The following is a 144,179-nucleotide window of genomic DNA, read 5'->3' on the forward strand; positions in this document are numbered from 1 at the left end:
CTTTGAAGTGGCCAGTTTTGAGAACTTCGATTTGGAACAACCCTTCAATATGGCGGCCATGATTATTTTCACTCCGAAGTGCCCTTCGGAGGGCGATATATCCCGTTTGGAACGCACTGTAAGTGTGCCATTTGGGACAGGGCCATTATAGTTCCTCATTCAATCCCATAATGCATCGCAATAACAAGTGCACAACTGATGTACACTCGTAATCGGCTAGAGAATAATACCCATAATGCACTGTGATGGTCTCACCAGAAGATGGCGCCTGCAGCTGATTATCCATCCATCCATTTTCCAAATTGCTGGTCTAATGTGGGTACAGTGTAATATATGCAGTAAAAAAAAATAATTTTAATTTATTATTAAATTGTTTAATTAAGGGTATACATACTATCGTTTTTATGGCAAAGTTCAAGATAAATGTTTTCATTACTACTGCAAGTTTGCTAAGTTTCAAATCTTAAAGGTGCTAAAGAGGATGTTTTGTTTTATACATTTTTGCAATATTACTTGAAACTGTCTTTACTAACTGATAAAAGACTATTTATTAGGTGCACTGAAAGTAATAATATTAATATACATCATCTGTGCACGAGGTAGGGCCTTAAAAACATCAGCCAATCGCGTAAACGATTTGCCCTCTGACTTGTCAATTACTGCCGTGACGTTCCTTGTGAGAGAGGTGCGCGGATTGGCCCTCTGGCTTGTCAATCATTGCCATGACGTTCCTTGTGAGAGACGAGCGCAGCTGCGCTCTCCAGTAACTTTCCACACTCCACAGGCGCTGCATGCAATGTTTTTGTCAGGAGACAGGAATAACAACTGCAAATTATGAGTTACCTGCGGTGAGTACGACATAATGAATCCAAAAACCACAGCGAATGCCGGTGGTAAACACTCGTGTTCCAATACTCGTGCACGGGTTTTGGGAGGCGTTCCTTTGCAATGAGCTGTGAAGGAGGGGGGCTGTTCTTACGCATGCGCTCATTTAAAAAACTCAGTAACAGTCTTTGGATTCTCAGTCGACGAAAAAATCCTCTCTATCACCTTTAAGCACAAACTAGGCAAAAGCGGCAGCCCTTCCTGCACATTGCTCACTCATTTTCATTCACTCATTTTAGGGGACTATATTAGTGGACTGATATAGGGAATAGTGAATATAGCGATTTCGAACACAGCTAGGGACACTGAACCAATCTATGAACAAATCTTTTAAGTGAAAAGTTTCAAAAGATTCAAGTCTCTTAGATTAATCAAAATCACCACCAACAATATGCCGAGAAATTAAGCACTGATTTGCATAACGCTGTATTAAAAGTAAAATATATATATAGACTTTAATGTACATTTTGCAGACAGGATAAATCCTGCAGTCAGTCTCGCGCAGTGAGTTATGACGAGTCTCGCGACAGTTCCACGCTATTCATCAACTTCAATCCTGTTTTTTGGAGCGTCCCGAGAGTCTATCGAGATGGAGATGAAAAACAGGGGTGTTTTGAAAAACACTAAATTCAGAACTTCATGACAGTCGCCTCAGAAAGCATGGACGGAGTACCTTGTGCCGAAAATTAGGTATAAATTTGTTTGTATATTACCATTCTGTAGAACTGAATACTGTTTTATTCATTAAATAATTCAGACTGCTGTTATATTCCCCCGTCCCGCGAGTGGTACGGTCCGCGGGGTGGCGGAAGTCTCGCTCTGCCATGTTGAGCGCTTTGTTTCTGTGAGTGAGACGCGATGATGGAGCAGAGCTGGAGCTCTTTCTTATTCCAGGTGAGAAACTCTCTCTCTTAAGCACACACGCACATTCACACTCACACGCAGTCCGCGCGCCGCTCACTCGTGCTGCCGGCCTGCCTGCTTCAGTCTGCTTTATGAACAGAGATATTTGAAACAGAGCACTTGGAGCAAAACAATAGTAGACGAGTCCCGGGCGCCCAGCTGCGCTCCCTCTAGATGTAGTAGTAGCACTCAATCTTCTGTGTTTACTCTGTATCTCTGCAGATCTAACACCATATCCCTGTTTACTCCTCTTATCTGTATAGATGTAGCCTTCTATCAATCAGTTTTGTTACTCCATCTCTTTCTTTCTGTAGATCTTTCCTTCACTCCATCTGTCTTTAGTGCATCTATCCCGCTATATTTCTGTTATTCTGTGTCTGTCTCCATCTATCTTTTCCTCTGTCTCTCTATCTGTCCATCCATCTCTCTGTTCATTCCTTTATAGATCTTTCACTCTGTTTGTTCCTATATCTGTCACTCTCTCTGTTCGTTCCTCTGTCTCTACCTCCATCCATCTCTTCATTAACTCTCCCTCTCTATCAGTCCAGCATCTCTCATTATCAATTCCTCTATCATTTTCTGAAAAAGTTACAGAAATTAATATCTGAAAAAATTATGGAAATGTATGGAATTTATTTTTACATTTTAAATGCATATTTAAAATATTTAATTTTTTTGTGAGTGCTATTCTGATATTGTGAGTCTATATAATCAGACACAGTATGAGCTGCTGCGGTGACTCAGATGCTGAGAACTAGTTCACATGTAAACTCACTTTATGAGGTGTTCAGTCATTGCTTTCTTAGTCACTTGTATCCTCCAGGCTTTAGTTTAACTTTCTGCTTTTCATTATACCTTTTACAATGTGCATTGTCTGGTATTGCATCTGGTTCCTCTGTGTGATGCTGTTGAAAATCATATTTATCATGAGTCAGTGAGATCTCTCACTGTATGTTCTACAACTATAAATTACTGTGGGGCAACATGTCAGTGAAGAAGTTGTGTGTTTGATTACATGCTTTGTGTTCAGCACATGTTCAGCCATATGTGGGCTGCCTGGTGGATGAGTTTAGTTTTGCAGGTCTTCTTTATAATTCTTTATTGCCTATGTAAGTGTGAAACATGCTTCAATATATGACTCTTCTGAAAAGATCTTGCTATATAATAACATAACATTTGCTCTAATAAACCTGATATTGATTTAAAATATCATATTTCCATAAGCAATGGATGTTTGGTGTCCTGTTTTGCCCTTGAAGTGCTGCACGACTGAGTCATTTCACAGTTAGTACTTGGAAAGTGAGGTTAGACAAGTTCGATCCTTCTAATGTGACACATGCCGCCACACAGTTTTGCAAAACCTGTTTCTTTCTGTAATGTCCATTTCTCTCCTTGTTGAAAAGAGGTTTTGATTAATATAAATCAGGCTGAAACCTGTAGCAACTTTTTCTCTTTGGTTGGTTGGACGACTTGTGTGTTTGCATCATAGTGAATGTGGTGACTTCAGGTTTTAGTCATGAACTTGTTGAGATTGCAGAAGCTGTTCTGATAGTAAGCTTGAGTTTGAGGGTGAATCACTTCAGTGGGTGTTTAATGAGAGAGCAAATCATTCCCGTGTCTCAAGATTAGAAGTAGACCTGTTTTTAAAAGCACAATATTTAACTTTTCACCACCAGAGGTCGCTTATTCAAAATGATGATTAGCGCGTAAATCATGGGCGTTGCCATCTTCAACTCCACAAGAAAGGAATCTGACGGACTCGGGCAGAAATCATGTTCATGGATGAGCTAATGTATTAAAGTTTTACTAACATTACGGTGGTATGAAGCAGGACGGGTCGAGAGCTGTGGGAGCAGAATGAGGCCGCTGGAGTGAATGCTAATGGTAGACACCTGCGATACACACTGATCTTGAGTTCGTCGGAGGCAGTCGGCCGCTTCCGCTCTTTTCATTGCGTATGTTGGGTAACTCAATGCTTTTTTACATGTTTAAAACAATCATTCTAAATACATTTGAGTGTTGAAATTTATGTTAGAGCGTTACTCTGTGCGTTCGCTTGGTGGCTGTTATGAGAGACTTGTTGCACTTTGCAGTAATCTAGCTCGATATTAGTAAAACTTGAAATCGAAGGTAACACGCATTTGACGTCATTGACAGGAGACGCAATGACTCTGCCCATGTCCTGGTTAAAATTGCTGATTTCTCTGGGTTTAAACATTGTTGAAAATGTTTGGGATAATGAAAGTACACAAGTCAACAAAATGTATAACATTGTTCTAGTGCCTTTAACATGACTCTTGATAAACTAGTTCACCTCACTAATCGGTTGTTGGACAGCTAGTCTGTTGTTGTGACCCTAATAACTTGGTGTAGCCTAGAGAAAGTAGAATTCCTGTAATCCATTTATCACCGAGCTGATGTAGGTTTGTGACTCATGAGTGACTGACTCATAAAAGATCCTTCATTTGTTGATCAGACACACAGCACAGACGAGGCCTTGGCTCCGGGGCACATCAACACCTTGCCTTCAGTGTTCAGAATAGCTTTAGACTTTCATTCTTACTTCTAAGGAACATTAACTTTTCATGATGAATGAATGTGCTGACGTCCAACCGTCTGGGATGTGAGCATTGCTCATCTAAGAATGTTTTTGGAGTCAGTGCCTCAGTCGACTCACCAGAGTGGAAATGTTTGCTGGGACACACTCAAATAGCAGGATGCAGCGTCACAGTTGAGGCTTAAGCCCTGGGTATACTTAGTTTTTTTTACATGTACAGTCGAAAGTACAGCCTTGCAAAGTATACTTCACATTCGACGAATGCGCATTTTTGAGCAATCTCTCGCCACGGGTTACAACCCATGTAAACATATTTGTATTCTTTCATGCTAGAGTTGTCCAAATGAGAATACTTTCTAACCTCTTTGCAAAATATGTCGTCTATGTAGGCCTCCAATGTCGCTGTAGCTTGCATGCGTTCAGGTCTGTTCTGTTTATGCAGGTTTTCTTCGACTACCTTGAATCAGTTTGTCACCTTGTGGATAAACTAATTACTGCAAAAAAATTTAAATGCACATGTGCAACCTGCGTGTACAAAGTACAAAAATCCGGCGGTGCGCGTACAGTATGCGCATACTCTTCTGATGATGAAATTTGCATCATACGCACTGTACGTGTACCCTTGCGTATGTGTAAAAAGTGAAGTATACTTTGAGCTTTATTTATACTTCTGAGTTGGACCCAGCCTCTACGGCGTAGGCTACACCCCGGTTTTCATTTATACTTTTGTGTCGTTGCATCGACGTGCGTTTACTCTTGCAGACCACTAGTAGGCAGTGTCCACGGGCATGTTGATGGTGTAACCCACAGTATCAAGGCAAAAGCCGAAGTAGAAGCAGCTTGTGTACGTTGTCGGAGAAGCAGCAGCAGTAGTGATGGCAGTAAATAGACAGCGACTTTTGTTTCAGCTTATTGTTAAATATCGAAGTGTAATTATGTCGCGAGTGGAAATGCGTATGAGGAAATCTGGTGCTATTGCAGATTTTATTTATTTTTTATTTTTTTGGACCTGAGAGAGGGGTTCTAGCAGACCAATCACAGCGCTTGCGGTCCGTGTAGGATTGATGCTTTGTTAAATTTTTGGAGAGGTGCACATCAGGCTATGCCGTAGGCTACGCATGCTACACACAGCCTACGGCGTAGGTTCGACGCATAAGTATAAAAGAGCGTTTTGGGCTATAGTATGATGTTATATATCGTCAAATGTTTTAAATGTCAACACTCCAATCTGTCATATTGTTTATACGGCAATTTATCCGAAGGCGTGGTCTTAAAATCTATTCCAACATCATATATTGTGGCTCATATTTACAGTGTATTACAGTCTTCTGTTTTTAATGGTAAAACATGATGTGGAACTGCTTTTGCACTGATGCCAAATTTATCATTCATTGATTGTGAAGTATATTGGAGGGAGGGAAAAAAAAAAAAAAAAAAAAAAAATATATATATATATATATATATATATATATATATATATATATATATATATATATATATATATATATATATATATATATATATATATATATATATATATATATATATATATATATATATATCTTCTGAATTTTATGAAATATAAAAATAAGTATAATTATTTTCAATGTATTGATGTAAACACTTGTTTATTTAAAGTAAGTCTAGATTATTGAAAAAGTAAAAATTATATTATTTGTATACATTTATTTCCTTTTCAATAAAATTTCACTTTATAGACTTTATAGATATATATATATATATATAAGACAAAACAGCAATATGATATATATAAGACAAAACAGCAATATGTTATGTTTTAGTGTATACAGTTAGTGTGCTATACAATTACTCATAGCATGATGTAAGATTGTGGTCATACCACCCATCCCTAGTCCCAGAAAAACGCAACCTTCATGTGTCTGTGAAAATGTGTGAACTGCAGGGAGATTATGCATTGGGATTTGTCCTTTAGGGTCTAATAGTTGTAAACAGCTGGGTTGTGTGGTGTTATGAGCTGTTTGCCTTCCCACAAGCACCCTGTTCCTTTTGTACTGTTTTTTTTGCCCGTTTAATCACCCTTTCTTCTTTGCTGTTTCTTTTCAAATTCAAATTTAAGAAAGCTTTACTCGAAAATGAATTACCATGTGTTTCAGCATCCAGCCCTGGCCCGTTGCGGATCTCCATTGTGCGGCCGCTGGCTTTTCAAAACTCCTTATTCTCTCGCTGAACTCGTTTTCTCTGTTATTTACGTTACACTGACCTCAGCCTTCAGAGCCGATTTGTATCAAAATTGTCAGAGTGGCGTGAAGACGCAGCAGGGCTACAGTCATTCTGCGTCACATGCTCGTGAAGTTCACACACACACACACACACGCAGCGGCCTAGTCTAGACTCGCATCCCCAGACGTACCCAGTAAAATGATGACTGGGATGGTATAGGAAGTGAGTGAGCAGGTGTGTGTCTGTCTGTGTGTGTGTGTCTGTCTGTGTGTGTGTGTCTGTGTGTGTGTGTGTGTGTGTGTGTGTGTGTGTTTGTGTGTGTGTGGAGATATGCAGTTCTCCTCATGAATAGAGGAACCAAATCGGAGAAGACTCCCGCACAAAGACCCCCTGCGGATTCGTGAGGGCATCCCCGCTCCGATTTGTGTCCATCACAATAGAGCAGATGAAATAAGGAGCAGAAAGAAGCGTTCATTTTTCTTGTCCTGCGTCTGCCTGCGTCGCGGTCAGCCCTGCGAGATGGATGGATGACGCTGAATGCGAGAGGTCAGGTATTTAACCCTGCCCTCTTCGTGATTGCAGGAAAGCGCGCATCTTAATTGTGGTGTCCTCTTTTCGGTGTGTCTGCAGAGACCAACAGCATCTCTTGCTCCTGATTAAGCATGTGCAAAATGAAATATTTTTAAAACTGACTAATGGAGGCTTTGATAGACTGCATTTCCACAGTTTTAACATCATAAATCTAGCTTTTTTATGTTATGTACATTTTATAACATTATACTTTGTATTATTTTACCTTAAATTACAAAAAAATTAACTGCTGTGCGAGTATTTCTAACACAACAGCTGAGGGAGTTATGGCAATTTTGACATCTTTCTCTCCTTTGACAAATGCAATCAATATCTCTGCCTGATATTGAAGAAAAAATGTGATGACTCCTTAATGCGGTATTCGATATGCGATCAGATAATACTTTAAGTGTGTAAAATAAATTTAAATTAGATTTAAATATATTTAAACATGTTTCACATTCTTTTTGTGAGAAGAAAACATCCCTACAACTTCTGAAAGTGAACAGCAGTGTTTTACTGTAGCATTACTTAACAAGTGTCATTTTAACATCATTGTAAAGCAGAGGGTTTAGGATTTCAGGTAGGCCTACATTAAGTTTATTTAACAACAGAAATGGAATAATCAAATGTAAAAAAACAAAAAACACTTACTCTTCTCTGTATGAATTAAATGTATACTGATTCTTATTAAAGCTACAAAAGTTATTCAGTCAAGAGCAGTGAGTGATTTTCTTCTGTTGTTTGATTAACATAAACCTCCTTCCATCTGTGAGCTTAATTAGGCTGCTGTCAGTTTAAGAGCTGCACGGATCCAATATATTGCACGCACGCTTTCGTTCTCAACTGTTTAGATCACTTAAGACGTAATTGTCTGTGTTTACGTGAATACTCTTCAAGACAGGCATTTTGACATAATTTTGTGTATATTTGGCCATATAAGCTACGGAAGAAAACTGAATTTGTGATCCTGCGCTGTCCGAGAGGCAACTTTCTGTGCGCGTGAGTACTTAATTTATTGCTAGGGATGTAACGATACGTTCATGTCATGATTCGATACATATCACAATACTGAACTCACGATACAATGTTATTGTGATACTTCAAGACATATGGTAAATGCTTAACAAAAATTAACTGTTGATTAAAATGCTAAATTTGGTATTACTTTGGGGCTGGAAATGAATAGGCTTGGACTTGGTGCTGGTAACCCAATGCACAGGACAATGTTGATACCAGAATAAAAATATTCATGATTCTGAAAATATGGATATGCTTGCACTCTGGATATATTTACAATAATGTAGGCCACTTTTTACTGGTAACATAAGACATTTGGCATTATCAGGACCCATAAATATTCCTCCATTGCATTATTAAACATTATATTCAACATTATATATAGTAGTTCAATGTAGTACTGACACTAAAACTCTGTAAACTTATTTTTTCTCACACAGTAATTTTCATTTTGGGTGAACTATACACAATACATATTGTCACTATCCATGATACATATTGTTGCATTTTTGTATTGCGATATATTGTGACACAATATATTGTTACGCCCCTTCTTATTGGATTTAATAACATTAAGCTTGTCACACATGTTACAGTCATGTGTCCAGTCTACTCCCTGCTGTCTGCCTCGACCTAAAACTTGGACTTTTTATAATCTTTTAGAGTATTAAAATAATGCCGTTATCGCAAAGTCATAACGCTAATGTGCATTTATCATCTTTTGCTTTTGGAGCAAAAGGTGAAAGCAAAAATTATTTTTTGTAGTTTCCGTTCACCACAATAGAAGTTTATGACTATGATGACTTCCACTTCTGGTAACCTCGGAAATGTGAAAAGGGTCCATAAGGGCAGGTCAGGAATCCCTATTAAATTTGTTTCTTAGGGGTATTCATACAGAATGGCTATAGAATGACATTTTTCAAATTTTTTTTACTTGACAAACACCTTTCTGCACGCGCACATTTAAAAAATAATCATGGTCTGAATTAGGGCTGTCAAACGATTAATCGCGATTAATCGCATACAAAATAAAAGTTTGAATTTGCCTAATATATGTGAGTGTACTGTGTGTAATTTATTATGAATATATAAATACAAACACATTCATGTATATATTTGAGAAATATTTACAAGTATATGTATTTATTTATATTTTTATATAATTTATATTATATAGAAATATATTTTGTACATAAATAACATTTCTCTTAAATATATACATTAATTTTTGTGTATTTATATATACATAATAATTACACACAGTACACCCACATATATTATGCAAACTCAAACTTTTATTTTGTATACGATTAATCACGATTAATCGTTTGACAGCCCTAGACTGAATGCAAAAACACGCAATACTCTGCAAGAGATGTTTGACAAATAAACATGCTAGATATCAAAATATCTTTTTTTGCACAAAACTGTTATAGAGATTTTAAAATTTGAGAACTTCTCTGCGAAGATTTTAGCATTTGGGCAGTTACGCACACTGTCAGCATGTTGAAACTCTCTTTATGATGTTAAAAATATTTTTTATAAATTAACAAGTCTGCCTCACTAATCAATTAGCTTGTAGGACAATTAATCAACCCATTCTCATTACTGATGCCCTCAGGCTATATGTGTGTTTCCTTGGCCTCTGAGAATTGACAGGCCTTGTTGTTTTATCAAGGAACGGGTTGACGTGCCCTCAGGGGCCGAGCCCTAATAATGCCACCTTTGACCTTTCGTTGACTTTGTTCTCGTTTAAAATCTACGTACGATTTTTGCTCATTAGTTGTGTGTGGTGAGTGAAGGTTTTTTCAGCAGAGCTGGTTTGGGGCTGTTTCTCAGTTCTTGGGGGCTGTGCCTGTTTTAGATGCTCCATTGAACATCAATAGTGGGTGAACAGGGCGTTTGCCGCACTTTATTGGGTCTTTTAAGGGCCTCAGGCAGTGGTAGCGTTGAAGTCTGATTCATTTTAGCGAATCAGTTCGTTAGGATTGTTCATAGATTCAAAATCCCAGCATGGCAATTTATGTGTTTGTGACTGCTGTATTTTATTTTCCCTCTTGTCTGTCCTGACGCTTTGGCTCAGAGATCAGTGTTGTCTGGGGCAGGTGGTTGTGATGTAGGTTAGCACTGAGTGTCTGTAAGCTTTTGCCCCTGGCCATGTAAACAAATGCCTCATGCTGCTGTATGTGTGTAAGGGAGAACTGAAGGAGTGTGTCCAGCCTCCCAGAAGCCTCAGTAAACAAACAAAAAAACATCCACCTCTGTTTCTAGGCCTGTGAGGTGAGTTTCCCTGTTTGGTGTTCATGTTGGTTGCATCCCAATTCACATACTTCTACTCTGTGAAAGTAAATAATTTGCTCATAATGGGAAAGTATGCACTTTCTGAGTATGTAGTACGTCAGTATTGCATGTCATAAAATTGCATCATATGTTTATAAACTACTCTGGATTGCATTCCTTGTTGTTTTTATACATCTGAAAGGGTTAGTTCACCCAAAAATTAAAATTACTCTATGATTTACTCACTCTCAAGCCATCCTATGTGTATATGACTATTTTCTTTCAGATGAATACAGTTGGAGTTATATTAAATAATGTTCTGGCTCTTCCAAGCTTTATAATGGCAGTGAATAGAGGATGAGGTTTTGAAGGCCAAAAAAGTGCATCCATCCATCATAAAAGATATCTAGACAGCTCCGGGGTGTTAATAAAGACCTCCTGAAGCGAAGCTATGCATTTGTGTAGGAAAAATATCCATATTTAAAACTAAAATAAATAACTAGCTTCCTACAGATGGCCGTACGCATCGCTTTACGGCAAAAGAGTGAACTCTGATCCGACGCATAACGTGGAAGCAAAGCGGATAGAGCAAAACAAAACACCGGTCACGAATTAGAAGTCTAAAACGAGTATTTTTAAAGAGAAATGTTGGAGGATTTCGATATAAGAGAAAAGGAGCTTGAGTTTGTTGCCCAGCCCTATTTGTTTGAACAGCGAGAGGCGTCAAAGCTCACGATACTCCTACATCACGTCAGGGGATAGTCTTTTGGCGTAAGTCGACATGCATATGGCCGTCTGCCGGAAGCTAGTTATTTTAAAGGACTTTTTTCTTACACAAACACATCAATTTGTTTCAGAAGGCCTTTAAATACCCCATAGATTTATTATTAAATTTTTTAACAGCCTATTTTGGGGCATAATTAGAAATGCGCCGATTCTGTGCGTGTCCCCTTTAAATGCTCGCGCTCCCCGCCTCCAAGCTCGCAACTCTATAATACGTTGCATAAACAAAGTTCACACAGCTAATATAACCCTCAAAATGGATCTTTACAAAGTGTTTGTCATACAGCATATCAGATCATGTAAGTATAGTATTTTTGGATTTTTACATTTGATTCTGAACGAGTTTGATAGTGCTACGTGGCTAACAGGGCTAAAGCTAACATTACACACTGTTGGAGAGATTTATAAAGAATGAAGTTGTGTTTATGCATTATACAGACTGCAAGTGTTTAATAATGAAAATAACGACATGGTTTTGGTCTCTGTGAATACAGTAAGAAACGATGGTAACTTTAACCACATTTAACAGTACATTAGCAACATGTTAACGAAACATTTAGAAAGACAATTTACAAATATCACTAAAAATATCATGTTATCATGGATCATGTCAGTTATTATTGCTCCATCTGCCATTTTTCGCTGTTGTCCTTGCTTGTTTACCAAGTCTGATGATTCAGCTGTGCACAGATCCAGACGTTAATACTGGCTTGTCTAATGTCTTGAACATGGGCTGGCATATGCAAAAGTTTGGGGTGTACATATTAATGATCCCGACTGTTGCGTCACAGTCGGTGTTATGTTGAGATTCGCCTGTTCTTCAGAGGTCTTTTGCAAAAATCAAATTTACATAAGAAGGAGGAAACAATGGTGTTTGAGACTCACTGTATGTCATTTCCATGTACAGAACTCTAATTATTTAACTATGCCGAGGTAAATTAAATTTTCAATTCTAGGGCACCTTTAAAATGTAATTTATTCATGTGATGGCAAAGTTGAATTTGCATTAGCCATTACTCCAGTCTTTAGTGTCACATGATCCTTCAGAAATCATTCTAATATACTGATTTGGTGCGGAGGTTCATAAGAACTGCATTTATTTGAAATAGAAATCCTTTGTAACATTTATTTTTTATAATTTATTTATTTCTGAAAGTATTGAAGAAAAAATCTTACTGACCCCAAACTTTTGAACAATAACGTTTGCATAATTTCCTTATTACAGTGCTGCAGTAGTAGAAGTGTTTTTTAAATTTAAAAAGCATAAAAGCAGTTTTCCACTGTACATGAAGCTTGGTGTCATTTGAAATACATAGAGATCTGGACTTTTATTCACACAAAATGAGTTTGACATCTAATATCAGCCAGTATGTTACTTTATACATTTCTAAATATAAATGTTTCATATTCCTGTCCATCAATCAGAGCTTTCTAAGTGCTGTATCTCTCGTTTTCTCTGTGAAGTCCTTGTCATCTAATTCACAGGCTTAGTTAGTTTGTTTGTTCCTGACCCGCTGAATCATCTCTCTTGCGTTACGGTTAATTTTGCAGTCACATGAAGAACCGGGAGCATCTTGGCAGATCGGTTTACACCGGACAGATTTAGATTCCTCAGCGGCCCGGCGTTGTTTTTGAGTTCAGTTAATCAGAGCGCACAGGCTCTGTCCTGTACCCTGCGTTCATGCCAGCATGTGCTCTATCACGACTGCAGCGTAATCTGTGTCATTAGTTTGGGGCCCAGATGACACTTTTGATAACACTGTGAATCATTCTGAATCAGGAATTCTGAATCCAGTCATTAGCCCAGCATGAATTTCTGTTTGAAGAGGGGAAACTTGACTCATTTGATTTAATGAGATGTTTCTCAATGGAGCGCCTCTTCCTCCTGCCAGCTGTCGTGTCCAGTGTGTGTTTGTATGTATGTAAAGTGAGCGTGTGTGTTCATTCCTGAACTTCTGCTCATCGTTAGTCACCCCACAGGCTGCCGGAAGTGCTGATGGAAACACAGAACACACACACACGCAGCAACTCTGTGCAGGATGGACTCAGGCTGTATCATCTGTATCCGTGAGATCAGAGTTTTTCATCTCTGTTCAAACGTACTGGAGGCCCACAGTTAAATTCTCCAGAGAATTGCCACCTTTTTTCTTATCTGTGAAAAAATAAAAGTGAAGACCGGTGTGTGAGACTGAGCTCTCTATGCTCTGTGCACCAGACTACAGTTTTTTTTATTAATTTTTTTTGGGTCGGCACACATGAAAGTTGTGATTGATTTATTATTTAATTATTCTGATTTTATTATTATTATTATTATTATTATTTTATCTCATTATTGTATTACATTTTATTATAATTTTATTATTTTTTTAATTTATTTTATCTCATTTTTATTTTATTTAATATGTTATACTATCATTTTTATTTATTTTAATTAAGTGCAGAACACATTTCTTTATATTTATAATGTCATCTTAAAGGATTAGTCCACTTTTAAATACACTTTTCCTGATAAATTCACTCACCCCCATGTCATCCAACATGTTCATGTCTTTCTCTCTTCAGTCGAAAAGAAATGAAGGTTTTTGAGGAAAACATTCCAGGATTATTCTCCTTACAGTGGATTTCAATGGCTACCAACAGATTGAAGGTCAAAATTACAGTTTCAGTGCAGCTTCTAGGGCTTTAAACGATACCAAATGAGTAATAAGGGTCTTATCTAGCGAATCGATTGGTCATTTTTGAAAAAAATACAACCGTTTATGCTTTATAAACAAAATATCGCCTTGAACGTACTTTCCGCTTCCGCATTCTTCATAACGCTTACGCTGAATGTATTTGTATATAGTGCTGTATTTTCTTTGAAAATGACCGATCGATTCGCTAGATAAGACCCTTATTACTCATCTGGTATCGTTTAAAGCCCTTGAAGCTGCACTGAAACTGTAATTTTGACCTTCAATCTGTTGGTAGCCATTGAAATCCACTGTAAGGAGAAAAATCCTGGAATGTTTTCCTCAAAAACCTTCATTTCTTTTCGACTGACGAAAGAAAGACATGAACATCTTGGATGACATGGGGGTGAATAAATTTATCAGGAAAAGTGTATTTAAAAGTGGACTAATCCTTTAATGGTTATCACTATTAGTGTTGTCAAAAGTACTGACTTTGATACCAAGTCGATACTGAAATTTAAAAAATGTGATACTTTGAGTGCTGTTGAGTGGATTCGTAAACACCTCTGATTGGCCATTGTGTTCACGCACTCAACAGATATGTCTGTGATTGGCTACAATGATCAACGCTTCAAAAACATGTTGTAAATAGTCATCTAGAGTTGTCAAAAGTATCGACTTCGGTACCTATTGGTACTGAAATTTTAAAAATGTGATGCTTTGAGTGCTGTTGAGTGGATTCGTAAACACCTCTGATTGGCCATTGTGTTGACGCACTCATCGGATATGCCTGTGATTGGCTACAATGATCAACGCATGGGAGCATTTGAAAGCACACGGAAGTGTTTGAATTTGAAAGCGTTTTGAAAGTGGGAGTGCGAGCGATTTGAAAGCAGGTGTCTAACAGTGGACCGATCTGCGATAGACGCCTGCTTTCAAACGCTCCTGTGTGTATCTGCGTAAGCGCTTAGTGAAGAGATTTATTGATGACTATTTACAATGTTTTTACAGCGTTGATCATTGAAGCCAATCACAGACATATCCGATGAGCCGTGAAAACAACGGCCAATCAGAGATGTTTACGAATCCACTCAACAGCGCTCACAGCGTCACATTTTTAAAATTTCAGTACCGACGTTAGGGCTGGACGATTAATCGAAAAGTAATCGAAACCGAAATTCAGAACCTCTAACCGACGTAATTTTCCCATGTCGGTTATTTCGGTTTTTTAATCCTGTTAATACTTCCCCCTTAAAAACATAACTGCGTGTGTAGCCACGTGACTCCGCCCAGTCCAGTCAGTGGCATAAAAGCAAAACACGGAGGTGAACGCCGGTTCAACACATAGTGATGGCGCGCGAGCGGTGAGCCTTCCGTCTTGACTAAACTTTGTCAGTTGTATTTGTTTTATGGTTTGGACATTCAAGCGATTAGACGATCGGATGTGTATTATTATATCGAGCTACCGCGCTCGCATAGATATATACATATATCTATGCCGCGCTCGCGCAGCTGCATGTGGCACGAACACTCATACAAACAGCTGCGCAAAACGTGAAGATCGCGCGCACACAGAGTAACGCAGAAACTTGTTGTCAGCGCTGTCCTGTGATTTATCACTAAAATAGCTTAGAAACTCAAAAGTTATAGCATCTATTTTTTTTCTACTTTTGAAGGAACTATTTACAACCCACAGCTTCACAATTAATAGAGAGACGGTATGACTAATTCTAATTCTTCACTACTGGTACTGTGCTAATTTATCTTTATCTGATTTACAACGAGCAGAAACCTGTAAGAAATGTTACAAACCATAAATGAAATATCTGCTGATAGTGAGCTATGATGTCAGATCACTCTTTCAACAGGAAAAAAAAATATCCCACCTTAATAGTCAATCATAGGCTATTTACAGTACAAACCTTGTCAGTGAACTATGAGGGCAAAAAAAAAAAATAAAATAAATCAGAAATAAAATAATCGTTCATTAATCGTAATCGAGGTAAAATGTTCAATTAATCGAGGTTTTGATTTTAGGCCATAATCGTCCAGCCCTAACCGACGTCGGTACTTTTGACAACTCTATAGTCATCAATGACGCTCTTCATCGAGCGCTTACACAGATACACATGGGAGCTTTTAAAAGCAGGTGTCTATCAGCGGACCTGCTTTCAAACGCTCCCGCTTTTAAATGAAAACACTTCTGTGTGGTTTCCAACGCTCCCGTGTGTTGATCATTGTAGCCAATCACAGACATATATGTTGAGCGCGTGAACACAGTGGCCAATCAGAGGTGTTTACGAATCCACTCAACAGCACTCAAAGCATCACATTTTAAAAATTTCAGTATTGACTTTGGTAGCGATAACAGCCATATCAGCCATAATTTTGGCCAATACTGTAATTAATTTTTTTTTTTTTTTTTTGTTAGTACATCACAGTCTTTAACCTTCCTGCCCCGGTTCTGTCTTCTCTTTCCAGCAGGCTAATGAAGCCCTTCACCACCAGCACCAGGTGGCCCCGAACAGCCTGCTGCCACTGCTGAACGCTGAGCCACAGGACCAGAAGCCTGTGATGCCCATTCCGCTGGACCACAAGCCCCCTGTAAGCGCAGCCGAGCTCCTAAAGGACAATGTAGCCAGCGGGACGGGGGGAGGAGGGGGTGGGAACGCTGGAGGGGGCGGTCCGATGCCCGTGGTCAAGAAAGAGCACAAGAGCAAGACGCCATTCATCTGCGGCTACTGCAACAAGGCCTTCCGTGACAGCTACCACCTTCGCCGCCATGAGTCTTGCCACACTGGCATCAAAATGGTGTCCAGACCCAAGAAGACCGCGCAGGCGGCACCCACCATGGTCCCGCTCATCTCCACCATGCCCCGCGAGACCACGGGTGACCCTGCCTACATCTCAACCGTCGCTGGCATCTTCTCCACGGCTACCACTTCCACGTCCTCTGCTTCCACTGTCATGTCCCCGACGTCCATGTCCAACGTGACCCAGCACAGTGCTCCCAAAAAGCCACCCAAGCCTGTAAAAAAGAACCACGGCTGTGAAATGTGCGGGAAAGCCTTCCGGGACGTTTACCATCTGAACCGTCACAAGCTGTCACACTCGGACGAAAAGCCGTTCGAGTGTCCTATATGCCAGCAGCGCTTTAAGAGGAAAGATCGCATGACGTACCATGTGCGCTCGCATGATGGAGGTGTCCACAAACCCTACGTCTGTTCTGTGTGCGGAAAGGGCTTTTCGAGGTATGTGGGGCTTTTGCATTTCTTTTTAAATTTGCTTCGATTTAATAAGTGCGTTTGATTTTGAAGTTAGGGAATTTACAGAATTATAAGGAATTTAATGATTCTGGTTCAGATTCCAATGAACAATTCTGGTTCTTTAATGATTCTTTTGAGGAAGCTCCTCCCTTTTTTGATAATCAAATGTTTATGGTCTGTAAGATTTTTATTTTTTTTTTAATGTAAATTAATACTTTTATTCAGCAAGGATGCATTAAAGGGGACCTATAATGCCCTTATTACAAGATGTAATATAAGGGTGTACTCACACTAGGCGCTGTGAACCGTGCCCAAGCGCGTTTGACCCTCAAAGCCCGGTTCGTTTGACAAGTGTGAGTGCTCCGTTCCATGCCCTGGCGCGGTTCGTTTAGCCGGCCCTGGCCTGCTTGGAAGAGGTGGGCCAGAGCGTGGTTCGGTTGGGCTCGAGCGCGGTTCGCATGCAGTGTGAGCGCAAAGCGTGCTTGAGCACGGAACAGCTACTATTTTTGTGCGCGCTACTGTCATCATTATGATGGCAAACATCTTTATTACTACTCTGATAGTACACTTATCAATTCATGTAATTAATTTGAGTGTATTTGGGTTTATAACGGGTCTGATTCTCACCTTATTGATGAAGAGGAATTGTAGTTTGTGAGTAAAGCTGCAAATTCCTCCATTAACATCAGCTGCTGTAAAAATCCTCTGATACGTGCAAGTGAAAATCGCAGCGTGGCAAAAATATATTTATTAGGCAGTATCTGTGCATTTCTTACTGTTTTCTTCCATTCAAAAAGTTGCATCGTATATGATGTAAGCATTCTCCGGCTGGGAAGGTTAAGTGCAGTGTGAGTGCAGGCCAGCGGGGAGTGGGGAGGGGGGACAATCGTGATCGGGCTCAGTTCAAGGCAACCGTGCCTAGTGTGAGTACACCCTAAGTCTCTGGTGTCCCCAGAATGCGTCTGTGAAGTTTGAGCTCAAAATACCCCCCAGATCATTTATTATAGCATTTCAAATATGCCCCTTTTGGGTGTGAGCAAAAACACGCCGTTTGTGTGTGTCCCTTTAAATCCAAATGAACTGCTGTTACCAGTCCCCTTTCCAAAAGAGGGCGGAGCTTTAATAGCTCGCGCTTCGGTTGCTCAACAACAACCAAGCTGGAGAATCTCACGCAGCCAAAATCACGATTTTCAGTTACGGTGTTCAGCCTTACATTGTTCAAACCAGAGTCGACACTGATGAAGAGACTTAGGAAGAAGTTACTTTTAGAGTGGATACATTAATGTAGTTGATGTGGAGTTGATTCAACTCATCGACTAGCATGTGCCGTCATGTTAATCTTTTGTGCAAATCCAGTGTTGAATCGACCCTCGTTTGTGAAGCGGCGTAAAATGACGGCATGGCAACAACACTCTACTACAACAACTCTTCCTCTTCTCTAAAGCAGCCCGACATGTCCTCACCCCCTTTGTCGTGTGTTCTCAGAGGTGGGGTTTTCGATGTCACCAACCCGGGTAGAAGCTCACTGTAGTGCCTACCAGCCATTTGTTGTATTCCTTAAAAAGCGATTTCTGTAAAAGAAAACATCTCCCTTTGCATTGAACTTTGAGTGCTGTAACTTTGCAGATGTTGTTTATGCTCAAACAGCAGCATTACACACTAACTAAAGTTTAAAAAAGTGACATCATAATCAAGGACCCCTTTAACATTTTGCACGTCTCAAATTCACGTTCGACTTCTGAGAGAGGCAGCTTTCTGTGCGCACAATTTGGCAGCGTGCCAGTCAGCACGAGCACCGCACAGAGTTCCTTTTCAGGATATATTGCGCTTATAACTCTTTTTAACATCAAGCACATCCCACTCGTTATATTCTCATTCATGCATTTAATTTCATCACTCTGAAGTGTCAATAGTGCTTCTATATATTTACACACTCTGACTAGCAAAATCTCTAACGATAGACATTTTATACCGTGGTAACCATATATAGCGTCTTACTGCCCAGTCCTATTTTGAGTGGTAGATTTAGTAGTTTGGTATAATCTATAATGAAACCGAACATCATGAAAATGATTTTTTTTTAAATGATTTAAGGTTGATTCTGAATAAGAACCATTCCTTGATTCAAATCTCTACAAATAACACTAATATTTTCACTTTCAACAATGCGTAAATGTATACATTAATAGCAAATGTAACTAATTTCCATCCTGCATAAAATGAGGCTGTTTGTGGATTCTGATGATGTCAGTGCATTTAATACTGTCTGTTGAAATATGTGTTCAAAGCTCGAGCTGAATCCACCATCTGCTGTTCTGATGATGTTAATTTCGTCTCGTTCCTATTGGCTGCCGCTGGCTGATTTATAGTTGTTGTGAATGGATCTGACTGGCTGCCTTTGTAGGGCCCAGCATGCCGAGGGTCTGCGTGAACAGGAGGAGGAGGGGGTGCTCTTATTCCTCTGTTATTCCCTCCTGTTTGTTCTGTCTTAGAGGATCAGCGCTGGGGTTTCCTTTGAGTCACTCAGGGGCCGCAGACACACGGCTGCTTTAAGAGTCTCGTCTATACCTCGCCTATAATGTCTGAATATCCAGGAAAGATTCAGAGAGGCCTTGCTATCCCTGAAATTAATCCTCGGATTATTAATCACGCACTGACACAAGTCAAAGCACAGAGATGAAAAGAGCTGTTTTTAGATCTCTGGCTGTTCCTGAGAACACCACCTGAAAACAAAATGTCCCAGTCTCCTCTGGCAGGTTGTGTCACATTCATATTTAGTGTGCTTTTTAAACCTGAATTGAATTGTTCTCCTCCACACTTCGCTGTTATTTTGTTCCAAAAGTTCGATTGCAAAAAATACCTTCGTCTAAAGAAATGTTTCCTTGGCATCCTGTATAGAATCCAGCAGAACTTGTTTCTGTGAGCCTCAATTTTGGAAGATGCTTTCATATACTAATCAATAAACCAAATATTATAGGCCAGGGGAGTCAAATCCTGCTCCTGGAGGGCCACTGTCCTGCAGAGTTCAGCTCCAACCCCAATTAAACACACCTGAACCAGCTAATGTTCTTACTAGACATGGTGGATGTGATTTCATCAAATACAGCATGTTCCTGGATCAACATATTTGGCTACATCTACATTAATCCGGAGACATTTGAAAACAGTTTTCATTTAAAAACACTCCTCATCCACACTAGAAGGGCTGGAACAATACATCGATTCACGATACAAAGAATCTCGAATCGATTCTGATCTTAGTTTTTAACAGCAGATGGCACTATGTGCTGTAGAAACAGCCGTAATCTGCTTGCTTCCAGTTCCTTTACACACACCACTTAAACCTAAAATAATCATTCGTAACGTTCGAAAAGGTTGAAGCGAATTACAAGGGTGCTCACAGTGGGCTGTTTACATTAATGAGGCTGTGACTGCTGAACTCTCAACCCTGAGACACAATTACCATTTCACATTGTATTTTAGTAGCACTTACATTCTGCTTTTAGCATCAGTTGAACACCTTCCAGTGTTCATATAACTTATTTATATAGTGCATTCATCTAACTGTACTCTGTACTTTACTGTACTTTTTTTTTTTTTGCACTACGTGGAACAATTGCTATTTTATTCTGCATCCTTTCTGGATATTAACTGTATTTCATTGGCTTCGTCTTCGGACTTTGGCTCAATGACAATAAATTGAATTGAATTGAATCTCGCGTCATAAAAGCATTCTGAGCCGAGGTGCAAGTATATTTAGCCACTTACATGACTCAGCCGAACGCACGAGCGATGTCTAGCACTCTTCGTCGTGAGCATTTGAGTGTGCGGTTAAAAACTAGCCTAGAGCGGCATCTGCTGTTAAAAGTTCAGAATCAATTGGAGAGAGAAAATATCAGGATCGATCCAGATTCATTTTATCAAGAATTGAGAATCGATGTATTGTCCCAACTCTACACACTAGCATTTTCCAAAAGTTGCTCATCCATACTGAAATGTCTGAAAATGCTTAACCTTTACTACTCATGTGTAAAACGTAATAAAAGCTCATAAGTTGATGCAGAGAGAGCAGATATAATAATGCACGCTATTCTTCTGGCCCGATCATTTTATTAACTTAATATCACCATCACTCACTTTTGCGCCCAGGTGAAAACTGGGTTTAAAACGTAACTCATATTTTGCCATGCATGACAGCAAATGTGCATAAATTCAATACTGTTAATGTAAATAGCAGGCACAACAATGTGGGTACTATACATATCGATGGGTACTATATGTGACACATGACTAAACATGCATCATCGTTTTCAAATACCTCAGTTTTCACCATCCACGCGAAAAGGGCGTTTGCAAATTTATCCAGCGTTTTCAAAAAGCTGCTTTGAAAACGGCCATTAGCGTGGACAAGGCCTTTGTTGATCTTGGAACAACATTCCAATCAACCAATTAGATTGTCAAGTTTAGGCTTATAACCAGGGTTAGGTGCTTCTACTGATTTTAGGGATAAGTTATGGGTAGGGATAGGATTAGGACAAAATTTTTGGACAGGAATTTCGTTCCAGGATCAACAAAATAATTTGACCCAGGAACAACGTATCTTACTTGACAAAATCACGGTGATCAGGCAATCAAACTTGAATCCAAACCAAAACCTCTAGTGTGAACCTCAGTTTGTGTTCTATTAGCTGTGATCAGTGAGTAGCGCTGGTGTTTACTGTAAGCCACATCTGCTATTAGGTTTTCTAGCTCACGGCACCTGATGAATCTGCAACTTAGAGATAGACCTGTCAAAATTGTCTTTCAGAGGCAAAGTACAGCACCTGGAGGCAAAAAGCTGTTTTTCCTTAAGTTCACACAGACACAGCTGGTACCAAAAATCAAGAGGCTTTGTTACAGAGGCACTATGCTGTTTTCTTCCTTGCCGTGTATTTAATTTTTCCCTCTCCTTTCAGGCCTGACCATCTCAGCTGCCACGTAAAGCATGTTCATTCCTCAGAGAGACCTTTCAAATGCCAAGTAACGGTAAGAACCAGAACCCATTCATCCCATTTATGCAGCTGAGCCTCGTGACAGTGAACCTCTAGTTGCAAAAATTGTAGGTAAACTCCATAAAGTGTTAATAATGAGGACTTCCTGAAGTAGTGTATGACAATTTAAATAATTCAAGTAATTCAAGGAAAACTGATTCAAATTTTGGCTGTAAATGATGTAAATGTATGTTTTATGTTCATAATAGGCCTGTACATCAGCCTTTGCCACCAAAGACAGACTTCGGTCGCATATGATTCGGCACGAGGGGAAAGTCACGTGCAACGTGTGCGGAAAGATGCTGAGCGCCGCCTACATCACCAGCCACTTAAAAACACATGGCCAGAGCAACTTTAACAACGCCTGTAACAAAGGTAAGTGCAACATGATTTGCTGCCCCAACAGCCAATCAGCCTGTAGTCTGTACGACAACTCTCCCAGCTTCTCTGGGTGACTCATGTAGCTCTAGCACCAACATCCTTCTACTAATACTCTGTTCCATCCTTTCTTCTCGTCTCCAAGATCTTTGCTGTCCCTTCAGCTCCCAAACTCTCTTCCACATACTCAAGTGCACTAGTTTATGAGAGCTGACTTTGTCCTGATCAGTTGGGAGATTTCTCTCTGAGAACTGGCCAGAATGACAATGAAACTGAGTGTTACAATAGTGCCTACAACAAATTATACCACATTGTGGTTTTTTTTTTGAGTCCTACATTTTTTTTTTTTTTTTTTTTTTCCTCAGAACATATTTTAATATCCAAAGTATTCAGTAATTCAGTGTTTTCATGATATGATAAGTTATTCTGAAAACATTTTTTAGTTGGTCCCATCCCTGGGCTTTGACTTTACTGGTTCCTGGTTTGAGAGCCACATGTTTAATGGGCTTGAGCAGTCAATTTTTAAAGGGATAGTTCATCCAAAAAGGAAATTTCTGTCATTAATTACTCACCCTCATGTCGTTCCAAGCCCGTAAGACCTTCGTTCATCTTCGGAACACAGAATAGGATATATTTGATGAAATCTGAGGGTTTCTGAACCACACACTATACCTTTTGAGGACCAGAAAGGTAGTAGAAACTTCTTTAAAATAGTTGTAGGAGACTGACAGGGAAGAGAAGAAATTGTTGAACAAAGTCGTTATTTTTGTTTTGTTTTTACACACAAAAAGTATTCTCGTCGCTTCATAACATTAAGGTTGAACCACTGCAGTCACATGGACTATTTTAACAATGACTTCACTACCTTTCTGGACCTCAAAAGGTGCAATGATGTTGCTGCCTATGTGTGTGATTTCATCAAAAATATCTTAATTTGTGTTCTGAAGATGAACAAAGTTCTTATGGGTTTGGGACAACATGAGGGTGAGTAATTAATGACAGAAATTTCATTTTTGGGTGAACTAACCCTTTAAGCCAAGAGCTCTTTCTGTGATGGAGGAATGGTACAGGTTGTTGGAAAATGTTATAAAGCACAAAGAGTCTTGTGAGTGAATTCTCTGTAAAGTGGGCATTAGGGCCTTTTAAAGCAATTATTTTTGAGCATTTTTGTTTGGAATGATATTTGAACATGGCTGCTGTGATTCTTGGGCCAGAAACCCTTTCCCAGTAATGTTGTGTAATATTGCATTTATTTTTGTGAATATTTTTTTTTTTACTTTGGCTGCGCATTCCATCATATTTCATTGGTCATGGCATTTGATTTGTATGTTCAGAGATTAAATTAGTCAAGCATATCAGTGGAGGAGGCCAATGCTTTGCTTTAGGCTGAAACTGCTCTGACTGAACCGGATCCTTTCTGAGGACGACAGGGTCAGGAAAGGGTCAAAGGTTAGACCTAATGAAATGATGAAAAGCGGTCAGCAGTACTCTGGAAATTTGTAGTGTCATTTACTTTAATTAGTATTTAATGAGTGGAGTTCCCTCAAATTCGTACTCGTGGTCTCAGTTTGTCTCAGAGCTGTTGGGATATTTAGTGATAGGTGCCATTATGTGTTTGTTTGTATATTTTTCATGAATTAACCCGCTGATCCCCATTTCATAATCTATGTCTGTCATGTAGTTTAGTTTTTTTAAACATTTCTGTCTGCTTTGAAAGTGATTTAGCTAATTTTTTTTTATATTTTTTTTATTGTTGACACTGATTTTGTTTTTCTTTTTTGGTAGAATGTTTATTGTATATTTTAGTAGCCAAAACCTCTGAATGTTCAGGTTTCAAAACAAAAATTAACAAACTTTATTGACAGCATCTGTGACCATGCTGTTGATTACCGCAGAATATTATTTTGTATCTTTGTTATATTAAAAAGTATATTTTATTATTTCAATAATTTTGTCTCTCACCTAAAATTGTTTGCATATATTTTTTTAAACATTTCTGTCTGCTTTATATATATATATATATATATATATATATATATATATATATATATATATATATATATATATATATATATATATATATATATATATATATATTGCAAACAATAATTATATAATTACATTAATTTTTATTTGATTATTATATTACATTAATACTTTTGTCTTTTGCCTCAATTAAAAAATGTATTAATTTACAAATTATAATATAATATATTATTACACCTCCATTTAAAATGGCAAATAATCGTTTGTAATTCCCTCACAATGGACATATGTGGAGCAATTTTGGACATTTTCTATGAAGAATTTTTTTGCCATACATGCTGTCGATAGTTTAGTTTAACCTGTTTTGAACCTGCAACATTCACATTAAAATCTGTTTCTGTTGAATTATATATAAAAAAGGCTTGAATCTGTTTATGATAATGAACAAAAATCTCAGATTATTAAACGGTATTCATGTCTGAATTCACACTGAGCATAAATGCTGCAGCCCTGCATTGCAAAAAGTCCCATAATGCATCACTGCAGGCAGCTGCCTGCCCATCATAACCCTCTGTCTGTTTCTAAATAGGAGACTGGCAGTGGAACCACTCAGGGCTCCGAAAAGGTAAAAATGAAAGGAAACAAAAAAGACGGAAAAGCAGATACACACACTCAGTAACAGTTTGCTCTCTTCTGTCTTCGCCAAATGATAACAGGAATTTCAATCACATATGTCTACAGGTTCATTTAGGTCATTTGACATACCAGTCTAGACACCCAGAGAGTTTGGGAGCAGAATACACACAAACCCTCAACACGCACGTTAACGCTTCTCCTGTCTCTTTCTCCTGCTCTACAGACAACACTGAAGTCTGCAACTCTTCCTCCACCACGCCGGTCTCGGCCGCAGCACCCATCACCTCTGCAATGAACCGTGGCAACACCAGCAACCCCGTTACTATAGCAGCCCAGATGAACATCTCCACCAACACGGTCAATATCACATCTCCCGTCAGCCTGCAGCACCCGGTTACCATCACCGGCCCTGTGAACATCGCCTCCGTCAACATCCCAGCCACAGCGCCCATGAACATCGCCCACCCAGTGGCCATCACAACCCCCATGCCCATGAACATCGGTGGCCCGCTCAACATCGCCATGAGACCAATGGACAGCATGTCCTTCCTGTCCCAAGTTTTGCCGTCTTCTCCCTGGTAGAACCGGCCCCTGACCAGCCTTTTTGCCCTGACCTCTGTGCGACTGACACCTGTGTGGCGTGAACAAACCCATCCTGTGGCTAGGTGGCAACTCTGGTGAAAGATTTGCACTGGTTGATTCAACTCTCTCTGGCCTTTGAATACGTTTGCATTTTGCGTGCAAGGTGAGCAGCTCGGTAGCGGGGCATTTCGCAAGCTCCTCTGAGCACTTCAAATCCCGACAGACGTTTTTAAGGACAAATGCAATAATTGATGTGCATTTCGAACACTTTTTTTTAATTTTTTTTTTTAAATAAGCAGAGTGCCGATGGGTTCTTCAATGATGTTGAGGTGAAACCTGCTAATCAGTATTTAAGAAAATTCATTTGAAAGTGACTGTTGCTTCCATTGGGAGGGAGGATTTTTAAAATATTTTTTTGTATTATTTTGATTTTGCGCAGGGGTGTGAGTGAGTGCGTACGTACGTGTAGCAACTTTTGAAGAGGTACAATTTTTTTCTTTATTAATAGTGTTCGGCAGGACACTGTTTACGACTTTTTAGTTTCTCTGAGGGGAGGGCAGCTTCCTTTTCTTATTGTTTACGTCGCCATTGTTAGCTTTTGCATACAAAAGAAAATGTTTGGAGGAAGGAAAGAGAGTCTTGCACTGAAAGCATATCCCTAGTCTAAAAAGTCAGTATTATCTAAATAGAAATATCATGATAGTATGGCCCTGTCCAAAATTGCGCATTTGATGTGGTCTTGTTTGTGCGTATCCATAAATTTCATGAAGACTGTAGGGTGTCCCCTTTGTCATTTTATGGTTGAGAAAGGTGCTCAAAAGCGCCCTCTTTGCACACTGGTGTGGACTTCCAAGCATACTACTACTAAAAAGTCTGTGGAGCATTACTTCACCAAAGTGTGGATTCGGAGGAGGACCATAAGGGCCAAGTGCGCCATTTGGGACAGGGTTTATGAGCTGTAGATAACCAGCTCATTCAAAACAGGGCCATCTAGAGGCTGGAGTCCCGCATTGACGCCCTTTAATTTGGACTTTTGTTGCCTGAGTTTGTCTTTAAAAGTATTTTATAACCTCGTTTTTAGTATTTTTATAAGATTTTTGCAAGATCCCTGTTCTTAAAAATGTTCTGCAAAAGAAATAGGCTGAGAATAGGAAATGAACATGAATAATTCCAGGAAATTATTCTTGTTTATTTATAGGTATAGTTCATTTTGATTTGATTTATTTTGTTTTTTACTTTATTTTAGGTTTTATTTTTTTGTTGTTTTTAGATTTTCTCGTTTTTTGTTTTAGTTTTTGTTTTGCTTTTTGTTTATTTTTAGATTCTTTTGTTTGATCTTTTTGTTTATTTTTTTGTATGTTTTAGGTTTTATTTTGTTTTAGTTTTTTTTTTTAATTGTTTTGCTTTGTTTTGTATATTTTAGGTTTGTTTTTGTTTTGTGGTTATTTTACCTGTTATTTCTACAGCGGCACCATCCTGCTCATTTTATTTGCTTCCAGTGATTAATATTAAATCTTCTCCATTGGTTTGGACTTTTGTAGGTTGGTAGTATTTTGCTATAGCGCCATTTAGCATAAAAGCACGTCTTCGGTCTGAAATAATGAAGAAAGTTTACAGACTGCTTCTGGAAATTTCTGCACTGTGGTGGGTGGTTACATGCCCATTTATTCGGACTAAAGAGTTTAATCATTTTGTGTTATTGAGGACACAATTAACAGTATAAGTAGGAAGAGTGAGCTGCCACTCACTACATGGATCTGCTGCCAATGTGATGGAAATTTAGGTACATTATGACAGCCACTTCCTCTATATGCTTCCTGTGGATGGAGCAGATGCCAGAGAGAAGAGATTGCTGTAGTGAAAACACTAATTATTTGACTATAATTTAATTATATTGCAATTTTTTTTGTGGGTAGTTTTCCCGCCACAGCCTGTGATGTGATGATCTGGAGTGTCTGAATGGATGCCGTCCACCCCAGCACTGAGTCTCAGGAAGGGGATGCTTTATCTTGATCAGACACAATGAATCCCTGATCCGTGTGTGTGTTTGTGTGCGTGTGTGAGCCGTATGATTCTCCCGTCACACTAGAACAAACAAAAGCATGTTTCCATAGTTTAGTTTGTGGGAGAGTCAGAATGAGCGTTTATGCATTTCTTTAGCAGATGCATCATAATTGCCTCTTTTATTTGCCAAATTCAAACCAATTATGAAATCCAATGAAGTGAAGATTTTTGAATTGAGTCTAATGTTGTTTTGATTTTGATTTGATTTTTGGAGCCCCTGTGAAAGCGGTTGAATGTATATGTTTGTACAGAAGTGTTTAGCTCGGAGGATCTTAGAGTACAGATAGACATGTGAGCGAAGAAAAGCAAAATAACCTTTTATAAAACTTTTGTATTAGTACATTAACAATGGTAATTTTTGTATATATGAAGACTAGGCTTTCTGAGTAGCAGAAAGAAAAACATTCCTACATTTTTTTTTTAAATGTAAGTTTGTCAGAAATAATTATGTAAACATGCGCAATGTTTTATGTGCCTTTTATTTGGGTTGTCTAAATAAAAAAACTGTAAAACATGATTGCTGTATGTGCGTTTAAGATCTACCAGCATTTATTGTCAATAACTCTGAATTTTATTATGTAAAATTTTCCAATAAAGGAAAAAAGGGAAAAGGGGAGCAAGCAACAGACAAACCATCAACAGTTCAACAAAAGAAAAGAAAACACATGTCCCTTGTTTTACAGGGTTCATGCAGTCATGGAAAACCAAGAGGTAGCATTGAGTTTGAGATTTTTTTTTTAGCCATGGAAATTTCTAAATATAATGGAATTTATTTTTTCTAGTTCTGCATAGATATTTACTAATATCATATATATTCATTTTATTTATTTTGACCGTATATATAGGATTACATAAGATCAGGATTACATGAGTAAGATATTTTGCTGGAAATCTGTCTGTAAAGTTACACAAGGAATTCTGAGTTTAGCCAATGGGAATGTAGACGACCAGCAGCGGTCACTCTCTACTCAGCCAATGGGCCAGATATTTTGGCTCAACACTTGATAATGTGTCAATTCTGCATCAGACATTGTACATCACACAGAGGAAAGAGTTTTCTCAATCCATGATCTTCACCAAAAAAAAAAAATCCTCTTTCATCTCTAATTCATGGCTCTCCATCTGGCCTTGTTCAAATGTTACCCTCCCCCCACACTAGTTCCTTAATCTTACATGCTGCCTTTTTTTCTTCGCGGAATCTCATATTGGTCGTTAGGACTAATTTCCATGTGCATTGGCTCTATTGGTGCGCGTTCACGGCCTCACGCTTGCCGCATCATTTGATCAGGCGTGACGCGCCCCTGGGATCCCAATACAATCAGCCCTGGGTTTAATCTCGTGTCCATGAGCAGGTGCTTCGGGTTCAAGGTCTTTTGTTTCACCCCTCACTGTCGCCTCACAACGGGGATAAAAGACAATGAGACCCATTGAAAGAACAATTGTGCTTTTTTCAGGGCGCCGCTGTTCACCATCTGCCCGTGTCTGTAAGTACAGGCAGCTGTATTAGTATTTGAGAAGCATTTCTCTTCATTCATTCATATTCATGAAAACATCTCATTTGGATGTTTCAGCAACATCCAGCACCTATATAACTCAATAAGACCGTGGGCCCTCTTTAGGAATGGAGCCAAAATATTTATTAAAAATAAATAAATAAAATACCACTCTAAAACCTGATTGGATAAGCCGCGTTTGAAACCGTCATAAAATAAATGCTCAGCTACATTGCTTGGTAACTAAGGGTTATGCTAACGCCCTATTACTTGGGTCATCAAAAATACAGTTAAACCTTAAAAATGTGAAATTATTACAATTTAAAATAACTTTTTTTCTATTTTAATTGAAATGTAATTTATTCATGTGATGACAGATTTTAACCAGCTGTTACTCCAGTCTTGAGTGTCACATGATCCTTCAGAAATCATTCTAATGTGTTGATTTGGTGCTCAGGAATCATTTCTTATTATTATCAATGTTGAAAACAGTTGTGCTGTTTAATATTTTTGTGAAAACCTTGATACCTTTTTTTAGGATTCTTTGATGAATAGAAGGTTCATAAAATGGCATTTATTTGAAATGTCATTTATTCTTGCTGAATAAAAAATATTAATGGGTTAGTTCACCCAGAAATAAAATTTCTGTCATCACCCTCATGTTGTTCCACACCTGTGGGACCTTCGTTCATCTTCGGAACACAAATTAAGATATTTTTGATGAAATCCGAAGTTTTTATCACCCACAGAAAGCAATGTAATTATTCAAGGTCCAGAAAAGTAGTAAAAACATTGTTAAAATAGTCAAGTCAGACTCAGACAGGGGAGAAAAGATATTGTTAAATAAAGTCATTATTTTTGTTTTGTTTTTGTGCACAAAAAGTATTCTTGTCACTTCTTAACATTAAGGTTGAACCACTGTAGTCACGTTGACTATTTTAATGTCTTTACTACTTTTCTGGACCTTGAATGACGGTAATTACGTTGCTTTCTATGGGAGATTTAAAAAAAAACCCTACAAAAATATCTTAATATGTGTTCCGATGATGAACAAAGGTCGTTTGGAACGACATGAGGGTGAGTAATTTAAGGGTTAGTTCACCCAAAAATTTAAATTCTGTCATTTATTACTTACCCTCATGCCGTTCCACACCCGTAAGACCTTCATTAATCTTCGGAACACAAATTAAGATATTTTAGTTGAAATCCGATAGCTCCGTGAGGCCTGCATAGGGAGCAATGGACACGTCCTCTCTCAAGATCCATAAAGGTACTAAAAACATATTTAAATCGGTTCATGTGAGTACAGTGGTTCAATATTAATATTATAAAGCGACGAGAATATTTTTGGAGCGAGAAAAAAACAAACAAAATAACGACTTATTTAGTGATGGCCGATTTCAAAACACTGCTTCATGAAGCATCGGAGCATAAATAAATCAGTCTATCGAATCATGATTCGGATCGCGTGTCAAACTGCCAACGGCTGAAATCACGTGACTTTGGCGCTCCGAACAGCAGATTCGACACACTGATTCATCTGTGCTCCGATGGTTCCTGAAGCAGTGTTTTGAAATCGGCCATCACTAAATAAGTCGTTATTTAGTTTTTTTTGGCGCTCCAAAAATATTCTCGTCACTTTATAATATTAATATTGAACCACTGTACTCACATGAACCGATTTAAATATGTTTTAGTACCTTTATGGATCTTGAGAGAGGAAGTGTCCACTGCTCCCTATGGAGGCCTCACGGAGCTATCGGATTTCAACTAAAATATTTTAATTTGTGTTCTGAAGATTAACAAAGGTCTTACGGGAGTGGAACGGTATGAGGGTAAGTAATAAATGACAGAATTTGGGTGAACTAACCCTTTAATGACAGAAATTTCATTTTTTTTTTGATGAACTAAGCCTTTTTAAAAAATCTATAGATTTTTAGATATTTTTAGTATTAAAATAGTATTAAATTAACTTAATATTTAATTAATTGAAGATAACCGAAGTATGAATATAATATTTTATTACAAACTCAGGAGTTGATTACATCTTTTGTAATAAATGCTGAGATGCTTTACTCACCTGTATCCACTAGGATGCTCTTGAGCGCGGTGAGAGGAGGATAATCTGCCCACAGCTCAAGCGCTCAAGAGCCGATAAAGACCCACCATCTGACGCGCTGTGAACGCCACAGTCTGCTGTTATCAGTGTTTATACACAACATGGATGAATGATGCAGCATCGAGTAATGTGATCAGAGCAGATCGCTTCAGCAGGTAAGATCGTCATTCTGTACAGCTCGTGTCTCTGCCGGATGATTTGAGGATGCGTTTATTTAGATAAATTTACTACTAAAGCACTGTTCAGTTACAATTCTAGTCAGGCAGGCCTCAAGAATGAATCTGTCCTGCGGTTATGCTCTAATAATAACGCCATATATAGTACAGGTCTCTTAAACCACGCAGGGTGCTGTTATGTTAATTCAGTTGGTATGACGTGATGGAGTTTGTTAAAACTCACCTGTGTTCACTTATGTCTGAAATCATACATCCAAAAATAATTATGATTATATAACTGTCCAACATTTTGCATTTTTGTTTTCTGAAGTTTATGCATCCTAAAAAAATCTTACGTTCTTTAAGTGAAAAAAAAATTTACATTACTTTTTCCTTACCCATAATCCTAACCCTACCCATAATTTATCCCTAAAATCAGAGGAAAATAATAGGTGAATAAGAAGCCTCTAACCCTTGTTGTAAACCTAAACTTCACATCAACTAAAAAACTATTCCTCAGATCTGATTGGTTGATTGAAATGTTGTTCCAGGATCAACAAGTGTGTTAATCCAGGAACATGTTCTACTTGGTGAAATCACGTTAACCCATTAGGTCAGGATATAATAATGAACAGTGGTTCTTCTGTGTGATATGTTGACATTTTCCACAGTACTACTATTGCTTATGGTGCCATATTAGCTGATAGCAGACTGATGTTTGACCTCCCAAAGGATTCTGGGATGGGATCTATTTACTTCCAAATGTCTGACCATATGCCTCTAATATCTGACATTAGTCTCATTATATTAGAGCTTAGTTTAACAGCTTGGCTGAGATCAGGGATCCTATTAAAGGGGACCTAATATGCAAAATTCACTTTTATAAGGTGTTTGAACACAGATGTGTGTCCGCAGTGTGTAAACAACCAGACTATAATGGTAAAAATCCACCCACTCCTTTTTAATAATCCCCATAAATCATAAACAGTCTCTTCAAACAAGAGATTCCAGATTTAAGAAGGAAAGAAATTTATTCTTATTAAAGCTACTAAAGTTATTTAATCAAGAGCAGTGAGTGATTTTCTGCTTTTCTTTTGTTGTTTGGTTCATATTAACAGCATATATAGCAGTAGGTTCTGTATATTACGCTTCTGTCACTTTAATACACAGATCTAATATACACATGTGATTTCTTTCCCTGCTGTTTACGTTCACAGACATAACCGACTGTTTTTGACATAACCTTGTGTGTATTTTACAGTTTAAGTGCAATAAAACATATAAGAGAAATCATTTTAATACTCACAGGATGCGTCAGTATCCTGTGAGTATCCACAGTATCCGAGGCGCGTTGTACCGGCTCTGCCCTCTTCTTTTAATTTGCATTTAAAGATACATGCACGAAAACGGCATGTTTTTCCTTCCGCTCAAAAATGGGCTTTTACAACATGGTATAATAAATGATCTGTGGGTTATTTTGAGCTCAAACTTCATATACACATTCTGGGGACACCAGAAACTTGTATTACATCTTGTAAAAAGGGGCATAATAGAAGTCTCTGTTGTTCTGGTATTTATTTGAGGTGATGTGCAATTTGATTGCTTCAGTGTTAGTTAAAATGACATTTTTAAAATAGTGGACTTTCACCTCCCCTTGTCTGTACTGTTCCTTCCTGTCCTCTCTTCTTCTCTTTTCTCCTTCTATCTCAGCAGAACCAGGTCAGAAACAAGGACAGTGTCGAAGCCCCGCTCGTGCTTTTGGTTCAGTGCACACTATGCAACTGTTCCCCTTTTCTTTGGGCTAAACTTTACAAAAGCCCTCTTCTATTAATATTTGGAGAAAATGCATGCGTCTTTGCAATAAAATCTGCAATAGATTAAATTTGCATTCTGTTCTAATAAAATGAATTTAAACTAAATATTAAAAATATACTAGAATTTGTTATCCTCGTGGGTTTGGGCCCATTAGTGGTAATGATAGCACAGTGTAGAGAGGTGCCAGTGAACATGCTGCTACTTTTATACATAGACAGCAGGCGTGTGTTCTGACATAAGCACTAACCCACAGACGACTCCTGTGGTGATAACAGCTCTCGTTGTCAGACACCACAATCTGTCCGTTTGGATTACACTCTCCTCTTGGACGCTGAATCAGCCAGAAAAGCATCAGAATTTGGCGTAGTAATACAGAAAGGGAGATTGGGATCATTTTGGCAGGGAGAACTTTCTAAATTTCATTTAAAAAAAACTATGTTTATAGCTGGTAATTAATGACAGGGCCGTTGTATCTGTGCCAGATTCACACTTGCATCCTGTGCCAAATGGAGTCAAGAATGATTCCTCCATCCTTTAAAGGAGTAGTTCATCCAAAAATGAAAAATCTAAAATTATTTTTTCACCCTTATGTCAAACTGAACATGTGTGATTGATTTTCTTTCATAAACACAATATGGGAAATGTTGAAGAATTAAAAGCTTTTTCCCATGCAGCAACAATGAATGGAAACTGAATCTTTCAAGCTTCCAAAGCACCATAAAAGTAGTCAAGTCTCCCTTAGTCATATGAAAAATTCTTTTGAGTCAAATTGGTTGATCCTATTCAATTGATTCTCAGTGTATTGATTTGATTCCTGAATTCAACTCAGTTGCTGCGTGCCAATTCACCTACTTATACTATGCCCTAAAATATACTGTTTTTGTGAAGAAAAAGTACATACTTGCAAGTGTGTAGCAGAAAAGTAGGCAAGCTCTGGGACATACTACTTCATCAAAATTGTATCTTTAACTGACCACTCTGTCGCTTAGTTATGTGCATTCTGTCACTGTTTAAATTGCCCTGTCACACACAATTTAATTGAATTTCCTACCATTTCGCAGAGAAAGTAGCATGTTGATCTAAAAGTTCACAATGTTGTTGCTAGGGATGCAAAGGGGTGGTAAATTTCCTGAAAGTTTCCAAAAATCCTGGAAATTTTCCAGAAATTTACCGTAAATTTTCCGCCCCTTTGCATCCGCAGTTGTTGCAGATAAAATATAATGTGGATAACTATGAATAAATGTATTTTCGTCAGGTTAGATTATTGATTGATTTGAATGGATTATTATGCTGCCTTCACGTGCTATCGAAAATGTATCACTTCTAAAGTCATGATTACGAGCTTGACGCATTCAAGTACTTTGTTGTTAGAAAGAACAAGAATCACGGAGGACACCAGATTTATTCTTGCCTATTTACTGGGAAAATCTTATTTAAGCCAAAGTGATATTTAGCGTCCCATTCATTGACAACCATAAACATTCACCGCGATATCTAGATCAACAGTTTCCTGACGATTCTGGAATTTCTGTCAAATACAGGCTATTTTTACAGTGTATAAAACATACAATACGTTTCAAATTATTATTCGTACATGTACATACATTAATGCCAAGACAAGGCGATTTAGCTGTAGAAACAAAGCGCAAATACAACTTGAGAGGGCGTTCATGTCCAATTTATTTCTGAAAATTCTGATAGGCAGCATTAATCACAAGTCAAACCCCTCTCTACTTAACCGTTGGGCTCGCTTATCCACCATGTTTGTAGTTTTTTAACACTTTTTAATTATTTTTGTAGTTTTAATCGAATCCTCGTCCAATGCTCAATGGGTTGTGGGCAAGTGCACTTCGAATTCTAACCGGAAACAGAAGACAATCCGGGTACCTTTGGAATACTCTTTTCAACATAGGGGAGAGCGGGGTAAGTTGTCACACTTTTCACACTGTCTAACATATACTGAGCACCATACATCACAATGGTATAAATGTCATACCAAATGAAAGAAGGAAGTCTTGGGCACATATGTTGTATTCATTACATTTTCATATCTTATCTCATTACGGAGTTGTAGACTGTTGTATAGAGAATGTGCACTTGTGACAGTTTGCCCCATCGGCAAGTTGTCACACTAGATTATCTAAAAATAAGAACACAACTACTTAATTGTTATTATTGATTTTAATTTTTAAATTCAAACCAGAACTGGAAATATAAACAATCATGCCTAGAGAATTTGGAAAAACAATTATCCAAATATAATCCAATTATCCAACAATTATCCAAAAATAATCCAAACAATACACATTTCAATCAAAACACATTAAGTGGCAAGACCACTTTACTTTGAACTTTAAACTCAAACTTTCTCTGGCTTGCACATAGATCCATGATAACTGAATGGAATACTGCAGATAACTCGCTTAACTTAACATGTTAAATCTCTGAACATAACTGACTTAACATGTTGAACCTCTTTTTTGAGCATGTTCTATGTGTTTATTTGTACTGGGGCAAGTTGTCACATGTGACGACTTGCCCCAAAGTCATTAGTTGCGTCCCAAATGACGCACTTTACACTATGAACTTATACACTATGTACTTGTGCACTATGCACTCATCCATGTAGTGCGTGAATTGTATAAGGTTATTTTGTAATTTAACATCGGAGTTTGATACCCCCTCCCCCTCCACTACGTAATTAAAGCTGCGACTGTTGAGTGCATGAAATGTCCAAAATTCCACACTTCATTTTTCTGTTAATTTAGTGTATCATCCGGGTATTTAAAGTGCACTTTTTCTTTTTGGAATTTTCTGTGTAAACGCACTACTCGCACTATTTATACTTAAAAACGTCATAGAATAGTGCACAAGTATGCGAATTGGGACGCACCTATTGAGACAACTTGCCCCAAACTGACGTGTGCTAATGTTGGCTAAATCTCAAGGTTAGCTCAACATAGCACGTCAGCTAAAGTATCAAAAGACAAGTCATTGTCTCCTCTATGTTGTGCAAAATAATCATTTTTAACATTCATATCTAACAAAGAATGTTTAAAGTGCAAATTTTTTACTTTTTAAGCCAAAAAATAAGAAAATTGTGCTAACCTCAGATTAGAGCGATCTTGACCACATGTGAACAGAAAGTTGACTATAGAAGGAGTCACACAAAGTGGCTATTTGATTTTTGATATAGAGCCTCTAGTTTTGGAGTTATGAGGAGTGTGACAACTTACCCCACTCTCCCCTACTACAATATGGGATTTTGGGGTGTACTTGAATAGGTTTTCATTCTTGAATATTCAAAAAAACACATTATTTTTCACATACTGTATATTGTTGCAGCACTTCTCACTTCCCAGTCTGCCAGTAACGCTCTGTTAAGTACCTATCTCTATGATAGGAAAAGCACAATGTGCTCTGATTGGTCGGCTGGAGCAGTGTGTTGTGATTGGTCAACCACTTACAGCGTGTTTCAAAAATGTCACGCCCCTTACCATAACCACGAATTTCAACACACTACTAACGCAACTCAACCAGGCCCGCCCCTTTTTTTAAAAGTATGACTTTTATTTAAATGAGGAATATTGTGACGTGGTCTTTCCCGGAAGAAAACTTAAGACTACAATCGAGGCGTTTCAGGGAGTCCGGAAACAGTGCTTATTGATGTAGAGAATAGCCTTTGAAGTGTACTTTGCAACTTTGCAGACCTTTTTCATGCTCAAACAGCAACATTAAGCACTAAAGAAAGTTGAGAATGTAAAAAAAGCCTCTTTAAATGACCTGTAGTGCGAATGACTTATTGAGGGGCCGGCCGTTTTGACATAACACCACTGCCGTTGTTTACTCTGTGCTTCTTTAACAAATCACTTACTCCGAGGGTCCAACGACAGCGGGATTGATAGTCGTGAGGGTTGCCATGGAGACAAGACCAGCAGACTCTGATCACGTTGACTGTTGATGATGGCCGTAATTTGAAATAACGAGCGTTCCTGTGTTGCTCTAGAAGGATGATTGCCCCCATTATGATGACACCTCTGCCGTGCTGAGATCTCTTTCACAATTATCAATCAGATCCGGCACTGTGTGGCATTCCTCCGGCTCTAATCCATCTCAGTGGGTCACACAGACCCCTGCTTAACCGATATCAGCTCAGCGGGCGTATTAACTATGGATGACGTCAGCCCTCTGCTGTATGTTATTCACAAGGGCACAGCCTCCCTTCTTCAGAGACACATCACTAAGCTGCTACTGTTCCTGCGCTCGCTGGCAAACTGTGCCAGAGTCTGTAGCTATATTTAGCACTGCCTGTTTGGTTTTAGGTGCAGATTAATGTGGAGAGATGGAAATGGGAGCGAGGGATATCCGAACCTCTCCGATGATGGATTTTATGGAGGAGCCCGCAGCCTGTGATGGGAGCTAAAGGTTTATCTTGCTGGCTGTAGTCGCTTCCTGGTGGATCTTTTGGTGTGAGCCTGCGTCTCCTCTGCAGACAGACAGCAGGTAGGAAATAGATACATATTTGGCATGTGAGGCACACTGCACATGGATGATGATGATGTGCGTCTGGCCATTTGTTGAGTGAGGGCAAAATGTGCCCTTTAAAGAGTTTTAAACCTATCCTGTCTTTTTTTAGAAGCCTTGTTTGTTAATGACCCTGATCCATTTAATGTCCAATGGGGGCCGTCCACTGTATGACTCATGCTGCTCATGTGTGTGTGTCTATGCTTTATGATCTAAAGTAATACATTTTCTTAACATTAATTAAAATGTTTCAGAATTAATTCATATTACCCTGAAATAATTCGAGGATAGTATGAATAGACAATATTTCATGTGTTGAATGTATTATTTGTTTATCCTTAATGTGAATTATTTAAAAAAAAAAAATTATATTTAAATATCAAAGACGGTTGTCAATAATTCTTGCACTAATGTGATGTTAAAACCAATGAATACTGTAGAATCTATCAAAACATAAGAAATATATGTACATTTATTAAATTCAATGTTGTTATTGTTGACTAAAACTATTAAACAATGTGTTAAATTGAAATAAAGCTGAAATAAAATGGAAAACCTAAAGAATGAAAATTAGAAATGTTGTCTTGGCAATTTACTGAAATAAGTTTAAGCTGAAGTACTAAAATTAATTATATAGAAATATTTTAAAAATTAATAAAACCAAAAGCACATACCAAATGACTAAACTTAAACTAAAAACTAAAAAATATAAAAATAAAAGTAATATATTACTTTTTATAATAAAATTATTTTACTAATTATAGTAATTATATTACTAATTGTAATAAAAAAAATTCAAATATTAATAATTACTATAATAGTCTATAAATACTTCTAAAATAAAGCTGCTTATATTAAATGAGTGGAATAATATTATAATAATAATGGAATAATATTATATTAAAAATAATTTTTCACACTGCTGTACCATTTATAATAAATTAATGAAGTCAAAAAGGTGATTAAAAATGGTGAAAATGTTGATAAAATTATTACAGTTTACAGGATATACACTTTTCCTTATGCATACATATATATAAATCTTAATGTAACTTTATATCCATTTTTTTCAACTACCCTTTTATTGAATGCCATATCATTGGTTAACATTTTGCTGTTTTGATGTAGGTCTTCAGGAGTGGGCTGCTGTTCGTCCTTTGACTTGAGGGGGACTGTGAGAGTGAGAGCAAGGCATTCTGAGAAGCCCAGCCAGTCCTGGATGTGGTTGAGTCCCAGCTATCAGCAGCAGAAGAAAAGTTTATCCAATGCTGCCCCTCTATATACTGAAGCTCACCTCAAGGGGCATCATGAGTGGATAACGGGCGTGGCTGGAGGCGGTGCATAGGTCAGGGGGTGGGGCAACTGCAGTGGATGGGCAGCTTTGAGTGGAAGGGAGGTTCTGTAAATGATGACCAGCCTTTTCCGCCGGAGTAACGCGAACAGTAACCATGGCAGCAGTACTCGAGGGGGCGACGCTGCCTCAGGGGAGCTCAATAACAGGAGGCCTCCACGTCAGGTCCGGCATTTGGAGTTTAGCCAGGCAATGGATGACTTTAAGACGATGTTTCCCAGCATGGAGCATGAGGTTATCGAGTGTGTCTTGAGGGCTAACCACGGTGCTGTCGACTCCACCATTGACCAGCTTCTGCAGATGAGCTTGGATAGCCAAGCCACAGATGACAGTTCGGATTCTGAGGACAGCATTCCTCCAGAGGTTAGTCTAGAAACTTTTATTTAGATCTGTCGAGACTAAAAGTTTGGCATGTTTAGATCTCGATGCACAAAAGAATCTTTCCATCTAACCTCCGTTGCAGATCCTGGAGAGAACGCTGGAGCCGGACAGCTCAGATGAGGAACCTCCACCCGTCTACGCTCCGCCCTCCTATGACATGCACATCTATGACAGAAAACATCCCGCAGATGTTCCATCCACACCACCACCCAGGCAAGAAGAACATCTAACCGAGTTTTCTGTTGGAAGAAATTACTATTAATAATAATAGACTTTAATCTGTGAGAGACGTTGTGTTTGCGTTCACTTTGCTGAAATGCTTGTTATGTTGGTTTGGCTACTATTTAAGCTTTTTCTTCTTCTGAGACCAAATTTCAAAAGTTAATTTTCAAGCTATGTGACCACCAATCTTGGCACAGACCTTCAGGCTGTTCTGACTCAGTGTGCTATATATTTTCTAACTGATCCGATTTATGGAATTCCCGTATCGGACTTTCAGACAGGCCCAAATTCCCATAGACTTCCTCCATTCAATATAGAGTATTTAACCCTCTGAGTCAACATTTTATTTTTACTATGAGTAGTGTTGTCACGGTACCAAAATTCCAGTAGTCGGTACCAATACCATGAAAATTTTACGGTTCTCGGTACCAATTTCCTTACCACAGCAAAATCTTTTGGTGCTATTTTACTATTTTATATAGCCTATTTTAAAACCATTAAATATAATTTGGAGCGTGTGCGTATGTTTGTGTGTGTAGGCCTATATATAGGCTACCTCAATGAAATACATTTTGAAATATATAAATAAATAAATAAATAAATAAATGCTCAAACATCCATTTTGTACTGTTGAAAAAACAGCTTATGCTGTTAAGGTAGGTTTTGAAGCTGGTATGCTGGTTTGAGCTGGTCCATGCTGATCAAGTGCTGGTCCATGCTGGTCCTAAAATGGTCCTGGACCAGCATAAACCAGCTCAAACCAGCATACCAGCTTCAAAACCTACCTTTCCAGCATAAGCTGTTTTTTTTCAACAGGGGTAACAGACGTGCGTGTTCATTTTAGCTATTCCGTCAGTGAAAAAACACACTACAGCCTGTAAAACTATGAAATAAATAACGGTAAATAATGGTAACCTAAATAATAAGAAAGTTAAATATTATTTAAAAAAACATTCGTTTTTTATTTCAACACAAATATGCGTCATATAGCTAAAGTCCCGTTATTCTAGTCTTTGATAAGCGCTTTGAGAGGGATGCGGGACACGAGCAGGAAAGAGACCATTTCTCTTTAATAATACCTTCATGTTTTCTCCTGATGTTACAAGCAACTGACACTTGTTGTAAAAGGTCTGAAGAGCCAGTTTTATCCTCCGCAGGGGAAAGACATTCAGGCTATGTTTGATTTAGCGCTGCCAGAGAAAACGAAAGTAAAAATCTCCAGCGTGTGTGAAACACGCTATACAAATAAACTTGACGCGCCTTATAAAGTCTAATAACGAGCACAAACTGTGTTAAACTGAAATTGACGTGCAAGCAAAAAGGTTTCTGTCCTACGGTGTTTTTTCTACTTTACCACAGTAAAGAATGCGAATAGCCTAATAGGCCTAAATACGAATGAAAGAAACGTTTATAATCCCCTGCGTGAGTGAAGATTTGGGAAAAGAAACAGAGATTCCATGTGGAATAACTAATGGGATATTGTTAAATTCTCTGATAATCAGGTGACCAGATCGCGATTCGCAGAACAGAATACAAAGTTTAATTTATGGACTCTCGTACCTCTCATTCGGCATGAACCAAAATGTTTCCATGGCTGCGATGTCACATTTAATTGCTAACCTATTATTTCTTTTGTAAACAAAGCTTTGTGCTTCACTCGTGTCATATTCACGTAAATACTGCCACAGCCCTATCAGTGGGTACCGAATATACCCGGGGTCTCGGTACTACCGGTACTACTGAAATGCGGGTATCGTCACATTTTCAAAATTTCAGTACCGACTTGGTACCGAAGTACCGGTACTTTTGACAACACTAACTATGAGTGTACACAAATAAAAGAAGACATTTCACAGTTTTGAATGATGTATAACTCTTATCTGTATGTCCAAAATCGACAGAGTATTTTGAGTCTCTTTCGCACCGGTAAGAAAAAAACAGAGGTAGTATCGCCGGCGCGATCGCCGACCCCAAGGAGTTATTAAGCTGTCATATCACTAGCAAAGCCTAACCACTAGCCTATGGCAATGTGCTAAAATATTTAATCTAAAGTTTAATTCCCTAGACTGCCTAACAAAATGTTAAAATTTGCTAGCAACATGCTAAAGTACGCTAGCCAAATGCTAAAACATTCTATCAATGTGTTAAGACGTGTTAACCATAACTAGTAACATGACGTCAATACATGCTAGCAACTTGCTAATTTATGTTAGCAACATGCTATCAATGCCTAGCTAGCTAGCTGGCTGTTTTTCTTACTGTATTTATATAACCATCAAACTTTAAAAATTATTTGAAACTTTCAGACAAGGATTTGTCAATCCAACATCAAAGTTTGTCTTGACAAACTTTACTTCTATAGTTTAGTCTGCTGCCCGGTTTAGTTGTGAAAACAGTTTAAATTTACACTGTTTTTATGTTCGCTGTTATTTTAATGTTATTACATCAAAGCATCAAAGTGGTATTTACAATAACTACGCTTGTAATCCAAACTGACATCACTAGCTATGTTTTCATCCAAAGTTGCTACTTGAATCTATGTGGAAAATTGGAATATCACATAAAACATCCATGTCATGTCTTCAAGAGAACAAAATCATCACTTTCTGGGAAACTGGCACAAAGTATCAGTAATAAAATTGAAAGTTGCTGCAACAGTCGCTCTTTATTTTCCACATAAGAAATTCCTCATAGTTCACAGACAAAATGCAAGAAATGCTGTCATGTTATCTTGCGTTCAGAGGCAAATGCGGTTAGTATTGGATGTTTCGGGAACATAATAGTGTGAGACAGGTTTGTGAGGTATTTATACTAAATCATTTTGATGACAGACTTTGGCTCAGTCATTTCATATAACATAATGTCTAAAACAACATGGTGTGCAATGCGATTGGTCCAACTGTTAGTTCAGTTAACCAATCACATCTATTTTGTATTGCACATTGAGGGATTTATTTGGTAAACGTGTTACCAGTTGTAATTTTTGCATGCCGTCTTATTGCATAAACATGTATCCCCATCAATTAGGCGCACAAGTTTTTATGCTCATCTTGGCATTTCCATGCAGCGTTTTTTTTTGTGTGTGCAATATCCCAAAATTCAGATAAAATGCTTGGATGGAAACATAGCTATTAGTGTGTGAACTCAAACAATAGTGTCTTATAAATGATTTAAATCACAAGATGAGGATCCCATCGGGCCTTTCTAATTTCAGGTGTGTGTTTCAGAAGAAGAATGAGTATTTTTATTTTATACTCATCATTTTGCCAGGTTCGATGATTATCCCCCTCCTGGGCATCAGCAGGTCGGCAGATACAGGAACTGGAATCCACCGTTACTAGGCAACCTCCCCGATGACTTCCTGCGGATCCTGCCTCAGCAGTCAGAGAGTCTTCAGGTGGATTTATTAATTACTATCATGCAGTCTGTATTAAAGTATTATACTAAATATCATGTTTTCAAGCATTTTGATCCAGATTCAAAGATATGAATTTAGAAATTCAACCCCCCACCCTCCCCCCTTGTGTTCAGATTTACCAGATACAGTGACAATATTATATACATATAATCCTTTGGTAGCATTTTAACATGTTTTTAGGCACAATTTCATTTGAAAATACACACAAATATCATGAGTTTACAAAAACAAGCATTACATGGTGATTCAAAGACCTCCGTTGAAGTCTAAATTCACTAGCTTTAAGGCCAGACAAAGCAAATCAATTGTCTCATGGTTGATTTTTTTTGTCATTTCGGTAAAAATGTCCTTGGTGATTTTTGTCCCCCCACAGCGTTCTCAGAGCAGCTTGTCTCAGCCTTCCTCCTCCTCCTCTTCCTCCCTGTCATCCCTGACGCAGCTCTCATCCAGCAGTGGTGCCCTGTCAGGTAGCGTTTGGTCATCCGAACAGGACAGGAAGTTGAAACAGTACTTGGAGGATGAGAGAATCGCCCTTTTCCTACAGAATCAGGAGTTCATGAAAGAGCTACAGCGTAACAGAGACTTCCTCATAGCTCTGGAAATAGGTACTCATATACACACACACACACATATATATATATATATATATATATATATATATGATATGATATGATATGATATGATATGATATGATATGATATGATATGATATGATAGAGGACCACAATGTGAATTTCATTTTGCCTTCTATTGTTCTTAAAGTCACAATATAACGGAAGTGGCAACTGATTTTTTCTGTATTGTGACATAACATCCAAGTGAAGCAGATTATTGAAAAGGAAAAAATGAAGGGCTGGGACTTCACCGGTTCATCGGTTCTCAATTCATCGGTTGTTAACTGGATAGAGGCAGATCTGATGCTGAGCTTCTTGATTGTAAGAAAGGGCCAGCTTAAACAGACTAAATGATTGGAGAACCCTGGCTTGGCAGATTGGGATATGACATTTTGATAAAAAAAAATTAAATTATTAAACATGGATGAATAGCTCACGTTAAGATCATTAACATGCATTTACAAAATTCATGTAGACTATAAATTACAATTAAATGAAAAGTATACTTTTACTTTTTTATATTTAATAAAATGCTATTTAAATGTTATACTTAGACTAATTCTAAATGTTTAGTAATTTTTTAATAAGTAAATGTGGATTGCCACTGGATGGATTTTTTTTTTTTTTTTTTAATTTTTTTAAATTTTATTTTATTTTATTTCATTTTATTTTATTTTATCCAGTTGCTACTGGGCCATTTTTCAGATATTTTCCCCCCAGAAGCAGCAGTGTAACTAGGTCAGAAACACACAAGAACAAATACACTTTCACACAAATGCTCATTTTTCAAACATACTTCACTTAGGATGAAATGTTTGAATTTCTCCATGTGAGAAAAACCTCTCATTCATAGTAAAGAATTCATAAACCAATTAACATTGCTGTCAAGCATCTTTTTTGCAGTCTTTACCATTATTTGGGACCCCTCAAAGTCTTGGTTCCTCCCAAGATGTCTTTCCTCATCTTACCTGTTTTTTGGAATGATTTACAATATGAAAAGCACCATACAAATAAATGTAAAATAAATGTAATCGAGTTCTACATTTTTAATTTTATTCCCCTTTCTATTTGCAAAAAGATTGGCAATGTTTTTCATTCTCATATTTGTAAACCATCACTCCTGTCATTCTGCTAAAATGCATTTGAAATTGACCCCAGTGGTGTGTGTGTGTGAACAGCTTTCATTCCTAACACACTGTGTGCAGTGTTGTGTTGTTCAGTCCACTGTCTCCACTCACTCTGGAGCGGCTGATCTTCACCTGCCCTCAGTGAACCTGTTGCCTGCTGTGTTTTAGATCGTCAGAGGTGCGAGAAAACACAGTGTGGTCATTCATCCGCTTGCACGGAGAACTCCACCGAAGGTAGATTCCCTTCATCTTCATCCATCAGCCACACAGCACGAGCTGCTTTGCCACACAAACACTGACAGGAAGCTTCGTCTGAACCTGTTTGTGTCGCCACATAAAGCATAACACTCAGATAATGGTCTACGTGTTGTAGCATTTTATTTTTTATCATGAAGTTAAGTTAAAGAGGACCTATTATGCTTTTTTTACATTTACAACTTTTTTTTTTTTAGTGTTTAATGTTGCTATTTGAGCTTGAAAAAGGTCTTCAAAGTTACAAAGCACAAAGGTAGTTATTCTCTATATCAGTAAGCACTGTTTCTGAACCTCCTGAAATGCCTCCATTGTAGTATTGAGTTTTCTTCCAGGAACGTACACATCACAGTATTCCTCATTTAACTCTTTCCCAGCCATTGACAGAATTTTCTGTAATTTTCTGAGACAACGCTTTCCCGCCATTGATGGAATTTTCCAGCTTTCTTTGTTTTCACTGTTATACGGTAGGGGGCACTATTATGCAACTTCTGAAAGAGTACTGAATCTCTGGATCAAAACACATGCAAAAAAGGAGCAGAAACAAGCGATAAAACCATTGCTTGTGCACGTTGTAGTCTTTGAAAACAAATATGCATTCTTCTCAGCTTTTTTTTTCAAAATGTTGCTTTTTTTATGAAACCTAGCCATATTCAAGTGTTGATAAAAAAGAACTTTGTTTGTTTAAAAGCAGAGGCTTTGTTCTTTCTTTTAATATATATCATGTTCAGATATTCATATAACAAAATATTCTTGGGGCCATGAAATTTTGTGAAAATTAAAAAAAAAAAAAAAATGCTGGCAGTGACTGGCAACTTTATAAAAAAAAAAAAAAAAGCTGGTAATTCCTGCACAAGGCATACGCAAAAAAAGGGGCGAGGCCTGGCTGAGTTGCATTAGTAGTGTGTTGAAACCATAGGCCGTGACGTCACCCGTGGGTTTCTGAAGAGCATTTTTGAAGCCCACTGCGTGTCACTCCCAGATAACCGAAAATGGGCAAAGAGGCGGGGCGTGGGTGGAGCTAAGGTGATGTGACGGGTAACAGACAGCAGACAAACAGCTAGTAGTGACAGCAGCTGCAATCCACCTGTCACTCAAGTGGCCACGCCCTTAATTATGCATAACTTTTAAGGCTTAATATAATTTAAACGGATGAGTTATAAAAAAATTCACCCCCCTCACAGTTGTCATGTAGGGTAAAATTAGCTATATAGACCAAAACCACTTTTTGTACCAGGCTGTAAACATTTTTTTCTGCTGTAAATTTGGGCATTTTAACATGGGGGGTCTATGTGATTGACTCCCTTTTGAAGCCTCGTGGCCAATTGATGAATTGCATTTTAAGTCACTTCCATGTTTGATTCAAGAGAGAGACCGGAAGGTTGCTGCTTGGTTGAAACTCGTGGTTATGGTAAGGGGCGTGACATTTCCAAAACACGCCCGAAGCAGCTGACCAATCAGAGCACATGGTGCTTTTTGGAAGGAGTGGCTTCAAAGAGACAGGAACTAAACAGAGCGTTACTGACAGACTGGGAAAAGAGGTGCCGCAACAATGTATGTAAAAAATAATGTTTTTTAACATTAAAACCTATTCTAGTAGATCCCAAAAACAAAATCAAGACTCTAAAAGGTCATAATATGTCCTCTTTAAAATTGGTTGTTTGGTTGTTTTTGCTAGTGTACATTAAAAGAAATAATTCACCTCAAAATTCTGTCATTATTTACTTTTTTATGGACATATGTTGACATGCTCATGTCTATCTCTTGGTGTAGGTGATAATTGTGGCTCGGGGTCTGAGGAGGCCTGTTCATCTGTCTCTGATGATGCCTTATTCATGGAGAAACTCAAGCACATGGGCAAATGTAAGAGAGCGCAAACCAAAAGCTTAAAACTTAACCGTAAACGTATCAGCTCTCACCCCATTCTGACCACTGTATTGTTACCTACAGCTACAAGGAAGAAGCTTTTTGAAATTGCTAGGTCATTCTCGGAGAAGACCAGAAGGAAGAAGTCCAAAAAGCGAGCTCTACCCAAACATCAGTCATATCCTCATATGTCCAGCTCGGACATTCACTGCCAGAAGTCTGCATCTATGTATGTTGTGTAAAGGAGGAGTTCTTACATTTTTTATTTCTGGATCTTTCTTAGTCTAGCTGTTAGCTTCATGTTAAAGGTGCCCTAGAATCAGAATTTGAATTTACCTTGGCATAGTTGAATAACAAGAGTTCAGTACATGGAAAAGACATACATTGAGTTTCAAACCCCATTGTTTCCTCCTTCTTATGTAAATCTCATTTGTTTAAAAGACTTCCGGAAAAAACACTCGGATCTCAACATAACACCGACTGTTACGTAACAGTCGGGATCATTAATATGTATGACCCCAATATTTGCATAATGCCAGCCCATTCGATGCATTAGACAAGGAAAGGCAGTATTAACGGCTGGATCTGTGCACAGACAGGGTAAGCAAGCAAGAACAACAGCGAAAAATGGCAGATGGAGCAATAATAACTGACATGATCCATGATATCATGATATTTTTAGTGATATTTGTAAATTGTCTTTCTAAATGTTTCATTAGCATGTTGCTAATGTACTGTTAAATGTGGTTAAAGTTACCATCGTTTCTTACTGTATTCACAGAGACGAGAGTCGTTGCTATTTTCAGTTTTAAACACGTGCAGTCTGTATAATGCATAAACACAACTTCATTCTTTATAAACCTCTCCAACAGTGTGTAATGTTAGCTCTAGCCACAGAGCATAGCCTCAAACTCACACAAAATCAAACGTAACCATCTAAATAAATACTTTACTCACATAATTCGAAGCATGCATACAGCATGCATGATGAACATCTTGTAAAGATCCATTTGAGGGTTATATTAGCTGTGTGAACTTTGTTTATGGGAGGTATATATAGTCGAGAGCTCATGGGGCAGAGGGAGCGCATCTCTTAAAGGGGCCGTGCTGAAAAAATCAGTGCATAGTTAATGATTCCCCAAAATAGGCAGTTAAAAAAATTAATTTAAAAAAATCTATGGGGTATTTTGAGCTGAAACTTCACAGACACATTCAGGGGACACCTAGGACTTATATTACATCTTGTAAAAAAACAATCTAGGGCACCTTTAATGTGTGTGTCTAAATATGATTATTTGATCATGTAGCATATGGTACAAACTTTTTTAAGAGTGCTAGTTTTAAAATTAATCTTAGAATTAGTTGTATGGTGTTGTAGTATTAAACGTGTAGTGTGTTCGTTCCTTGACTTCCTCTCAGTCTGGGCTCTGCAAACTCCACCATCAATCTCCTGGATGAAACAGAGGGACCACTGTCAGGTGAATATTATCTTTATCTCAATGTAGTGGCTCTGCATGAATGTATAATATTTGGTGAAACCTTGTAAAGTGGATATGTTGATGTGTTTGTAAGCTGAGGGTGACAGCCAACTCAAGAGGCTTTCAGGAAGAGAGGAAGGGGAGGAATCAAAGGAAGTGATGTCATGGTAAGTGCACACATACACATATTTGGTACAGATAATAAATACATTGTTAATTTACTCATATTGCTGGCAAAATTTTATATACATAAACAAAAATGCTCAAATTCATCCCCAATATTTAAGGTATTTTTAGTGGAATTGGATTGTTTTATATCTTCTCTGAAATTGTTAAATAACAGAAAGTCATTAACATGCTTAAAATATTATGATCCCCTGTTACTAATTAATGACACACTTTGTATTGCACTGTCTTATGCTATGCTCTATTTGTAAATTGTTCTATTTTCATTCAAAAAATAAAAATTTGGTACAGATAATTGGTATTAAATGTATTTATATATAATAATATGTATAATATATAAAATGTAAAATATATTTAATGTTGTGTTTTGAAATTCTCAGGTTATATTTTATTAGTGACATTTTTAGCTCACCAAGGCTGCATGTATTTGATCAAAAATAAAGTAAAAGTAATAACATTGTGAAATTTTGTTGTTTAAAATAACTGTTTTTCTATTTTAATATATTTTAAAATGTAATTTATTCCATTCCTCTAGTCTTCAGTGTCACATAATCCTTCAGAAATCATTCTATATAACATTTCTTATTATTATAAATGTAAAACAGTTATGCACATTCATTTTTTTTTTGTAGAAACCGTGATTTTTTATATATATATAATATGTTTTTTTTTTCCTATGATCTTTTACAGATGGATGAATAATGGCTGGTCATGAATAATGGTCTCTGCATTTGAAAACTAAAGCATCGTGAAGATCAAGATTTTACTCAGTTTCCTGCAATGCTTAATTAAACCTGAGCCATGAAACCATTGTAGTTCTATTGTTTGTAATATTCTGGTTCAACAGTCTCTCTTGTAGTTTCTGAATGGCATGCGGTGTAGCAAATCAGGTGGTGTTAAGAAGACTGCTGTGTCGAGTCAGTGCCCATGAACATCCACAAGCACAAAACCTCACTGCTCAGCTTGATAAGAAAATCTGTGTTTATCTCAGGAGAATTTAAACGGCCTGGAGCCCATGTACAGTTCCTGTCATGTTTAGAGATTATGCTCTTTCCATTCCTCATGATCATATTTGATAAGATATTACTTTGATATCTGGGTGATTGATTAAAAATTAGTTATCAGATTTAGTTGCAATGTTTCAATGTGTTTTCGACCAACTCTCAATTTAAAATCATGCTTCAAGTCTTCTTTTCACCATTCCTGAAATGAACATTCATGATTTTGTTCTTAGTGTAAAGTAAGATCTGGTTGTGTGTATTTACACTGGGAGAGTAAATATATTGTAATAATTTTCACAGTTTAGGGCTGTTAGCTCACTGTAAATTGCTATTGATTTTCAGAGGATCATTTTGTTTGTTATTAAATAAATTACATTTTGAAACCAACACATCCATGTTTGTCCTGATTATTAAACCTTTTCCAGATATTAAAAGCTTCAGGATAAAGATATTCATATGCACAAATGTACTCGGAGTCAAATATTTAGGATGTAAAATGGTTTTGTTTTAAAATATCCATTTTGTTTGTTACTCTGCTGATCCTGATCTTGCTGTTGTGCTGTATTTCCAGTAGAGGACGCCACACCCTGTGCCATAAGGCTAAACATACTACAAACACACTTCTTTATCCCAATGTTTAAGAAGACATTAAGTAAAACTAAAAGTGTCTTAGTGCGTAATAAACATTGATCTAGCACGGCTATTATAACTCGTTACGTGATAGATCTGTATACTTTTGATTTAAAGGCGCACATACACACATTTTTCCCTCAGTAAAACGTTTTACACATAAAGAAAGCAGTTCACATAAAAACATGTTTGCAATCACTCACACATTCACATAAATTAGTCATATCAGTAGCTTAATAAAGCTGATTTGTTTTATATAAAGCAGGTCGCCTCATGGCGGCAGACATTCAAATCACATGACAAATTGAATACTCACTTTATCTTGATAATTACTGTTTTATTAAACGCCTTCACTTATGGAATAAATTTATAATGTGTGACTTTTCTGACTGAATTTATAATGTCAGTGTCATCAGTAAATGAAATTTATTTATTTATTTTATTTTTTTTTGTGTGTGTGTGTGACGCTGCATCCACAAGCTAGGTACCTAAAATTACTAGCCTATAGGCTACGTTTTAAAAATAACAACAGTAACGAACTACAGTTAATGTATATACATATTCTATGCATAGATTGGGTAAGATGACCAGTGGGTAAGTTGACCCACTCCCTGTATCTTGGCAACCGTACCATTTTATTGTCATGTGACCATATATTTTAGAACCACCCATCATTTCTGCCAAACTGTGAAAAGGAAACACATGGGAGGAGTGGAAGTCGCTTATTTACTTTAAAAACTGTTTTTGGCTTGTCAAAGTAAAATTTTAACATAACAGATGTAATGGCTGTTTCATCAAAGCAAATTTGTCCAGGTCTAAAACTATTTCTGATGCATATTGGTGATTTAGCAATGTATAAAACCATGCAAGCCATTTAGCTAAATATTATTCTGAATTGCTTTTCCTAAAATGGCAGCTATGGGGCAAAGTGAGCCAAATGCTGTGGGGTAAATTGAGCCACCATACCCTACCATAAGGCAAAGAATTTAAGTTAAATCTGAAGTATAAACTGGTGTCATTTCAATGTAATATTACGCAACTGGTTTAGTTTATCTTTATTTTCGAGTTTATTTGATAGGAATAGTGTACAAGTACACCAGATCTTTCTCTGATACGAACCAGAGGATGTTTATTCATATATATCTTTCCACCTGTAGTCTCCAATGGCCTAACAAGGTCGACATTGCAGAAAAACTACCATGTCAAAAACGTTTTGACTAAAATATTTATTAGTTTCAGTGACATTTATTCATTCTAATTTAGTTTTTATTTAATTTTACTAAACAAACTCTCTGTTTAGTCTGTTTTTGGGAAGGTTACAATTTTGATGTTCAACATATTGTTTCAGAAATGCAAACAATTAAAGATACTGAAATTTCAACTTCATTTGGTTGGTTTTATGTTGTTTAATTTAGTTTTTAAAAAAAAGAAATATTTGTAAAATATTTTTACAAAGAATATTTGTAAAAGGAAATTTGATTATTAAATGAGTTTTTAAAATAGGTACATTATCTTTATATGTTAGATGGTCAGTTTACACCTACCTACTGACTCGGCTCAACTTACCCCTAGCCTGGGGTAAATTGAGCCAGAGGAACACATTTTTTAATATAAGAAGCCATATTTTTAGAACCCTTTGTCATAGATGTATTCTGATCATTTAAAATGATAGGAAACATCCTGAAATTACTTTAAATACTTTCATTGTACTTCTGCCTCATTTTCCCTTATCTTGAGGACCACATGGCAAGTAAAAATGGCTCATCTTATCCCACTCTCCCCTAGGCCTAAAGTATAATTCATTAAGAAGACACAAGTGTGCTCGTTCTTCATTCTAAAGTTGTTGACAGAAATAATTTTGTGGAAATTAATGTTGGTATATCGGTGACCTCGATGGCTTCATTTTCACAGCGCCATCATATTTGACCTAAATCAGGTATAATAAATGAACATAAACAAGCTCATGCTGTGGAAATTACTGTAACTGTACAGTAGATGGAGCTATACACCAGTGCTCCTTACTACTTAATGTTTGTTCATCTCAAACTGATTTTTCTTTTCAGTCACAATCTGTCATTCCTGTGATAGATGACCATTATTTTGTCAGAAACGGCCTAAATGCCTGTAGGGCCGCTGAGAGAGAGAGCTGGTTGTGGGTGCTCAAGTGTCCGAGTGTTTTTGCTCATTGTCTGGTGGTGTCTGCAGATTGGGATTTATTTATAGCCATGCCTGTCTACCTCAAAGCCCCATAATGCACCACTTCCAGATCCTGCAACTGGTGGCCTTTTTGCCTAGGTCTCGAAAATAATCTCAAATCTGATCTCGCAAAACAAAAACAGAACAAAAGCACACACCGCACCACCTGCCCACAGACACAAACAGTCTGAAATCTGACTGAAAAGACGTGTCAGTCAGGTACTTACTGAAAGCCTGTGTCACGGATGATCTCTGCCATCAGATCCCCCACAATCCAATTTAATCTGCTGTATCCTAGGAAGGGATTCCTCAGTCTGACCAATAGAGTGTCAGTATCTGACGACATAGCAGACGCCAGGTGAAAGCTGCACTTTGTCTGTAGTACTTTTGTTGACTTTTTTTTGGCATAGTGCTCTGAAACTTTCTCACATAAATGACCTAGGCCTAGTTTAGAACTTGAATTAATTTCAATTTCATTTTTTTTAAATCTTAAGAATGCAATAAGATTAGGTAAACAGTGAACTTGCCATGCTAGCTTTGGAAGAGTTCACGGCAATAACGATTCTTCTGTCTGCATGGGACGGTCCAGTTTTTACAAGAGGTTCCTGTGGTCATCAGCATGGAGCAGTTGTACACCTGACACTCTAACTGGTGAGAGAAATTAAAATTTGAAATTTAAACACCTTTTATTTTTTATTTTGATCTCTGCTTAAATGTCTGCTCTAGCTTTGTACTATGGATAACTCTTAAAGGGACAGTTCATCCAAAAATGAAAGTTCTGTCATCATTTACTCCAAACGTACAATTTTCTTTCTTCTGTTTTTTTTTTTTTTTTTTTTAAATGACGAGTAAATGATGACAGAATTAAAATTTTTGGCAGAACTATCCCTTTAAAATTTGTTCTGCTCTGACTCCTTGATGATATTATTTGTGTTTGTCCTCATTTCTAAGTTGCTTTTGATAAAATCACCTGCTAAATCAGTATGTATAATCCTGATACATCATAATGAATTATTTGAGTCAGTCTGCTGAATGTGAGATGAGGAAAAAATGTGCATGCATTGTGTATGTGTGTGCTTTTCAAATGTATACCTGAACGGTCAACATCTAGAAATAAGCTATGCAGATGTGAAATTGATATATACTTGAACTTGAATATGTCATTACTGTCACAATTTGTGAATGAAAAGAATGACATTTTTAGACATATTGTGATGTTTCTTTTTCAATGCATTACACTCATGATATATAATTTGAGGCCTTATTTTACTCAGCTGTGACTTTATTTCTCATATTTACAATCGCCATGTGTTTCTCATTGTTTGGACATTACTTCACACAATTTGGACTATAATCCGTCCTTGCAAACCGGACCTCAGCGGACACTTCGAATAATGTTCTGTTACTGAGATGTGTGTTGGGGAGGATGTAGAGTGTTATGCAGCACCCAGATGGAGAGATGGAGCACAGATGGAAGGATAGAGAAAGAGAGAGTGAGATGGAGGACAGATGGAAGAGGAGGTGAGGTTTTGGAGAGTGACTCAGCAGTTAGATTGAGCGTTTGATGTGAGGGAACATCACACCCTCAGTGAGATGAGAAATCCTTCTAACACCCCCCACCCCACCCCATCCAAATTATTTTAATAAATGTAATTAAACATGCTCGTGCTCATAAGGAGAAACGCGGTTTAGTTTGAGAAGGCAAAGGGGTGAATTTCCGCTTGCAATCCCAAGATGTGAAAGACCCTCTGTTTGAGCCAAGGATGCCCTGAGGAAAGAAAAACCACAAATGAAATCTCTTTAATATTGCTGTTGTTTTTCCTAAACAGTAATTAAGTTCAATTAGAACAAATGTGGCTTTTTGTTTAAGTCTCATGCTTCACAGATGTGTCTCCTGAGGGGAAAAAAGCCTATAATCTTGCATGTGTCTCCTCTAGAGTTACGGAAGAGATCTCAACAATGTCTCAAACTGTGCCCAGATTTGCCGAGATATTAAAGGTGATAGAGAGGATTTTTTCATCGACTGAGAATCCAAAGACTGTTACTGAGTTTTTGAAATGAGCGCATGCGTAAGAACAGCCCCCCTCCTTCACAGCTCATTTCAAAGTAACGCCTCCCAAAACTCGTGCACGAAAAATTGGAACACGAGTGTTTACCACCGGCATTCGCTGTGTCGTGTTAGTGGATTCATTATGTCGGACTCACCGCAGGTAACTCATAATCTGCAGTTGTTACTCCTGTCTCCTGACAAAAACATTGCATGCGGCGCCTGTGGAGTGTGGAAAGTTACTGGAGCGCGCAGCCGCACTCGTCTCTCACAAGGAACGTCATGGCAGTGATTGACAAGCCAGAGGGCCAATCGGCTGATGTTTTTAAAATTGGCTGATGTTTTTAAGGCCCTACCTCGTGCACAAATGATGTATATTAATATTATTCCTTTCAGTGCACCTAATAAATAGTCTTTTATCAGTTAGTAAAGACAGTTTCAAGTAATATTGCAAAAATGTATAAAACAAAACATCCTCTTTAGCACCTTTAAAGGTAGAGTAGATAATTTTCAGAGAGACTACCAATAGCGAGCTAGCTTTGAAGATCCCACCCTCCCTTCAGAGCATCACCAAAACCACGCCTCCTCCAAAACACATGAATGCGTACGGCAGGGAGCAAACAGAGACAGCATTAAAAATGTCAATAATAATGAACGTAAACAACTTGAAGAGCACTGACTTGTACCATCTGACTGCTGCAGATTCATTTCAGCGTTGACAGTTTTGCCATTGAAACGCCTAAATCGCCATCACCTGTTTTTAAACGGAGCGCCTTTTAATAGACGGAGCCGTAGTTCACGGACAAGCCACGCAATATCGCGTTCATTATCGCAGGCGATTCATCTGCGATATGAACGCGATATTGCGTGGCTTTTCAGTGACCTACGGCTCTGTCTATTAAATGCCGCTTCATTTGAAAGCAGGTGATGGCGATTTAGCGGTAATCAGGGAACCGGCTTTACTGACGAAATGCGCGTGAGAATAGCATGCGATTAATCGTGCAGCCCTACATTTGAGTCACAAACCGCTCCGAGTATAACATCACGGGTTTCCATCTTTGTTGGAAACCTGTTGTTTTGGTTCAGGAGGAACTGTAAAAGGAGCCTGCTGTTTTGGTTGCGGTGCTAGGTGACTGACATCTGTCTAAAGGCAAAGTATACATCACTTTTTACGCATACACGAGGGACAGCGTACAGTGTGTGACACAAATTTCGTCATCACAAGAGTACGTGCACCGCCGGAATTTTGTAACCACACGTACTTTGTACGCGCAGGTTGCACATGCGCATTTGATTTTTTGCAGTAATTAGTTTATCCACAAGGTGGCAACCATGCCCTGGGGATAAACAGAACAGACGGAACGCATGCATGCCTTTAAATATCCTCCTTTTTTTTCTCTCAGAGACCATATATGACACAGACTGAAGTCGTGGTATATCATAAGGAGGACTTATGATGGGGAATTTGGCCCATTCTTGGTTTAAAAAAAATATCTGACATCACAATTCAGCATATTTTAAGGAAAGAGGAACATTAACTGGATTATTTTGCAGTTCATGCAATATTTCAATATGAAATATTCCTATTTATTGATGTTTAAAAAAAAAAAAAAACATCATTACACCTTAAACATCATTAAACTACTTTTTGGTTATGTTTACACAAAATCAGTGATAAACAAGGAAAATAATTCAAATGTACACTCTAAAAAATGCTGGTTTAAAAACAATCCAAGTTGGCTTAAATATGGACAAACCCAGCGGTTGGGTTAAATGTTTGCCCAACGTGCTGGGCAGTTTTATTTAACACAACTATTGTTCAAAAATTACTATATGGCTGGCTTAAAATGAACCTAAAATAGGTTGGGAATTAAAAATCAGACACATAATTAATAGAGGCAACAATAACAATCAAAAGTTGAACATTTATTAATAAGCAATTTAATAAATGTTTATTGTTTCATTATTAAACTTATTAATAAATGTTCATTTATTAAACATGTTAATTAAATGTTAATTTCCAACATAAATTGGGTTCATTTTAGCAAGCAATACAGCAAATTTAAACAATAGTTGGGTTAAATAAAACTACCCAGCACATTTAACCCAACTGCTGGGTTAAAACAACCCATTTGCTGGGTTTGTCCATTTTCAACCCAACTTGGGTTGTTTTTAACCCAGCATTTTTTAAAGTGTAATATCTGTCAAAAACCTAAAATTTTATTTGTGAATGGAAAAACATAATAATTGGCTGGATCCTATTATATTATTTTTCTTCAAAAAAAACTATTCAGAATCAGAGTTAGCAAAGCAAAAACACTTGGAAAAAATAAATATAAATATAAAAAACTAAATATATTTATATTACATATATTATAATAAAATGTATGCCTATATGAATTATATTAAATATTGTTATCTATCTATCTATCTATCTATCTATCTATCTATCTATCTATCTATCTATCTATCTATCTATCTATCGCGCATCGGCCTACAGACATGTGCGCACGGACTTCATTTCCCAGCGCGCACCGCGTCGTCCGATGTTTCCCACAGCTGACAGACAGTGAGCAGAGTCTCACAGCAGAACGCGCATCTCGCACGACGGGCTTCAAAAGCGCACTTGGATTTAGGATTACCTTGAACCACATCTCCCTTGTGGATCCCAGTGTAGACCTCATCTATTGTCCTGCTCGGACAGTCTGATGGCATGCGTCTGTAGTAGTGCATGTGGATTGTATTGTTATTTGTAGTTGCACTCATCTCTCCATCCACGCCGAGCCCGATGCAGTGGGATGGATGGTGTTAGAGAGGGGCTGATGATGGTGGAGGAGAGTGATGAACAGAGGGACAGCAGCAGCAGCAGCGGCGGTGGCGGTGGCGGTGGCGCAGCGATGGCCGCGCTACACCAGTGCGAACTGATCCAGAACATGATCGACATCTCCATCTCCAGTTTACAAGGGCTCCGGACCAAATGTGCGGCGTCCAACGATCTCACGCAGCAGGAGATCCGCACTTTAGAGGTAATAACGACGAGAGGGGCCGAAGTGCAGCGTCATGAAAGAGCGGATCCGCTCTCGCGCGCGCGCTTTATCCGTTTCTTCCTATTTTTGCACTGCAGCTGTTTATGGTGGTGCATTATAGATGCGCACGGGGCTTGGAACGAACCCCTCTTATTGCAATTTACCATAACATCCCTGACAAAAAAGTACTATGGTATTACCATGTTTGCAGCATGGTAATACAATGGAATTTAGACACTATACTATGCTGGGATTTGAACCTCTCTCACAAACATGACAGTATTTCCATGAAAATGTAGCATGGTTTCTGGAGTAGGCTAAGATGTAAATATCACAATGCTTGAATATGGTAACCATATAGCAGCACAATAGCAATGTACCATGGTAAAACCATTTGGTACAGTGGTACAGCCACAGTGCTTTAAGTTGTATCTTAAATTAGTTTTAGTGTAGAAACAATAATGCTATTTTCGAAACACAGGGTTTTGTACAGTCCATTTGTATATGTCAATACGACCTAAAATAAACCCCCACATATACCATGGTGCGTCTGTGTAAGGGAAAACATTGAGCATTGGCTTATGCGTGGAGTTCACAGCACACTAACCCAGTGGGGGGGATATTTGACCTGGTTCTGTTGACTAGGTGAAATGTTCTTGGCAGTGAGATGGTGCATAAAGCACAGCATTCCTGCAGCATCTCCATTCCAGAAGCAGACCTGATATTTTGACAGTAAAGTCCTTCACCGGACCGTCGGCCCGGCCGGTCCGCTTGTGTGATGTTTTGCCGATAACGTCTCACCCTAACTTCCTCAACATTGGCAGTTAGGTGTCATTATTGATGTGTGCTCCACCTGGAAAGTGCCCCATTGCTCCAACGGTAGGGGTAATTAATGAGAAATCAATACAGCCATGGGGGTGGATGGTGTTCAAACAGCCCCGGAGGGCCTGTAGTTTGAGTATTGGGCGAGAATGTGACCGCATACACTAGAATGATTGTTTTTGAGATCCTCAGAGGTTTTATGAAGTGCTGTGGATTTGTGTTTCAAGATCTAAAATGAAATTAGTCCTAATATGGGGTTAAAAGCTCAAGAAGAGGCTTGACGACATGACGATTTAAAATGATTGTTTTTGGTCAACCAATAATAACATTATTAAAATTCTATATTTTTGGTCTAAATAAATGAAAAATCTAAAGTAAATAATTTTAAATGCTACAAGTGAATTGAGCAATCACATCATTATAATGTACAGTATGAAAAATTAGATATTAATTTTGAGAATTTAATTGTGTTATTAATTTATTTCTGAGTGATATTATGTAAATGTGGCGAAATGATTCAATATATTTCAATATAAACAATAATGATAATTTAAAAAAAAATCTAAAATTGGTTGATAACCGATATAGTCCAGATATATTGTACATTCTATTTGAGTCGTCCATTTTTTCCCACCAAAGATAAAATAAAAATCTAGAACAATTTAGTGAAAGAACAGCAAACAGACTCCTTCAGTTCTGCTTCCTGCTTTAGCAGAATATGGGTCAATGACATGACGGGTCATTTTTTTTTTGGCCAAAGGCCTTAATAATAATAAAAAACAAAGATATGACATCCAAAGTATGTAAGGTAGTACAACTAGATCTCTTTTACTGAATCCAAAATGTTTTAATTATATTTTGCTACATATAAAGCTATTTTAAAGATTATATCATTCGGTTTAACCGTCCAAATGCCAATAAAGCCATTTCTTTTGTGATTAAAATATCTTAAAATGTAATAAATGTATATGTTTTTTTTTATTCTGGCATGATTTTATATCATCATACATCAACATGGTGCAAAATGGTATTTAAATTATGTGTAGAAGTCGTTGCTTTGTTACGAGAAAGAATGTCCGGAAAAAAGAATTGAATTGATGTCATTCGGAGTAACCAATATAAAAGGACCGTTTTGGATCAAGTCATGTGTTCAATATCATGTGACAGGATGTGACATCATTCAGACACCTGCAAAGGATCACATGGTCATGAAGCAAAGTAACTAACTCTCTCTTAACTATTTGAAAAATTCATATTTTCACTTGCCAAACATCAGGTCATTCGGTACAACCGCTATAAAACATGGAAAATGTTGTAATATTTTAAAAACTTGTACTAAATATAAAATGTTTAATTGTCGCTTTGCTAGCTAACTAGCAATCTAATCAATCTATATTAGCCTGATAGCATTGTTTGAAAATATCGTCATTCGGTGTAACCAAAAGTGTCATTGGGGAACACCGAAATTTTGGTTAAACCAAATGAATTTTTTATTGACAAATTTTGTCCATCTTGTAAAAAATGACTAAAGCAGTGTTAATTGATTATATAAAAAAAAACAAAAAAACACAATCTCATTGTTCACACTTAATAAAACTTCAAAATGAATTATATCTCCATTAGTTTTTTTTTTTTTTTTTTACATTTTTAAAAACCTTATTCATCAATGACCCGTATATATAAAAAATAATATTGGTCATTTACCGATATGATACTGATTTATTGTACACTACTTTTGAGTGTGTCATTTCTTCCACCAAAGTCTAGAACAATTTCGTGAAAGAACAGCAAACTGATTCCTTCAGTTCTGCTTCCTGCTCTAGCAGGAAGTTGAATGTTCTACCTGTGTTCCAAATCAGTCACTACTGGGCCTAAGTCTACAGGAAATGGTGGAGTCACCGCCGGGGAGACATCACTCGGCCTGCTTCCTCTTTATGTCTATAATGCAACACTTTCTGACTGCATCTCCCTCTTTCAGGGCATTTAATACATGTTTTTGTTTAGTTGCAATAAATACTAGGTGGTCAATCTCATATTCCCAGGTTTCTCCGCAGCCTACCTGTTTAACCCGGCTGAACAGGTTGATGTATTGTAAGCGTGCTCTTGTGAGCGTCATTCAGAGGGACAGATGGAGCCCGTCAATACTCAGGCAGTATAACAGGCCCTGGATGCTTGTTAATTCCTGTACAAAACAACAGATTTGAAGTGGCCACATTCAGACCCCCACCACTTCCCGTACACTTCAGTGCAATCAAGAGATGCTTGAACTCGCATTAGATTCTCACTGAAAGCTCTTTATAACACCACTTCACGTCTTTTTTTAACAGCTCGCTACTCTGGCCAGGAGATAATTATTCTCGGTCTCTCCGGCTGAAGTACCGCGTGGTTATGTTAGATCGAATGTTCTCACTCTCTACTGCGTCTGCCGTTCTGCTGATCGGCACTTTTTTCCGATCCGTATTTTGCAGCGATTTTGGTTTGCTGGTTTGCGCAAATAGGACGTGCTCCTGGATAAACGTATGTTGACACTTGAGCAGCATTGCTATCAACCAGTCAAATTAGAGTCAGCATGAAACAGTGTTCGCAACCCCTTTTTACTTCTATAATGAGACATATTTCCACATTAGCTGGAATATTGTGGAAAAAATGAGGGATATATTGTGATTTTTTTTATCCATTTGGACCCAGAGTTGTTATTGTTAACTAAATCTAAAACTATTAAAATAAAGTAAATAAAATAAAATATAAATATTAGATGGAAAAACAAACTCGGATGCTCACGAATAGGCTACAGATATATCGAAAATTGTTTTCATGTTATGCCCGATATCCGAGAAATGGCTGTAATGGATGTAAAATTGTATTTTATTTTTCCAAAAAAATAAAAAATAAAACACTATAAATGAAATTAAGTCTTAAAGGTGCCATCGAATTGAATTTACCTCGGCATAGTTGAATAACAAGAGTTCAGTACATGGAAATGACATACAGTGAGTCTCAAACACCATTGTTTCCTCCTTCTTATATAAATCTCATTTGTTTAAAAGACCTCCGAAGAACATGCGAATCTCAACATAACACCGACTGTTATAACCCTCTGGCACGTCTACGCCAGAAAACAGCACTTGCAAGTTGAGCTGCGCCGACCCGACACAATCTCGCCTCATGTTCACGTTCACGCGAGAGTGACAAAATGCTTTACAGTAATTCAAAAACAATGTACATATTATGACTTTATAAGACAATTTAGAAAAATACCCACCTCCATCGAGATTTCTTGTACTGTATTTGCAAAATTACTGCGCTGGTGAGCGTTGTAGTCATTGTAGTCCAGAGCTGCGCTTGGAGTATTTACGACAGTGTGATTCACTAAAGGAACCTGTAGGGGGAGCTTCTCAAATCTTACTGAGTTCCACTTTAAGTGAGCAATAAGCCCAAAGTATACTTCTTTATTTTTTTTTTTTAACGTGTACACTTGTGTATGCGTACAGTCGAACGCGTAACCTTTCAAAAAGTATACTTTGAAGTATACTTACGCAGGCGGTCGACACATGCACCCTAGAACATTTCATCTTTGTCCAGTGCCTGCGCTATTTTTCTCCAAACTGTCTTTGTATTCTTTTAAACTAAAGTTGCGGCTATCTCATAACCCCCTCACACAAGCACTTGTCAATGCGGGCGTCTGTTGTTTTTGCAGTCTCCGGTATTTTGTTGTTGTTGTTCTGTGCCTTTAGTTTTGTTTTCTACTGTGAAACAAAAGCATGGGCCAATGTTGCCACCTTGTGGATCAACTGATTAGTGCAAAATAAATTCAATGCGCATGTGCGACCTGTGCGTACAAAGTAACAAAAATTGGGCGGCGCGCGTACTAATCGTTACGAAATTTGCGTCACACACACTGTACGTGGACCCTCACGTAAGCATAAGTATACTTTGAGCTTTAGATGTCTGTGCAGGTAATCTAATTGAGGGGAAATAAGCATGCACAATTTAATATTCACTTTCAATTATACTGATAATTAATAATAATAATAATAATAATAATAATAAAAAAAACCTGAATACTAGTTGATAACCTTTATGGTAAATATGTATCGTACACCCTTTTGAGCAGGCCTAGGTTGCAGTGTTATTTTAGAATTATTTATATACTATTAATTTTGTATACATTTTTTGGAATTATTTGTATTTTTTTTTATTCTTTTTTTTAAGAATTATTTTTTATTTTTTTTGGCATTTTTGCCTTCATTGTGATAGGACAGTAAGCAGACAGGAAAAGGCCGAAGCGCAACAGAGCTATACGTCGGCGTGCTGCCCTCGAGGCTATCGGCGTCAACTTGTTTTGTGATTTTTGTCACTTTTTATTTTAATATTACTGTTTATTACTTTTTATTTCAGTTTTAGTTCAGTATTTGTTTTTATTTATTTCCAGCTAGTAATTTTAATGCTTCAACTTAAACTTATTTCAGGTAACATTTCAATATATTTTTATTTTTTTTTAGTTTTTCATGTAATATTTGCATATTTTATTTCAGCTTTTTTTTTCAATTAACAAAATGTTTATTTTAGTTTTAGTGAACAATAATAACCCTGCTAGGTTGATAGTAATTGTGTTCCATTCATAGAAATATGTGAAATTTGCTAAATCACTTAAAACCATCTTTACTAATCAAACCAAACCAAATCAGCACCCTATGCCTTTTTTCAAGACTTGGGAATGTTACTCCTGCACCAGTTGTTTCCCCAGCTGCTGTGGGACTGCGCGTGTCCTCTAGAGTGAGATTCGTATGCCTCCTCACATCTTCTCATTGTGCAGATTTTGATGAACTGTGATGTTTGATTCCGACAGCATGAGATGCTGTCTCAGGAAAGCAGTGACCTACTTATATGCAGAGATCTTCAATCTTTCTGTGGATAAACATGTTTGTTGAAGGTAAAAAAGGAGAGCTAGCTTTGCTCCAGAGGGTTTCTGTTCTGCAGACTCAAGCGGTCAGCTGTTGAAGCCCTCATCAGTCTGGGCTCCCCCCCGCAGTGCTGTTTGAGAGAGTTTTGCAGTGCATTCGTGTCGTGTGCTGTCGTGGCTGTGGCTATATTTAGATGTCTTCCTCCCTACGCGTTTTCAGGGTTGGTTGTTAAATAAGAAAATAATGACGTGAAGAGGATGAGCGAGGGGGGGGGAGAGGGAGAGTGCCAGCCAATCAGCTTGTGCCTTTTTGAGGGCTCCCAATAGACTGGGAATGGGGAGGGGGGTGACAGATTCAGCCAAGCAGACCAGGTAAGAGATGTTCCATCATTACTCGTGGCTGTCTCAGTGCTGCTGAGCTCTTCCCTAGATATTCTCCAGTGCATCCGAGCTGCGTCACTAAGGCCTGATGAGGAGCTGTCATCGTGGCTGGCAGCAATCATGTAATATGATGTCGATGATCAGATTGTTTAGTCTAAATTACGTTCTTTCAAGGCCAGATTGTCAATCACTAAAAACATTTTTTCACTTATAAACATGTTTACTAAAGCCCATGGGTATACTTCGTTTTTTACGCGTACGCACACAGTCTTGCAAAAATATACTTCACTTAAAGTTGCTAAATAGGATGTTTTGTTTTATACATTTTTGCAATATTACTTGAAACTGTCTTTACTAACTGATAAAAGACTATTTATTAGGTGCACTGAAAGGAATAATATTAATATACATCATCTGTGCACGAGGTAGGGCCTTAAAAACATCAGCCAATCGTTTACGCGATGATCGCGTAAACGATTGGCCCTCTGGCTTGTCAATCACTGCCATTACGTTCCTTGTGAGAGACGTGCGCGGCTGCGCGCTCCAGTAACTTTCCACACTCTACAGGTGCCGCATGCAATGTTTTTGTCAGGAGACAGGAGTAACAACTGCAGATTATGAGTTACCTGCGGTGAGTCCGACATAATGAATCCACTAACACGACACAGCAAATACCGGTGGTAAACACTTGTGTTCCAATACTCGTGCACGAGTTTTGGGAGGCGTTCCCTCGAAGGAGGGGGGCTGTTCTTACGCATGCGCTCATTTCAAACACTCACTAACAGTCTTTGGTTTCTCAGTCGACGAAAAGATCCTCTTTAGCACCTTTAACTTGTACATTTTGAGCAATCTCTTGCCATGGGTTACAACCCATGTAAACATCTTTGTATTCTTTCATGCTAGAGTTGTACAAATGAGGGTACTTTCTAACCTCTTTGCACAATCTGTTGTCTATATAGGCCTCCATTGTCGCTGTAGCTTGCATGCGTTCCGGTCTGTTCTGTTTATGCAGGTTTTCTTCGACTACCTTGTGAATTGATGGCCCCAGGGCATGGTTGCCACCTTGTGGATAAACTAATTATTGCAAAAATGTAATTTTAAACGCGCATGTGCGACTTGCGCGTACAATGTGCGCGCGGTTACAGAAATCCGACGGTGCGCGTACTCTTCTGGTGACGAAATTCGCTTCATGAGCACTGTACGCTGACCCTCGCGTATGCGTAAAAAATGAAGTATACTTTGGGCTTAAGGTACTTTTTTAAAAAACTTCCTAATTTCCTCTAGTTTTGGAAGGGTCAGATGTGTGAGCTGCTGCATGAGTGTCTGCTGGACAGACAAGCCTCTAGTCCTCTGTATATCATATACCCTCACCGGGCCACTTTATTAGGTACACCTGTCTAGTACCTTAATTCTTAATGTCAACAAGGTGCTGGAAACATTCCTCAGAGATTTTGGTCCATATTGACATGAGCATCATGCAGTTTCTGCAGATTTGTCGGCTGCACATCCATGATGTGAATCTCCTGTTCCACCACATCCCAAAGGTGCTCTATTGAGATCTGGTGACTGTGGAGGCCATTTGAGTACAGTGAAATTGTCATGTTCAAGAAACCAGAGATAATTTGAGCTTTGTGACATGGCACATTATCCTGCTGGAAGCAGTCATCAGAAGATGAGTACACTTTGGTCATAAAGAGATGGACATGGTCAGCAACAATACTCTGCGTTTAAACGATGCTCAATTGGTATTAAGGGGCCCAAAGTGTGCCAAGAAAATATCTCCCACACCATTACACCACCAGCAGCCTGAACTGTTGATATAAGGCAGGATGGATCCATGCTTTCATGTTGTTTATGCCAAATTCTGACCCCTACCATCTGAATGTCGCAGCAGAAATCGAGACTCATCCGACCAGCTAACGATTTTGCAATCTTCTATTGCCCAATTATATTATTTTAGACACAATATTGTCTGTTTTTGCTCAATTTTGCCAATGAAAATATAAAGACAAAGCAGAACTGTTCGTCTCTGAGCAAAACACAGCAGCGTTTCATTTCTGAATCTGTGTTTTGAACGAATCAAATGAACAAATGATTCAATGGAACATTCATAAAGAGAACCATTAACTTCACTCCTGAATTAAATAGTTGTTTGAATGAATCAAATGACTGAATGAATGACTAAATCATTAATATTTTGAGTATAATTTAATTTAAAAAAAATCATATTTAATATGGGTATCCATATTAATTAACAAAATAAATAAAAAATAAAACATTAAAGGTATAGTTCACCCAAAAATGAAAATCCAGTCATCATTTACTCACCCTCATGGTCCAAAAGTTTGTGTAATAAATTCTGTGTTGAATCAAATAAAATATTTCTTTCTGAAGCTACGTTTTTGTAATGTCTATTTGATGCTTTACACAATAATGACTTTAAATTATATTTTGGGGGTAATTTCTCAGCCAAATTTGATGTGTGATTAATTATATATATATATACAGTACGGTCCAAAAGTTTGGAACCACTAAGATTTTTAATGTTTTTAAAAGAAGTTTCATCTGCTCACCACGGCTACATTTATTTCATTAAAAATACAGTAAAAAACAGTAATATTGTGAAATATTATTGCAATTTAAAATAACTGTTTTCTATTTGAATATATTTCACAAAGTAATTTATTCCTGTGATGGCAAAGCTGAATTTTCAGCATCATTACTCCAGTCTTCAGTGTCACATGATCCTTCAGAAATCATTCTAATATGCTGATCTGCTGCTCAAGAAACATTTAATGTGTACAATTGTACAAAATATTTGTGTACAATATTTTTTTTCAGGATTATTTGATGAATAGAAAGTTCAAAAGAACAGTGTTTATCTGAAATCTAATCTTTTGTAACATTATAAATGTCTTTACTGCCACTTTTGATTGATTTAATGCATCCTTGCTGAATAAAAGTATTCATTTCTTTAATTTATTTTCAAAAAAATAAAAATAAAAATTCTTACTGACCCCAAACTTTTGAACGGTAGTGTATAATGCTACAGAAGCTTTGTATTTCAGATAAATGCTGTTCTTTTGAACTTTCTATTCATCAAGGAATCCTGAAAAAAAAAGTACACAACTGTTTTCAACATTGAAAATAATCATAAATGTTTATTGAGCAGCAAATCAGCATATTAGAATGATTTCTGAAGGATCATGTGACACTGAAGACTGGAGTAACGATGCTGAAAATTCAGCTTTGCATCACAGGAATAAATTACTTTGTCAAATATATTTAAATAGTACACAGTTATTTTAAATTGTAATAATATTTCACAATATTACTGTTTTTTACTGTATTTTTAATTAAATAAATGTAGCCTTGGTGAGCAGACGAAACTTCTTTTAAAAACATTAAAAATCTTAGTGGTTCCAAACTTTTGGACTGTACTGTGTATATATATATATATATATATATATATATATATATATATATTTTTTTTTTATATATATATACACTCACTCTCTCTCTCTCTCTATATATATATGTATATATATATATATATATATATATATATATATAATATATTTACTTTATTCAGATTTATTTAGCAGCTTAAATGGGTGAACAAGTCCATTTATGTTTATATCTTCTAGAATGAATCCCTCATACACATTAATACTCCTCTATATTATGAGATTATCGGTCAGGCAGCGTCAGCATGTACACAGACACACGACCCACACGTGACACGACACTTTGCATGTGTAAACGTCTGTGAAGCAGTGCTGGGATTAGCTGTAAGTTTTAGTAAATCTCTCGTATGTGTAGTGTGTTGGGGATTGTCTGAGGTCGGCATTAAACTCCTGTGTGTCCTGCAGGAAGTTGAGGCCGGTGGGCAGCTTGTAAGCAGAGATGAAGGGATTGGCGTTAAGCACATTACACCCAGGGAGACAGGTGAAATTGCATAGAGACAGGCTAATCAGTGTGCATCAGGTGGTTACCTCACAGCTCGTATCTGTGGACACATTGTTTTTTTTCTGCAGATCTGTCTGTGTTCTCTGAGCAGCTGGGCGTGTTCCTGCCCTTTGGCTGTCAGTCAAACCTGCTGACCTCACTGAGCCGTTGTCATGGCAGCTCTCGTCCCCGTGTTTACCCTCATCTGCAGTCGGGCAGGTGTGACGCCACCCCCCGAAATGCCACCAGTGTTGCTTACCATAAATCATTAAATTATAGTGTTTTGCTTTATTTTACATGTGAATGACACATTCAAGTAAGGCTCCATTTTAGTTTTTCACTAATATTGTGTTGCTCTCTGAGAACAGGTTGCCCCAGATATTCCTCAGTAAGATTAAAAACCTCATCTTTTTAGCAACTATCCGATAAAAAGTATGGTATTATGGTGCAGATGCTATTAGTATCACCATGGTACTTTGAAATTATTACTAGAAGTAATTTATATTAATAAATTAATGAATTATTCACATCATACCAAGGTATTTTAAAAAATAGAACTATATTTGAATTATATTGTTACCTATATTTGAAATCAGTCTCTTTAATATCTCAATTGTTGCTTTTTTCTACAAAGAAATTGTAGTATGTCTGAGAATATCTAGAATATCTTTAATCCTTATAGTTATCTATACCTATACCTATAGAAAGTTGATACTTACACATAAATATAGGAGAAGATGTCAAAGGTTTTTGTTTTGTCCATACAGAAGTCACTGAGGTTCAGTGTTGTTTTGGACCCCATTGACTTTCATTGTATGGAAAAACAGTTCTTCAAAAGATCTATTTTTGTGTTCCACTGAGTCATACATGTTTGAATTTTTTTGGTGAAATATCCCTTTAAGTCTCCAAAACAATGAAAGTGCAACATCTGAACAAGAACATTGTCTTCAGGACATAAAATGTTTTGTCACCGAGTAGGAACAGGTTACTTATTCTTCAATAAGCTAAAACATTATCAGTTTATATCCGGTGACACAACAGACTCAGAACAAGTTGATGATGCAACAAATTTCTGAGAATGTTGTGAACACAGATTTGTAGATTATGTCTACAGATGACCATGTTAAGATGTCTAGCTTTCACCATGTTTTGTGTCTGTGGGAAAATCCCACTCTGAAAAAACGTTACTGACAACCCAGGAGTGTAGTTGCTAGGAAACCTGACGTCACACTTTCACCAGTGTATTGTTATCAGTGGTGTGTGTGTGTGTGTGTGTGTGTGCAGAGACAGCAGCGCAGGCTCAGGACCTGGTCCGGTCAACAAACAGAACCAATATGTTTAATCTGGGTCATGCATGCCTGTGCTATGAATATGAGAAATTAAACTGAAGAGACTGAAACAGAGAGATTTTATCCTGCAAGACAATTGTAGTAAAAAAAGATTTAGTGCAAAACATTTGGACCTTAATTGTAGCGGCTCTAAGGAGCTCTATAATACCTGGAGAAAGCTAGACATTAGCATTCCATTCATGTCAATGGCAGTTTGCACGGTTAGTACAGCACACAATTTCAAATCTGCTATCAGACATTGGCACAACCTGCATAAATGAAGTGTTTAGCATTGTTAGGATCTCCTGTGTTAAGATGAGAGGAGTTGAGATGATGGGCTTTGTTGTTTGGTCTCAGTAAAATGGGCTGTTGGTGTGTCTCTGCAGGCTTTAAACCACTGCAGCCTTTACTTTCACACCAACAGCAAAGAATCATCCTGTTCATCTCCGTCTAGCTTTGGCCAAGCCCCAAAATCAATGTTCACAGAGACAAACCAACAAAAGAACATGAAAGTGGGTGTTTCTCTGCTTTTCTCAGAGCTGTGAGACTAGAAAACCAGGAATCATGCCAGTCCTGTGGCCGTTATGGTGGACATCACACCACGATTAGTCCCAACGTCGTGACGATCATACCAACACATTCTCAGAAAACGGTCATAGCCTTCTCTTATTGTACCCCGATTATCCTTTTAACTATAGTGTCCACTGGTGGACAAACCAAGTCATAGCAGCTTAAAGGGATAGTTCACCCAAAAATGAAAATTATCCCATGATTTACTCACCCTCAAGCCATCCTAGGTGTATATGATTATCTTCTTTCAGACGAACACAAGTGGAGATATATTTAAAAATATCCTGGCTCTTCCAAGTTTTATAAATTTAGTGAATGGGGGCGCGATTTTGAAATGCATCCATCCATTATATAAATAATCCATACGGCTTCCAGGCCTTCTGAAGCGAAACGATGGGTTTTTGTAAGAGTAATCCCTGACGTATGACGTAATGGCGAACGTGGAAGCACAGAGGAGAGAGCAAAGCAAAACACCGGTCACGAATTAGAAGTCTTACACAAGAAATGTTTGAGGGTTTGGATATAAGAGAAAAGGAGCTTGAGTTTGTTGCCCAGCCCTATTTGTTTAAATTGCGAGAGGCATTTAAGCTTACGATACTCCTACATGCATCACGTCAGAAGTTACTCTTATGGCACAAGTCGACTTGCATAGTATGCGTATTGTCATCTGCTGAAGCTAGTTATTATAGTTAATAAAGTTTTAAATATGGATATTTTTCTTACAAAAACCCATCACTTTGCTTCAGAAGGCCTTTATTAACCGCCTGGAGTTTTATGGATTATTTTAATGATGGACGGATGCATTTTTTGGGCTTCAAAATCAGCCCATCCCCCCCCCCCATTCACTGCCATTATAAATCTTGGAAGAGTCAGGATATTTTTAAATTGTGTTAGTCTGAAAGAAGATACACCTAGGATGGCTTGAGGTTTGAGTAAATCATGGGATCATTTTCATCTTTGGGTGAACTAACCCTTTAAGGTGATCAGGTGGTTTTGTTGCTGTTCCAGAGTGATTTACCAGTTCTAACCACCTTAACCAAGGTGGCCAGCTAGAGAGCACGTAAAAACCCTCAGAAGCTAGTTGACCTGAATATTCTGGGTGGATGGCTCCTTATTACAATGGTTAAATCAATTTAACTATGATTTCAATTAAGCAGCAATCTATGGTATTTGTTATAGAAAATAGAGGCTAATTAAATAATAAATTCATCAATTTCCATATACACTACCACTCAAAACAAAAGTTTGGGGTCAGTTTGAGGACTTAAATAACTGTTTTCTATTTGAATATACTGTAAAATGTTAACAAAAATAAAAACAATTTATTCCTGTGATGGCTAAGCTGAATTTTCAGCATCATTACTCCAGACTTCAGTGTCACATGATCCTTCAGAAATCATTCTAATGTGCTGATTTGGTGCATCAAGAAACATTTTTTATTATTATTATAACATCAATGCTGAAAACGGTTGTGCTGCTTTATTGTGGAATCCATGATGCATCAGGAACGGAACAGCATTTATTTCAAATAGAAATCTTTTGTAACATTATACATGTCTTTATTGTCATTTTAGATCAATTTAATGCATCCTTGTTGAATAAAAGTATGATTAAATTTGATACAATTCAAATTTTCTCTGCTTCTTTGGTTAAACAATAAAACCATTACGTAATGTTCTGTATCGGTTCTTATTTGGTTGTCAGGCCGGTTACCTAGAATGCTGGTTTCTAAAAATAACCAAACAGGAACCCTTGCGCTAACATTAGGAGAACGTTATGTTTCCCTAATGTTGACATATGAGAATCTGCAACAAAATACCATAAATGCTACATCTTATGTAACTGTAGGAAGAAAAGGAAAACCAGAACAGCGGCTTAGGACTGTTGCAAGTTACTACTAGGCCCAATATCCATATTCAGAAACTGCGCTGCACCTAAAAAATGGCTATAAAATAGAGCTCTTTAGGTTAGTGAAATGATTCAAGTTCTTCCTGTGTGAAGTGTGCTGTATATGAGCATCGGATGAGACCTTGCACTTTTAAACAGTTGCATTGTGAGCCTTTTTAGTTAATTCTGAAATCTGAGCGCTGTGGAAAACTCTCAGACCTCAAGCACTTGACACAAATTTTCATATTGACTGCGACGGCTAAAAGCTTTTGAATGGCAGTTGAGCTTTGAGTGGAGTGCTCACTGTCCTCGGTGTAATTAGCATTTAGCTGTTAGCAATAGAGCTTTAATTGCTTGTTTATTGCTTCTGACCTCCCACAAGGTGCTTTCAGTTCCCTGTCCTCCTACGCGTGTGACCCCCGACCCTACCGGTTTTTGTTCTGCCGTCTGCTACGAGATGCTCGCCTGCAGCGCGCGGGTCTTTTGTTGCCTTCAGCTGCGACACAGCACTCAAGGTCTTTTACTTTTTTGCTGAAGTATGTGTGTGAGTATGTGTACAAAAGAGAGAGCATTTGCTCTTGAGAGGTTGTCATTGAAGCTCTGATTCACCTGTTGAGGTACTGGTTTCTCTCAGGGACGTGTGTGCGGGTGCGGAATGGAGATAAAGACCGAGAACTTTCAGCCAGAAATTCCTCGGTACAAAGATCTGATCATAATGCAAAAGGCTTAAAACAGAGCGCATATTGAGTGTAGTTTGGTAAGGAACGATTAGTGAGAATATAGGGATCATATGGAATGATTTGAAAATGTATGTATCATTTTGAATATATGAGGGTCAGTTAAAGGGGTGGTTGATTATGATTTCACTTTTTTATCTTTAGTTAGTGTGTAATGTTGCTGTTTGAGCATAAACAACATCTGCAAAGTTATGACGCTCAAACTTCAATGCAAAGGGAGATTTTTTTTTTTACAGAAATTGCTTTCAAGGACTACAACAAATGGCTGATAGGGACTACAACGAGCTTCTTACCGGGTTGATGACATCACTAACCCTAAAATTTACACAAACGAGGGTCAGTTCAATGCTGGATTTGCACAAAAGATAAACATGACGGCACATGCTAGTCGATGAGTTGAATCAACTCCACAGCAACTACATACATTTATCCACTAACCATTCAGAAACGTCCAGATGCATTCTTAAAGTTGTAACTTCTTCCTAAATCTCTCCATCAGTGTCTGACTCTGGTTTGAACGATGTAAGGCTGAACACCGTTACTGATAATCCTCATTTTGGCTGTGTGAGATTCTCCAGCTTTGTTGTTGTTGAGCAACTGAAGCATGAGCTGTTAAAGCTCCGCCCTCTTCTGGAAAGGGGGCCAGGAGCAGCAGCTCATTTGCATTTAAAGGGACACACACAAAAACTGCTTTTTTTTTGTTCACACCCAAATAGGGGCAAAATTGACAAGCTATAATAAATGATCTGTGGGGTATTTTGAGCTGAAACTTCACAGACACATTCTGGGGACACTTATATTACATCTTGTGAAAGGGGCATTATAGTTCTCCTTTAAATAAGTAGGGATCGGTTTGAGTATGTATGGATCATTTGAAGATGTGGAGATCTGTTGAAGTTTGTGGGAATCCGTTTGGATATATAGCTTTCATGGTAGTATTTTGGGATCAGTGCGATTATGCCAAGATGGCAGCTTGACTATGTGGGTATTGTAAAGTATATAAACATCAGTTTGAGTATGTAGTTATCAGTCTGTGGGGATCATCAGTATGAGTATTTGGCTTCCGTTTGAGTATAATTATTGGATGAATTTGAGTATGTGGGAATGAGTTTGCATATATAGCCTATTAAGGAATCAGTTTGACTATTTTAGAATTAGTTTAAATATTTATGAGTTTTTGGAATCATGTGGGCATTATTTGAAGTATGCAAGGAACAATTTGAGATTATTGTGATCAATCTGAGTATATAGTATTCAGGTTAAGTATGTGGGCATCATTTTCAAGTCACCATGAATCAAAATTTATAATTCTTGTTTTTTATGGAATATTATTATAAATATGCCCTCGTAATCTTCTATCAAATTTTTTTCCCCTCCCTCTTGCAGCGACATCTCTTCTCTGATGACGCGTTTACTGGTGTGAGAGCGGGACAACCTGTCACTCACATGTGATCCACCAATAGCAAACCACAGCCATCCAATCAGTTCCCGATGGACAAAATCAAGTCCCGCCCTACATTTTTTCTTGTTCTGGAAGCTGTTTAATTTGGGTTTACATCACAATAGGGAAGAAAAGACTAAAAACTGCTGTTAAATGCTGACTTTAAGTTTATAAGTATCAGTTTGAGTGTATAGTGATCTGTCTCAGATCAATTTAAGTATGTGGGCATCATTTTAAGTATATAAGGATCAGTTTGAGTATATAGTGATTGAGTGAAAGGATACATTTGAGTATGCAGGATTCAATGGGGATCATTTTAAGTATATAAAGATGAGTTTCAGTATGTGTGGATCAGTTTGCACATATAGTGAGTGAGGGAGCAGATGTATAACAGTCAATTTGAATATGATTTTGGGATCAGTTTAAATTTATATGGAATATATTAGTATACAGTTTAATTATGCAGGGATCAGTTTATATATTCTATGCGTATTTGTTGGTGTATCTGGTTATGATGATAGAGGGATGAAGTGTGTCTGTTTAATGCATGTATAAGCGTGCTGTTCTCATTAAAGCAGTGATTGCAGGCGGCAGCAGTGGGATGGGGGGCGGCGGAGGGGTAAGTGTGAAAGGATGACTCGTTTTATGGCCATCGGCCTCATGGTAACGGGCCTCTGTGCGTCAGTGAGCCGCTGACCTGAACTGTCACAGCAGGTGAGCCCTCCTCTCACCCTACCCTCTCATTCTTTCTCTCTCTCTCTCTCCCACTATTTTCCCCCCTTCCCTTCTTTCTGTCTCACTGCGTCATCAGCGCTTCTGTTCTGCTGAGGTGTCCGTGCGGCCCATCCAGGAAGCTGGATACAGGCAGAACGAGGGAATAGGTGTGGTTTTTTGAGTGCATCGGTGAATTTGAGGTGGGTCAGCATTCTGCACCGAGCTGGAAAATTCCTCCTGCGTTGGCCAGTGCAGTTTGTTTGTGCAAGATTTGGGAGCGTTCCCAACTGTGTTTATTATCCAGAACGATCTTTACTAGCAATGTGCGCCAAGACAAATTTCCATAACGCTTAAACAGAAATTTTGCAACCGACTAGTCTGTATAAGCGATCCATTTGAAATAGCCTACTTAATCTATGAATCAAACAGTCAAAGCATGCTCCTGAAAAATAAGTCATATACATGTGCTGTTCTTGCCTTGCATTGTGATCAGTGTACATTAAAGCTGCAGTCCGTAACTTTTTTTGGTTAAAATTGATCCAAAATCTATTTTTCAGCAAGTACACAACGGTAAGCTTGTAATAATGTTTTATAATAAGAGCGACATGGTGGATTTCCGTGGGAAATTTGAGCATGCAGCAGTTCGTCTGTGCGTCATTACGTCACGTCCGTAAACAGAAAGAAGGAGTCCAGGCTAGTCGGTTTTATCACGTGAGGATGCTGCTGGTAGCGGATTATTTATAGTCTGTTCTCACAGCAGCTGAAATAATTCAATTTATCATTTTGATGGCGGATTGTAATCCAGAAAGGTCCAAATGACAATCATCAGTGACAACTGGAGATTCACCCGTAGTCAAAAAGCAAAAGACTTTGAACTGTGGAGTGGCTACTTGAAATCTACAGGTAACGCTAATACACACTAAATACACATAGTCACGTAATGCTGATGTTGTTAACATTAACAATTTGAGAACAATTTAACAGTAATAATAATTTGCACGGTTTAGCATGATCAGAGCTAAGCGATCGTTAGATTTAATCATCATTGGCAGTGTGATTTATTGTAGGCCTAATGCTTTTTTCCTCAGTTGGTCAGAACAAAAGTGTCAGAAATGTTACTTACTTGTTCAGATGATATTTTCCAGTGAAAATTCTTATATTGGTCATACTTTCAAGACGTTGAATCTGTGATTCTGAAGTTCAGTATCCACACCGGTGCGGTGACTGACAGCAAGCATTAGATTCATCCGCGCTGACGAGCTGTGCCGAGGCACAACGCACGTACAGATAACTGTTCCGCATATGACTGCAATTGCAGGTTTCAAACAAGAGATGGCGACAAAGAGGAAAAATCGCGGACTGCAGCTTTAAAGTCGGCATGAAATGGAAGGTGTGATAGTCTTTTATTCTCTGTTAAGACTTATCCAAGTGAAATGGCTTCTCGAACAAGAAAAAATGTAGGGTGGGACAGCACAATTTTTGTATTTAATTGTGCAGTCAAATCGATTAATCGTAATTAATCGCATGTAAGTGAAAATATATAATATATAATGATATATTGTGTGTGTGTGTGTGTGTGTGTGTGTGTGTGTGTGTGTGTATATATATATACACACACATATATAGTTACAAACTTTTATGTTGGATGTGATTAATCGTGATTAATCGATTTGACAGCACTAATTTTTTATATTATAAACAGAATTCCTCAAATAAAATTAAGTTAGCATAAATCAGCACATCAAGGTATTGTTGTTTGTAACCACGGCAAATGCTTTCGCATCAGTTTGAATGCGCTTTTTGTGTATGAAAGTATCTGTGCACATGACACAGGGCAAAATCACAAGAAAAGCTTGATGTGTACTGGCAACATTATTTAAGTATATTCTATTCATTAGTGTACTAATTTAGGATCTCATGTTGTCAAGTAAGTTTCATTCATAATTTTTTCACTTTAAATTGGTATAAAATTTAAAAAAAATAATAATTTACCCATATTTCATATGGGTATTGTTTTTTTCTGCTTTTCATTTTTTTGTTTAAATTCAAAATAATCCCTCACTTTGTCTTCCAAATGGGGATTTCTCTTTAGCCCGAAACGAATGACACATGCAAAGTCTAAAATGTAAAATGAAATGATTTTGTGTTCTGCTCCAGATATACACTTTTCAAAATAATGTATTATTTTTTTAACTGAAACATTAGCATGACAGTAATTTGAATGTAGCCTTTGTAAAAATATAAAGCAAAACATAAAAGTGCAAAAAAATGACTAGTATTTCCAACGTCGACTAGTAGCAGCAGTATCATTTAGTCAACTAGTCTCACACATCCCTAATACAGGCTGGAATGGGGAAAAATCCTGTAGCCCTAAATCGGCATGTTCGGCGGAATATGAAACTGGGAGCAGACGGCAACGGCTGCGTTCGACGAGACGGACTGCCGCCTTAGCCTCAGTGTGAACTCTGCGTCTCGTGGAGCTGTGATGTCAGAACGCTCCCACCGTCAGCGCAGTGTTCCGATGACACTCAGTTGCCATGCCAGCAGTGCAGTCGCCCCCATGAGGAGGGCTGCAGCTCCCTTCCATATAATAACAGTTATTTATAGCTGACAGCCCTGTTTGCTGAAGGGGAGCACAAAAAAGAGAGAGGGAGAGAAAATCCAGTCAGATTTCAAACTGCGTGCGCTCTGATGCCGTGTTATTTGCAGGTGCGACTGAGGCTGAAATCTGGCTGATGAGAGACACTGCAGTAATGCAAAGCTTTGGATCGGTGCTGTATCCGATGTATTGTGACTTTGATTAATTGACATCTGCCATTCTGACAGAACATGCATTCTTTGAGATTTCACATCCATGTCATAAGGGCCTGTCATTAAAGGGATAGTTCACCCAAAAATGAAAATTCTGTCATCATTTACTCGCCCTCAAGTAGTTCCAAACCTGTATGAATTTCTTTGTTCTGCTCAACACAAAGGAAGATATTTGGAAGAATGTCAGTAACCAAACAGATCTCGCCCCCCATTGACTACCATAGTATTTATTTTTCCTACTATGATATTCAATTGGGGGCGAGATATGTTTGGTTACCGACATTCTTCCAAATATCTTCCTTTGTGTTCAGCAGAACAAAGAAATCCATACAGGTTTGGATCTACTTGAGGGCGAGTAAATGATGACAGAATTGTCATTTTTGGGTGAACTATCCCTTTAAATCTAAATGGACTTGATTGCATGTCTTCTTGGTGTCATTTGTAATATCCATCATGCTCATGTAACACTTGTCTGTCTTCAAAAATCTGAGTTCACACAGCTGTATGTGAAATTGTCCTTTGGTTGAATGTGAAACCCGCAGAGGCAATAAAGGCCTCTCTCAGGCTCCGCCCCTCCTCTGACCGGCCCCTCCCTCATCTGCTTTGTGCTCTGCTTCCCCCTTCAGGTCAAGCTCATGAAGTACATCTGTAAACAGCTGCAGTGTAAGCAGAAGGTGCCAGACACAGAAAGGCCGCCGGCACTGAACAGCTACCCACGGCTGGAGGACTGGTTACGCACCATCAACGTCAGACCTGAGCTTATAGAGGTAACGAGTGTGTGTTTGTGTGTTGAAGAGGAGGGAATAATTATGTCTTTTCAGCTAAATTCATATCAGGTGTTTTTAATAGTTTGCCTGTACATTTTCAGGACTTTGGCAATGTGACCCATTTTTGACACATAAAAATACAATTCAAGTACGTTACAAGGTGACTCTCATTTAGCCAATCAATGGTCATATTTGTCTGGATAAAATTTCACACCAAAACTTAATAAAAGAAAATTAAAATTATAAAAAATAAAAATACATTTTAATGCCCATATATAATGCAAAAAGTGAAATCCATATCAGTTGCTATCAGGTACTTTGATAATGTATATTGTGTGTTTATATAATGTTACCTATCATGCATGTTTCTGATTACCAGAAAGTCAAATGACAAATGTAACAAGTTAACTCTCACAAAGCCAGTCAATGGTCATATTTGTCACTGGATCACATTTTACATAAAAATCAAATAATACATTTTGATTAAAAAATAAATAAATACTGTAAATACTGTTTTATGCCTGTATAAAGTTACTGTATATTTGACTTTTTATATTTTAATTAAATGTATATTTTATTAAATATTAAGTTAGAATTATTTTTAAATATTTAAAATGTTACTTATTTTGCATAAAGGATTTTTTTTTTTAAATATATAATAAAATGTATTGCATATTATTATATGTAAACTACTCGTTTCATTGCCCAGATTTTTAGATTTGACAGATTATGGCCTTGTTTTGTTGTTGTTGTTGTTGTTGTTTTTAATACAAAAATATGTTTATGTACACAAAACCAAGACAGTCCTTCCACTTTCTTGCATATTAAATATATGAACAAAAGATCAGGTGTCCAAAAATACAATTTCAGGTCTTCCATTGTGTGAGGCTGGACACTTGGCACCAAATCGAATTTGCAAATAAAACCGTAATCAGGGCATTGATAAAGTTTGTGTTTTGTGTGTTTTCAAGCTTTGTAGTTCAATATCTTTGAGTAAAGCTGAGGAATTAGAATATCGGCCGTATTTTGGCAGTTTGGCCACAGCCACATTCCCAGCAGACCCGAGATACACCAACTCTAATTACCCAACATCCTGAGTCAGCCTCTCTCTCTCTCTCTCTCTCTCTGACGCTGCTCTACTCCTACATTACATTGAAGCATCCATTCTCACGGACAACAGCGAACTCTCCTCTTTTCCTACTTTTTTTCTGCTCAGCGAGATCAGTTGCAAATGTGCAATATGATACTGTGTGTCACATACAGTGCACAGCATAAATGAGCACACCCTCTCTGAACAAATGCAAAAGATGTATTTTCTTTATGATCACTAATACAATTCATGGAAAGATGGCAAAACTAAAATATATTAAACATATACATTATAAAAACTGAGAAATATATGTCATTAATAGCCATAAAATAAGTAAATTAGCCAATTTTGTTTAAATTAAGGATTGCAGAAATGAGTACACCCTAGATTTAATTCAACAAATGTATAATATTCTAGTACTTAAATGTCCACAGAGGGCTTTTCACCTTGGGAGAATGCATATGAATGAGGAAATGAGGAAAGGGTAACATCTTCTGTTTCAAGTTTGTGTATTAAATTACACAGTAGTGTGGGAATTCATGACAGCATTGATAAAGCACAACTCCCTCACACCTTCTGCACTCAGATATCCCTATATAAGAGCTTTACTACCACTGAACTTTACTGTGGGAACCAGGCACTTCTCACTGTACTCCTCCTCTAACAACACCATAACATTTTGGATGCTGTTAGATCCAAAATGATTGATTTGGTCTCATGAGACCAGAGTATTGATTCCCAGAATCTTTATTGTGCTTTGGCTACAGTAAGTAGTTCCAGTAAGAACAACAACCATGCATGTCATTTCTGCAGGCTGCATCTTACTCTGTGAGATAAACAGTCACTCTTTTCATAGCTTTTGCTGGCTCTGAGACACTTGCTTGGTATTTCTCCTGCTCTTTGTCTAGCAAACAAATCCCTCATCACTAAATGAAAGCTTAAAATGAAGGCCTGATTATTTCAGGGGCCTTGTCACAACTCCATTGTTTTTGAATTTCTGTGTAACTTTTGCTATATTTTCACACTTAAAACAATGATTTGGTAATCCTCTTGTTCCACTGTCCTCTTTTGTGCTCAGAAACGAGTCTCCTGACAGTTCTCTCCCAAGTGGTTCCATTGTTGTCAGCATTAAGTCTGAGAATGATTCAGTGGGCTATATAACACTTTTAATTGTCAAGAAATTACTTATCTTTAAATGTTTTGGTTCAACATACTTACCTGTTGATCAAACATTGCCTTAAACTTACACCAGAAAATTGTTATTTCGTTTTATTTAGTAACTTTTAGGAGGGTGTACTCATTTTTGCTACACAACATTTTATCACCTTGATAAGAAAATCTTATTTTCCTGAATAATTTTTGGTAATTGATTAAGCAGACTTGCTGAAACATTATATCTCTAAAGAACCCTAACATGTCTTCTAAGTAATTGAGTAATTGCTGACTTTCAGAAGTTTCAGAGGGGGTGTGCTCATTTATGCTGTGCACTGTACATGTCAACAGGCCAGATCCATAATAAACTAAAAAACAAGAAAGTTGTTGCAGTTGTGGCCTGGAGGTTAGCAATAGCATGCATGATCCGACACCCAAGCTGCATTCTGGCTTGTGTCTTTTCATTATCACCCTTATGACTCTTCTCCACAACATCATATCCTGTGCTCTCTCCATTATGATTGGCATTAAACATGTCAAAAGCCCCACCAAAAATATCAGTTTGTGAGATTCATCATGCATTTACAGCATGATTCTGTGAGTAATTCTGGGCTAATATGATATTAATATCAGTAAAGTCTCAGGAGTCCTTCACTTCAAATCAATCACACACACAGGTTTGTAAATAGGGACTCAGATGAATTAGTCTAAGAGGTCATGTGTCCTGGGAATTTGAAGAGGTGGAGAGCTTTATTCACAAGAGAATGAACTGCGAGTGCGTGGTGTATGTGACCCTAAATCACCTGTTGAATAACCCTCTGCCTGTTAGGATTATGTCAGCATCTTGCTGATTGCTTTTTCTTCACATTGCAGAAGCATGTTTAAAAGGTATTTTAGACCAGACTCACTGTCATTCTCTCCCTCCTCTCGCTCTCTTCAGGCTGTGAACGTGAAGTTGTCATTGGATGCTCTGCTGCAGATGCCCGGCAGTCAGGTGAAGGAAACCATGAGACGGCTGGGCTCCAGTTCAGAGGAGTGCACCAGGCTGTGTGCGGCCCTCAACTGTTTAAAGAGTGCCTCTGAGTCAGGTGGGTTCACTTAAAGTCAGCATTAAACGGAAGTTGCGATTGTCTTTTTTTCAATATTGTGATGTCTATCCAAGTGAAACGGCTTCTGAGCAAGAAAAAAATTTTGTCCATGGAGAATTGATTGTATGGTTGAGGTTTGCTGTGCTGTGATGTCATGTGAGTGACAGATTGTCCCGCCCTCATGCCAGTAAATGCGCCATCAGAGAATAGAAAAAGATGTCGCTGCAAGAGGGAGGGGAAGTTATTTTGATTAAAGATTATGAGGGCAGATGATTTAAAAAAATGATATGCCCGGATTAATAATTTATATTAAAGGTGCCATCGAATTGAAAATTGAATTTACCTCGGCATAGTTGAATAACAAGAGTTCAGTACATGGAAATGACATACAGTGAGTCTCAAACACCATTGTTTCCTCCTTCTTATATAAATCTCATTTGTTTAAAAGACCTCCGAAGAACAGGCGAATCTCAACATAACACCGACTGTTACGTAACAGTCGGGATCATTAATATGTACGCCCCCAATATTTACATATGTCAGCCCATGTTCAAGGCATTAGACAAGGGCAGCCAGTATTAATGTCTGGATCTGTGCACAGCTGAATCTTCACACTAGGTAAGCAAGCAAGGACAATAGCGAAAAATGGCAGATTGAGCAATAATAACTGACATGATCCATGATTACATGATATTTTTAGTGATATTTGTAAATTGTCTTTCTAAATGTTTCGTTAGCATGTTGTTAATGTACTGTTAAATGAGGTTAAAGTTACCATCGTTTCTTACTGTATTCACGGAGACAAGAGCCGCGCTATTTTCATTTTTAAACACTTGCAGTCTGTATAATTCATAAACACAACTTCATTCTTTATAAATCTCTCCAACAGTGTAGCATTAGCCCTTAGCCACGGAGCACCATCAAAATCATTCAGAATCAAATGCAAACATCCAAATAAAGACTGTACTTACGCAATTAGACATACTGCAAGACGAACACTTTGTAAAGATCCATTTTGAGGGTTATATTAGCTGTGTGAACTTTGTTTATGCAGTGATAGAGTCGAGAGCTCGGGAGGGGGCGGAGAGCACACGATTTAAAGGGGCCGCAGCCTGAATCGCCGCATTTCTAATTATGCCTCAAAATAGGCAGTTAAAAAAAATTATTAAAAAAAATCTATGGGGTATTTTGAGCTGCAACTTCACAGACTCATTCAGGGGACACCTTAGACTTATATTACATCTTGTAAAAAAAACGTTCGATGGCACCTTTAAATATTGGAATATTCCATAAAAAATTATAATTGTCGATTTTGATTAGGGCTGCACAATATTGGAAAAACTGACATTGTGATATCTACTTTTTCTGCTATATAAATTGTGCAATGTAGAAATACAGTTTACCAAATTAACTGAATAGATATATTTGGAAAGCATTAATCATTCTAGAATTTTGTTGGGGAGTGCACAATAAAAATAATTTAAAAAGCTGGAAGATTATTATTATTTTTTTTTACTCCTAAAGACATTTTTTGAGTTAATTTGACATAAAACCTCATTACAACTTCTTTGTCAAGGATAACACAATAAAGTTGCATTAACTTATTTCTATTGTGGTCCTAGATTTTAGAAAATCATTCTCATGATGATGGTTTTGTTGGCATGTATCTCCACACTAGTACACATACAACCTATTCATATAAAATAACTTTCAGTAGCAGTTACAAAGTTTAAAAAAAAATCTGTCCACTTGCGTTTGCATAGGGCACATTCCTACTGTTTTTGACCAGTTCAGTAAACTGTAAAATTACAAAACTAATATAAATAGCTTCTTCATTTCTTCATTTTGAAATGTGAAACCAGCAAGCTTTTATTTTGATGGGTAGCCAATCAATGGATATATTTCTTCTGAACTGACTATAATTCTGTTACCTTCAGGGGAGTTTAAAGAGGACAGCGGCTGTTGGTTCTCCGAGCCCATGAGGCGGGACAGTGGCGGCTTGACTCCAGTGGACCAGATTCCATTACTAGGAGGTTCCCTGCGACCACACAGCCCTTCCCCTCTGGCCCGACCCCTGACCACACCCTCCACGCCCCTCACCACCTGCCCATACCCCCGCTACATCCTGTCGCCCGGCGAAGCTCACATCTACCACGGTTACGCGGAGAGTCTGACCGATCCCAGTCCGTATTACAGCTCCCGGCCCGTCAGACTCACCGGACACACCTCAACTCCGCCCATAACCCCGCCCTCACGGAGGAGACACCGCCTCAAGCCTCCCTGCACCCCTCCTCCTCCCTCCCGCAAAGTTTTGCACCTCCTCCCCAACATCTCGCTGACCCGCAGCAAGAGTCACGAGAGTCAGCTCGGCCACCGCATCGAAGACACGCCCACTAACAAGTAGGTCATGAGGAAATGAACCATAGAGTACAAACACTGACATACCACAAATAGGGACATCAAATGTACTTTGTAAAAGTATTTAACAGTGTAAAGCCTACTGTATCATATTTGATGCGCACATTTCTAAAGCCTCTAAAATATAAGCATGACCTGAACTTTGGTTTACTTGATTATCTATACATAATTTTTAGAAAAAAGTCTGTTGAATTTTGTTGAAATTTATGTTGAAAGTTATGTTTGATACATCAGGCTTTTGAGGAATGTTTATTTGTACATCTCGCAATCATCATTGTATTGCATTGCATTAAATGTTTTGCCCCCACAATAAAAACTACACAGCTTTGATCATAAAACTACAGATTTAAAGGGATAGTTCACCCAAAAATGAAAATTCTGTCATCATTTACTCACCTTCAAGTAGTTCCAAACCTGTATGGATTGCTTTGTTCTGCTGAACACTAAGGAAGAATGCCATTGACTAACATAGTATTTGTTTTTCCTACTATGGTTGTAAATGGGGGGCGAGATCTGCTTGGTTACAAACATTTTTCCAAATATAATCTTTTGTGTTCAGCAGAACAAAGAAATTCATACAGGTTTGGAACTACTTGAGGGGGAGTAAATGATGACAGAATTTTCATTTTTGGGTGAATTTTAAATACAGTTTTCCTAAGACATATTATTGGGAGAAATAGAGTGATGTTTATATTCATTTTATGTAAGTAGTCTTCTATACTGTATTAAATCACTGGTTTACAATTTCATCTTTTTGGCCATATAAATAGCAACTGCACCAAATTGCATATTTTTGCTCTGTATAAAATTGAGATGTTTTTTCACCTTGAGTTGAGTATGAGCTCCATATTCTCCTATATTATACTGTATGAGCCATAAAAATGTATCAAATATGATATACAACAAAAAACAAACTCATGAACTCATCCATTTAATTAAAAAAATATATATATATTTTTTCAGGCTATTAATTCATATGTCAGACTTTACAGGGTTAAATCGCTAGAATTATTTTACAGTCACTTACTGTGATTTTTCATAAGTCATGCATGTTTCTGTGCAGTGACTAATAGCAATCTGTGATGATGTCATGACCACTTGGTCCAACAACGTGACCACACAATAACGACACACTTCTTGCCGAATGTTTCATGACATTTTTGTTAGTGTTTGGCCAATATGGGTGTTTCAACAGCTGATTCAAATATTTAGATTTCAATATATTAGTCAAAAGTTTGGACACACTTGACTAAAATGTCTCATGATGTTAAAAACCTTCAGATCTGAAAGCAAATGCTAAATGCTGAAATTACTATTAGACCCATTTAAATTATGTTGATAAATAAAAATTAAATATAATAAATAAATTAAATTATGCTTACATTTTGAATTTATTTATAAACTATTATATTAATGAATTTTAATATGATTAAGTATTATATGAATTGTATTAAATTGTTGATTTGGACTACATAACAATTTTACAACAAAATAATATAATATAATATAATATATAGAGACAGAATAATATATATATATATATATATATATATATATATATATATATATATATATATATATATATATATACACACACTATATATATATATATATATATATATATATATATATATATATATATATATATATATATATATATATACACAGACACTATATATATATATATATATATATATATATATATATATATATATATATATATATATATATATACAATTTAATTTACTAATATATAGAGAGCATTTTATATATTTTATATATATTTTTTATATATATATATATATATATATATATATATATATATATATATATATATATATATATATATATATATATATATATATCAGGTGTAAATAAATTTGATAATTAAGTAAATGTTTATTTTACACAATATTCCCTCCAAATTGACAGAAATATATTTTAAAACAGGAAATGTGCATGTTCAGGCTTCATTAAATTTACCAAGCAGGCACAGTTATTCTAGATTAAAAATGCAGTAATCCCAAAATAGCCAGAAATCAGCCGATGAATCGGTCTGACCAATATATAATTTGATCATTACTCTTTGTGATCCGTCTGAGGTCACACTGATTTTGTTGTTCTTAGGTGTGTGAAGAAGAACAAGCTGTTTCTGAATGTCCAAATTAATGGGAACGGTTGTGAGGACTCTCCATCACGCTCGCCCACTCTCTCTGCACGGACCCCTGGGGCGGCACCCGCCACGGCCCCGTACACTTTGCCTGGTACTCCCACACTACAGGAAGAGTACATCGGTCTGAGGAGTGAGTTCAACAGCACAATTACAGCATTTCAGACACATGAATAGTTCTTGACTGAGGAGAAGATCTTCAATTCAAATAGACCAGACTGCAGTGAAGTGCCTGCTGAATGCTGATCAGACTGAGGTCACAGTTCAACCTCTCAGAGTGAAGAGGAAGCTCTCACCTGCTCTACACACTCAAATACTCCTGCGATCACTGGCGGTTTTCAGGGAGAGGAGTAAATGATTCACCAGCAGCACTTTGTAAAAGCACAGCTGTTTACTGAGCGTTTGCTACTGAGTCTAGACCAGTGTTTGTTGTGTTTTGGAGGTCTAGTATATCTGGCGGTTCTGTTATGTCTAAAACCGTGTTGTTTAGAGACACTCAAATTAATGCCTCTCATTCAAACTGTCTCTGTCTGTTCTGTCTCTCTCTAGATAATGTTACCGTCCACCGCAGTTCACCTCAGGCTTTGCGGAGAGACATCGGTCTGGCTGTCACTCACAGGTAACCCCGCCCCTATGGGCTTACTTCACCAATCAAAATCTTCTAGAATGGAAATGATTGTAGAATTATGTCCTGGAGACATAAACATAAAGATGTTTGTTTTTGTTTACAGGTTCTCAACAAAGTCTTGGCTCTCCCAGACATGTCAAGTGTGCCAGAAAAACATGATCTTTGGGGTGAAATGTAAACACTGCAGGTGAGAAAATGTAAAAAATTAAGCGAATAGTGAATTTTAAGGCCCATTACAATTTATTTGCATTGTGAAATTATTTTAATGATATTTAAAAACATTTTTCATTACTGAATTTGCATTACAGTAATTGTAATGTAATTGTATTTACTGTAGTGCAGTAATTCAAAAAAAATGTCTGAATGCAATGACTTGTTTTTTTATTAAATATATTAAATATTTATATTATTTAAATAATATTATAATAAATAATATGAAATATTTTTAATGCGATTAACACAGTGTCCATTTTTTCCATCATCCTTGAGCTAGCATTACATCCTTTAGTAGCGAAACGATCACACTATCATTCATTCAAGAGCTATTAAACCATTCAAGCGTGATGATTAAAAAAAACTGTATTGGAGCGCTGTCTGTGTGACAGACACACATGACTCGTGCGCACAGAAAGCCAATTCAGACAGCGTGTCGGCCGCATTTAGTTCTCTTTCACACTTGAACGGACAAAAACACACAAAATTATGCCAAAATGGCAATTTTGTAGAGTATCCTCGTAAGTACAGTCTTAAATGAGTTAAATAAAGTCTTAAATGGCTGTAAAGAGGACATCTGACCGACATGTGTCAGATTCGCGTCATGTGTGTCAGATCTTAAAGTGACAGCAGCCTAATAAACCTGCTGCTGTGATGTTTGTCATTATTAATCATTGTTAATCAAAGAACAAAAGACAAAGAGAAAATCATTCACTGCTATTGAATGAATAATTATCTTTAATAAGGATTAATCTATATTTAATTTATAATTTCTTCATTGAAGACTGAAGTGTTTGGTAAATGTATTTAGTTTCTGTATATTTCCTATCAAGTATTTAAAATATACTGTCTTTATGTTGTTTCTACATTAATTTGGAGATTAAATGTGAAATGATTACAATATAAAAATATATTAAAAACGGTAATTTGGTAAATGTGATTAATTAGTTAATTTTTTTTAATCGATTGACTGCTGTAATATTTTATTTTATTTTATTTTATTTTATTTTATTTTATTTTATTTTATTTTATTTTATTTTATTTTTATTTTTAGAACCCGTAAATGTTTTTGACAAGTTTTGCGAGATTCACCCAAGGAAACCACACATCTACTAAAATATCTCATGTGTCATCTTTTCTATTTGTAGGTTAAAGTGTCACAACAAATGCACTAAAGAAGCTCCGTCCTGCAGAATCTCCTTCCTGCCCAGTAAGTCTATCTTATTTGTTGCTCAGATATAAGAATATCAATCATGACAGACATGTTTTTCCAACAATTTCATGTGCGTCTCTCAGTCACAAAGATCCGTAGGACTGAGTCTGTACCCTCAGACATCAACAACCCCGTGGACCGTCCACCCGAAGCTCCACAGTTCGGGACACTACCGAAGGCAATAACAAAGAAGGTACTGATTCCTATGTGACATTCATACAACAGTTCTGTTTTTGTAGTAGTCAGTATGTATATTGTCCAGATTATGCACATCACATACTTATTTTTTTAAACGGCAATATACAGTAAACACAATGAGCAGTATGCTAGTACTCCATAATGAACTCAGCTGGACTCTTTATCAGTTATTCTTGTAATAGAGCATTGAAAGCAGTTGGTTTCTTTCTGGCAGGATCAACCGCCAGCGCTGAATCAACTGGACTCCAGCAGTAATCCGTCCTCCACCACTTCCTCTACGCCTTCCTCTCCCGCCCCCTTCCAGCAGAGCAACCCTCCCAGTGTAACCCCGCCCCCAAACCCCTCCCCAAAGGGTCACCGTGACAACCGCTTCCACTTTCCAGGTAAGCACCTGTAAACACTGACACCGCAATAAACTAGTACGTTAACAAATACTACATTGATTAATACATAATAGACATCTGCATCAATCTTGGGTAAAAGAAAGCTGATATTCAGGACTCTTTAACTGCATGTAACATTCTAACTCAACATAAAGCATAATGGGACTTCAACTCTAACCTCAGACTGTCTCTCTCTCTGCTTCCTGCTTGTCTTCCTCTCTTCCTGTCTTCCTCCTCTGTGGTAAAGCTGCCTGTTATTTTCAGCACCGACAGCAGTTTATCTTCCCTGGTGAGTTAACAAACACAAAGTCTGTAATTGTTCTTCAGCCCTCATAATGACATCCAGGATTCAGTGGTGCAAATTCAATAAACAGTTGCACCACATGAGTTCAATATTTCAGCGCAGTTACTCTTCAAATGATGATCAAATGATCGCTATTATATCATAATATATAAATTCATTGTTATTTAGTATCATATATAAAGCACTATAATATCCAGTCTTGCACATATCCAGTATATTTCCATTCTTGCAGTGTAATTTTGCTGTCACCGGATTAAATTTGTCCTTATTGAATTTCTTTCTATTTTAAAGGTGATCTATTATGCAAAATTCACTTTTATAAGGTGTTTGAACACAGATTTGTGTCCACAGTGTGTGTAAACAGCCAGGCTTTAATGGTAAAAATCCACCTACTCCTTTTTTATAATCCTCATAAATCCTAAACAGTCTCTCCAAACGCGTGATTCCAGATTTCCCCCTACTCTTACGTAGGAGTAGGGAAGCTAGTGACGATCTGCCCTATTAGAATAGATACGGCCCTGAGTGAGCCACAGCAGTCTGCCATTTCTGTTTACTCTCTGTTTACTCTCTCCATCAGTGTCCGACTCCCGTTTGAACTCCGTTACTGACAATTGTTATTTTGGCTGCGTGAGATTTTCCTGCTTTGTTGTTCTTGAGTATCCAAAGTGCGAGCTGTTAAAGCTCTTTTGGAAAACGGTCTAAGAGCAGCAGCTCATTTGCATTTAAAGGGACACAAAAATGGCGTGTTTTTCCTCACACCCAAATATGGGCATATTTGACAAGCTATAATAAATGATCTGTGGGGTATTTTGAGCTGAAACTTCACAGACACATTCTGGGGACACCAGAGACTTATATTACATCTTGTGAAATGGGGCATAATAGGACCCTTTTACATAAAATGTCTAGGAAAAGCATATTCCAGTAACTTTAAATTAATACAATTATATAGATAGATGGATAGATAGATAGATAGATGTGGAATTGGAGTAATATAATGCATCGATTTTGCCTAATATTTTTCAAATTAATTAGCTACAATTTTAAAGTAATAGTATTATTGTTGACTAAAACTATTAAGTCATTTTTGTTAATTGAAATAAAGCTGAAATAAAATATGTATTAGATGAAGAACTTAAACTTACAAAACGAAAATGTGCAACTGAAGTAAAATAAATTGAAATACCAAAATGACAAAAACTGAAAATAATGAAAGCTAAACAGAAATAAAAAACAAAAAAAAACAAAATTAGAAAATAAAAAATAAAAAGCTATATATTATATAATAGTATATAAATAGTACTAAAATTAAAATGAACACTACATGCTGCTAACATTATTCTGAAAAGTTATTGGTGATCCATTAACAACACATTTGTGGGTATAAGGCCTAAATAAACTACTTATTTTCCATATTTTTGTGGATTCCCTATGAGAAACAATGAATTTCAGTAGATTTTTTAGCTCCAGAATGGCTAGCATGCTCTCAAATTCTTTTCATCCAGTCTGCAGTGAACTGAACTCACTTTTACAAATCTGAGCAGTGCCTAAAGTAATGTGTTTTGCATGTTTTGCATGCTGAGGTTTGATTTTTATTTATTTATTTTTTTTGCTCAAGAGTAGTTTGTGCTTGTGAGATGAGCTGCACCCTGCTGGTGATTTATGACACTGCATGTTACTTTGAGTAATTTCTGTAGCCGTTCAAACAGAAACAATTTGTTTACAGTGTCAGTGTTATATATTCTTTCAAATGTGAAAAGTTTATCAATATTTTAATGTTTTACATAGATGTGTGCAGTCCCAGCATCCTTCATTCAGATGGACTCCCAGACACAGTGTAAGTAACGGTGAAATTTACTGCTCAGAAACATAAATATACTGCTGCATGTTCTGCATTCAGTCATGGTGTTTTATTGTGTGCACAGTAATGAAATCGATCCGTCAGTGGAGGAGATGCATGCGGAACAAGACGAGGAAGACGACAGAGAGGTGAGGCATGTGTGGGACTGAATCTGATATGGTAATGCTCCCATCACTGCTGCGAAAACTCATAGTGGTTGGTTGCTCTTGTCTAGGAACTGGAGGAAGAGGAAGAAGAGGAAATAGAAGCAGAGGAGGAAGAAGATGTAGCAGTGGAAGAGGAAGATGAAGAGGAAGAGCTTGAGGATGAAGAGGAGGAGGATATGGAAGAGCTGAACCCATCCTCAGAAGGAGAGTATGAAGGAGACGAGCTGGACGACCTGCCCAGCACGCGAGGAGGAACCCACTGGAAGGGTCCCATCTCCCGGAAGGCCAGCCAGACGAGCGTCTACCTGCAGGAGTGGGACATTCCCTTCGAGCAGCTGGATCTCGGTGAGCTCATCGGAAAGGGCCGCTGGGGTCGGGTTCATCGCGGCCGCTGGCACGGAGAGGTGGCCATCCGACTCTTGGAGATTGACGGAAACAACCAGGACCACCTGAAGCTCTTCAAAAAGGAGGTGATGAACTACAGACAGACGCGCCACGAGAACGTCGTCCTCTTCATGGGAGCTTGCATGGCCCCGCCTCATCTCGCCATCATTACCAGGTAACGTCTCGGTTGGGGCTGCTAAATAATTTTGGGCAATATTATAATCACGATTATTTAACACGATTATGGGTCAGATTTACAAAACTGACAAATTACCGTAAGACTTAACATAAGACTGCAAGCCCATGGGAGTTGAAAGTTCTGCGGGTGATCTGCTCAAAAAGGCCTCATTCGTGAAACTTTTGTAAACATATGAGTAAATTCTGAGAATTTGCACGTAAAACGGTCCTTCCCGGAAACTCTCCTCAGGATTCACAAATGCTTCATAAACATCAGATTTCATAGTTGAAGGATTAGTTCACTTTGAAATGAAAATTAGCCCATGCTATATTCACCCTCAAGCCATCCTAGGTGTATATGACTTTCTTCTTTCTGATGAACACAATCTGAGATATTTTAATAAATATCCTGACGCATCCGAGCTTTATAATGGAAGTGAATGGGACCAATAAGTACGATAAGAAAGTGCCTCTGTCCACATCCATCCATCATAACGTACTCCACACGGCTCCAGGGGGTTAATAAAAGCCTTCTGAAGCGAAGCGATGCATTTATGTAAAAAAAAAATAATAAAAATAAAAAATCCATATTTAACAAGTAATGAAGTAAAATATCTAGCTTCCACCAGACCGTCTTCCCTATTCAAATTATGGAAAAAACGAAACTGGCATCGCGTCAGTTAAGATTTTTCCATAAGTTGAATAGGGAAGGCGTAGGACGAAGCGTAAGCTTTTTGAACTGCGAGAGTTTTACACATTTATCGTAAATAGAATACGGAAGGCTGTCTGGCAAGGCCAGCCACAAAAATAACCGTGTTATTTCATGGTAGCGATCAAGTGTGCTGAAAGTCCTGAAAAGTGATGCCAAAGCATTTTGATCGCCCCCTTGTGGCTGACTGCAGTATAGGTCTTAAACTCCGCCCTCTCTATGTAATCGAATGAGATGCGAGCCAAACTAAAAAATCCAATTACACTTCAAATAATTTTTTTCCAAAGATGGTTTCTGTCATTTTAGGTAGTTCAAGTGTTCATTTTTCCAATAAGTTTGGTTTTAGTTAGTTATTGGATACTATAAAAACGGGGCGTAATGTCATGATTGACAGCTGTGCTTGCAATTGAGTAATGGTGTAATCGGCAACAAGCATTACTGGGATATTTTGGCTTCATTTTTCTACAGTAGAAGGAAGCGGAGACGTGCTGTCCATCTTTTTTACAGTCTATGGTAGCGATATTCATCAAGTATATTTTGCTGAAAATTGTTGCTTTGATATTAAAATTTCATAATTCTCGATACCAATTTCAATACCCCAGCAGTATACTTGGCTAACTAATGTAAATATGTCCTCAGACAATTAATGAAGGCAAATAAACAGTTAGTAATACAATAAAAACAAAAAAAGCAAATTACAACCAATAGGACACATACAACAGAAAAAAGGATACAGATGAAATAAACGGTGCTTTAACTTTTTCATGCAAGTCGTGTTTTCATAATCGTTTGAAACCAAAATTGAAACACAAAATTGATTAATTGCACAGCCCTAGTCTCAGTCCATACAGGTGGCAAACCATTCGACATCTTTGACAAGCATGTCTTTAATTTCCCCACAGCTTCTGCAAAGGCCGGACGTTGTATTCTGTCGTGAGGGACACAAAAAACACACTGGACATCAATAAGACCCGGCAGATTGCGCAGGAGATTGTGAAGGTAGCGTTTGTATGGATATTGTTGGATGTGTTGTATATCTGTATGGCTTCGTATGATTAAAGTCTTGCTTGTGTTTCCTGTGTTTTAGGGGATGGGCTACCTTCATGCTAAGGGCATCGTTCACAAGGACCTTAAATCGAAAAATGTCTTTCATGACACAAATAAAGTTGTCATCACTGACTTTGGCCTTTTTGGGATCTCTGGAGTGGTTCAGGAGGGCCGGTAAGTCACAGTGTTAAAGGTGCGTTGCTCTGTGAAGTTTTGCAGGCGAAATCCAGCCATTTCAGTAGGAACCTGGTGAATTTGGTTTGAAAGTGGCTTCTGCGTCTGAGCTGTGCTTCACTAGAGACAATTGACCTCTTTTCCCTGCAAAATGTTGCTAATGTGACCACACCTTTGCTCTTGTTCCTGTGAATTGTTACCATAAAACAGATCTGTTGTGTTTTTAGACGTGAAAACGAGCTGAAACTTCCTCACGGGTGGATCTGTTATTTGGCTCCGGAGATCGTGCGTAAAATGAGCCCTGGAAACAACGAGGACAGACTTCCGTTTTCTAATGCTGCTGATGTTTATGCCTTTGGGTAAGAGATATACTTAACTTTAGACATAAACGCCACCCAAACAGAGCAGCGTTGACCTGTCGCCTTTATCTGCACTCTTTCAGCACCATCTGGTACGAGCTGCAGGCGAGAGACTGGCCCATAACCAGTCAGCCCGTAGAGGCCACCATCTGGCAGGTGGGCAGCGGAGAGGGCATCAGGAGGGTCCTGGCAGAGATCAACTTAGGAAAAGAGGTCACGGTGAGTGCCACATTTTTAAGTTGACACATGCTCAGTGGGATGGCAGTAAAATGACACTACTCCATTCCACTTCCCATGCCAAGACTCGAACCCAGGCTGCCTGGGTGAAAATAAGGTAACATAACAGCTAGACCATATGGGACAAATAATAATAATACCATATATATATATATATATATATATATATATATATATATATATATATATATATATATATATAAATTGTACTTAATATATTATTACATATTATAAGTGATAATTAACAAATGACATAATAATTACGTTTGTTTAATAATGATATTACACAATAATAAATCATTTTATTATTGTTATTATTAAAAATGATTTATTTTTTTATATTATTATTATTATTATTCATTATTTATTTATTTATTTTAGTGTCATTCCACAGCTCAAGGGAACTTGATCAGAAAAAAATAGCTGGCAATACAAATTAAAGAATAGTATGTTACAGAATAATATCAAAAATATATTTTTTGTTGTTGTTGGTTTTTTTTTTTACTGAATGTGTCAATAAATGCAAAATATCACTGAGGTTAATTTATCACACTTTCATGGTTTCATAGTTTCTTCATTATGAAGGATAACATCTATTTGACATTATTTTCATAGGCAAATCAAAACTCAAAAGTTATATAAATAATCTATAATATTTTACATATCACCCTTCAGCCCTAGCTTATTAGCTTCTGACAGAGATTTGTAAAGATTAGTAAATCGCATCAGAAATAACATTGAAGCACAAAACAAAATGTGTAATTTATCATTTATAATCTTGTTTCTTGTTAGCCCTTGTGAAAATAATTCTGTTCGAAAAATTATTTTTATTTCGTTTCATTTTACATCAGCACTCTGTGAGCCACAAAGAGTACAAAATGTGGTATCTTCGAAGTTTTCCTTGTAAAAAAAAAACATCCAAACTTCGAATGTTAGTGCTGACTGCTCGATTCCTGTCTGTCCCACAGGAGATTCTTTCTGCCTGCTGGTCATATGACCCCTGTAATCGGCCCACATTCACACAGCTGGCCGACATGCTGGAGAAACTGCCCAAACTCAACCGCCGTCTGTCTCACCCCGGGCACTTCTGGAAGTCTGCAGAGTATGTATCCTAGAATGTGGCACACTGTAAAAAGAGGACAAACAGGTGAAACCTGCACAGTCTGCAGAAACGATGACACACTTTATAAGTGTTGTTTGTTTGGTTACTTCCTTCCTGGCCTTCTCTTCACCAGGGGTATTTTTATCTTGTTCAGTTCATTATTTTTATCAGCAGCACATGTCTCAGTTGTCTCTGTTCAGATGAGCAGTATCCGCACTGGTAACTTTACAATTGGAAAAATCAATCCATTATCATAAAATATTATTATTTAATTATTTTAATAACAATACTAATTATTATTATTATTATTATTATTATTATTATTCATAATAAAAAATAACAACAATAATAATTCGTCCATCCATCCGTCCTTCAAACAGCTTGTCCGATGTAGCATCGCAGGGATAATGAAACGGATATCAGGCTGAAAGCAGTGAAACACCCTGGCCCGTCAATAAAAATAATAATAATACTTATTATTCTTTAAATTATTGCTCCTGTTTGTTTTGTTTATTTTTTGAGGTTTTACTAGTAATGTGTGCTAATAATGATCCATTTCTAAAACTACATACTACATTATTTCTTCAGTTGCATTAAAGGTGCAGTAAGTGATTTCTGAGAAACTATTTATATTTGAAAATATTTGAAGTCACCAAAACAAACACACCCCTACCCAAAAGGATCACAGCCCTATCTTCGTAGCTTCACCCCCAAATTAACGAAAATGCTATGCAACACAGCCACCTCCCCCCTCATAAGTGTACGCCCCTTACTGCTGATTGGCTATAAGTGTTTTGGTGCTCGATCCGATCCCCTTTCAACAGCGTTTCTTATAATTTGCTTACTGAACCTTTTAAGTAATTAATTTCCACTTAAAATAAGGTTCGCTTGATATAAATACTCCAGTCATATCTATAATCTGTTGTATTGTATATAAAGGTGGTCCCGCTCATTTCGCTTATCAATGTAGCTGCCATCTTGAAAGCAGAGTACTATTTAGTTTATTTTTGTAAATTCCCCCCATGGAGGTGAATCTGGACCCCCTGTTAGTGACCAGCATACTTAGTGTGTGTTCACACTTGGCAGGTTTGGTTCGATTTCAACGAACCCTGATCCATTTGCTCTGTTAGTGTGGTTCATCTGAATAAGTATAAAAGCTACCATCCGAACCCTGGTGCGCACCAAACAAGTGGACCGAGATCACTGAAAAGGTGGGTCTCGGTCCGTTTCCAAACGACCTCTGTTGCGGCTCATATGAAATATGAATGCACAGACCAAATACATGTAAACGAACCAAAATCACCTGGTCAAATTACCATTTTATATATATATATATATATATGTGCATTTAGCCCAGCACACAGCATTGTTTTAGATGTTTGGTAAGTTCCGTCACAAAATATACATCATAAAAGCCGACCAATCAGATTGTGAACGTATCCCTATGCTTTTAGGTTCAGTGTTAAAGGGATAGTTCACCCAACAATGAAAATTTGATGTTTATCTGCTTACCCCAAGGCAATGACATTTCTTCAGTAGAACACAAATGATCATTTTTAATTCCAACTGTTGCCGTCTGTCAGTCGTATAACGCATGTCAATGGGAACTCCATCTATAAGAGTCAAAAAAACATGCACAGACAAATCCAAATTAAACCCTGCGGCTTGTGACAACACATTGATATCCTAAGACACGAAACGATCGGTTTGTGCGAGAAATCGAACAGTATTTATATATTTTTTTTACCTCTAAAACACCACTATGTCCAACTGCCCTGCACATCCGGTTAGTGAGGTCTGAACGCGCTCTGACAACGGAAGTGATGTCTCGCACTCATTGAAGCAAAGCGCGAGACATCACTTCCGTCATCAGAACGTGTTTTTTGACCTCACTAACCGGATACTGAACGCAGTTGGACATAGTGGTGTTTTAGAGGTAAAAAATAAATACTGTTCGGTTTCTCGCACAAACCGATCGTTTCGTGTCCTAGGACATCAATGTGTCGTCACGAGCCACAGGGTTTAATTTGGATTTGTCTGTGCATGTTTTTTTTTTTACTCTTATAGATGAAGTTCCCATTGACCCACATTATAAGACTGACAGACGGCGACAGTTGGAGTTAAAAATCATCATTTGTGTTCTACTGAAGAAACAAAGTCACCTTCGAACCAAGCAAACCGAACTACAAGTGTGAACACACCCTTAGTGCACATTTATGAAAATCTGTCTTACTGCTAATTTCCTCTCCTACTGTGCATTCATAACTCTAGAACTATCACTTTCTCTCTCTAACCTGCTTCTCTTTCTTTTTTGTCTGTCATTTATTTCTTGTTGTTGTAGGTTGTAGCCACGTGCCTGAAACATGAGAAATGCAAAACTCAATTCCTGGCCCTGCCTTGCATGCCTGCTGAAAGCCTGACCTCTTCTGGACTTATAAACTAACATCGCCTGCTGTTCCGTCTCTATCTTTCTTTGGTTCTGTGGGTGGTGGGATGGGGGACTACCGTGACCATGCGTAAAACAAAACGCTTTGCCTTTTTTAAATTCCTATTTCTACTATTATTTTCGGAGTGTGCGACTGGTTCTCTCTTCCCCTCCTGCTCCGGTTTGTGACATCACGTGACGCATTTCCTGTTGGATTCGCAGGATTCAGTGACACTGCAATGAAGATGTTCTCCTTCTCTCTCACTCTTTCTCTCTCTCTTCTCTCCCTCTCTCGTGGTCTTGGTGCCTCTTAGTCCTGTGTGACATGCGCTGATTCTGTCTCTGATTGGCTCGTCTGATTCATGCCAACATACCTTTAGTTGTCACTCTTCCTCCATGGTGTCCGATAGTAGACATTTTGTTTCGCAAATGATGGAAAGTTAGAGCTGTGAGGTTCTAACAAAATGCGGCCTGGGTTATAGAAGGGCCATTTCTGAGTACAGTATGCGAAAATGAGCCAAAGAGAAGCATGTGCATCTTCTCATCTGACTACTATCGGTCCTGATTTTCCACGACGAAGATGTTGAACGCTTGAATTAAAGTGAGATTTCAATGAACCCAGCAGAACAGTGTTCCATAAGTTGTTTAAACATGAACTCTCATGTGTGTTTGTGTGTAACGTGCGTGTTTGTAACATTGTGTATGTGGAAGGGTGTGTGTTTGTTTGTTTTGTGAAAGACTGGACTTTGTGGTTTAGAAATATCAATGACAATGTAAAATATTTATGTATAAATATGGTTTATTTATTGTACAGTCAATGAACAGAATTCTTTTAATATTTATATGGACATTTTATATAAATATAAATAAATATATATACTGTACATCATGACATTTTGAATAGGTACTGCTGTGCTATCCCAGATGTAAATATTCTTTATATTTTTTCATGTAAAAAAACAAAACAAAAAACATGGAAAACTTTTTTTAGAATGGGTCGGTACATGTCATGTACAGTCATATTTTTGTATTGCATGTGGCTACTGTACACAGTGTCTGTTCTCATCCTTGAAAGACAATAAAATTGAGCTTGTCACGTGACTGTGTTCCGGTCTATTCCCGGGGATTTGCAGAGACTTGTGAGGAATGGTGGACAGATTGCCTCAGAATGTCATTGTAAGCACACAACCATAATGAGGACAAAAAATTCTTCTCATGGAGCACAATTGTGTTTTATATACAGTTATAATGATGAAAATAACTCATGTGTTTGGAGTTTTTAGACTTTCTTTGTGGAAAAAGAGAGAAATACGGGCGTTCAGAAAAATGACGGTTCGGTTTTTCTCTGTGTTTATGCCAGTAATGACCTCTAGGGGTCAGTGTTACACTGTCTCACTGCAGGGAGTTCATACCATTACTGGAATCGGCGTCTAGTGTACCAATGCACAGGTTAACACAACTTCAATAGCACAGTGAAGCACTTAAAGGGTTAGTTCACCCAAAAATGAAAATAATGTCATTTATTACTCACCCTCATGCCGTTCCACACCCGTAAGACCTTCGTTAATCTTCGGAACACAAATTAAGATACTTCCGATGGCTCAGTGAGGCCTCCATTGGGAGCAATGACATTTCCTCTCTCAAGATCCATAAAGGTAGGCTACTAAAAACATATTTAAATCAGTTCATGTGAGTACAGTGGTTCAATATTAATATTATAAAGCGACAAGAATATTTTTGGTGGCGCCAAAAAAAATAACGACTTATAAAGTGATGGCCGATTTCAAAACAATGCTTCATGAAGCATTGGAGCATTATGAATCAGTGTATCGATTCATGATTCGGATCGCTTGTCAAACTGCCAACGGCTGAATTTACGTGACTTTGGCGCTCCGAACAGTAGACTCGATACACTGATTCATTTATGCTCCGATGCTTCCTGAAGCATTGTTTTGAAATCGGTCATCACTTTATAACTCCTTTTTTTTTGGCGCAGCAAAAATATTCTCGTCGCTTTATAATATTAATATTGAATCACTGTACTCACATGAACTGATTTAAATATGTTTTTAGTACCTTTATGGATCTTGAGAGAGGAAATTGCTCCCTATGAAGGCCTCACGGAGCCATCGGATTTCAACTAAAATATCTTAATTTGTGTTCGGAAGATTAACGACGGTCTTACGGGTGTGGAACGGCATAAGGGTAAGTAATAAATGACAGAAATTTCATTTTTGGGTGAACTAACCCTTTAATAGCACATATTCTTTAAAAAAGTTGCTTAGATAATTCTTTAAAAAGCATTTTTCCTCTTTCAAGACTAACTAACCATATATTCAGAGTTTGAGGGAACTGTGACAGTTTAAGACAAGTCTTCCATTGATAACAAAAAAATGAGAATACTGAAGTGACGGAACTTCCTCAGTGTCTGAAAGATATATAACCCTGCAGTTTTATGCTGATTAATACATAAAATACAATTTTGTTTGTATTTAATAATAAATATGCCTAAAGAACAGTGATGTTTGCATGTTTATATCAGGGCATTCAACTGTCAGAGAGTAAATGAACTGTCAAAAACACTGTGAACCCAGCAGCTTTCTGCCAGCAGTCCATATTCTTGTGAATACCATGGCTAGGTCTGGAGACTCTTGAGAAACTGTCCATTCACTGTGAGGTTTGAGCTCCAGGGCTCTTCACAAAGGTTTGCTTTGTGTCTCGAGGCAGCTTCTAATTTCTCTGTGTCTGAGAGCGTTCACTGTTCTGCATCGACCATGCTGTTTCCGGCATCTCTTTGAGTTTTACTCACACAGAGCCTCGCACTGCCTGCAACAAGCTGCTCTTTCTTCTGCTCTCTCTCTCTCTGCGTTTCCCCAGATTCATGAATCTGTTTCCTTTACAGCATGTGACTGGAAAGTGGCTATAGAATAGAGACTTGAAGTGCATGGTTTTACACAAACTAAAATATATTTTAGTTTCCAAGTTTAGACCTATAAAGTGATTTTATTTAACATGACAACATCAAAAAAGAAATTACATACACAAACCTTGTGTGTTACATGATTATTTGTTTACTTATTTTGGAATAGGTAATATTAAAACATTGCTCAGAAAGTGTAACATGAGGGATTGTTATATAGAGAGCTAAAAACTATATGAATATGTATTTAAATAATTATTAAAAATAATTCTCACAATCATTTTCTGGTTTGTGATTGTTCTCTCTTTCTCACTCTCTCTATGAATATTAGTTTCAGTTTTAATGAATATTATTTTTATGATATATTTTTCCTCTCTCAATTTCACATCAAATTTTATCGGAATGACTATATTGTATAATATTAATAGAATATTTTTATATGAAGAATATAGAATTTAGTTTAAATACAAAATATAATTTAAATTAAAACTAAACATAAATATAAAAAAACTAATTTATCTCACTCTTTGAATTTTATTTTCGGTTATAATGAATTTTGTAGTATAATTTATATATATATATATATATATATATATATATATATATATATATAAATATAAAAAAATAAATTAAAAACAAATATAAACTCTCTCTCTCTCTCTCTCTCTCTCGCTCTCTGCTGGCGCATGCGCACTCGTGTCCTCATCTCTCATCTGCACCGCTGCTGTGCTGCTGCTGCTTCGCTGGATCGGAGGATTTAAACTTCCGGCACTGTCATGGCGGCATGCTGCTGTTTCTGATACCGACCAGACCGAATACCGAGCCGCCCCTCGTTCGGCCCTCAGCGCGGCGCGGATCGAGGAGCGCAGGGGTCGCGGACCGCGGAAAAGGCGTCCTCTCCTCCTCCACTTCATCATCATCATCTTCATCATCATCAGTGGCGGAGGTGCAGGCGTGAGCGGCCATGGCGGCGCAGAAGCCCGTGGAGTGGGTCCAGGCCGTCATCACCCGATTCGACGAGCAGGTCAGAGCTCACCTAAACTTCTCTGAACGCTTCGTCTGCACGGATGCGCAGTTACGCAGCTGCCGCCGCAGCGCATCCGTGCAGCAGCTCATTCTGATGCTGTCATGTTTATGTCCCATAACAACATTAAAGGCACGGGACGGGACTAACCTAGTAGGACATGTTGCTCAGCATCCTTTACTAAACCTGGAACCACATTCTTGTAAACCCTAAACAACCACTACTAATCTAAAATCAAAGGGTAAGGGTTCATCTTGGAAATCATTCCTTTCAACCAATCACTGACCACTGATTTTAGGGTTAGAGTCGAGTGTCTGTCAACCAATTATTATTAAAAAAAAAAAATCAGAGAGCTGTGATTGGAAGAACATTCTTATTGACCAATCACTGCCCTTGGACTATGTGCCCAACCCCCACAACCAACCAAAATTTGACCACCATAATATATCTTTTGCATTTTATTGTACTCGGCCTCTAAGGTCACGTTTAATTGACAACGATGTACTAAAAACAGAAAAGGTTTTCCTTTGTATTGTTCGCGTACAGACAACAACGTTGTTAAAATGACAACGGATCCATGAAAACGATTAAAAATGCTGTATTATGCTGTTAGGCCAGTAGTTGGCTATGTCACTTTGTAGTGAAACACTATGCGACTGCTTTCGAAATCGCGTACTTCCCTTCTGTATAGTTGGCGAAAAACAGCATGTGACAAAGAAGTATGTCCGAATTCACAGTACTCATAAAAGAGTAGGTAAAAAGTACCTGGATGACCCAATACTTCCGGCGAGATTCTGATCCCATGAGGCCACGGGAGAGGATTTATGAATGGCAGTGAAGCGACTTAACTGACGCTGGTAGGTCACATGGTAATGACAACATGGCGAATGTAGTGCACCTGGATTACATTCATACTTCACACACTCATACTATATAGAACATACCTTTTTAGCGGTCGTGAAGTAATAAGTACCTACTCGAAAGTATGTGATTTCAGACGCAGCAATAACAATAACGGTATCGTTTTCAAAAACTTGCACTTTGAAACCCGTTTTCAAAAGTTTGCATTTTTAGGCTCGCAAAACGCAGTTGTCGTGTAAATGAACGGCCGAAAAAAACGCATAAAAACGTTTCTGTTTTTAATTGAAAATGGTGCCGTGTAAACAGCTCCTAGGTGGTAAGAAGAATAACAATAAAATATGTATTAATGTCGGCATGAAACTGAAGTTGAGATAGCATTTTCTTTCCTATTCTGACGTATATCTGAATGTAAATGCTTCTCAAACAAGAAAAAATGTGGACGGGACTTGATTTTGTCCTTTGGAAATTGATTTGATCATTGGATGGTTGTGGTTTGCTATTGGTCGATCTCATGTGAGTGACATGTTGTCCCGCCCTTTTGGTTTCATGGTGACTTTATTCTAATAGAGGAAGAAAATAAGAAGGGTAAAAAGGAGACTGTACACATGATTATGAAAAATATTAAGTCATTTTGTCAAACATTTGATGGCTTTCTTATTAATAGTCACTGAGATTGTACCTAAATACATATTAAATTCTTGCTTAAAGAGAACAATTCTTACCTAACATTTTGGACAAAGCTTCACAAAAAGAGCAGGAGGTACATTTTGATTTAGATATTCAGACAGTTTCTTGGGATCCCAACTGCTTTGTACTGCTGTGCCAGTTTAATTGAAGAAAGATGCATTGTTTATTAATTATTAGTTGATTTTTTTTAGTTGTTTATTTTATAATATTATTATTTTATTATATATTTCTATCATTGTAGAAGGCTAGACTATATATTATTTATCTTTGAACATTTGGTAGATTTTTAGTCTAGATATTGTTCAATTTTAAACATACTCTTGTCCAAACATCTGATAAACATCTTAAAAACAGTGTATTCACATGCATACTAAATAATAAATGTCACAAAAACATGTGAATAAGGTTAATTCATAAGTCAGGGACCATTTTAATGCTGAAGAAACACTACAAAATTCCCGATAAAAATGCCTGTATGAAACAGATGTCTTGTTGACATACATGGGCTATAGAGGATAAAATTATGGTTTGACACAAATGTTGCTCCAGGAACATGTCCAGTTTTGTTGCACCAGGAACATGTCATAACATCATGTGAGATGAAGGTTAGCGTTCATACTTCCACTTAATATTTTTTGTGTCCCACAAGAGAACCAACCTCATAGCTGACCCTTGATTGATCCACAAAGCTTCACTTTCTTATTTAAGAGCTGCATCATCGGTTGAAAATCTCTTCAGAGTTATTAGGTTACTTCAGATGGTTTCAGTGAGGTATGTTGTGTGGTGTTCAGCATGACATATAGAGTAGTATCTTACGCAATGATGCCTCTCCCTCTTTAGTGTGGATCCTACTGGTTTAAACCTGCAATTGTACATCTGAAACAGTTTATAAGTTAGAAATATAACCCATTGTTTACCACAGACAAGTGAAAGCCTGTGAATGCTTAAACTAGTGTTTTCTTTTCATCTTATTTGAGTAGTTTGGCCTCTGTGTACAATGTTTTAACTGCAGAAACGTGTTAAATATCCAGAAGTTTTTGACTAAAATTCGACCCGACATCAAATAAACATTTACAGACTTAACAGACCGCCATCTTTGACACAGAATGATGTTGTTTCATTATTTACTCACCCTCATGTCGTTCCAAACCCGTATGGCTTGCCTTACATTCTTCTATGGATCACAGAAGCTGAGTTTCTGACAGGATATTCTTCAAAAATTGTGGGTAAATGTTGACAGAATTTACATTTTTGGGGTGAACAGTCTCTTTAAGAGCAGAAGTCTGTGAGTGTCAGGAGAAATATGATGTTTATGAGCAGGTTAAACTGGCAACACATGAAGAATATTTCAGTTTAGAAGGTGCTGCCCCTCAGTGGTTGCTAAAGGTACTGCAACAACAAACTTTTGAAAACGGTCTTTCCACATTGAGTCTTTAGCCAAATTAGCCTTATTACTGTTGGTGCTAAGTACCGGATTTGGTGGCGTACGGTATATACACACTGATCAGTGTCTTTGAGGGTCTCAGAGGGCGTCCAGCTAACAGGTGGAGACAGAGGGGCCATGTTGAAGGGGTCAAGGGTGGCTTGTTGGCTGTGTTGGGATCATTGCAGTTTGATTGAAGTTTAGCAGAGATTAGGGGTGTTTCGTGATGCTAAGATTGGCCTAAACTCTGGATAATCCCAAAATGGGATTCCGTGCCACTGACTGCCTTAAGCAATTTTCCGACTTGCTCTTTGAGATGTTTGCTACTGTTTACTTTGATGTAGTGCAGCAAGCATGATTTCATATTGATTAAAGAAATAGTTCACCTTCTAAATGATTTTTACATAATTTGCTCTCTCTCATGTGAATGTTTGAAGAATATCCTGGCTACTCTTTTACATACACTGGAGGTCACAAGTTTTGAATAATTATGTTTTAAAGGAAGTCTCTTCTGTTCACCAAGGTTGCATTTATTTGATCAAAAATGCAGATATACTGAAATGTACAGAAATTCAAATAATATTGTGAAATATTGCTGCTATTTAAAACAACCATTTTCTATTTTAATATATTTTTAAAATGTAATTTATTCTTGTGATGGCAAAGCTGACTTTTCAGCATCATTACTCCAGTCTTCAGTGTCACATGATCCTTCAGAAATCATTCTAATATGCTGATTTGGAATTATTATTGTCTTATCATTATGTTGAAAACAGTTTTTGCTGCTTAATCTTTTTGTGGAAACTTTTCAGGATTCTTTGAATAGAAAGTTCAAAAGAACAGCATTTATTTGAAATATAAATCTTTTGTAAGATTATTAGTGTCTTTACTTTTACTTGAATCAATTTAAGGCATCCTTGTAAATAAAAGTATTAATTTCTGTTTTGCCTTCACAGGAATAAATTACATTTTTAATATTATTATTATTATTATTATTTTTTAATATTTTTAATATTAATTAATAATTAATAATATTAATTCTATATTCTATTCTATAATTCTATAATATAATAATAATAATTCTAAGTATTACTGATTTTACTGTATCTTAATTATTCCAAAATGTTGACCACCAGTGTATAATGAAAATAAATGGTGACTGGACTGTCAAGCTCCAAAGTGACGAAAGAGGACAATTAAAAACATCATAAAGTGGTTCATATGACACGTGTAGTATATTAGAAATCTTCTGAAGCCATTAAAAGAATTTTTGTGTGTGTGATTAAAAGACCATAAATTATAGTCACTATTCACTCTGATATCTCTCATTCAGTATGTGGAGCTTCTGAACACAATTCCGAATACATATGTTTGTTCCTAAACACAGCCTAACTGTGCATATTTGTTTGTTTTTAGCTTCCTGTGAAAGTCGGCCTGCAGAACACACACACAAAAATCAGCACAGAACACAATAAGGAATGTCTGATCAACATCTCCAGGTACAAATTCTCCCTGGTCATCAGTGGACTCACCAACATACTGAAGAACGTCAACAACATGGTGAGTACATAGACACAATAAACATTTATAAACAGACTTGATGTCTATTTGTAATATTTTATAATGCGTACACTACCGTTTGGTGTCAGTAAGGTTGAATGTTTTGAAAGTCTCTTGTGCTTACTGAGGCTGCATTTATTTAATCAAACATACAGTAAAACAGTAATATTGTGAAATATTATTACAAGTTAAAAGAACTGTTGTCTGTTTTGAGATATTTTGTTAAAGCTGAATATTCTGATCCAGTCTTCAGTGTTACATGATCCTTCAGAAATCATTGTTCTTAAGAAACATTTCATATTATCAATTTTGAAAACAGTTGTGCTGCTTAATATTTACTCAGAAATCTTTTGTAACATTATAAATGTTAATGTTAAAATATATGTTCTAGGGGTGTGACGAGAAAGTTAACTCACGAGAACGAAATGAGACAAGATTTTTACATAGTGTTTTTAAAGGTGCCATAGAACGTCTTTTTAAAAGATGTAATATGAGTCTCTGGTGTCCCCTGAATGTGTCTGTGAAGTTTCAGCTCAAAATACCACATAGATTTTTTTATTATTAATTTTTTTAACTGCCTATTTTGGGACATCATTAAATATGAGCCGATTTAGGCTGCGGCCCCTTTAAATCTTGCGCTCCCTGTCCACAGAGCTCGCGCTTGCCTTTAACAGCATAAACAAAGTTCACACAGCTAATATAACCCTCAAAATGGATCTTTACAAAGTGTTCGTCATGCAGCATGTCTAATCGCATAAGTATGGTATTTATTTGGATGTTTACATTTGATTCTGAATGAGTTTGATAGTGCTCCGTGGCTAAAGCTAACATTACACACTATTGGAGAGATTTATAAAGAATGAAGTTGTGTTTATGAATTATACAGATTGCAAGTGTTTAAAAAATGAAAATAACGACAGTTTTGTCCCAGTGAATACAGTAAGAAACGATGGTAACTTTAACCACATTTAACAGTACATTAGCAACATGCTAACGAAACATTTATAAAGACAATTTACAAATATCACTAAAAATATCATGATATCATGGATCATTTCAGTTATTATCGCTCCATCTGCCATTTTTCGCTGTTGTCCTTGCTTGCTTACCTAGTCTGATGATTCAGCTGTGCACATCCAGACGTTAATACTGGCTGCCCTTGTCTAATGCTTGAACATGGGCTGGCATATGCAAATATTGGGGGTGTACATATTAAAGGTGCCCTAGATTATGTTTTTAAAAGATGTAATATAAGTCTAAGGTGTCCCCTGAATGTGTCTGTGAAGTTTCAGCTCAAAATACCCCATAGATTTTTTTTTATTAATTTTTTTAACTGCCTATTTTCGGGGCATCATTATAAACGCGCCGATTTATGCTGTGGCCCCTTTAAATCTCCGCCCACAGAGCTCGCGCTTGCCTTAAACAGTGCCTTAAAGTTTACACAGCTAATATAACCCTCAAAATGGATCTTTACAAAGTGTTCGTCATGCATGCGACATGCATGCGTCGGATTATGTGAGTATTGTATACTGTTATATTGTTTACATTCATTATGAATGAGTTTGAGGCTATGCTGCGTGGCTAAAGCTAACATTACACACTGTTGGAGAGATTTATAAAGAATGAAGTTGTGTTTATGCATTATACAGACTGCAAGTGTTTAAAAATGAAAATAGCGACGACTCTCTTGTCTCCGTGAATACAGTAATAACCGATGGTAACTTTAACCACATTTAACAGTACATTAGCAACATGCTTAACGAAACATTTAGAAAGACAATTTACAAATATCACTAAAAATATCATGATATCATGGATCATGTCAGTTATTATTGCTCCATCTGCCATTTTCGCTGTTGTTGTTGCTTGCTTACCTAGTCTGATGATTCAGACGTTGATCCAGACGTTTTGCCCTTGTCTAATGCCTTTCATAATGATAATGTTGGGACCGTGGGCTGGCATATGCAAATATTGGGGGCGTACACCCCGACTGTTACGTAACAGACGGTGTTATGTTGAGATTCGCCTGTTTTCCGGAGGTCTTTTAAACAAATGAGATTTATATAAGAAGGAGGAAACAATGGAGTTTGAGACTCACTGTATGTCATTTCCATGTACTGAACTCTTGTTATTTAACTATGGCAAGATAAATTCAATTTTTCATTCGAGGGCACCTTTAATGATCCCGACTGTTACGTAACATACGTGGTGTTATGTTGAGATTGGCCTGTTTTTCGGAGGTCTTTTAAACAAATGAGATTTATATAAGAAGGAGGAAACAACAGTGTTTGAGACTCACTGTATGTCATTTCCATGTACCGAACTCTTGTTATTCAACTATGCCGAGGTAAATTCAATTTTTGATTCTAGGGCACCTTTAAGAAATCCTCAATGACGAAATACATGACTAGAAAAAGTCTGCAGGTGCATTTGATATGTTTTAACTAGTCATCTTGTAATGAATATAATTTCAGTTCTACTTTGTGAGTATGAATTATCATATGCAGTATAAGACAATAATACTCAAGCTATGTAAAAGGTTTTGCCATAAACTCAATTGACCGGCTTCTCTCCTGTATGATTTCATACGAGTCTCTTCAGACCTTAGAACTGTACATGATTTATAAGCTTCTACAAGTTTTTACCTCCCAACTCAACTCCTTCCCACAAATTGATCATAGAAATAAAAACAGCATAAGCCTAAAATGAAAATGAATGACACAGTTTTTTCTTAGTCTTATTAAGTGCAAACAGTAAGTGCAACCATAAGTCCTCTCTCAATATTCAAAGTGCAAATAGAGACCAAATTTTTCTTCAAGCATGATACAGAGCTAAGAGATGTTTACAACAATACAGTTATCTTTTACACTGGGAGATATTTGCATGCATCAGGGAGCCGCTTTCAAAATGCGGGGTATTGAAATCGCGCTTGAATGTGTGCCCGCGTTTTACTTTCGCTTTCGTCATACTCTGTGAATAGGGAGCGACGGTGCTGAGCGCGCATTCTACAAGATAAGACATTTATCAGACGCTTAGGCTCTGTTGTGCAACGAATCCTCCGCCATGGTCTTGTCAGTCATCTCGTCACTTACTCTCGTCACGTGATCAGTGAACTCTGTTTCCTATTGCACTACGTCTGACTCTGCAGCTTGCGTTGGATGAGCTGGATGGGATTGAAGCAACTGTTATCCAACTGAATTGAATGGCATGAGATCATGGCACGAGATCTCGTCACACCCCTGATATGTTCCTTTAATTTCAGATTTTTTTTTTGTTACTTTAGTTGTTTTTTTATATTATCGATCCTATATATCAATGTTATTTCCACATTTTGTAGATATTTATGTTAGCTATTGAAAAAAATATTGAGTGGTTACTAGGCCAGAGATTCTGAGAGCATTTGTTAGATGATTATTCTGTGAAGTGGAGTTCTATGACAGAGAATGTTGGTCTCTCTCTCTTGCTTAATTTGTCATCTCTCTCTTACAGCGAATATTTGGGGATACTGCGGAGAAGAACCTTTACCTGTCCCAACTGATCATCATGGACACACTAGAGAAATGCCTGGCAGGGGTGAGAGACCTTTCATTGTGTCTCATCTCCATGAGCTCTCACCATTGTGCCATTTATTGCTTTTTCAACATCATTTTGAGGTTCTGAGAGGCACATCTAGATGTTGATAAATCCCAAAAATGAGTTTTATAATCTCTCTTTCTCTATCAGCAACCAAAGGACAGCATGCGTCTAGACGAGACGATGCTCGTGAAGCAGTTATTACCCGAGATCTGTCATTTCATCCACACGTTCCGTGAGGGAAACCAGCACGCGGCCGAGCTGAGGAACTCAGCCTGTGGGGTTCTGTTCTCTCTGAGCTGCAGTAATTTCAGCGCTGTCTTCAGCCGCATCTCCACCAGGTACGTACTGTGGAGCCACTTGTGACTGGGTGAAGGAATGAATGTATCCGTAGTGGATTTGATCTCTCTGATTTCACTTGCTCTGTTCTCTGCAGGTTGCAGGAGCTGACCGTCTGCTCTGAGGATAACATAGATGTGCATGACATCGAACTTATCCAGTACATCAACGTGGACTGCTGTAAACTCAAACGCCTACTGCAAGGTTTGATAGACTCAAACTCAAGCTTTAATACTATAAAATAGAGCCAACAGGAAAAAATAGTGCTTTTTTTCCCTTTTTATGTGTCAAAGAGTTAAAGTGTAAATCTTTTCTCCTTGCAGAAACTGTGTTTAAATTTAAAGCCCTGAAGAAGGCAGCCCAGTTGAGTGTCATTTACAATTTAGAGAAGGTAGGTGGAATTATTATTACTATTATTATTATTTTATTATCATTAAAGGCACAATATGTTGCTTTCCATCGACTGTGGAACTAAAGACGACAATTATTAAGCAAGTCACAGTTCTCATGCAATATGGGGAGGAAGAAAGATCTTTCTGAAGATGAAAAGCATGAAATGGTGCAATGTTGTGCAAAAGGCATGAAAGCAACTAAAATTGTGTGAAAACTGAATGGAGATTATCAAATTATCATAAGATTTGTGAGTGATTTAGAGCACAGCAGAACTCGGTCAGATAAAGGCTTATTAATGAAAGTTCCTGTCAAAAAAATTAATTGTATTAAAAGGGCAGCTATAAAAAAAGCCAGCGTTAAGCAGCAAACAGGTATTTGAAGCTCCTGGTGTCTCTGGAGTCTTGAGAGCCTCACCATGCAGGCTGGCTGTTGTGCGTAAAGATGCATTTTAGACACCACTAACCAAACCTCACAAAGAAAAACATTTACAGTGGGTTTAGAAATACATTTTCAAACAGTTTTATTGCTGTGGTGTTTTTTTGCAGCATGGGATAGTGCATAGTGCATTGTATTTCAGAAGGCACTATCCTCCTTTTTATACCATAGCTGAAAATGGCCAGTTATGAACTTCACATATCTTGCAAAAGTCATTTTAATACCCTCCATCTCACTTCCCAGTATTCCAGCCCAAATCATCACCGGTCAGCTCCTTGCTGACGTCGCAGTCTTGTTGGAACGTGGTGGCCATTCACCAACCATCCAGAAATCCATCCATTTAGACCATCCATTGTTGTAAGGCATTAGTCAGTGAATAAAACTATTAAAAAAATGAGTCTTCATGTATTTCTACACCCACTGTTAATGTTTCTCTTTGTGAGGTTTGGTTAGTGGTGTCTAAAATGCATCTTTACGCACAACTGCCAGCCTGCATGGAGAGCTTCTCGAGACTCCAGAGGCACCAGGAGCTTGAAATACCTGTTTGCTGCTCAACACTGACTTTTTTATAGCTGCCCTTTTAATACAATTAATTTTTTTGACAGGAACTTTCCTTAATAATCCTTTATCTGACCGAGTTCTGCTGTGCTCTAAATCACTCACAAATCTTATGATAATTTGATAATCTCCATTCAGTTTCACACAATATTAGTTGTTTTCATGCCTTTTGCACAACATTGCACCATTTCATGCTTTTCATCTTCAGAAAGATCTTTCTTTCTCTCCATATTGCATGAGAACTGTGACTTGCTTAATAATGTGGAACAACCTCTAAGTAGGGTTTCCATAGACCTGGCAAATTATTTTGTCTGAGATTGATACCAGTTATCTAAAAAGACATGGATAAATAAACAAACACACATTTTCTTAGAAAAACTAAAATCTGAATGTTTATTGTACTGAAATCTTACTGATTTGTCTCTTGCATAATAATTTGGAACGCAGTGTAATGATTATTTTAAATTGTATTTTTTTTTATTATTATTATATATTAAAGAATTGCTTTTTATTGCCTTAATAACAATATAAATATTAAAACTATATAAAGAGCATTATTATAATTCATGGATTATTATTAATATTATATTATTATAGTCCAAACTGCTACTCCCAACTGCACTGTCACCTGACATGACGCATTTCTCACATTTATAGATTTAAAGGTGCAGAAAGCGGTTTCTGAGAAACGCTGTTGAAAGTGGATCAGACCGAGCAGAAAAACACTTGTAGCCAATCAGCATTAGGGGCGTATCCACTCATGATGAGAGGAGTGAGATTGAGCGAGAGAGATTTGAAGAAAGACTGTAGAAAGAGAGATTGCTGAGAGAAGGGTTACAAAAAGTCAGAGGAATATCACTGGAAAAAGAAGGGTTATGATCAGGCAAGAGCTTTAGGACCTGTGTTAATATAAGAAAAGCTCTCTCTGGCTTTATTTTTAGCAAAGCATTATTTTGCTTCGTTTCAGCTATGATAAAGAGAAGAGACGACCACTCTTGCTTTGCGTGTTTGTGCATTTTAGGGGAGGAGAAATGAAGGGAGAGGTGTTTGTTTGGATTTATTTCAAATATTGTTTCTCAGAAACCACTTACTGCACCTTTAAATGTTTTTAAGATACTTTTATATTCTGTGGTTTTTATAATTTGATGGTGTTTTGTATGACATTCACCCTGCAGCCAAATAGTGTTGTCCTGTCTCAGTGCATCTGCAGTGTGTGTTAAAAAAAAATCGATTGGATTTGTAGGCTTTCTGGAATTGGGTGGAGAACTATCCTGATGAATTCACCAGGCTGTACCAGAGGCCTCAGGCGGACATGGCTGGTGCGTCCAATGAAAACCTCACTTTAAGTGTACCATATCAGTATGCTTTGGAGACGATACATGAATTTGATGTGTGTGTGTCTTTTAGACTGTGCTGAGAAGCTGTTTGATCTGGTGGATAGTTTTGCCGAAAGTACGAAAAGGAAGGCAGCCGTTTGGCCTCTGCAGATCATCCTCCTCATCCTCTGTCCTGACATCACGCAAGACATGTCCAGAGACACGTCAGATGACTCTAAAGACAACAAGGCAAGCATAAACAAACATGTACTTGTGAAGATCACCTCTTGATTTTTATTGTACTTAAATTATAATACCCACTGACAGACAGATTAAATAGGCAACTACATTTTATTATTTTGTAAAATAAATAAATAAAGTAAATATTGTGTAAAGCAAATTTTGTCACCTTTAAATTATTTTGGTTATGTATTTATTTATTTTTATTTAAATGGCACATTTTTACACACACATGCTCAGCCTAGACAACTACATCCTTATAGTTTATAGTTGATAAATAGTTTGACGGCTATACTCTTTGTTAAATTAATATTAGACTTGTAACTATAATTAGATTCTTCCTAAACTGCTTGGTATGTGTATTCATGTGGTGTTGTTTTTCTCCCTGTAGAAACTGTTTTTGGAGAATCTACGGAAAGCCTTGACTGGTCACGGTGGAAGCAAGCAGCTGACGGAGAGCGCGGCCATCGCCTGTGTTAAACTGTGCAAGGCGTCCACGTATGTTAGCTGGGAGGATCACTCCGTTATCTTCCTGCTGGTGCAGTCCATCGTCGTGGATCTGAAGGTATGGACAAATATGGTTGTCATGTAGAGTTTGGGCCTTTTATATTTTAGTTTTTGGGTTGGTTTGGATAGTCAAGGGAATGATTAAAGGGTTAGTTCACCCAAAAATGAAAATTCTGTAATCATTTACTCACCCTCAAGTTGTTCCAAACCTATATATATTTCTTTGTTGTGTTGAACACAAAGGAAGATATTTTGAAGAAAGTTTGTAACCAGGCTGCTTTGGGGCACCAATGAATGACCTCCATAGTAGAAAAAAAATATTATGGAAGTCAATGGTGCCCCAGAACTGCTCAGATCAAAACATCTTCCTTTGTTTTCAGCAGAAGAAAGAAATGTAGACAGGTTTGGAACAACCTGAGGGTGAGTAAATTTTTTTGGGTGAACTATCCCTTTAACTCTGTAAAGCTTGACATATGAAATAAAGTCAGAAAAATTGAAGTTTTAGAAATGGAGTAGTTTATTAAATCTTTATAAAAATAAATATTAAAAAAATAGTTTGCATGTGCTTTTGTTGAATATCGTATTTGATACATAAGGCATTTATGGCACATATAACAGGATATAGGAGGATATGGAGCTCATACTCAAGGAGAAAAAAACACTTTAATTACATTCAGAGGTCCAAACTGAGCAAAAATATGCAATTTGGTGCAGTTGGTGATATTTATATGGCTGAAAGTAAGATGAGATGAGATGAGTTTGTATTGAAATATTACTAACAATATAAAAGTTATTCTTACATTTACTTTATAAAAAACATTAAAGATTTCACAGCAAAAAAATGTGTACCATGACCTGACAAGGGAGGCCTTAGAAATTTGCATATTAAATATGATACAGGAAATGAGTTTAGGAAATGTCGCTGGCAGGAAATAAACCTGCATCACCCATATAAACGCCACAGCTCAACTTGTCAGATTACAGAAGTGACGAACACAGAAACCTAAGTGTGGTGACTCCCAGCGGCTCAAATGTTGTCTGAATGTTTTTTGTTGATGCTGTCGTCTTCATTGATGGCTGTCTCTTTGTCTCCAGGGGTTGCTGTTTAACCCAGCTAAGCCATTTTCCAGAGGCGCAGGAAGCCAGAGTGCAGACATGGACTTAATGATTGACTGCTTTGTCTCCTGTTTCCGAATCAACCCGCACAACAATCAGCAGTTTAAGGTGTGTGGATAAGTCAGGTCAAATTCAAATGAATTTATATAGCACTTTTCACAATACACATTGTTTCAAAGCAGCATTACAGAAAATCATGATGTTAATGTTTATATCATTTCTTAAAACCTTTTTGCCTTATAATTATATTTAGCAGATTAGAGCTGGGCGATTAATATAGTTTACATTTTGAGACAATACAAACAATCAAGCAGAGATATGCTATTTAGTATATGTCGCCCTACACAGGTATACTGATAAAGTTGGACATACTTATATATCCAACTTTATATAAAAAGCTAGGCAATAATATAGTTATATTTTGCAGCAAAATCAGGCAGTTAAGATTTGCTATATAGTATGTATCGCTTTATGTGAGTGTACTGTATATATGTGGAGAAAGTTAGATATAATATATATACAGCCTGTATAGCTGTGCGATAAAGTAGGATGTATTATCGATGGCCGATAATGTATTTTATATTTTTATACAACAATCAATCATTTGAGATTTGGTATATTTACATACTGCATGTCTTAAGGTAAGGTTGGATATACTTAAGAATAGTTGTATATTTCGCTATTAATTCATTAATTAATTTGAATTTGTTATCTGGAGATACAGAGAATAATGAAACCTGTAGGGTTTTGTTAAATTTATACACTGTCCTAAGAACATGCACCAAATCTTTCTTTTTCTGTAAGGTGTGTCTGGCCCCATCCTCGCCTCCTACCTTTCATTTTGTGCTGGTGAATTCTCTCCACCGAATCATCACTAATGTAAGAGCTCCAGGTGTCCTTAGTTCACCCTTATAGAGATAGGATGTCTGATTTATTCCCAGGGTGTCCAAATGTCCTCTGTGTGTCTTCTGTCTTGTTCTAGTCCCCGCTGGACTGGTGGCCGAAGATCGATACCGTGTACTGTTACTCGGGAGAGCTGCGGCTCATGTTTGCTGAGACTCTGGGGAGAGCCGTGCAGGGCTGCAGCAGTCACGCCCCCCTCCGTATGACCCCGGTGAGACGCCCGCAAAACTTCTCTGATATGAGATAGCCGCCTCTAGTGTCCTGCTAGCTGTCTTGGGCTGACGTTTGGAATAGAATACTTGCACAGTTTACTGCATACAGCCTACTATTTTAGACTTAGTATGTGAAACAGCATACAGTATGCTGTGTCATCTGAGTCATTTCATAATGACTTGAGAGAGATAAAAAAATCACAGGGAAAAAATAAATGCAAATAATACATATACATTAAATAAGAAAGTGGCCTATAAATATATTAAATTCAATTTATGAATAGCATATGATACATACACAAATTAAGTAAAACTACTACTACATAATTTTGCATTTATTACACACAAACACACACACACATATGTACTTTATGTATATATGTTTATATAAGTGTAAGTATGTATAAGTATGTGTGTATAATATATATATATATATATATATATATATCAGTATTTAGTAGAAGCACCCTTTTGATCTAATACAGCCATGAGTCTTTTTGGGAAAGATGCAACAAGTTTTTCACACCTGTTCTGTCAGGTTGGATGGTAAACATTGGTGGACAGCCATTTTTAGGTCTCTCCAGAGATGCTCAATTGGGTTTAAGTCAGGGCTCTGGCTGGGCCATTCAAGAAGAGTCACAGAGTTGTTGTGAAGCCACTCCTTCATTATTTTAGCTGTGTGCTTAGGGTCATTGTCTTGTTGGTAAACCTTCGGCCCAGTATGAGGTCCTGAGCACTCTGGAGAAGGTTTTCATCCAGGATATCCCTGTACTTGGCCGCATTCATCTTTCCCTTGATTGCAACCAGTCGTCCTGTCCCTGCAGCTGAAAAACACCCCACAGCATGATGCTGCCACCACCATGCTTCACTGTTGGGACTGTATTGGACAGGTGATGAGCAGTGCCTGGTTTTCTCCACACATGCCGCTTAGAATTAAGGCCAAAAAGTTCTATCTTGGTCTCATCAGACCAGAGAATCTTATTTCTCACCATCTTGGCAAACTCCATGCGGGCTTTCATGTGATGGTTGACTTTCTACAACTTTCTTCCATCTCACGACTGCATCTCTGGAGCTCAGCCACAGTGATCTTTGGGTTCTTCTTTACCTCTCTCACCAAAGCTCTTCTCCCCCGATAGCTCAGTTTGGCCGGACGGCCAGCTCTAGGAAGGGTTCTGGTCGTCCCAAACGTCTTCCATTTGAGGATTATGGAGGCCACTGTGTTCTTAGGAACGTTAAGTGTAGCAGAATTTTTTTTGTAACCTTGGCCAGATCTGTGCCTTGCCACAATTCTGTCTCTGATCTCTTCAGGCAGTTCCTTTGACCTCATGATTCTCATTTGCTCTGACATGCACTGTGAGCTGTAAGGTCTTATATAGACAGGTGTGTGGCTTTCCTAATCAAGTCCAATCAGTATAATCAAACACAGCTGGACTCAAATGAAGGTGTAGAACCATCTCAAGGATGATCAGAAGAAATGGACAGCACCTGAGATAAATATATGAGTGTCACAGCAAAGGGTCTGAATACTTAGGACCATGTGATATTTCAGTTTTTCTTTTTTAATAAATCTGCAAAAATGTCAACAATTCTGTGAATTGGGGAGCTATGTGTACATTGAGGAAAAAATGAACTTAAATGATTTTAGCAAATGGCTGCAATATAACAAAGAGTGAAAAATTTAAGGGGGTCTGAATACTTTCCGTACCCACTGTGTGTGTGTGTGTGTGTGTGTGTGTGTGTGTGTGTGTGTGTGTATATATATATATATATATATATATATATATATATATATATATATATATATATATATATATATATATATATATATATATATATATATATATATATATATATATATATATATATATATTTACTTTTTTTTCTCTTGTCTTCCCCTCAGAGTTTGACGTTTAAAGAGAAAATGAGCAGTCTGAAGTTTAAAGAGAAAACCACTGATCTAGACACCAGGAGTCATAAGTATCTGCTCTTGGCTTTGGTGAAACTCATCCATGCAGATCCTAAATTGATGCTACATGTAAGTAAGGAGGTTTACCTCTCTCTGACTTCAGTGTGATACTTATAAAGAAGATGCTCTGCTGTACATTTAATGTCACTTTTGTGTGTTTGTGGATCAGAACCCAGGTAAACAGGGTCTGGAGGTCCACAGCAGCACGACAGAACTCATCATAGGCCTGGTGCAGCTTGTGCCTCTTGCTAACATGGTAGATATTTCCCTGGAGGCCATGGAGGTGAGGAGATCATTGTATCTCTTTCTTTATTTGGTGTCACCAGTTTAGTTAGCCTTGTGTGAGTTATCAGTTATAATCTATCTCTATATTAGGCGCTTTTGGTTCTGCATCAGCCTGAAAGCATTGAGCTGTGGAACCCAGACGCTCCTATGGAAACTTTCTGGGACATCAGGTAGCTCCTCAGTGGACTCGACTCCACTTAATTGGTGCTGACAGAAATGAAACTCTGCCCGTCTGATTGTGTATTTGTTGTTGGTCCAGTTCTCAGGTGCTGTTCTACATCTGTAGGAATCTGTTTGGTCATCAGCTGATCAACAGCACTGAGATTCTGAAGTGGCTGCGAGAGATTCTTATCTGCAGAAACAAATTTCTCCTCAGGAACAAGGTGAGTCGCCACTCTCGCCTGCACAGAAGGCATCAGGGGTAAATTATGTGTATACCTTCGACTACATTATCTGGATATTGTCTGAAGAAACCTTAATTTCCTTTTTCCTTTATTTAATCTTCCACTTTATTTTGTCTTGTTTTTATATTCTGAACTGGTTTGTGTGCAGTACAAATAAAATGTAAATATTGAAAATAAATATAATTTATTTTATTTGCTTTTTTATATTTATTATTATTTGATTTGCTAAAATGTGAAGGATTTTACCAAACTACACTGCCTGGTGTAATACTGAAAATAGATATTAATATAAATTATTATATATATTTATATCATCATCATCATCATCATCATCATCATCATCATTTATTTGTTTGCCAAAATGTGAAATATACATACAACCAAACTAAACTGCATAGAGTAATGTATCCCACAATTCAGTGTACTCAACCTGACCTTCCCATGTAGCAAAAGAACCAGGATATCGACCAGGAAATTTATACAAAAGTAGATAGTTGTGATATAAAATTAATGCCAATTGATTATACAAGCAAAATGGTCAAGATATTTACTATAATATTTATTATATAGGGCATACTATTTAACATAGTATTTTTAAAAAAATAGCATTGTAGGTAATAGTAACAATTTAAGTCATTTTTTTGGGTTAATATAAGATTAAATACATTTTAATATATTATCACTATACTAATTTTTCATTGAACTTAATTGACTACATGCTAACTTGTGTTAGCAAGGTTATAAAACTGGCATATGTATGGAGGTAGCATTTTAATATCAGGTTTCTTAACCTCTGTTGTTTTTCTCCTACAGGATCGGGCCACAGCAGGCAGCAACATCGCCATCTGCCGGCAGGCCCAGACCAAGCTGGAGGTCTGTCTCTACATGTTCCTGTGGAGTCCAGACATGGAGGCAGTTCTGGTGGCCATGTCCTGTTTCCGTTACTTGTGTGAGGAAGCAGACCATCGCTGCAGTGCAGAAGACATCCCTGTGCAGTCCCTTCTGCCAAATTACAACACGTTCATGGAGTTTGCGTCTGTCAGTAACATGATGATTACAGGTCTGTCTGGTGATATACTAGTTTGAACACACGGATTCAGACAGACACCTTAGTTTTTTGAGATTTGGTGCTGGTGTCACTAGGGGGCAGCACCGTCTATGTGAACTTTCTGATTTTTCTAGGTCGTTCGGCTCTGCAGAAGAGAGTGATGGCTTTGCTGCGGAGGATTGAGCTGCCCACCCCAGGAAACACAGAGGTCAGAGGTCACACATTTACGCATTTAATACCATTGGACAGTAGTAGAGTCATTCTGGTTGTTTGGCGAGCACATTTGCATTGTTCTGATTGTGAGCTATTGCATTATTTAACATCATTGTTCTTTTAGCATATGTAAAACTTGATTTGTTTTCCATGTGGTTGGATTTCAAAGTTCAGTGCTTGTGTGCTTTTTCAGTTTTTCTGCATAAAAAAAAAATCAACCAAAGATAACATGGATGACAGAATTTAACTGCTCTGTTTGGTCATTTCAGGCCTGGGAAGAGACACATGCTAAATGGGAACATGCAACCAAATTAATTTTAAGCCACCCAAAAACAAAACTGGAAGACGGTCAGGTCAGATGCACCTACACTAAATAAAGCACATACAGAAGATAAAATTTTGTCTACACATTTGTGATTCTTTAATTTAGGGTACACTTCTGTCCATTAGCTTAATTTGTAAAGAAAAAAATGTTTTACAAATCATTCCCTTTTAATTATAAAATACAGAGTACATAATTTATTTCATCTCTTAAAATACCTTTTCCTAATTTATATTGAAGAAAAATTTAGGGAATAGTTGTTTTTCCAAAAAGTTGAGAGTGAGATTCAAGAATTTTAATGTACAATTTCATTTAGTGTGTATATATATATATATATATATATATATATATATATATATATATATATATATATATATATATATATATATATATATATATATATATATATATATATATAAAATGGTGATGACAATTTGCACCGAAGTTGGACAAAACCTTGCTAACACAAGTTAGCATGCTGTCAATTAACTTAAAAAAAAATAATAATCACTGTAAGTAATATATATTATAGAAAAACTTTAATAACTTGTAAAACTTAATATAATTAAATAAAAACTAGCTACAACTAAATAGTTTGAATTAAACTGCATTAAAATTCTGAATTAAAAAAAAAAAAACTTACACTCACACTCACATTTTTGGAAAAACAACTATCCCTTTTTAACGCTACAAATTAGGAAAAGGTATTTAAAAAGATCAAATAAATTATGACTTAAAAAACATGACATGACAAAAAGTTGTCTGTTTACATTTATAAGCTCCTAAATCCTGTGTCTCATCCCTCAGGAATGGATCAATATGACTGGCTTCCTGTGTGCGTTGGGTGGCGTGTGTTTGCAGCAGAGGAACACGTCTGCTCTGGCCACCTACAGTCCTCCCATGGGCACACTGAACGATCGCAAGAGCTCCATGGTGTCCATGGCCTCGTGTGAGGGGAGCCCAGAGACGCCTCTGAGCAGGTTCCTGGACCGCCTTCTGTCGCTGATGGTGTGCAGTCATGAGAAGGGCCATCAGATCCGCACTAACGTCAAAGACCTGGTGGGGCTGGAGCTCAGTCCAGCACTCTACCCCATGCTGTTCAACAAACTCAAGAACAGCATCAGCCGATTTTTTGATGCCCAGGGGCCGGTGAGACAGCTAGCCACAGTTAATTGTGGTAATATTTTTTGAGCAGGTCGGACGTCAACAATATCAAACGTCATTGGTACTCGTGTCTCTGTACTCATATATTTAGGTGCCAATTAATGAGACCAATACGCAGTTTGTGGAGCAGACCATCGCTATCATGAAGAATCTACTGGACAACCATACGGAAGGAAGCTCGGAGCATCTGGGTCAAGCCAGCATTGAGACCATGATGCTCAACCTGGTCAGGTAAGTCATTTACTTGCTTGTTAGTGTCAGCTTTACTGTGAAGGTCATTCTCTTAAAGGGGTGGTTGATTGTGATTTCACTTTTTTAACTTTAGTTTGTGTGTAATGTTGCTGTTTGAAGATAAACAACATCCGCAAAGTTATGACGCTCAAAGTTCAATGCAAACGGAGATATTTTCTTTTACAGACATCACTTTTTAAGAAATACAAACAGCTGGTAGGGACTACAACGAGCTTCTTCCCGGGTTGGTGACATCACAAACCCTAAAGTTTACATAAACCCTGCCCCAGAGAACAAAGGGGCAACAAAGAGGGCGAGGCCATGTTGGGCTGCTTTAGAGAAGAGGAAGAGTTGTTGTTGTAGAGTGTTATTAACATAAGGTCATTTTACGCCGAATGGCTTCACAAACGAGGGTCAATTCAACACTGGATTTGCACAAAAGATTAACATGACGGCACATGCTAGTCAATGAGTTGAATCAACTCCACAGCAACTACATAAATTTATCCACTAACCATTCAGAAACGTCCAGATGCATTCTAAAAGTTGTAACTTCTTCCTGAGTCTCTCCATCAGTGTCCGACTCCTTTTGATCAATGTAAGGCTGAACACCGTTACTGACAATCCTCATTTTGGCTGCGTGAGATTCTCCAGCTTTGTTGTTGTTGAGCAACCGAAGTGAGAGCTGTTAAAGCTCCACCCTCTTCTGGAAAGTGGGCCAGGAGCAGCAGCTCATTTGCATTTAAAGGGACACACAAACACAGCGTCTTTTTGCTCACACTCATATAGGGGCAAATTTGACAAGCTATAATAAATGATCTGTGGGGTATTTTGAGCTGAAACTTCACAGACACCTTCTGGGGACACCAGAGACTTATATTAGATCTTGTGAAAGGGGCATTATAGGTCCCATTAAATACACACTAAGACTACAAAAAAATGTCATACATTGGTTTAGATTTCTACTGTAATTTAATTTTTTATAAATTTTTTATATAATTATTTCATTCAAAAGTTTGGGGTTGGTAAGATTTTAAAAAATATTCTTATGCTCACCAAGGCTGCATTTATGATCAAAAATACAGTGAAACAGTAATATTGCGAAATATTATTACAATTTAAAAGAACAGTTTTTTTATTTTTAAATTTTAATTTATTCCTTTAATGCGGCAGCTTTTATATGGTACTGTATGTAATAAAATAATTATTTAAATTAATTAAAATTAAAATAATTTTTACATTTCATAATTTTATATTATTATTATTTTTATTTATAATAATTTATTATATATATATTTTTTTAAATCAATCAAAAAATCATAAATCCAATGATAAGCTTTCTTTAAAAAAAAAAAAAAAGTGAAATAATAATATCTGAAAATTATACTGTTATTATAATTATACAGGAAATGCCAAGATTACAAAAATTTATATACATTTTTACTGGAAAATGATGGCATACAAGGGAAACCTTTACTGATTAGTTTGTAATTTCTACCCTATTTTTTTCTAATGCTACCAAGATTATCACAAGTCATTCTTGCAATTTAGACAAAACCTTATCTGTTATCCTTATTGTTGATTCCTGTGTGCTTAAACTGTATTTGTGTGCCTGTTGGTATGTTGGCAGGTATGTACGTATTCTTGGCAACATGGTTCATGCCATCCAGATTAAAACCAAACTGTGCCAGCTGGTAGAGCTCATGATGGAGCGCAGAGATGACCTCTCTTTCTGCCAAGAGATGAAGTTCAGGTACAAATTTATTCAATTGTCAGATTATCTGCCATGTTTTATTCCTGCTCTGGAGATGCATCGGATTTGTGTTTGTCTCAGGAATAAGATGGTGGAGTATCTAACAGACTGGGTGATGGGAACATCCAACCAAGCCGCTGATGATGATGTCAAATGCCTCACCAGGTAACTCCCTCATGAACGCAGGATTTTCTTTCAGACAGCATTATGTTTGTTAGTTTACCCAACAAAAAACAACCTCCACTGGACTTTTGGTTCGAGAAACCTTGATTAACAATGTTAGTTTAGCACAAATTGAAACATGACTTTTAGTGGTTTAAATTATTTTTGCTCTGATCTCTGGTTTCTTACACCTCTGTCATCCTGACAGGGCTCTATTATCTATTCCACGTTCCCGTCTAAAAACTAAGGGAGCTTTTTCCATTGCCGCCCCCCATCTATGGAAACAATTGCCTTTGGACATCCACCTTGCACTTTCGATTACCATTTTTAAATCAAAATTAAAAACATATCTCTACTCCCTGGCTTTTTAATATTTTCTTATTATTATTCTTCTGTTTATTGACTTTATTCTTCTGTTTTACTTCTGTTTTATTTCATTTTATATTTCCCTACTCTGTTCAGCACTTTGGATAGCTCTGCTATGTTTAAATGTGCTTTATAAATCAAATTTACTTACTTACTTTTGATTGACAGGGATCTGGATCAGGCAAGTATGGAAGCGGTGGTCTCTCTTCTGGCTGGGCTGCCACTCCAGCCAGAGGAGGGTGACGGTGTGGAACTGATGGAGGCCAAATCTCAGCTTTTCCTAAAGTAAGACTCAAGCTATATCAAACCCTTCACCTTATATTGTCCCTCCATGGGGTCTGTACTTTACTCTGCCCCCTGCTGTCCTCCGCAGGTACTTCACTCTGTTCATGAACCTGCTGAACGACTGCAGTGAGGTGGAGGACGAGGGTCAGCAGGTGGTCGGACGCAAGCGGGGGATGTCCAGGCGATTGGCGTCTTTACGGCACTGCACTGTCTTGGCCATGTCCAACCTGCTCAATGCCAACGTGGACAGCGGTCTTATGCACTCCATTGGTGGGACAATTGAGCCACAAACCTCTGAACTAACACTTTCATTTCATTAACCACTAAACCAACCTTATTTTATTTTACTTTATTTTATTATTATTTTTATTTTATATTTCATTGTATATTTTTGATTAAACCCTTTTAAAACTGTCATAAATAAAAATGTTAATCTTTAGTTAAAGGGTTAGTTCACCCAAAAATGAAAATTGTCATCATTTACACATTACATAATACATAATCATAATCATTTGAATTTAGGCTTTTATGTTCTTGCTTAATATAATCTACCTGACATAAAAAGACTTTTTGTGACAGATCTCTAACAGCATAGAGTAAGCACTTTCTCACACATATGATCAATCTTTATGTGTCTGCTGCTCTCTCGCAGGGTTGGGCTATCATAAGGACCTTCAGACCAGGGCTACTTTCATGGAGGTCCTCACTAAGATCCTGCAGCAGGGGACTGAGTTTGACACGCTGGCAGAGACTGCTTTGGCCGATCGCTTTGAGAGGCTTGTGGAACTTGTTACAATGATGGGGGACCAGGGGGAGTTACCTATCGCCATGGCGCTGGCCAGTGTGGTGCCTTGTTCCCAGTGGGTGAGTACTTTATGCAAATCGTTTTTCTCTTTTTCTCTTTTTTTGGACAGTGCGAGATGAGTAACTAATTTAGCTCTAATTCAAACTATGTTCTCCACAGTTCACAATGCAACATATTTTTATTTTTTTATAAACATTTAAAAAAACCTTTTACTTTTAAGAATTTTAACGTTAAAGCTTAAAAATCTCCCAGTGACTTACAATGATAGAATGTTTGCTAGTCAAAATCAAATAATGATCATTTGCATACTGATTTGGCACTGGTCTTTTCTTTCTTAGACCTATTTACATATTAAATAGCTTTTTTCTTACATCTATTTATCCATCTATATTATTATCATTCTCTTTCTCTATATATCAATGTTTGGGTTTAACTCTTTTATTATTTATTTTCTTTTGTTATTTTTCATTCATTTTTACCAAGGACTGTGGTTCTCAACCTTTTTGACTCGGAAGGCCCCCCATATAGGCTAAGATATTTATTAACAGAAACTGGTAGTTTTGATGTATTAAATTATAAATTATAAATCCATAATTCAATAGAAACAATACTTTATTTCGGTGGGAGTGAAGAAAAAAGAATTTCAGATTAAATCTTGATTTTTTTTTTTTTTTTTTAATTTAGATTACATTATAATTTATTAATTTAAATTCTTTTAAGTCATCCTGTTGCCACCTTTGAAGTTCATTGAGGCCCTGATATGGGCCCCGTCACCCTGGTTGAGAGTAACTGAACTGTAACTTAACACTGTTCTTAAACTCTTGCAAGCACTTGCTTTACCTCCAGAAAATGCTAAACTTATTATGAAACAAAAAAAATTATAAAATTTAAGGATGTCCCGATCAAGTTTTTTTTTGTGCCCCTGATACATTCCAAGTCGTTGAATATTCTGTATCTGCCAATAACGAGTCCTGATTCGATACATGTATTTTCCTAATGCTTGATGCACACTTAAAGTACATTAAATTTATTAAAAATCAGTTGAATGTATATAGGCGGTTTGGGCGCGATTGGTCTAGTCTTGGCCATGATTGTGCTGGTTTTGTTACGCAAACCTGGCAAGCCTGTATATTGGGCTGTGCAGAGAATTACTCGGGCAGGGGCTCAAATGTAAAAAAAAAAAAAAAGAAAAAAAAAAAAGGGATGCCTATCACTATAATATCCAGTATAATACTTAGAACAGTAAATTCAAATGTAATTCTAATAATAAGACATTGGTAGATGTTAACATCTGTTACAATGGTAGACATTGTAAACAGACTGTGTGGTCACAATCATGAATACGGAACTACTGCTATAAACTGCTATATTTTATATGTACAATAAGCAGAGTAATTGCAAGAAAAGCGGATTTAAGGTTAGAAACCATGAAACTCGCAGTGTCAGAATGCCAATCTGTCACTCAAGTCCGAAGCAAGAATCAACCCATAGCAACACGTAATGGCAACGATGACTTTTTAGTGATTTGTTACAAAAGTGCGCTAATCACGTAAGGTTGAACATGTCACGCAAGAGAGGACCTCATTGGTTCTAGCGCGTCACGCAAGTTGAGCTTCTTTCTCTTTTAATGGCGGTTGGCTAAACCTACTTGAAGATGTAAACTGCCCCCTACTGCACGTAAAATAAAGGATAGGGCTTAGGATAGCCGATTTCTTATTATTTAAAATATAAGGTTACACTTCATTTTGATGCTCCACTTTAGACATTCTACTAACTATAGATAACATTGCAACTACATGTCTACTAACCCTCATTACAGTATTAGTAGACTGTTAAGTTAGGATTAGGTGTTAGGTTTTACAGAATAAGTTGTAGTTGCAAAGTTACTTATAGTTAGTATAATGTCTAAAGTGGACCATCGAAATAAAGTGTTACCAAATATAAAATGTGTTTGTAAACGCATTAATATTATAATATTAACCATTAACACTCACCATTTTATTTTTTAAAATGTTAAAATCTGTGTATATTTTTACTGTAATCTCTCAGTCCGAGTGCTTCTTTAGTTAGTCTGGTGTTTGGTCTTTCCAGGACGAACTGGCACGTGTTCTAGTGACTCTCTTCGATTCGAGACATCTGTTGTATCAGCTTCTGTGGAATATGTTCTCCAAGGAGGTGGAGTTGGCAGATTCCATGCAAACATTGTTCCGCGGCAACAGCCTGGCTAGTAAAATCATGACGTTCTGCTTTAAGGTGCCTCTATGCTTCCATTGGCATGCAGTGAAGTCAAATGATCATTCACAGAGGCAAATGATCCGGATTAAGTTTAGCTGTGAATTTCCCTCTGTGTACCTTTCAGGTGTACGGGGCCACGTATCTGCAGAAGTTATTGGAGCCGTTGCTCAGGGGAGTGATCACTGGAACTGAGTGGCAGATGCTGAGCTTTGAAGTGGATCCCACCAGGTATCTGTCCAACTGACCCTTTAAATCAGTGCTTCTCAACTGGTGTGTTGGTGCAAATTCACTTGTCATTTGATAGAACTAGCCAAATTAGGTAGAGGCATCATGAACAGGTTTCATAACATGGTGTCATCCTCAACCCATGAGCAAAACTAGCCAAAGTAAAAGAGAATTTAACCCAAACTAATTTGAACAGAGGTTCACTTGAGACAAGGATGAACTGGTGGTGACCACAGTGTGTTTCATGTAGTTAGTAAATGGTAGCAGAGAGTAAGAAATACTCAAAATTCAGTTGTTATTTAGAAATCTACATATTTTCCTAGTCAGCCTGTGTCAGCATATTAATAATGATGCATATTATTAATGTTGGTATTTTGGTGTTGTCACCACTTAAAAGGATAGTTTACCCAAAAATGAAATTCCGTCGTCATTTACTCACCCTCAAGTTGTTCCAGTCCTTTCCAAACCCCAATGGGGTCCATCAACTGTTTGGTTACCCATATTCTTCAATATATCTTTTTTTGTGTTCAGCAGAAGAAAGAAATTCTTACAGGTTTAGAACAACTTGAGGGTAAGTAAATGACAACATTTCCATTTTTGGATGAACTATCCCTTTAAATTGACACAGTTATACCAGTGATGTTATCCAGTAAATACAGCAGACTTGCACATGTGAGGTTCAGCTTCTGGTTGGAGATGATTCAATTGTGTTCTTCCCTTAGACTCGAGACCGGTGAGAATTTGGAGGCGAACCAGCGTAATCTGCTACGGATGACCGATCGCTTCTTTCAGGCCATAATCAACTCATCCGGCGAGTTTCCTCCTCAGCTCCGCAGCGTCTGTCACTGTCTCTTTCAGGTGAGACCAGAGAAACCAATGAGGTGTTTCTTCTGTTTACAGAGAGACCTGAAGGATATTAAACCAGTGTGGAGTTACTTTCTGTGGATGTCTGTATCCCCATGTTAAAGGGTTAGTTCACCCAAAAATGAAAATTCTGTCATTTATTACTCACCCTCATGCCGTTCCACACCCATAAGACCTTCATTCATCTTCAGAACACAAATTAAGATATTTTAGTTGAAATCTGATAGCTCCGTGAGGCCTTCATAGGGAGCAATGACATGTGAGTACAGTGGTTCAATATTAATATTATAAAGCGACGAGAATATTTTTGGTTCACCAAAAAAAACAAAATAACGACTTATTTAGTGATGGCCGATTTCAAAACACTGCTTCAGGAAGATTCGGAGCACAAATGAATCAGTGTATCGAATCATGATTCAGATCTCGTGTCAAACTGCCAACGGCTGAAATCACGTGACTTTGGCGCTCCGAACAGCAGATTCAATACACTGATTCATTTGTGCTCCGATGCTTCATGAAGCAGTGTTTTGAAATCGCCATCACTAAATAAGTCGTTATTTTGTTGTTTTTTTTGGCGCTCCAAAAATATTTTCGTCGCTTTATAATATTAATATTGAACCACTGTACTCACATGAACTGATTTAAATATGTTTTTCGTACCTTTATGGACCTTGAGAGAGGAAGTGTCATTGCTCCCTATGAAGGCCTCACGGAGCCATCGGATTTCAACTAAAATATCTTAATTTGTGTTCTGAAGATTAATGAAGGTCTTATGGGTGTGGAACGACATGAGGGTAAGTAATAAATGACAGAATTTTCATTTTTGGGTGAACTAACCCTTTAATATGTATGATGTATGATGTCAACATGAAATCAAAATTTCCTTTCTAAATAGATGTTTCTAGTCTTATTTGTACACAATTTATCACAAATAAGACCAGAATAAAAATGTATAGCTTATTTAAAATGGCATGTGAAAGGCAAGTTGTTGACTTTAAAATCTGAATTGTGCTGGTTTATTTTAAATACATATTTGACATGTTTCCAGTGTATGCGATGAGAAGTCCCATGCAGAATCTGCAAACCTTTTTCCTATTTTCTGTACTGAATGAATTTGAGTGGTTTGTAAAACTATTCTTAGATAAATTTTTTGCCTTGAACTGGGGCTAGTAAGATTTTATTTTTATTTTTTATTTTTTTAAAGAAATTAATACTTCTATTCAGCAAGGATGTGTTAATCAAAACTGACAGTAAAGACATTTATAATATCAAATCAGTGCTGTTCTTTTGAACTTTCTATTCAAAGAATCCTGAAAAAAATTAAAAAATAAAAATATTACTTATTTACTTTATTACTTATAATTTTTTTTTTTTTTTTTTTTTTTTACTCCAGATCGACCCCAAATGTTTGAAAGGGAGTGTATATACTCCATGATAGCTGACAGCATTATTAAATTAGATAAAAACTATTTACAATATGCTTTTTATTTACACATAGTTTATTCACAATTCCAATTATGATTAGAAAAATACATTTTGCAAAATGACAGCCGTTCAAGTTGGAGATGCTCATTCCATGCGGGCCTGGTAGTAAGAGAATGTGTGTGTTAGCTTGTGCCGTGACTTGTTTGTGCTCATTTCTGTCCTGTAGGCTACTTGTCATTCTCTCCTGTCTAAAGCATCTGTCAAAGACAGAAAGGAAGTGAGGAAAGCAGTAAGTGCGAATGGCGGATGTACCTGCTTCCTGTCCCGATTCACTTCATTAATCTGAGACTCTTGTGCACCTCTGGCCTGCATTACTTTCATTACATCAAATCACATCTACTAACTGATTTTTGGCAAGCTGAGGTATCACTGAATGTACCTCTTAGCACCAACACCAGAAAAAACAACAAACTCTGTAGCTCCAGGCATCATCTTTGCATGGGCCATCACTCTCAGGACTGAGAGTTGGAAATTATTGGGCCGTTGAATGCAGTGGTGCATTGTTGGTAATGCAATTTGGTAACAGATTCCGCCCCTTCTTGAATGCCAGAATGATTTTATGCTTGATCGTTCAACCTGAAACGTTAATTCTGAGTAAAACACATTTCTCTGTAGTGCCATTTTAAACGCTTTGCTTTTGCCTTTTTTCTTCTCTAACACTCTTAAAGGTCACTGGTGAAGACCTCCGCCATTGTTAAACTGTTTAACAGCTTCAAACTGCTTTCTACACTTCAACTCTAAAGCCTCTGGTGCCATTTCATTCAGATAGTTTCCTCACAGAACCTCATGTTATACATTTATTCAACAGATACCATCATATGATCAACAAGACATCCAGTTTAGTGTGATTTGACTTTGATTAATTGCACAATTAATGGGTTAGTTCACCCAAAAATGAATTTACTCACCCTCAAGCCATCCTAGGTGTATATGACTTTCTTCTTTCAGCCAAACACAACTGGAGTTATATTAAAAAATATCCCGGCTCTTCCAAGCTTTATAATGGGAGTGAATGGTACCCCAGATTTTGAAGCCCAAAAAGAGCATCCATCCATCATAAAAGTAATCCATATGGCTCCAGGGCGTCACTAAAGGCCTTCTGAAGCAAAGTGCTGTGTTTTTATAAAAATATTTATAACTTTATAAACTATAATCTCTGGCTTCCGGTAACCGCCGTATGCAAGTCGAGTTATAAATATTGATATTTTCTTACAAAAACGCATCACTTCGCTTCAGAAGGCCTTTATTAACCCCCTGGAGCCGTATGGATTACTTTTATGATAGATGGATGTGTTTTTGTGCTAATATTCTGGCTTGGAAGAGTATATATAGTATTACTATAGTATTAACAGAATAATAACTCTGATTGTGTTTGGCTGACAGAAGAAAGTCCTATACACCTAGAATGGCTTGAAGGTGAGTAAATTATGGGATAACCCTTTAAGTTCTGTTACATGAATGTCCGAGATTTTGGTTCTGGTTTAAAACTATCTTAATGAAATAGTCCCATGTTGCCCCAGCCATAATACCCTCCTTATATGTTCCTATGTGTGTTTGTGTGTCTTGGTTTCAGGTGGTGAGTCAGCGTTTCCCTCAGAACAGTATTGGAGCTGTAGGTAGTGCCATGTTCCTGCGTTTCGTGAACCCGGCTATAGTCTCTCCATATGAGGCCGGGATTCTCGACAAAAAGCCTCTGCCCAGGATAGAAAGAGGCCTCAAACTCATGTCAAAGGTGAGAGGTTTTGGCATAGAGATGAGATAATGCTACTTCAAAAAAAATGAACGTGCCGGAAAAAACAGATTATACCAGCTTTTGTTGGCCAAGCTGGTCTTTGCTGCTTTGATGCTGGTCCAAAAAGATCTGTTAGGTCAAAATCTGGTCTATGATTGGGAAAGCCAACTGATCAACCGTCTAGCAAGGTTTATTTAAGCAAAAAGCCACTAAAATAATAGAAATAAAGGAATAGTTCACCCAAAAATTAAAATTATCCCATAATTTACTCACCCTCAAGCCATCCAAGGTGTATATGACTATCTTCTTTCAGTCGAACACAATCAGAGTTATATTAAATATCTTGGCTCTTCCCAGCTTTGTAATGGCATTGAATAGTGCCTGAGTTTTTGAAGTTCCAAAAAACACATCCATCCATCTTAAAAGTAATCAATATGACTCTAAGGTGTTAATAAATGCCTTCTGAAGTGAAGTGATGGTTTTTTGTAAGAAAAATATCCATATTTAAAACTTCAATTTATATAAACATAAACTATAATCACTGGCTTCTGGCAACAGTGCGTTCCTTACGTGTGTTCACGAGAGAGTCGAGTTCCTCTGACCCGACGTATGGTGTAGCTTCTCTTCTCTTATATCGAAATCCTCCGACATTTTTCTTTAAAACTTCTCGTTTTAGACTTTAAATTCGTGACCAGCGTTTTGTTTTGCTTTATCCTCTGCACTTCCGCATTCGTCAGTTTTCACCTAAGCTTACACTACACCTACGTCGTACGTTGGTCGAGTAAATACGAGGGTGACTAAATTATGGGATAAATTTCATTTTTGGGTGAACTGTTCCTTTAATAGTTGTAAAAGGATTAAATACAGAAATATTTAGACTGTTTAATATTGACTCATTCAGTTCAGGTTGATCTTATTTCATTTTTCACCTGTCTGCAGATCCTCCAAAGTATTGCAAATCACGTTTTGTTCACGAAAGAGGAGCACATGAGGCCTTTTAATGACTTTGTGAAGAGTAATTTTGATGCAGCCAGAAGGTAAGAAAGCAATCAGTGGGCTTCAGGATTTGATTCCTGTCACCAGCTAGATTAACCTTTGGGTTTAACCTTCTAGATTTTTCCTGGACATCGCCTCTGACTGCCCAGCGAGTGATTCTCTCAACCACAGCCTGTCCTTTATTAGTGATGGGAATGTTTTGGCCCTGCACAGGCTGCTCTGGAACAACCAAGAGAAAATCGGCCAGTATTTGTCTAGTAACAGGTGAGAAGGTCATGTATGACCTGTGTTGTCATCCAGCTCATGGGGCCAGTATCCAAAAGACTGTTATTGGTAGTGCAAATGTAGTTGGGCATTTCTTATGATTAATTCTTGGAATAAAGTTTTTGCTCATTCAAATTTCTATATTTGACTGGACACTGATTTGCAATTTTCACTTTTCCCCCTTAACTTGTTTCTCTCTGATCTGATTGGTTTAGTAAGATGCTTTCTTTAAAATACATGTCTTTTGTTGTCAAAATAATCATACATCATTTTGACTGACTGGGTTGTACATTTTTGTTCATGTTTTTGTACATTCATGCTTTATATTTGTCAATCAGTAAAATATTGTAACGTAGGCAGTAAAATTATTTATGATTCTCAGATTCTCAATGAAGTTTCAGCTATTCAGAGTATCATTTTCCATAATCCTCAGGGATCATAAAGCTGTTGGAAGGAGGCCCTTCGATAAGATGGCCACCCTGCTTGCTTACCTGGGTCCCCCAGAACACAAACCTGTGGCAGATACTCATTGGTCAAGCCTGAATCTCACCAGCTCCAAATTTGAGGAGTTTATGACAAGGTAAAAAATTGCTTCATTGTAAGTAAGTAAGTAAGTAAATAAGTAAGTAAGTAAATAAGTAAATAAGTAAATAAGTAAATAAGTAAATAAAGAAAGAAAGAAAGAAAGAAAGAAAGTATTTTCTTTCTTGTTTTCCAATAAAAAAACATAAAAAAAAAAAACATCTCAATATTCTTAAAGGCAGGGTAGGCAAAAAAATGTATAAAAAACTTTTTTTCAAAATTTGTTTAAACTTTATTTATATATCAATACATAATTAAAATGTAAGTACTCTGAAAAAGAAAGTATAAAAATCGAGTGTCTGTAGACCTCTCACGACTGTTTTAAAGACAGCTCATTATTTCCATTCACTCCACCCCCTCCCTTCTGGGCTCCTTCCAAAGCCACGCCCCCAAAACGCATGAACGTGTGACTCCGACCACTGAGCTGGAAGACGCATTATTTACCTGAGACGAGCGGAGAGGAAGGAGCACAGTGCATGTAGTGACATCATGTCAGAATCACATGTAATAAAAATAACTTTAAAATTATGAAGATAAACAAACAAGATGTATTTTAGTACTCACTATCAAGCTAGCATATTGATATTGGTAAAGTTTAAATATATATTTTTTGATTCGCTAACGAGCTAGTTATCTATAAGGCAAAGCTAAAAACAGGTTGCATGATACACGTTTTTCCATTACCATCATTTACACTGTGATGAAGATGAATTTCGTGTAAGATTCATAACATATACGTTGTTCTACAGATCAACAGAGTAACATACACTCAAATATCAACTCACAACTGCATTGCAGACACAAAATAATAACACACACATACAACAAAGTGTGTACGACACACACAGATACAAGATAAAGACATCAGTAAACATAGGTAGAGAATATAAAAACAAACAAAGGCGAAAAAAACGTGCAGGTAAACTTGCAGGTGAACATGGTAAAAGACTTAGACAGAGGGTAAAATTATGCACAATTCAACACTATAGCTATCATTATTTATCGTCTCTACTACGGCTCGCTAAGTAATGTTATGTTAGCTATATTACGCAGCTACGTGTGCTAATGACACATGCTTCATGAAAAAATAAACAAAAAAATATGTATGATCAAAATACAAAAAGAAAGATTTACCTGTCCAGCAGAAATAAAGCCATCAAGGAGTCACTTTTCAGCCCCTTGAGTTCCCTCAGTTCTCGCCATCGCTGGAAAGCCACGCCGATATTAACTCGCGTTTTATTTCTTTGTTTATCCAAAGACTTTTTGTTCATTGCCTTTTCTTGTACTGTTACTGTCTTCCTTTTTTTGCCTGGTTTGCCTTCACTAACTGCATAGGCCGATACTGTGAATTTAGCTTGCTGTTTCTCTGCCATTGTTTTGGTATTCCTAGGATCCGTGCCTCTTGGATTCCCCAAATCAAACGTGCGCGCGCAAGTGGGCAGGTCATGTGTGGCAAAAGGGTGGTTGCCATGGTTGCGAGAGAGTGACAGCCGCCTAAGCCAATCCTATGTTTCGTCCCGGATGGAAATAATGAGCTGTGTTTAATACAGATTAAACGGTCTAGAGTCACTCGATTTTTATACTCTTTTTACCAGAGTTCTTACATTTTAATTATGCATGTATATATATAGAAAGTTTAAACAAATTTGGAACAAAATTTCTTACCTACCCTGCCTTTAAAACAGATAAGACTTCTTCTATTTTTTTTTTTACATTTATACTTAAACCCCAGAAATGATTATTTGGCAATAGAGTAAGAAAATACATATTTAAAAAATAAATAAATAAATAAACAAATAATAATTGTGTATATATATAGATAAGTTTTTTTATATATATATAAAAGTTTTTTTTTTGTTTTTTTTTATAAATGTATCTTGTTTTAAGGATGAATAGTTTTTTTTAATTGGAAAATGAGACCTAATAATAATAATATTACTATTTTTTTTTTTGTCCATTATAGCACATTTAATATACTGTTCTCTTCAAGTGTGCAGGTTCTTTATATATTTTAGTTTCTTGCGGTGTGTCAGTAAAGGATGAAGTTCAGAACTCTTTTTCTTTTAGACACCAGGTGCATGAGAAAGAAGAGTTTAAAGCGTTGAAGACTCTTAACATCTTTTACCAGGCGGGAACCTCAAAGAACGGAAACCCTGTGTTTTACTATGTGACTCGGAGGTAAGCCTTCATAACACCTGACCTGATACAAACTGATGCAAAAGACTTGGAAAAGCACACTTTCTTTTGTTCAAAGTTTTATTGCATCTGAGAACAACCAGTTAACCAATAACAGATGATTTAATCAACAAACGGAAATCTATGAAGATATTACAGCATTTTATAGCAATAAATTGAGAATACCCTGACTGCCTGCTAAATAATGGTTGTGAATGGTAACAATGTTTTTCATATTTGAAATATAATGTTAAGCAAAAAGCTGTTTGTTACAAGCGGCACAACATCTACAAAAGTGTTGTAGCATTTCAGAAACACTCTATTAAGTCTCTGAAGAATCATACATGATTGTCTACCTTCAAAGCACAAGGGAGATTGATGGTCACTGTATCATGTGTAGAAAGCACAGAGCCGTGAACACAGGCAGAAGAAGTTTGAAGCAGCTAGTCATGGAGGAAGAACTGCTAACAGAGGTGCTGACTGTTGCATCTTTAGCATTCTGGTTTGTACTGCTGTTGTTGAAGCTGGAGGAAGTGTTGGCGCTGTTCTGGTTAGCACCGTTCGGGTTCTGGTTAGCGCCGTTCTGGTTCTGGTTAGCGCCGTTCTGGTTCTGGTTAGTGCCGTTCGCATTCTGATAAGTGCCATTCTTGGAGTTGACTGATGTGGGACCGGTGAAGCCGAATGTATTATTACCATTCATGTTTTGGCTTGTGCTGTTGGTGTAGTTAAATGAAGTGGTACCATTTGTCGTAGGACTGACATCCTGAATTTGGACCAGGATACAGCCAGACATCACAACCAGCAGCACCGCACAGCTGTCCACTCTTAGAGCCATTTCTCTGATCTGAGAACAACATACCAAAACACACAAATCATGTCACTTCTTTTTTTTTTTTTTTACTAGGTCCACAGTTGGTTAACACAAAATATCATCAAATGATTAATTTATATTCATAGAAGCATCAGTCAGAATTTAATGTTTGAACACTTTGCATCAGTTCAAGGAAATAATTTGAAGCTGAAATCGTTCCCTGCGTACTCACCAGCAGTGTTCCTCGTAAATGTTATATCTCTGCGAGTGGTGATGTGCAGTGTCCCTAAACAGATGCGGATGCTTTTAATAATGACACCTGTGCAAGAAGTCACATGATTCTTCAGAAAGGAGGGTCAGTGATGGAAAGATCATGTTGACAAGATTTCCTTTTGTTTAACAAATGGTTTGTTTGTTTTTCATGAGGTATCATGGTTACATCACGGAAGACTGGCTTGAGTTTTCTGTTTTTATGGCAAAAGATACTTGAGTCTTCTTTTTTTTTTTTGTTTATATTCCTACATAGCTGGGTAACCTGACAGTTTATCAGTTTCAAACTGTCAGAAGAGACAGCCATGAAAGTGAATGCATTATGGTGAGAAAAAAAAAGCTGGGAAATCCTGTTAACATTAACTTAAACTGTGTTTTTAGAAGGTGATGGGTGGTTTCTAGCTTCTCCACACTGGTTCAGTTGTGGCCAAGAGAATTATATTAAGGGATTGGAAAGCCTCTGCTCCCCCATGTGTTCAGAGATGGCTTGTAGAGATGGTCTCTGTCTTAAACCTTGAAAAAATAGGGTTTAATGAAGTAAAGTTTACATGATAGCAGAACTTAAAAGATTTTAACACATCTGTTACTATGATTTTTGTGCTGATTTCTATATGGGATATGTTGTTTATTAGTTGCGTAGTTGTTTGCGAAGCTCTATTGAAACCCTATTGTAATTATTATATTTTCCAAGGATCAGCATTCTCCCCTAAAAGTGATCGGGCAGACCAAATCATAAGTTGTAGAGACTTGAAACTTTGAGGGCTGGTATTACTCACACCGTCTACAACGTCACCAAGGCTTGCCCGATCACCCTGAGTAAAGTATGCTGATAACTCCTTAACCGCTCAAGTGTCTTATGTCGTTGGAATCCTTGGCTCAAGACGGACACAATGCATGCTTTTGAATCGCTTGTCGTTCTTGACGAAATTTTCGGGTATTTTGAATTTTTTGAAAAACCTTTTTTGGCCCAATCGGAACAGTGCGGCGAGATTCTCCAGAAACTGATTGTCATTAGTTATCAAAAAAAGTTTAAATTTTGATTCACGGTAATTGTTCCCACTTTTACTAAATTGACTATATAACTCATGAACGGAATGAGATATTTTCACCAAACTCAGCACACCTGTGTTAGAGCTCATTCAGTGATCATGTGAAACAGGATGTGGCAACTGGCCATTTGGTGGTGCTATAACATGAAAAAAAACCAAACATGAAAACGGCTATAACTACACCGTTAGTCCGATCGACTTGAAAATTGGCATGCAGTGTCTTCTTCTGAGGTGCCATGATCTTCTATGAGGACATTGATGTATCTCAAAAAACATGGCCGCCATCAGCGAATGAAATTTGAGCGGTTATCAGACAAGGTTAACGGAGGCCAATAGGAACAAAACTCGCTTGTCCTGTTTGACTCACAGCCCTAGGGGAGGGAAACATCTTTGCGTTTTTTATGTGCATGAAGGATTTTTCGCACACACTTATGACATTTGTACCACATGGTAGAACTCCTCATTCTGAGCAACTTTGCCTCTAGGACTGCCTCTGTTCATCAAATTGTTCATTAAATATAGGAGATTATTTCAAAAAGCAACTTTGGCAAACTGGTCCTAGGTTTTTGGCTCGACCTCGATAACTTTAAAAAAAAAACTTGGTAAATTATGGTAAATTGCCTGTATTTACCATAAATGGTATTTTTCACCTATGATCGAGATGGTTACAGGCCTGCTAATTAAAATATAACTAATATACCTAATATACCTTTTTACGCATGTGCTTGAAGGCCTTAAAGCACTTGAACCCCGATAATTGATGATTGCAGCTATGTAGCTGTTGGAACATGGAGCTTTCTGGACATTTCAGTGACTGATTTATTTGTTTGGATAAAACTTTACATGGTTAAAATATAATTTATTTTTAAATGAAAAGACATTTCAAATGGAATTTATAGATTTCATTATAAATTCTTACCATTCATTTTGTTTATATTTATTTATTTATTTTTTATTTTACAGATTTTATTGTACAGTGCAGAGCTAACAATCACAAAGAACAAGATGCTTTTTGTCCATGTTTATTATTTTAGTTTTATTGCAGTAATAAGACTCATGCATTTAAATTAATAGAATCGTTTTTAAACAAATTGGATTCAGTTAATCTGAGTAACGTTAATCTGATTAACCTATGAAATGCTTCTGCATCCGTTCCATGTAAACTTGTATGTCCAGTAATCCTGCTTGTTGCTGCTCTACATCAGCAGATGGTAATAATGTGAGACTGTTCTGTTTTGGAAGTTCATTTTAAGTTTTCATGATATGTTGAACGTAAAAGTGAAATGAAAATGTAATGAAATGAAAATCCAGTTTAGAAGAAGGACCATGTGATTTAGGTGACCCTCAGAGCCGTTGTGACATGGCCATCAGGAGGAGCAGACAGCAGACTGATGTGTAGAGTGAGCCGGCACTGCGTCCTGAGCTTGTGTTTCTGCTGAGATTCTGATTGGGTCTCTTCACGCTCCGTGTGCGGAGAGTGGTGGTCCTGCGGGTGGTGGAGATGGTGGTGAAGAAGTCGACTGGTGTGATTGGGCCTTCTGTAGTCGAACGAATATTTGAATCGGAAACCTCTGAAGTCGAGGTAAAGAGAATGCCCTTTCTGAAAGACTCCTGTTCCTTGGTGCTTCTAGATCCTGTTTGGTCATCCCAGGTGTTTAGGAGTGACGTCCCTGTCAAGAAGTGTGTGGTTACCGCTTGTACATATGGATGGCTTGGCTCCTCGGTTCCAAAGACATATGGGGACAGCGTGTAGGCACCAAAGTGCCAGCTCCCTGTCCTGGACAGGTGAGCTTCTCCGCAGGTGTGCCAGGTGTGGCAGGGGCAGCCCAACACTCTGGCGGAAGTGTGTTTGGTCCACACCAACAAGTGGCTGATGTTGGCAGTTTCTTCACAAGCCCATGGGTTGTCCCCTAGAGTGATGAGCTTCAGACTTTGCAGATGCTCGAATGCTCCTTCATTGACCGTAGTAAAGCGGTTTGCATGCAGGTAGAACTGAGCCAGCCTGTGTAGCCGGACCAGTGACCCCGGTAGAATCTGGACCAAGGTGTTGTGGGATAGATCCACCACCTCCAGGTTATGGGGCATGTTGGTAGGTACCGTCCAGAACTTGTTGTGACTGAGGTTGAGAGCCTTCAGGTGGGGGAGTGTGTTGTTGATGAAGACCACACGCTCCAGCTTATTGACGGACAGGTCCAGAACTCTGAGGTTCCACTGGTATGCTGTGTCATCCTTGTTAAGTACACGTAGGCGGTTTCCTGAGATGTTGATTTCCCACAGCGCCCGTGGCAGTGAGGCTGGGAAATGAAGTAGACGGTTATAGGAGATGTCCAGGATCCGCAAATGTGTGAAGGAGCTTAGGTGGTGGTCCAGGTCAGATAGCCGATTGTGGGTCAGATTGAGGGATTGAATGTTTCTCTGTAGGCCATTCGGCAGATGCCTAAACCCCCTCCAGGAACAGTCAACTGTCCGATGGCTCTCGCTACAGGAGCAAACAGTGGGACATTCTGCATGTACGTATGTACATGTAAACCACAGTAAGAGCAGGCAGGGCTTCACAGTACACACGAGCATCTTCATGGTGTTCCTGTGGACAATGGCAAGAGGTTTGTTTGCTGAATGCTAATGTAATTGGTATTTATAGCATTATACTAGTGTCCATGAAGTAATGTATGTTTTTGTGTGTGTATGTGTGTCTGTTTTAGTGAGTCTAAGGGTATGTTTACACTACAATGATATGGTTAAAATGTAGAAGATTTTCCTTTGAGTTTTCCGCATACAGACGACACCATTGTCAAAACGATCCCCATTCACACGAATCTGTGAAAATGACTAAAAACGCTATATTCTTCTGGCAGGCCATTAGATTGCAATGAAACACTATAGACTAAACATGTAATGTGCATGTGCATGATGTCATCGTTTTCACAGATTTGCGTTTTTGTTGTTTACTTGGAGATGACAACGGTATCGTTTTCAAAAACTTGCACTTTGAAACCCGTTTTCAAAAGTTTGCGTTTTCGGGTCACCAAAACGCCATTGCCGTGTAAATGAACGGCCAAAACGCATAAAGAGTTTTCCGTTTTTAGTTGAAAACGATGTCGTGTAAAAGGCCCCTAAAATTGAAAGGATCTCATTATAGAGACCAGTGACTGAGTCTAAATAATAATGATTATAAACGGGCTTGACATTAACTTTTTTGCTCACCAGACACCAGCCACTCAGCATTTTCATTGTCCACAACTTTGACATCGATACCATGGAGAAAAACTGCCATATAGATATTTTTAATATTATCTCATAATTTGGCAGCAGGTATATTAGGTTGCTGTCACTTTAAATCCTGACGTACGGATCCATTATAAGCTACTGTTACATAAGCGTTTCTTTCTCAACTGTTTATGTTCACTTAAAACATAACTGACTGTGCTTACGTGAATACTCGCCAAGACCTGCATTTTGACATTATTTTGTGTATTTGACTGTTTAAGCGCAATAAGCAGCAAAAAATAACTCAATTTAGTAGCAGCTTTATGTGCATGCACTTTGGGTGTGAGTACAAAATCTGCGGGAATGAGTAAAATTATGCGCAACACGCACAATCCCATGCCGAAATTCAAGCCCTGTAACACCAACAATATTCATCTGGAGCAAATGAAACTAGTGAGTGAGGGGAGGCGGGTTTGTGTGTCAACTCGCTGTCGGAGAGATTACAGCGCAGCTGGTATCGTATATCTATTCTGCGGAAAATGAGTATTGGAAACGTTTCAGATATTTCAGTATCGAAAAAACACTATTTCACTTAGTTTATTATTTCAGATGCCTTTTTAAAAGACTAAAATTGGAAAAATGTATTATATATAAAAATTCAACCCGCCAAAGTGGCTAGCAGGAGTGACTGCTTTACATGCCAATGCTGAAATCCACCCGCATTTGTTGGGTTGGCGGGTGTTAATGTCAAGTCCTGATTATAAAAGTCTAAGCTTTAGTGAATCTGAGTATTTTGAGTCGTTTGTATCTGATTATAGCAAGTGATAGCAATCTGATGACCGATGACAATGAGTCTGATGACAGTGTGTAATGACAGTTTGAATCTGATTAGTCTGAATCTGATTATCTGATGACAGTCATTCAGATTAATGTAAGTGATGATGACTATATTCAATAATGCATTTTGTGTCTGATAATAGTGATTGTATTGAGTGTCTGATTGTAATGAGTGTAAAGGTTATAATGCAGATGAGAGTTAGTGAGCTAGTGACTTTAGTGAGAGATGACTGTGTGTCTGATGCCATGTAATGACAGTGAATTCAAACTTCTGCAAATCTAAATGATTGGGTATGATGACAGTAAGTATTGATGTGAGTGATGGCAATGAGTCTGACTACATTCAATAGTGCAATTTGTATCTGATTACAGTGAACAGTGATTAAATTGACAATGTTTAGTCAGATTAATGTGAGTGAGAGCAGTGACTCTGATTATTGTTAGTGATTATAATGAATTTTATTATAGTTAGCGATGGCTGTGAGTCTTATTCATTATCATTATAATTTCTGGTTTTTCATTTGTAATGTGTTTGTACTGTATGTGATCTGCCTTTTTTGTTGGCAGTTGTGAGGCTAGTCATTGCATGAATTCTGATACACATGCAGCAGAGATGTTGAAGGTCTTCATGCAGTGTCTCTGCAGATCTGCCCGCACCTACTTCTGCACGATTCTCTTTAGCACATGCTTAGAATAAAACAGCATTTATATATATAATGTGCTTGCATGCTGTAAATAACTGATTGTGAGTCTAATCTTTTCTCAGGTAAACGGTGCTGCATTGTGAATTACTTACCTTATCCTTCTCATCACTCTGTGCTCCTTTTTCCTGTCCTCTTTCTGTCTTTCAGTTTCTCTCCATCCCTCACCTCTTTCTTTCTGCTTGGTCTCTAGATAAGAACGATTCTGATTTCTAATTTTCTATTCTTTCTATGCTTTATGCTGCAGTAAAGTCCAAATCCCGTCTTTCTCTGTGAAGGTCCCTTTCTGGGATCACTAAGATAGTGGAGGAGAGAGGAAGAGGGAGGGAGGGGAGATGTAGTAGAGTCTGTGCCCTGGTACAGAAAGAGAGAGAGAGAGAGAGGAAGTGCTGACATAACTGTTTCCTCTTTAGGATTCCCTCATTCAGCATCCATTTCCTCTGCTTTCTCTTTTCTTTTCTGTGCTCTCTCTCTTCTTCCCCTCCCTCTCCTTCCTGCTTTCTTTCTTTTTTTTGAGTCATTAAGCAACTCTTAACCTTAATTCAGATCTGAAGATGTTTTTGTTTGAGTTATAGAATCCTGGGATGGAATCTGATGAAAAATACTAATTTCAGCTAAAATAAACTCAATATGAACACAATTTTAACACACATTTTCCTAAGATTTCCACTGCTTTATGAAATCTGATATAAGGATATAATATTAATCTGAATACTGTCATCTCCATTCAACACGATTTTACCACATTTAAACTCATTCTACATAGGTTTTCCCACAAAATCTGCACATAAAATTCATAATTTAAAACCCTGATATTGGAACAGTTCTTAGTTAAGTGTAGTACAATTCTCAGCACGCTTTTCGGTAGTTGATTTAAAAGTTCCTCGCCATCATGTGTTCGCCTGCGTAGGTGTTTGTGTGTGTTTTGAACAAAAGAGCGCTGGTACAGAGCCTTTTCAGTGCCACTCTCCATCTTTCTCTCCTCTTCTATCCCTTTTTCTTCCTCAATCACTTCATTCTTTCTGACCCTGCTAATGCTGCCCAGTAATGGCACATCCTCTGCCTACTAATGTAGCTTTGCTCAGTGTGTGACTGTGTGAGTGAATGTTGTTGTATATGTGTTTGTGTGTATAATGCAGAAATGGCATAGTAAGATTATTTAGCTCAATCCATCTGTGCTCAGCTCTAATTTTACATGTGCTGTCTAGATTCTTCCCTTAGTTCATTGATCTGTTCATCTAACACTGTTTTAGTGGACCGCAGTGTTGTTGCTGTTTTGTGTGTTAGCCAGGCAGATTTGGACATGAAAACAAACCCAGCCAGAGGTGAGAGAAGGTTGTTATTGCCATATTAAAGGGATAGTTAACCCAAAAATGAAAATTATCACATGATTTATTCACCCTCAAGCCATCCTAGGCATATATGATCTTCTTTCAAACGAACACATTGGGAGAATATAAAATATCCTGGCTCCTCCAAGCTTTATAATGGTAGTGAATGGGGGGGGGGGTGTTTTGAAGCCCCAAAAAATGCATCCATCCATCATAAAAAAATAATTCATACGGCTCCAGGGAGTTAATAAAGGCCGCCTCAAAGAAAGCTATGGGAAAAATATCCATATTTAAATCTTAAATACTTAAATCCATATTTAGTCATCTGGTGGAAGCTCATAATTTTACTTCATAGTTTTAAATATGGATATTTTTCTTACAAAAACCCATCGCTTCAGAAGGCCTTTATTGACCCCCTGGAGCCGTATGGATTATATTTATGATGGATGGATGCATTTATTTTGGGCTTCAAAACGTGCCACTTCAGAACTATTCCTTTTAGTATAATCCTTTTACATGTGATCAACTTTCCATTGAATGTAAATAAAGTCTATTAGCATTTTCAACAAGAGTTTTTGTTTGTTTTAATGAATCAGGTTATTATTGCTTTAAAATACAGGTGAAAAAATAAAATGTTATTAAAATAATTTAATACAAGCACTGAATGTACAAGCACGCAATCTCAATGTAATTTTATCTCTTATTTGTTCATGTAAGTCATGTAAAGTTTGTCTGTAGAACAAGGAACAAGGAGTCTGTAGAATTTGTTAATTCACAATTTGTTTAGTTAAAAAAGTTGAGGGTAAATATTAGAGAGTGTGCCTTGTTGTGTTCTCTGACATC

The 144,179-nt window shown here is 37.5% G+C and overlaps 7 protein-coding genes across 16 annotated transcripts in view; 4 read left to right on the top strand and 3 right to left on the bottom strand.

Annotated features, from left to right (window-relative positions):
- Positions 1-795: 795 nt before the first annotated feature.
- Positions 796-26,456, top strand: vezf1a (vascular endothelial zinc finger 1a). Of its 2 annotated transcripts, XM_048180870.1 has the most exons (7): positions 796-848; positions 1,643-1,779; positions 16,354-17,123; positions 22,094-22,163; positions 22,378-22,543; positions 25,122-25,157; positions 25,392-26,456. In XM_048180870.1, the coding sequence occupies exons 2-7, from the start codon at positions 1,744-1,746 to the stop codon at positions 25,748-25,750; spliced, it is 1,437 nt and encodes a 478-aa protein (XP_048036827.1). In that variant the 5' UTR covers positions 796-848; positions 1,643-1,743; the 3' UTR covers positions 25,751-26,456. The 2 variants fall into 2 exon arrangements, with proteins under 2 accessions (XP_048036827.1, XP_048036828.1); XM_048180871.1 differs by lacking the exons at positions 796-848; positions 25,122-25,157 and having other exon boundaries at positions 1,492-1,779.
- Positions 26,457-31,427: 4,971 nt separating this feature from the next.
- cuedc1a (CUE domain containing 1a) lies at positions 31,428-50,202 on the top strand. 4 transcript variants are annotated; one of them, XM_048180873.1, is made up of 13 exons: positions 31,443-31,581; positions 35,197-35,319; positions 37,719-37,899; positions 39,049-39,634; positions 39,735-39,865; positions 43,145-43,271; positions 43,666-43,897; positions 45,201-45,266; positions 47,058-47,147; positions 47,235-47,379; positions 48,570-48,628; positions 48,723-48,795; positions 49,505-50,202. In XM_048180873.1, coding segments are annotated over exons 4-13 (1,233 nt in total). In that variant the 5' UTR covers positions 31,443-31,581; positions 35,197-35,319; positions 37,719-37,899; positions 39,049-39,325; the 3' UTR covers positions 49,506-50,202. The 4 variants fall into 4 exon arrangements, with proteins under 4 accessions (XP_048036829.1, XP_048036830.1, XP_048036831.1 ...); XM_048180872.1 differs by lacking the exon at positions 35,197-35,319 and having other exon boundaries at positions 31,428-31,581; XM_048180874.1 differs by lacking the exon at positions 35,197-35,319 and having other exon boundaries at positions 31,445-31,581; positions 47,235-47,328.
- A 2,812-nt stretch (positions 50,203-53,014) lies between these two features.
- ksr1a (kinase suppressor of ras 1a) lies at positions 53,015-98,602 on the top strand. 3 transcript variants are annotated; one of them, XM_048180879.1, is made up of 20 exons: positions 53,015-53,292; positions 77,883-78,023; positions 81,206-81,353; positions 83,291-83,753; positions 85,899-86,074; positions 86,491-86,560; positions 86,673-86,756; positions 87,931-87,992; positions 88,079-88,188; positions 88,408-88,576; positions 88,824-88,865; positions 90,669-90,717; positions 90,806-90,869; positions 90,956-91,446; positions 93,060-93,156; positions 93,245-93,378; positions 93,606-93,737; positions 93,821-93,956; positions 94,943-95,076; positions 97,418-98,602. In XM_048180879.1, the coding sequence occupies exons 2-20, from the start codon at positions 77,892-77,894 to the stop codon at positions 97,422-97,424; spliced, it is 2,700 nt and encodes an 899-aa protein (XP_048036836.1). In that variant the 5' UTR covers positions 53,015-53,292; positions 77,883-77,891; the 3' UTR covers positions 97,425-98,602. The 3 variants fall into 3 exon arrangements, with proteins under 3 accessions (XP_048036836.1, XP_048036835.1, XP_048036834.1); XM_048180878.1 differs by lacking the exon at positions 53,015-53,292 and adding an exon at positions 57,227-57,714; XM_048180877.1 differs by lacking the exons at positions 53,015-53,292; positions 97,418-98,602 and adding an exon at positions 57,227-57,714 and having other exon boundaries at positions 94,943-96,653.
- A 2,511-nt stretch (positions 98,603-101,113) lies between these two features.
- nf1b (neurofibromin 1b) overlaps positions 101,114-144,179 on the top strand; it is a 69,433-nt gene continuing 26,367 nt past the window's right edge. For 2 of the 4 annotated variants that reach the window (XM_048180880.1, XM_048180881.1), the window contains exons 1-35: positions 101,114-101,445; positions 105,833-105,976; positions 109,466-109,549; positions 109,700-109,890; positions 109,986-110,092; positions 110,212-110,279; positions 112,518-112,593; positions 112,682-112,839; positions 113,222-113,395; positions 114,433-114,561; positions 115,258-115,332; positions 115,436-115,567; positions 117,469-117,603; positions 117,704-117,817; positions 117,910-117,989; positions 118,079-118,202; positions 119,037-119,283; positions 119,406-119,479; positions 119,754-119,837; positions 120,614-120,955; positions 121,062-121,201; positions 122,832-122,954; positions 123,036-123,119; positions 123,651-123,767; positions 123,856-124,037; positions 124,420-124,631; positions 126,664-126,825; positions 126,932-127,035; positions 127,755-127,890; positions 129,548-129,610; positions 130,955-131,113; positions 132,053-132,150; positions 132,227-132,373; positions 132,807-132,953; positions 135,023-135,133. In XM_048180880.1, the coding sequence (XP_048036837.1) occupies positions 101,386-101,445; positions 105,833-105,976; positions 109,466-109,549; positions 109,700-109,890; positions 109,986-110,092; positions 110,212-110,279; positions 112,518-112,593; positions 112,682-112,839; positions 113,222-113,395; positions 114,433-114,561; positions 115,258-115,332; positions 115,436-115,567; positions 117,469-117,603; positions 117,704-117,817; positions 117,910-117,989; positions 118,079-118,202; positions 119,037-119,283; positions 119,406-119,479; positions 119,754-119,837; positions 120,614-120,955; positions 121,062-121,201; positions 122,832-122,954; positions 123,036-123,119; positions 123,651-123,767; positions 123,856-124,037; positions 124,420-124,631; positions 126,664-126,825; positions 126,932-127,035; positions 127,755-127,890; positions 129,548-129,610; positions 130,955-131,113; positions 132,053-132,150; positions 132,227-132,373; positions 132,807-132,953; positions 135,023-135,133 (4,583 nt within the window). In that variant the 5' untranslated portion in view covers positions 101,114-101,385. The remainder of the gene's footprint in view (positions 101,446-105,832; positions 105,977-109,465; positions 109,550-109,699; positions 109,891-109,985; positions 110,093-110,211; positions 110,280-112,517; positions 112,594-112,681; positions 112,840-113,221; positions 113,396-114,432; positions 114,562-115,257; positions 115,333-115,435; positions 115,568-117,468; positions 117,604-117,703; positions 117,818-117,909; positions 117,990-118,078; positions 118,203-119,036; positions 119,284-119,405; positions 119,480-119,753; positions 119,838-120,613; positions 120,956-121,061; positions 121,202-122,831; positions 122,955-123,035; positions 123,120-123,650; positions 123,768-123,855; positions 124,038-124,419; positions 124,632-126,663; positions 126,826-126,931; positions 127,036-127,754; positions 127,891-129,547; positions 129,611-130,954; positions 131,114-132,052; positions 132,151-132,226; positions 132,374-132,806; positions 132,954-135,022; positions 135,134-144,179) is intronic. The other 2 variants (XM_048180882.1, XM_048180883.1) reach the window with 1 other exon arrangement.
- LOC125262242 (AAC-rich mRNA clone AAC11 protein-like) lies at positions 135,203-136,523 on the bottom strand. Its single transcript, XM_048180888.1, has 2 exons — positions 136,174-136,523; positions 135,203-135,974 (listed from the first exon to the last, which is right to left on the bottom strand). Exon 2 carries the CDS (start codon positions 135,963-135,965, stop codon positions 135,513-135,515), a length of 453 nt encoding a protein of 150 aa, XP_048036845.1. The 5' UTR covers positions 135,966-135,974; positions 136,174-136,523; the 3' UTR covers positions 135,203-135,512.
- Positions 136,515-142,382, bottom strand: LOC125262240 (oligodendrocyte-myelin glycoprotein-like). Its single transcript, XM_048180886.1, has 2 exons — positions 142,101-142,382; positions 136,515-139,844 (listed from the first exon to the last, which is right to left on the bottom strand). Exons 1-2 carry the CDS (start codon positions 142,112-142,114, stop codon positions 138,605-138,607), a joined length of 1,254 nt encoding a protein of 417 aa, XP_048036843.1. The 5' UTR covers positions 142,115-142,382; the 3' UTR covers positions 136,515-138,604.
- The window catches only part of LOC125262239 (serine-rich adhesin for platelets-like), a 7,983-nt gene continuing 6,378 nt past the window's right edge, over positions 142,575-144,179 (bottom strand). Inside the window, exon 2 of the mRNA XM_048180884.1 lies at positions 142,575-144,179. This exon is cut by the window's right edge and continues 5,016 nt beyond it. The gene's annotated coding sequence lies outside the window, so the exon portion shown is untranslated.

The sequence above is a fragment of the Megalobrama amblycephala genome, linkage group LG2 (genome assembly GCF_018812025.1).
Source record: "Megalobrama amblycephala isolate DHTTF-2021 linkage group LG2, ASM1881202v1, whole genome shotgun sequence".
In the NCBI taxonomy this organism is placed as follows: domain Eukaryota; kingdom Metazoa; phylum Chordata; class Actinopteri; order Cypriniformes; family Xenocyprididae; genus Megalobrama; species Megalobrama amblycephala.

What these genes read in the sequence shown, in the direction of transcription:
- vezf1a (XM_048180870.1), top strand. Translation starts at nt 1,744, where the DNA reads ATGATGGAGCAGAGCTGGAGCTCTTTCTTATTCCAG. An exon ending in GGAGCTCTTTCTTATTCCAG is followed by an intron (nt 1,780 to 16,353) that starts GTGAGAAACTCT and finishes TTCTCTTTCCAG; the next exon opens with CAGGCTAATGAAGCCCTTCA. An exon ending in CTTTCAAATGCCAAGTAACG is followed by an intron (nt 22,164 to 22,377) that starts GTAAGAACCAGA and finishes TGTTCATAATAG; the next exon opens with GCCTGTACATCAGCCTTTGC.
- cuedc1a (XM_048180872.1), top strand. Translation starts at nt 39,326, where the DNA reads ATGATGACCAGCCTTTTCCGCCGGAGTAACGCGAACAGTAACCATGGC. An exon ending in CACGGAGAACTCCACCGAAG is followed by an intron (nt 45,267 to 47,057) that starts GTAGATTCCCTT and finishes CTCTTGGTGTAG; the next exon opens with GTGATAATTGTGGCTCGGGG. An exon ending in TGCCAGAAGTCTGCATCTAT is followed by an intron (nt 47,380 to 48,569) that starts GTATGTTGTGTA and finishes ACTTCCTCTCAG; the next exon opens with TCTGGGCTCTGCAAACTCCA.
- ksr1a (XM_048180877.1), top strand. Translation starts at nt 57,487, where the DNA reads ATGGATGGTGTTAGAGAGGGGCTGATGATGGTGGAGGAGAGTGATGAA. An exon ending in GGTCTGGCTGTCACTCACAG is followed by an intron (nt 86,561 to 86,672) that starts GTAACCCCGCCC and finishes TTTTGTTTACAG; the next exon opens with GTTCTCAACAAAGTCTTGGC. An exon ending in CGAAGGCAATAACAAAGAAG is followed by an intron (nt 88,189 to 88,407) that starts GTACTGATTCCT and finishes TCTTTCTGGCAG; the next exon opens with GATCAACCGCCAGCGCTGAA.
- LOC125262242 (XM_048180888.1), bottom strand. Translation starts at nt 135,965, where the DNA reads ATGGCTCTAAGAGTGGACAGCTGTGCGGTGCTGCTGGTTGTGATGTCT.